This window comes from Phascolarctos cinereus, unplaced genomic scaffold (genome assembly GCF_003287225.1).
Source record: "Phascolarctos cinereus isolate Bilbo 61053 unplaced genomic scaffold, phaCin_HiC Scaffold_4;HRSCAF=312, whole genome shotgun sequence".
NCBI classification, from domain to species: domain Eukaryota; kingdom Metazoa; phylum Chordata; class Mammalia; order Diprotodontia; family Phascolarctidae; genus Phascolarctos; species Phascolarctos cinereus.
The window spans coordinates 571,499,194-571,623,061 of record NW_027555847.1 but is presented as its reverse complement, the minus strand read 5'-3'; the positions used below and the strand labels follow the sequence as shown (position 1 = coordinate 571,623,061).

Genomic DNA, 123,868 nt, shown 5'->3' with positions numbered 1-123,868 from the left:
ATGCTGGATTGAAGGCAAAACTCTTCAGAGGTTATTTTCCTTACATTGGTTTTTAAAAATTCTCTGTAATTCTATTAGTGTATTTAAATTTTTTCTGAGCATCCATCCATTTCATTTAAATGATCTTTTTTGGCACATGATGTGCAAAATAGTTTGTAACAACTTATTTTCCTATCTCTTTTAAAATAAAATTAGCTAAAGGTTTGCCATTTTATTAATCTCTAAAAAAAAAGTGGTTCCTAGTTTTATGAACCAATTTAATTTTTGTGCTTTCAATTTTGTTGATCTCATATTTTTTATCTTCAGAATTGCTATTTTGGGGTTTATTTAGGTTTTTCATTTGTTATTTTTCTAGTTCTTTTACTTGCATGCCCAATTAATTGATTGTTTTTTCTTCCCATTGTTGATGAAAGTATTAAGAGATACACATTTTTCCTTTAAGGATTGCTTTGGCTACATCCCAAAAGTTTTATTATTTGATTTCATTGTTGTCATTTTCTTTGATTAAAATAATTTATTGTTTCTATGATTTGTTCTTTGGCCTGAACATTCTTTAGGATTAAATTATCTAGTCTCCATTTATGTCTTCATCTTTTCTACATGTATGCGTATTGATTATAATTTTTATTGCATTGTGATGAATAATATATATGAATGCTTAATATTTCAGCTTTTCTCTATTTATTTACAAGTTCTTTATGCCCTAGCACATGGTCAGTTTTTGTAATAGAAACATGCAAAGCTGAGAAATATGTCTGCTGCTTATTATTCTCATTCTATAATTGCCAGAGGTTAACCATTTCTATAGAGTGCATTGGGCCTAGAGGCAGAAATATCTGAATTAAAATCTATCCTCAGACACTTGCTAGCTGTATGACCCTGGGCAAATCATTTAACATCTGTTTGCCTCAGTTTCCTCAACTGTAAAATGGGAATAATAGCATCTGGCAAGGTTGTTTTGAGGATCAAATGAGATATTTGTGAAAGCACTTAGCATAGTGCTTGTCACATAAATGTTTATTCTCTTCCTCTTCTGAAATTTTATTCAGGTTCCTTTCTTCTTTGTTTATCCTTCTGTTATATTTATCTAAGTCTGAAAGGAGTCATATCACAGCCCCCAACAATCATCATCATCATCATCATCATCATCATCATCATTATTTTTTACTACTTTTCCCTCTACTTCCATTAGATTTCCTTTAAGTATTTAGATGCTGTGCCATTTGATGCATATGTTTATTGTTATTTTTCATTGTCTGTGATGCCTTTGAGCATAACGTAGTTTCTTGGCTTATCTCTTTTAACTAGGCTTATTTTTGCTATTGCCTTCTTTGAGACCATGATTTGCCATCTCTGCTGTGGATTCACCTGATTGTTCTCCAGCCCCTCATTTTAACAATGTGTGAATCTTAATGTTAAAAATATGCTTCTTGTAAGCAAAATATGTTTAATTTGCTTTCTAATCCACATTCTGCTACCCTTCTTTATGTTATGGATAAGTTCATGCCACTCACTTTCATGATTATAAATTTTAGGCATGCTTTTCTCTTTATCATATACTACTATAAAGTTTTCTCATTTAAATGTCCCTTCCGTGTTGTTGTTTGGCTATTTTAATCATGTCTGACTCTTTGTGACCCCATTAGGTGTTTTCTTGGCAGAGATACTGGAGGGGTTTGCCATTTTCTTCTACAACTCATCTTACAGCCAAGGAAACTGAAGCAAACAGGGTTAAGTGACTTGCCAAGGGTCACACAGCTAGTAAGTGTCTAAGGTCAGATTTGAACTCAGGAAGATGAGTTTTCCTCATTCCAGGCCCTGTCTATCCACTATGCCACCTAACTGCCCCATCTGATACCTTTTTACCCATCTTTAAAAACAGACATACAAACAAACAAACAGGAGGGGAAAGAAAAGGAATGAAATCATCACTATTAATCTATAATTGGAATAGTCCAATCTTACTCTTCTGCCCTTCCTTTCTTCTCCCAGTCCAAACTGAGGTCACAGGTTTTTTTTTTAACCATTTCTTTCTCTCTTTCTATTCCCTCTTTATAATCTTGATGCATACTTCAGATCATCTTCCTCCCCAGAACCTGACTTATTAATGTAGTTTAGATATCCCTCTTTAAGAAATCTTCAAGTTTAATTTTTTTTCCCTACCTCAGGGATTCAGCGCTGTGACGTCGGTGCTTGCTTCCCATTGTGGTTTTTGCTTCCAGATGAAAGCTTGCATATGGTTTCCTGTTACAGTGTGCCTTAGGCCAGGAAGTGACAAGTCCCATGGCCTCTTCCAAATGAGCCACTCTGAACCTGACACTGCAGAGTACATTTGGAGCCCAAGCTGACTTAGCTCTTTTATTTTGTATTCAGTGATTATTCCAAAGAGCCCATGATGCCTCATCATCCCAGGGAGTTTGAGTACAAAACAACCAAATGAGTTAATGAATCATGGTGACACAGGATCCCTTACCCATCCCTCAGTGGTATGATTTTGTTCTGGCCATCATCAAGAGGATGGCCTGGGAGCAAACATTTTGGCTGAGAGCCAGTTCCTGGGTCTGTGTGTAGCCACTTTGTTCTTGTACACTTGGTACTTTGAGTACAGCTAGGGTTATTTTCCATCCACACCTCACTCTTAATGCTTGTCAAGCTCTTGTGCAGCAAAAGGCACAGTCTGGTTTTATTTATGTTCACAGAGAAGCTCTGTGAGCACATAGAGTTATTTTTCCCTGCATTGTTCAGCACCCCTTCCCCGGTGAGTACTTTCTATTTCTTGACTGTAGAAGTAAAAATATTCTTAATTCCTTTTGACCTCCATCAAGGTGGTCCTGGAAGCAGGGTTGGCAGCTTTTTCCTCTTGTAGCTGAAATTCTGGGACAGACTTTGTTCTGAAAAATGCTGAATGGAAAAAAAAAGCCTTGTGTTGGAGTACATGGGCTTAGATTACTAAGTCTGGATTCAGAGGAAAAAACCAGAAGCAATGCAAACAGACAAATTTAGACTTGCTATCAGAGAAACAAAAACAAACAAATGAACAAAATCCTTCCTAACAATCAAAGCCATCAAAAGGTAGAATGGGCCTCTTGAGTAGTAGTGGGTTCCATCTGTTTAGAGATCTTTAAGTTAAGACTGGGCAGCTATTTTTTCTGGTAGGTTGTAGTAGGGATTCTTTTGAGTATGGGTTCAACTAGGTGGCTACCGAGGTACCTTCTAGCTCTCAAATTCCATTATTCAGCTAGGCCTTATACTTTTGATCTCCCAATGAGTGACCCTAAAATAAATCTCTGAGATTCAGGTGAAATTTTGAATTTTCCCATTGCCTGCTGAAGGACCTACTTGGGTCCTTTCGCTAGCTGCTTTTGGAAGATATCTTCTTGTTATGGGAGAAGCAAATAAACATGAAAACCCTACCTTGCTGTATAGTTATGGGCCCTCTGGACCTTCTGATGAAAGGATGAAGACTGAGTCTAAGCTATCCTGAGCGTTATTTAAAAGGGAATAAAGTCTACTAAGTTGGGGTTCCTTCTAGGAACAGAGGGTGAAGAGTGCTTATTAGAAGAACAAACAAAGCTTCTTTCCATTTGCTAGAGGGTAAATAACCTTTAGTATTGATTTCCTGCTTCAAAAAAACCCCTTTTCTCTCTATACCTCAGTGCTGCAACCTGGGATGAGGAAATTTGTAATTTCCTTACTATCTACATGTGTTTACTGCAGATGGTGAGGATTTAATTATTTTAGTGGGTGGGCTTACTCACTAATGGGGCCTTAGTTAATCCTAGGTAGGATGTTAGAGAGAAGCAGCCTGGTGGCACAGTGAATAGAGCTCCAGGCCTGGAGTCAGGAAGACTCATCTTCTGAAGTTCAAATCTGGCCTCAGACACTTCCTGGCTGTTTTTGACCTTGGGCAAGTCACTTAACCCTGTTTGCCTCAGTTCATTAATCTGTAAAATGAGCTGGAGAAGGAAATGGCAAATCCCTCCAGCATCTTTGCCAGGAAAACCCCAAATAGGGTCACAAAGGATCAGACATACCTGAAATGACTGACCAACAACAAGGCTATCAGGTCTTTCAAGAAGCACATCCACCCATACAGACCAACGGGGAGCGTTTACCTCATTTAAGGTTGTAATGCACCTAGCCTACAGGCAGCCAGGTAGTGCAGTGGATAGAGTACTGGACCTGGAGTCAGGCAGATGCTAGCAAATCTGGCCTTGGATACCAACTCTGTGATCCTGGGCAAGTCACTTAATCTCTGTCTGACTCAAATTCCTCATCTGTAAAATGGACATAATAATAGCACCTATCTCCCAGGCTTGTTGTGAGGAGATAGGAGATAATATTTGTAAAGGACTTAGCACAGTGTGTTGAACATGATAGGAATTTAATAATTCCTTCCTTCCTTCCTTCCTTCCTTCCTACCTTCCTTCCTTCTTTCCACTGGAGTAAAATAAATTGACACCTATGCCTCTTCTGTGACTGCATTGTGTTACTAGTTCCTTTGTATTAGACCATCAGATGGATATACCATAAGGTGTAGTGAATCCAATTTGTTTTTCCATCTCCTCAAAACCAATCTGCCATGGCTAATAACTTATAAGCTGCAGCAGATAATTATAAAATGCACAGTGCTGCTTAGCAGCAAGCTTTAAATAAATGCACACATTTCTGTGTCTCTCCTCTGGGGTTTTTTCAATGTGTTGCAACTGGTCTGAAGTCTGAGATTTGCAGTGTGAGGAAGGCCCTTGAAGGCCAAAGAGCGCAGAGTTGAGTTCATTTATCTGTACATTCATCTACAAAATAGGTATGATATATAACACCTACCTTGTAGAATTATGAGTCAAATGTGATAATATATGTAAAGAGCTTTGCAAACCTGAAAGCTTTATGGAAATGCTAGCTATTATTATCTGGTTTTATTTTGCCAATTGGATAGATTACTTGTATTTAAACTTTCCTCTGTGCCACCTCTTCTTAAGGCTGTTAAGGGACTTTTGGCTGAGACCATTGGGATGAACTGAATCAGAACTGCAATCTCTTTTTGTGGTATTAAAAATACATAAAACTGATTTGCAGCTTCATGTGCAATTATCTTTTTCAAATTCTACTTTGTTATGGAAATGTTTGTTTAATTTTATAAATTAAAAATAAAATAAATAAAATCATGTATATATATAATCCAGTATTCTTATTTAAGGCCTACACCAGCATAGAATCATAGTTTAGAGCTAGAAGGGACCTTAGAGATCACCTAGTCCATCTTCTTTGTTTTACAGGCTCTGAGAAGCTCAGAAGGGATAAATAGTGCATTAGTGGCTGAGCTTGAACTTAGATCTTCTCACTCAACATCCAGTGCTCTTTAAAATATACAACACTACCTCTAATAAACTGAGTTGGGCGTGTAAGTTTCTTGTGAGTAAGGATTGTTTCATTCCATACATTTCTATCCCCAGCTGTTAGCACATAGCAAGTATTTAATAAAGGTTGGTTGGTGGGTTGGTTGATTGGTTGAGTCAGATTTTCCATTTGTATTGAGTAGGCTAGTTAAGTTGAAAGGGTCTCATTTTAAGCAAGTCAGCAATGCCTGAGACACTGGTACAGACCAGTGCTGCAACTGGGAGTCTCAAATGGAGTTGCCAGTTGGCACTAGGGTGGGGTAAAATTGAAAGTAGTTGTTATAGTGGACATCTGACTAGGGAAAGCAGAAGTCCCACAATGAGGTTACCGAGGGGCTCTAGAAACTGATGGGCAAAGATAAGAACTTGATGCGGAGATTGCAAAGGCCCTTGAAGGTAGATGGTCGTTTGTAGTACTACTGTCTTTGAGATGTCTGTTGCTTATGACCATCAGGACATTTTGTTAATGGCCTGGTCTATAATTATAGTGACAGTGTGTGTGTGTGTGTGTGTGTGTGTGTGTGTGTGTGTGTGTGTGTGACAGACAGACAGAGACTCAGAGACACAGAAACAGAGACAGATAGAGAGATAGAGATAGAGATGGAGGAATGGGGGTGGAAGATGGGGAAGTCTTCATAAATAGGTATAAGCTTTACATACAGCCTAGTTCATTTATAAGTAAAAAGGCATAAGCAAACATAAATGAGAGTGAATAAATGCAGGAGAAGGATGTTGTAGTGCAAACTTTATTACTTTTCAGTGTGATGTCACCAGTTGGTAGAGCTACTTCAAACTAAAGTAAAATGTGATGGCTAAAATCTGTTAGTTCAATGGACCTTCCTGTCCTACAGTGGCATATACTCAAATCTTTGGAGTGGTGACACCACTTTCTGTCTTTGGCTGAAAGGCCTTGCTATCTCTGTTTAAGTGTTATCTTAAAGAGTTATTGTCAGGGGCAGCTAGGTGGCACAGTGGAGTCAGGAGGTCTTGAGTTCAAATCTGGCTTCAGACACTTGATATGGCTAGCTGTGTGACCCTGGGCAAGTCATTTAACCCCAACTGTCTTGCTCTCCCCCAAAAAAAAGTTAAGAAAAAGAGTAATTCCATGGACACATGCACCCTGATTTCATTTGTCTCTTTCTTAGACCAGACTCTGTCTTCAAATTGGGGTTCATGGAGTTCATGGGTAACTATGGCGTTCACAGACCTAAGCTCAAGACTTTCTGATTCTAAGATTGGCCCTCGATCGATGACTCCACATTGCCTAACCAAGGACAGGAATGAATGACAAGCATCTAGTGCAGTGCCTGGGACACAGTACACGCTTAATAAATGCTTGTTCCTCTTCCCATCGCATGTGATGCTCAGAGTTCCATATCCATTATTGGTACCTTATAGGTATTAAAAATGTTACATTAGGGCATTTTATTATTGATTGATATGTTGATCAAAGTTTGGTTTGTTTCTTCTTGATAATTATGAAAATTCAATTTATGATGTGAATAGTGAGCTTTTTGAGGAGAATACTTTGGGGGGAAAAAGCGTTATTGTCTTAAACTGGTATTGTCACAGAAAACTCTTTCTAAAAAGTAGGTTAAGTCTGAAGCAAGTTTGTGAGTTAGTAATGGTTCCTAAAGAACTACTCAATCAATCATACAATCAACAGGCATAATATTTATTCTTGTATTGAGATCTTTTTTTTGGTCATTTACTTATTTTTTTCCCCTAGACTCCTAGGTTTGCTATGAGGTTTTCCTAATGATGAGTTCTTTCCTTTCCCCTCTTCTGTTTTTCTTATTTTCCTTTTACTCTATTTGATGCATTACTTGCTGTTTTGAGGTGGTGTTGGAAAGCTAGGTTTAGAAATAAAACTCTCTTTCAGTCATTTGCTAGGAATCTTCCTACTGATCATATTCTAGGGAAGCACTAAGAAAACCAGGGACTAGGGAACCAACCATTTGAAAACTCCAATATTTTACGTGAATGAAGAGGAGGTCAAGGAGTGCATCTGTAAAATGAGTCAGTCACACCAGATGACATCTAAGATCCACTATGGATCTGAGATTCTATGAATCTAAGTGAGTGTGATAGACTTTCAAATAATATTGTCTCCCCATAAGTATGAAGACAAATGTTGAGAGAAAGAAACTGATCTTTTGTGCTAATCCAAGCCCACAGTAAGGAGATGGGGTTGTAAGAATTAGGTGCCCAAAGTGGAGAAAAAGAAAAAAAAAGTGGGCTTATGGTTCTTCATGTAATGACCCTCATTTCTCTGCCAGTCTAAGTGAAATTAAGGTGAATCTAATAAAAGGAACAGCTCTTTCTTAAAGTAATAGAAAACATTCCAATGACTAAGGTTTGAAGGAACAGATTCCTACAATCTTCTGGGAAAATGAATTCTCTCTCTATACAGAACATCCCAAAAGTCTCAATGCAGTTTTAAACTTTCATAGATTAAATTAATTTAAGCTTCATTAATTTAAACTTTCAGAAGTTAAAGCTGCACTAAGACTTTTGGGACACCCTGTAAAGTTTAACTATCAGAGAGAATTTGACCAGCTTTAATAAGAAATCTTTCAATATCTAACATTAAAACCAATAGGAGAAGCTGCTCTCCTACAAGAGATCGTCTTTACCAAAAAAGAAAGGGAACAAATTTCAAGGGAAAATGGCTTTTTGTATAGTTTATGGATATTCAGAAATTGAATAGGATCTTGGGAACTCCATAAACAAGGACTGGCCCTTCAAAATATAGGTTACAGTTGCTAGAATTTGTTCATGAGTTCCCTCATGCATGTTATCTAGGGATTAGCAAGCCCAGAATACAGCTGTTGATAAATTTCTACTGGTCTGGGATGACACAGCAGGTGATGGAGTACTTATTATACTTCTGTGAAACACACCACAGGTGGGAAAAGACAAGGGCCAAATTCAAGTGATCCTAGGACTTCTACCCATTATTAGAAGAGATGACCCAATCGAGGCTTGGAAATTCTAGGTGCTTCCCAAGCTTGTGACATTACTTCAGTATTTCAAAGATCCACAGTTACTCCTTCGACTGACACAGCTCACATGGTCATAAATCAGCTATTTGTACCTGGAGCTAGTGGTTTTGGTTGGGAATGGGGAAGTCTGCCCAAGGAGCAACTGCTGGTAGAAGAATTATGTCCTGGAATATCCTGAGGTTGCCTAAGCTGCTGATGGAAGATCAGGTTTCTGCTGCTGTCACCATGGAATGGAGTGAGTGGGCATAGGAGGAAGCACCTTTGGCATGATACTGTAGGAGCCTTCTAAATCTCCCAGCCTGGGACAGAATCCAAGTTACCCACCATAGTTATAGCTATGACATATCAAGTTTCTCCATGCTTTAATATATAGCTTCATGAGTTGCAGAGGCCAAAAGATATTCATTCATCACCCGGCAGCCAGATTTCTGGAGATCAACTTCTTTAAAATTAACTTGGATAACAGACATACACACCCTTGCCAGACCAAGAACCAAACCGTTTATAGTTTGTTCATATCCAATAGAGTTTAGGTTGTGCCCTAACTCTAAGCTACAATGTGACTACAACCTGCTTTTCCTGATTTATTTTATATTACTCCTCTTCATGCGCTTCACACTGAGATTGAACTAACTTGCTAGCTAAGCATTCCATCTCAAAATGATATAATATCTGCAAGGTGCTTTGCAGACCTTAAAGCACCTATAAATTCTAGTTATCATCATTATTGTTATTATTGTTGTTATTATTTCCTACCTTTGTGCCTTTGTTCAAGCACTATTTCATGATTTGGAGGCAAGAACTTTGGAATTGATTGCACGACATGAGAGACACTGTTACAGGACCACCCAACATGGCGTACCCTTATCAGAGAAGGTCCTATGCTCTATGAGCAAAGCAGAATTATAGTAGCTCAAAAGAAATGTGAGATGTGCAGATTTAGAGAGTCCGCCCCAAATGTTCACATGAACTCTGTGTGCCCGACCTGTGGTAGAGCATTCCTAGCTCATGTTGGTTTGATCAGGCACAGATGAACACACTGAACTTGACTCCAACATAGTGATGTCATTTTGGTTCTCTTCAAGAATGAAGGACAACCATCGACTCCATGATTGACCTCAGCTTCTTTCAGGATTCAGTGTTCTGCCTCCTAGACTCTAGGACCTAGAGGAAGCCTTTCCTGATCTCCACAGTTGTTAGCCTTGCCTCCCTCTTCCAGTGACTGGATTTATTTATCTATGTATGTGTTGTGTCCCATAGTGTCTGTTTTCCAAAGTTGTATTTGTACACCAAGTGCTCAACTCAAACTACTCCCTTCAAAGTTACCAGTGATATCTTACTTGCCAAATCTGATGATCTTAATTAATTCTCATTCTTCTTTGCTTCTCTACAGATGGTTAACCTCTCTTGTTGGATACTCTTCTTCTGCCTGACATTGCTCTATCTTGGTTCTCCTACCATTCTGGACACTCCCGGGTCTCTTTTTGCTGTTCATCAGCCATGTCCTCTCCCATTAACTGCAGATGTACCTTTCATATAGTAGGTGCTTCATATGTATTGGTTGAATTTAATTGAGTTAAATTTGAGAACTCACAGTCACTTCTATACCAAGATGAGGCATTAGGCTAGGACAGGGGTGGGGAACCTGTGGCCTCAAAGCCACATGTGGCTCTCTAGGTCCTCAAGTGTGGCCCTTTTAAGTTTGGATTCAGTCAAAGGGTTGCACTTGAGGACCTGGAGGGCCACATGTGACCTTGAGGCCTCAGGTTCCCTCCCCCCCCGGACTAGGACTTTAGTGGAGGTGTAACAGATCATACAACAAAATGACAGGAAGGGACAGTGTTGGCTTGTGTCAGTGTCCTAGTAAAGGACATTAGTGTGGTTGTTCCAAACCAAGGTTTTACTGAATACATTCTTCTCTCTCACCCCCCAACTCCTCCACCCCAGCTCTCTCCCAAACAGGGATATCGCCAGAAATCCCCTACAGACAAAGCTATGAATCACTTTCTTCAGAAGTGATATAATATCTATAGAAAGTATAGTTAAATCTGTAAAAATATCACCCACAATGCAATGGACTAGTAGAAGGATTTAATACAGGTCTGTAAGGAATGATTAAGACTTACAATAATCATTATAATTACTGGGATAATGAGTTACCACATTCATATCATAAAATTGTTGCGAGAATCAAATGAGATGCTGTGGCTGAAAGCACTTTTGAAAACTGTAAAGGACTATACAGATCTCAGGTATTAAGTTATTATTTATTGTTTGCATATAAAGAGGCCCTCCAGTAAATTGCTCCTTGGCATTTGGAGTAATGTATGGAAGGAGAGAAGCCCACTGAATTTAGTCAAAGAGGCTCCAGAAAGGAAACCTTAAGAGCACAGAATATCAATAGAAGACTATCTATGAAATTTTATGGAGAAAAGATAACCTGCCCCTCCAGTTATCCCTACTTCCCCTAGGGATCTGTACAGTCCTTCAAAATTACAGCATTACTCTAGAGCTGAGGACCCTCCATAAGCACAGGCAATGGTTAAAGAGACTTTCTCCCCAACCTTCACAGCCCACATTATTATGATACCAGTAATGAGCAAGGTCAAGGTGAAAAATAATTTGAGAAAGATATAAGTAATTTGGAAATTTTAAAGTAGAAGATAAGATGATAACCTTTCTGCTTGGTCAAAGTTACATTTCAGAGTGTCTAGAAGTGCTAGATCCTCTGTCTCTCTTTTTCTCAACCCCACTTCCCCCAAAGCTATCTATACTCCTTGCCACTATTTCCTCTCTCACTCATTTCTTAACTCTTCTCAGCCTGGCTTCCAACCTCACCACTAAACTGAAACTGCTCTCTTCAAAGTTATCAGTGATACCTTAATGGCCAAATCAGATGACCTTTTCTTAATTCTCATACTTTTTTACTTCATTGTTGCATTCCACACTGATTAGCCTTTCCTTTGTAGGAAGCTAGGTGCCACAATGGATAGAGCATTGGGCCTGGAATCAGGAAGACTTGAATTCAAATCTGGCCTCAGACACTTACTAGCTGTGTGGCCCTGGGCAAGCCCCTTAACCTCTGTTTGCCTTAATCTGCTAGAGAAGGAAATGGCAAACCATTTCAGTATCTTTGCCAGGAAAACCCCATGGACGATGTAGACCACAGGATCATGAAGAGTCAGGCAAAACTGAACAACAACAACGACATCACCACCACCAGCACCTTCTCCTTTAAGTAAGGTATTCTCTCCTTTCTGACACTGCCCTATCTGGGTTTTCTTCTTATCTGTCTGGCCACTCTTTCGTAATCACTTTCACTGTTTCATCAGCCAGGTCACTCTCACTAAGTGCACTCACTAACTCACCAACACTCTGCCTTAGACCTTCTCTTTTCTTTCTATAGCATCTCATTTTGCATATATTTTCATATACTTGTTTATACACTGAAAGAATGTAAGCTCCTTGGGTGTAAGGACTGCTTAAGTTCTGTCTTTATAACCGCAATGTCCAGCACATAGTAGGAATTAAAGAAACACTTGCTGTTTGATTGATTAATCAATAATCTTACAATGGTTTCCAAGAAAACACGTCAATAGGCTAAAGCCATGTGTTAGCAAGGAAAGAATCAATCTAGGTATTACCAAATAATTCTTCTAGGGGGGAAAATCAGCATCTCCAAAGCAAGCAGTAATTGTTATCTTCAACAACCATAGCAAATAATTTTTGGCAATGTAATGTGCTTAAGAAACTGTAGATACAAAGATGGGGAAAATGACCCTTGGTCCTCAAAGAAATACATTCTAGTTAAAGACAAAAGCCATATACATTAAGGGAAAAGAACAACCTAGCAATATAAATAGTAGGAGTGAGGTTTTATTTTTCTAATGTAACACCATGACTTACAGGGGTTGGCAAACCACAGGCCAGACTGGGCCCAGCATGCCAGTTTTTTACAGCTAGTGAACTAAGAATGATTTTTAAATTTTTAAAAAAGTTTTATTATATTAAAAAATGTAAAAACCACTCTAAATTCATGGGCTATACAAAAAGGCTGTAGATGGGAGCAGATTTGGTCTTTAGCTGTAGTTTGCCAACCCTTGGCCTAGAGCATAAGGCACTGGTTTTAAAGGGACTGGGTTCAATCTCAGGGCCTTCTCAAATTTAATTTTTCTGGCTTCTGCCCTAACATGGGGTTTTCCTCAGAAACATAAACACTTAGCTTATGTCTAGGTCTCCGCAGATATGGGGAAAGGATCCCCATCTCACATGCATGTATTCAGACTCACAAACCCTTGAATAAAGGACAAACTTTATGTCATCCAACAGAAAATGCAAAGACTTGTAGCTGAACCCATAAACAGTTGAAACAGTTCTCCTGTTTCTAGCGGGCTTTCAAACCCCCATCGGGGAAATAAGCAGTCTTACAGACTTATGCTACTATTTTAAGATTAAGCCCCTCCAACATTCCCTTCACAAGGGCAGTGTTCTCCAGTTGTTAGGGAGTCCAACCTGCCCCTCCAGTTACCCCATCTCCCCTAGGGATCTCTACAGTCCTTTAGAATCACAGCATTAGTCTAGAGCTGAGGACCCTCCACAAGCACAGGCAATTGTTAAAGAGCCTTTCTCCTGGACCTTCACAGCCCACATTATTATGGCACCAGTGATGAGCGAGGTCAAGGTTTGCTCTGACCCTTGCCACTCTTTGACTCTGGCTCCTCCTTAGTCCTGGATGTTTTCTTTGTTCCAGAAGGCTTGGTTTAGAAACTCACTGTTCCTGCTGCCCCTTCCTACCCATCTCTGCCACTCCATGGCTTCCCTCAGGATTGATGCCCTTGGTGCAGTGTGGAGCTGATGAATAGGACAGGCTTCCCTCCTATCTCATACCAGCTTCCCACTGGCTCTCTATCTCACCTCTGGTCCTTCCCATGCCTATCTATCTAGCCCTCTCTTTAGCCTGTAAGCATCAATGGGGGTATATGGGGTATTCAGGAGGACCAGGAGCTCTGGGGTGAGGGCTTGTTGAGCCCTTTTCAAGGCTGCTCATGTACCTTTGGCATCCACTTGATTCACCCAACTCTTACCTGTGGCTCCAAAAAGCTGCAGCATGTACAGTAGCCACACCCCAGTAAACTATCTCTGCAGATGGGCTAAACCAGGTTGAAGGGAATTGATAGGTGAGTTAGGGGGTGTCTATCTGAAGCGTGTGAAAAGTTCCCCCCCTCAGCAGAATGTGCAGATGAGAACAATTTGTTCCAACAGCCATGAAGGCAGCTGAAGTAGGCTCTGTGGTGTGCTTAGAGCTTGGTCAGACATCAAAGATGCCATCCACTGCCTCCTGGGCCATCACCAGTTGTCTTGACTTTTCTCCTGCCATTGGACTTCAATGACTCAGGAAGAGAGAGTGAAGCTTAAGACTTTGTGCAACTCTGCCTCTCTTTAACCCAATTCATGCACCAGTCAAGATACCCCTGATGTCATTGGTCCTCTTTGAAAACAATAGTCATTTATGAACCATTAGAAGTTTTTTGAACAAGGGGTAATTTTGCTTTTTGAAGCAAAATCTAGTATTTAATCATTTTCTCAATGCTTAAAGAAGTCCATGAAACACTTAAAGCAGTCTGACTATTTCTCAGAGTTAGACAGTTAACTAGCACTTATTACATACAGCCAATCCTTAATTTTTGCAGGGGTAGCCTTCCTAGAAAACTGTGAAAGTAAAAAATGTGAATGTTGATATGCCGAACCTATGGGAAATAGGAGATTAGGTTCTCATGACCATCAAAACACTGTAATCTTTCACTAGAGATTGCTGAAAATATACTTTTCTACATACAGCTTTTTATGCCAAAACATTATTTCTGATAATATGTACTTTTCTTAACGCAATAATCATGAAATAATCCACAAAATGCAGTACATAAAATAAAACTGGTAACATGCAAAACATTTTTTCTAGCTAGTAATCCTCTAGAATTCTTTGATTTTTTGTGCTAACATTTCAATTAAAATACCATTATTTCAGAAAATATTCACTTTTTATAACACACCCAAACTACAGTACCATAAATACTGTATAATAAATAAAGTTCTTAAAACTAAAACACTTTAAACCTAACTCTGTGTCAAATGGCAATCTGAGGGTGTTGTACTGTGTACTATACTACTGTAAGCTGAAAACCAAGGGGGGAAGTTTCTGGGACTTAAGTCACTGTTGTCAGAAGATGAGGTCTTGACATCACCTCTGACACTCTGTTCTTCATTGGATGGCACTGCAGATCATGAAGGATACATTGTTTGAAATAATCCATCAGCAAAGGTTAGTTGGGTGACACAGTGGATACAGTGCCAGGCTTAGAGTCAGGAAGACTTATTTCCTGAGTGCAAATCTAACCTCAGATACTGACTAGCTTTGTGATCTTAATCAAGTCACTTAACCCTGTCTACCTCAGTTTCCTCATCTGTAAAATGAACTGGAGAAGGAAATGGCAAACCACTCCAGTATCTCTGCCAAGAAAACCCTAAATGGGGTCACAAAGACTCAGACATGACTGAATGAGCAAACAAAAAGCTTTAGAACCTAAATGGTCTTGGAGTATAGAAGTATAGCAGAGGCAAGTTGGTGTTTAACTTTAAGGCTGTGGTGGATGATGGGATTGTCAGCCTTGATGTCTCTAGCAGCTATTTGATTATGCCAACCCACCCTAGTAGGATACCAGCCGCTCTACAAACATGTATGCTTCTTGCCTCTCGTGTTTTCCTTTCTACTGTGTATAGCCTTGAATGTGAGTAGGTGTCAACATGAAAATGAAAATGAGGTTACTATTAAAATCATACGAAAGCTTGAAGTGTAAAAAGTTAAACAAACATGCCTGCCAATGCTGAGGATTTACATACCTACTATGTGCTGGGTACTGTACTAAGCACTAGGGATACAAAGAAAGGTAAAAGACAGCCCCTGCTTGTAAGGAGTTCACATTCTAATGGGTGAGATGACATACAAACAACTTGGTACGAACAAGATGTATGCTGGGGTAGGTAAAGGAGGATAAGAAAGTCTTTTTGCAGAAAGTAGGACTTTCAGACTTGAAGGATATTAGGGAAGAAAAAAAGCCAGAAGGAAACAATTATTCATGTGCTTAGAAAATCCATAAACATTCTATAAAGTAAACTAGGTATAACTAAAACAGAATTGAATTTAATTTAACATTTTTGAACAAGAGAAGGCCTTGTGGATCATCTAATAAAACCTACTTATTTTGATAATCAGGAAACTGAGGCCCAACTTATCCAAGTGACTTTTCTTTTGAACAAGAGAGGGCCTTGGGGAAAATCCAATAAAACCTCATTATGATAATCAGTAAGCTGAGGTCCAGACTTATCCAAGTGACTTTCCCAAAGTCACCTATGTCCCCTGATTCTCCTGACAGCTATGTCACTGATAGTCCAGTGACCTTTAGAGCCCAATTGACCATGCACACTTTAAGGACAAGAGATGGCAATCCCATTAGATGATTTCTTTATAGTGTCAATGAAAAGATGTTAGGTGACATGAAGAAGGAGATGGAATAAATAGCAAACCCAGGGATGATCAAGTTTCCTTCAAACCCTGGGCTTTTGGTTCCAAAATAGGATGACAGTGTAGTTGAATTCCATGTAGATTATGGAAAATTAAATTCTACTATCAAACTTGATACCTAGAACTGATGCAGAACTCTATGAATTAATGAGGTAAGATGGCAGGCAGAAAGGCTAATGAAATCTCAAGCTATATTGACAGATGCACGATGTAAAGACTAGGAAGGTGATTATTTCATTGTTCTCTACCTTTGAGGATCATTGTAGCCATGAAGCAACAAACATTTTCAGGTGCTCCAACATTTGGGTGTGTGTTCAGTTCCAGGCATCACATTTTAGAAGAGACATTGATAAGTTAGAAAGGGTCCAAAGGAGAACGACTAAGATTATGAAGGACTTTAAGATTGTACCATGGTAGGTTTGGTTGAAGGAACTGAGAATGATCATTAGGAAGAAGAGAAGATTTGGAGGAAATGTCACAGCTGTCTATGTAGCTTAAAGACTACGGAAAAAGACATTGTTCTGTTTTTCTCCAGAGGGCTGAAGTAGGAGTGACAGGTAAAAGTTGAAGAAAGGAAGATTATGACTTTCCAGAAGGAAAAACTTGTAAATAATCAAAGTCATCCCAACATGGAATGGGCTGTCTTCAGAACAGTGGTTTGCCCATCCCTAGAAATTTGCTTGGAAATATTGTTGAGCGTTCAGTACCTAAGACAGTGCTTGGCATATAGTGCTTGGCTAATAAATGCTAGTTGATTGATTCATCTTAGCATTTACTTAATTAGTTTGTACTATGCTGTAGAAGGGATTTTTTTGTTCATATATGAATTGGAATAGATGGCCATCTGACATTTATGACAGGTTCTGTAATTCTGTTAATTTTGGAGGGAACGACTAAGATTATTGATTTATAAAAAAGTTTTTGGCAAACGGTGTTGAATGAGAAATCCAGGCCAAGAATAGCATTGGTAATGCCAGATAGGATGTATGAATTGAATGCCTTCTTTGTTCTTTGGACAGAAGATTTCATTATCTCTTCTTTTTCTGAAGGTTTATTATGACTTACCAATTGATCTAGGAATTTTCCTTAGGTCATATGGATGATATAACTATATTTATCCAGAATATACAGGAATATATGAAGTATCTCAGGCTGGTGCCAAGCACAATCCATAAATTTGTCTTAAAGTAGAAATTAAGAAATAATAGTTTGGGATTCTAGGGGTCAGAGATGTGGGACATCATGGAAAATGAACATACTCATTCTTATGTGACTAAAGTAGAAACTTTTTTAAAATTTTTAGACAAGTGGGGTTAAGTGACTTGCCTAGGGTCACACAGCTAGTAAGTGTCAAATGTTTGGTCTGAGGCCAGATTAGAACTCAGGTCCTCCTGACTTCAAGGCTGGTACTCTATCCACAGCACCACCTAGCTGCCCCTAAAGTAGAAACTTTTTGAGATTGACAAGCCCCTAAATTAACACAAATGAAACCACTGTGCTGACCATCAAAATAATATTTACAATGTGTCTTATCAGGCTACCATCACTGTATCTTTGCATGCCTTAAAAGAAAAGGGTAAATGCAATAATGCTGTCTCATTGTCAAAATGTCAAAAAAGTTTCTGAAATATTGAAAAAAGGTCTTTGATGTAATTAGAAGTTTGGAGAGCTCCAGAGTTTTCAAAATTCTTCTTGTGGAAACATAGTGAATTGGGCAGTTTCATTATGAGATCTGATACTGAAAAAAAATATGCTCAGGAAATAGATTTTTATCAAAAAGTATACCCAAAAAATCCCACCTAACAGCAGTATTTGAGATTTATTTGGGATCTATAAAAACTTCAGTGAGACATTTATAGTATGGACTAATTTCAGAATTATAGAGCTATAAGTAACTAGAGAAAAAGTCAGAGAATCAAAGAATCTCAATGTTAGAAAGATCTCAGAGGTCCACTAATCTAACCCATATTTTAACAGGGGTCTCCTCCCCAATGAACATGAAAAATAGTTACCCAAACTCTTCTTCAATTTTTAAAAATTCATATATTTTGTTTTCACATTGCTTGAATTTCCTCCTATATCTTACCTCCTACCCTTCCCAAGAACTACCCCATATAACAGATAATTAAAAAAAAAAGAAGTAGTGGGCAGCTAGGTAGTGCAGTAGATAAAGCACCAGCCCTGGAGTAAGGAGGACCTGATTTCAAATTTGGACTCAGACACATGATACTCACTAGCTGTGTGACCCTGGGCAAGTCACTTAACCCCAGTTGCCTCACCAAAAAAAAAAAGTAGAAAAGGGGCAAATAATCAGCAAAACTGAGATTATTGAAGCTATCTATTGTGAAATCCCTCTTCCCTCTTTCTCCTAGAATGCACTCCTTCCTTAGAAGGAGCTCTTAGAATCCTTAGTTTTTTCAAGGCTTATCCTGTGTCATCTCCTCTATGAAGCCTTCCTTGATCCTCTCACCTCCCTTAGTTGATAAGGGTTTCTCCCTCCTCAAATTACTTTCTTACTTAATTATCTGTGTACCTAGAGCATCCATCCAGTAGAATATATTGAGAAGGTAACATTTCCATTGTTGAGTAATAAATAGAGAGCTGGCTTTCAGAAAGATTTGGGGTCGAGTTCTCTTCCACACTAGCTGTGTGACCTTGGGTAAGGCATTAAAAGCACTCAGTGCTCTAGGCAAGTCTTATAAGACTAAATTGTGGAACAGTTGCCATCTGTGTTGGGAGAGGGAGCTTCTTAACCATGGGTTTCTTACATAGTTGAAATCACAGATCTAAACAACCACAACATGGAAAAAGGTTGTGTTGAGAGTTGGAAATTGAAAGGACTTCACCTATTAGCATTGTGATTTAGGTGGGGATTGTTTAATAGTGTTTAGGGAGTGGGCAAGAAACCGGAAGTCATTCATTTACTTATAGGTATGCCATCACTATTTTCTTGATGAGCAAGTCATGTTTTTTTTTCCTCTCATGCTTTTAAATTAACCTGTTCTATGTGAAATTTTATTTAACTAAAGTGTTTGCAAGGGCACTGAAGGAACCCAGTTGGTAGGTTCTGGTGTTTGCTCGGAAAACCCTGTGTGAGAACATTATCCAAATGGATTTCTGAGAATGGATTTTAAGATTGAAATCAATCTGTGTGGGCTCACAGCTGCAGTTTTAAGTCATAGGTTATGGTCAGTAGAGTAGGGAGAGAGAATACAGTACAAGGAAGTAGAAAAGAGCACACATAGGATGCCACATAGAATGACAGAGCTGGAAGGGACCATAGAGATCAACTAATCCAACCCCCTCATTTTCCCTCTGAGTCATGCAATAACAACCCCATGCTATATGTGAGAGATAACATCTTTACATGTAGTGTCTATGTCCCTGAGGCTGTGGGTATGCCTTCTACAATCTAGAATTTAGACCATGCTATCTGCTACCTAGAAGCCAGTCTATCTACACTCAGTATGAGAGGCTGCGATGATAAGACTTACTTAATCTGGTCAGCTTGGGGACTCAGGCCAAGTGATGAAATGTTGTAATTGAAGTTTGTGAGTAAAAACTCACCTCAAAACATTGTCTCTAGCTGTACTCAAGACTATGCTTCATATCCCATCAGCCATCCACCAGAACACCACGGCTTACCCTACTTGGACAATTTACCATCTGCCACTGTTTGTACCCCTCCCTCTCCAACTTGTTTTCTGCCTCTTTCTCTTGCTCTGGGAACAGTAATTAGATAAATGCTACTGTTACTACTGGAAAGGGCATGAAAATCTACTGACTTATCGTTACTTTCTCTTGCCTCCTTAGACCAAAACTCTTCTGTGACCAATACTCCCGTGCATATATTTTATCCACTAACTAAAATGTATACTTTTTGAGATCCAAGACTGTCTCACTTTTGTATTTTTATTCCTAGCTACTCATGTGGATGATGGGTACTTAGTAAATACTGGTTGAGTAGTAGATTGATTAATTGGTCAGGAGCATCTGAGTCTATAACCAAGAGAATACTCTATGTACTACCACTTCCTTCTCCTAGGGGCACATCAGTCCAGGTGACTGTGTAATACTGATCATTCAGGGACTAGGCATGCTGACAACCTAGTACAGTGTCTGGCACATAATGGTGAATGCAATAAAACTTGAATGAACGAATGAATGAATGAATGAATTTACTCATCCTTTCCTAATTCCAGATGTTGCCAGCTCTCTAATTCCATGGCTATAATTTTATATGTATGCCTCTAGGTGTACACAATACTGTGAGCTTTCGCGAATATCATAGCTCCACTACAGAGAAGGAGGGAGATGTGCAGCAAAATCACTTTTTAACTCTGGTTCAAAACTTTATGTTCTGTTTAAATATGTTTTAAAGAGTTATGTTCTAGTAAGCCAATATTACCACAAAAGCTCTTTTGTTAAAATGAGTTGAGTTGAAGCAAGATTAGTGAGTTAGTGACAATTTCATGGGGGAATACTCCATGAACATTAGAAATAATGGAAGTTATAGCTTCAAAGGGCAAAGAAATAAGTTGAAGAAAAGGCAAAATTATTCTCTTCTGATTAGAAAAAGATAACTATGGGGTTTTGTGTTAGCAAATGCCCACAGGCAATACTAAGTTCTTTTCTTTTTCCATTCTTCTAATAATAAAAAAGGAAAAATATGCAAGAACTCCTTGTGCTCAGATTGCTGACAAGGAGTGTTCGTTTCTTTATTTATGATAATTTGGGTGTGGTCAGGTTTCTCCTTTTAGAATTCAATTCAATAAGAGAAATACAAATAAAAACAACTTTGAGGTTTCATGAAAGTGACAAAGATGGCATAGGACAGGACTAGTCACTCTTGGAGGGGTTGTAGAAATATGGGCGCACAAATACATTGTTGGAGGAGCAGCATACTTATCCAACCAATCTGGAAGCCATTTGGGATTAAGCTGAGAAAATGACTAAAATGTATGTACCCTCTAACCCATCAATGCACTACTAAGCAAATACCCCAAAGAAGTCACTCTTAAAAAAAAGGACTCTGTTAGAAACCAAAATGTAATCATGAATTTAGAGTTGGAAGGTACCTCTGTATTCATCAAATCCAACCCCATCATGAGGCTGCAAGAGGGCACAGTAGATAAAGAGCTAAGCCTGGAGTCCAAGAAATCTGACCTCAGACCTTGACCTTGGGCAAATCACTTGACCTCTGTTTGCTTCAGTCTTTTCAATTGTAAAATGGAGATAATTATAGCACCTATCTCCTGGAGCTGTTGTGAGGATCAAATGAAATAATATTCTTAGCACAGTACCTGGCATATAGTAGGTACATAAATGCTAGCTTTCGTTATTATTATTGTGAGCAACTGGGTGATGCAGTGGATAGAGTACTAGATCTGGAGTCAGGAAGAGTCATCTTTGGGAGTCCAAATCTAGCCTCAGACACTTACTAGCTTTGTGACCCTGGGCAAGTCACTTAACCTTGTTTGCTTCAGTTTCCTCATTGGTAAAATGAGCTAGATAAAGAAATGGCAAACCACTCCAGTATCTTTGCCAAGAAAACCCCAAATGGAGTCACAAAATGTCAGACATAACTAAAGCAAGTGAACAACAACCAAAATTGAGTGTCCCTGTTCTAGATTTCCTGTAGAAGCAGTAATCAAGAGGCCGTGGTGGAGAAAGGGCACCAGTAACTAGAGGCTGAAAGGGTATTACTGTGCTCAGTTGCAGGGAGAAAAGACGAGTGGCTGAAGGGGAGACTCACTGGTTGATTTCTGGATGAGGAAGTAGAAAAGGGAAAAAACCTTTGTCCTGATTTAATCGTTGGTTATTAATACAAAGAGAGAAATAATCCTTTCTCTCAGCAGCATGAATCAGTTGCAGCCACATCACACTTCTGACTCTCTCCCCCACAATTCCAGTGAGGGACTGAGATTGGGATGGGGTCCAAGATGTCAGCATGGTGGCTGTGGCAGCTTGCCTCAGTTTTCATTGGCCAAGGTAGCCACCTCCCACTTGGATCATGTAGCAACCAAGAGTGGAATAGATACTAATTTTATAGGTGATAAAGGAGGGCAGTCTCTTGCTGTGTCTAAGAGAAGACAGATTTTTAAATATTTCTCATTGCCCATAGAAAATAGGTTCCAGATTTATTAATCAACTAATGAAGCAAACATTTATTGAGGACCTATGTACTTGATTCTGGGGCCTGTTCAAAGCAACCCCTCTTATTCCCACTCCACCACACAATAGCTCTATGCACATTTATTTGAGGATCTGAACTCTCCTGTTTCAGAATGCTTTGTCTCTGACTTGATTCTCCAAAGGAGGCTGCCCTCTGCGTGTAGCTTGGGCTGACACCAGGAGGTGACAGATGATCCTTCCCTCAGACTGACACAGCTGGTGGTTGAATAGCGGGGTTTAGCATTCTCTTGGGGTTTCACAGTCTTCTCATCTGCTTTCTCCCTGATGCCAGGAAACCACACAGGGCATGCTCGCCGATCATCCTTCTGTACCAGCTCCAGGCAAGCCCTTCATCTCCGTGTGTACTTCCCTCTGGGTTGGCCCAAAATAGAAGCTTATTTCATCTGCCCATAGTGGAAGGTCTTTTCCCATGACTTCTGCTCTTCAGAAATCCCCTGTGTATATTACAGAGCTGGGCTAATCCCTTTCCTCCCTCTTCCTCCCCCCTCCCTTCCCCTGTGGCATGTTTCAGCATAGCTTCCTATGTGATCATTGAAGAACCATTTTTAGTTTCTCATTTCACCACAGGCTATGCATGTGCACATGCATTCAGGCAAAGCTATTTCCTTTTTTCCAAACTGGAGGGAGGTCTTTCTGCTTAATTGAAACTGTGGCTGTGTCCACCTGCTGCACCCCCCCCCCAGTCCCTTGGCCTGGAGCCCTGCAGGGTGCCTGCTCTCAGCAGGTGGGGGCAGATTGGACCACATCCAGGGTTGGCTGGGGAATCTGAACTGCTAAAGTGGGTTACATAAGTGGAGTGTGCAGGTGGTGGGGTGAGACGATTTCTTTAAGTAAGTTGTGAGTTCAGAATCTGGCAACTTGAGCCCTCTCTATTTCACCCAGCCTTCTTTGGTGTTGTGGGCGCTATAAAAGAAATAGTGGGAATGATCTGACCTTGCTTCTGGGAGCTTACCCTCTACTTCAGGGGTTCTTAATGTGTGGCTGTCTCATGGAACCCGAGGGCAGCCCAGAGAAACCTAGGGACTCAAATTTTTTTAAATGTGTAAAATAAAACACACATGACTGCAAAAGAAACCATTTGTACTGAACTAACAACTTTGTTTTCCCATCTAAGTTCATGGACACCTGAAATCTATACGTAGAAATGGATTCCAGGTTAAGAACTCCTGAACTAGCTGGAACTTTTGACTTCCTTGTGTCGGGGAGGATGAATTGGAGCAATCTTCTTGGGTTTTATCCTTTGAGGAAGGATAGTAGGTGGGGTGGGAATGGTCCTATGCCACTGGTGCTGGACAGGGAGGCTAAAGTGGAGGGAGGGGCATCTGAGAACAGCATGGAATCAAACTGGATTGTGGAGAAGCTGGCTCTTTCAGCATGTGCTGAAAAAGACTTGAGGCTTTGCAGGGAGGTCTATAAATCTGCCATCATTCTCACTTCTCGTTCTTCTTACCCCATCCTCCACCGCAGGCTGTCTGTCTGGAACTTCTTTTCCCCTTCAAGAATGCCCTTATTGTTTATTATAACCTGATTTCCTCTGTGCGTAGAAGTTTTAAGTTTACCTTTAGGATTGGGGAGGATGGTGATTGGGAAGGGAGAGCGTAGGAAAGTAAGCATAGTTTGATTTTCCCTAGGCTTCCTAGGGATAGCCATGGGTTTCCCTCTAGACATGGTACTGATCCCAGGGTGCCTTTATGTTTGCAATGTGTAGTCTCTGGAGACCAGAAGGTCACTAGAAGGCAAAGTCTTAGATTTTTCTCTAATCATCCAGGGTTTTCTCCAGCACAGGGTTTGGCACATTGTAAAGATTCAATAAATGCTGGCTGAGAGATTAACAGAAAGAAGGAAGAGAAAGGAGAGGCGTGAGTAGAAAAAGAGGAAAGAAGTATATGAAGGGTTATCAAATTGTAAAAGGGATTATATTTGCTCTGGAAAGCAATAAATGGAAGTTGCAAAGAGGCAAGGTCTCTGTCTAATAAAATACCTTCAAAGACTTCTCATTGCTCGTAGGACAAAATGCATATTCCTTAATTTAGCATTTAAGGCCATTCACAGTAGAGCTCCTACCTATCTTCTCAATCTTATTTCATACGTGTTTCTTGTGCATTAATATTTCTTATTTCATACTGAGCATCAACAGCTCTGTGTTCCAGCCAACCTAGACTACTAGCTGTCCCTTGAATTCAGACTTTCCACTTCCTGTTCCCATGCCCCTGCATGAGCAATGCCACATTTCTAGAAGATGTTCTCTATTAATATCAACTTTTCAGAATTATTTTATTCAAGGGTCAGCTCAGGAGACTATCTTCTATGTGGACCTTTCCCTGATCCCTTCAGTTAGCATTCTCTACCTAGATGGTCTATGAAGTTCTATGATTCTATGAGAGGAGAAGGGGAGAGAAAGAGAAAGAAAGGGAAGGGAAAGAAATAAATGAAAGGGAAAGGAAGGGAAGGGAAGAGTTAGAGGGAAAAGGAGAGAGGGAGAGGGAAGAAGGGAGAGGAGATAGGATAGGAAAAGAGAGGAGAGAGAAGGGAAAGAGAATAAAGAGGAAGGTAGTGGAAATAGGTACTTGCACCTCATTGATGTCAGTGTCAATCCTAATATGAAGTATAAAGACTTTAAGAGATTGCTGAAATCTAGTGGCAAGAGGAGCAAATGGAGGAAAACTCGGACTCTTTTCCTACTTCTAACATCATCTCTGCTGCTTAATGATCTGAGCTGAGACCTAGATACAGAATTCCTGAGCATTTTTTTCAATGCCTGGCCCTAGTGGGATGCAATGACTCAAACGTCAATTAGGACAGGTGTACTTCCTATAGTCTCAGGATTTATCACAGAAAGAGTGGCTATAGGTAGACTACATAATTGAGCTATGTTTTTCCTGGAACTTCTGGGTTCAAAGCAGTCTATATACTGATTTAGGAAGTCTGTTGTTGTTGTCGTTTGTTGATGAGGACCAGTGATATCTGGAAGGGGATGTCTTGACTTGCAAGTGAATTGGATTTAAGTGAGATAGGGCTGTGCAAAGTCATCAGACTCACTCTGTCCTCCGGAGTCATTGGAGTCCAGTGGCAAGACATAGGTCAGGCCAACTGGCAATGGTTCTTGATGCAGTGGGAGACCCTGACCTTTTTAAGCTAAAGTCTCTCCCAAGTTTTAGTTTGTCTGAGGCAACACCCTTTCAGTGATTAAAAAATCATTTTGAGAGGGGAAGACCCTCAGAGTTTCTGGCCAGAGTAAAAAAGAAACCAGTCTCAGTCTACAAGAAGCTTGAAGGCACATGACTAAATAGCAGATATTGTGTTTATATACATGCACACACACACACACAAACACATACATGCATGAATATACGTATATATGCATATGCATACATATATACACACAAATATATGTATATATATTTGATTCTATGCAAAAAGCAGTATATACAATAATATATATTAGTAGCCAAGTATTCTTGACTTCACATGAGTGGCTGCTCTATTATGTCAAAATTACATGAGTAGGACTCAGTGAAATTTAGCAGATTCAGGGAAGAAATAATGAGGTTTCTGGTAGGTGGGAGTTGGGAGCTATTCTGATGGGTAAATCAATACTAAGCATACCATGTAACAAGGAGAGCTAATCCAAAGAGAAGAACTGAGAAACTGAAGGTTATCTACTCTTTGAGGATCATAGAGAGTTTGGTACGTCCCTACACTCTCCCTTAGCATATGGGATAATAACAGCATCTACTTCCCAGGGTTATTGTAAGGATCAATGTGATAATAATTGTGAAAAGCTCAGCTTAATGCCTGGCATATAGAAATAGAAATGTTAGCTATTATTACTATTACTATAACTGTCAAAATACTCTGGACCCTCTAGACTCTCTGGGTTTCATAACACTGAGCCAAAGAAGATTGAAGGAGCCTCTTCTGACAAGAAATACCAGACCCATCTGTGCTGTGGAGATGTGGCAAGGGCAAGAAGGGACCAGCAAGAAGGGAGTGTAGAAGCAGCGGGGTGGGGAAGCCACTGGCTGCGGGCACTTACAGGAAGCTGGAGTCCTTGGTTCCAGTTCTAGGACAGAGGGAAAAACTGAAGGAGGATCTGAGGTCAGAGACACCATTCCCCATACCCCAGGACTAGAGGTGACTATAAAAACTAAGCTACTACAAATTTTAAAAATGCACAGGCAAAGGAGAAAGAATCCAACCATGGAGAGTTACTATGGGAATGGAGAAGACTGGAATTCTTCTTCAGAGGAGGATACTGAAGCAAAGAAACTCTCTTCTACCCCAAAGAGTAATGTTAAATGGTCACCTGCTCAAAAAGAATTCATAGAAAAACTTTAAAAAAACTTAAAAATCAATTGAGAGAGATTGAGGAAAAACTAAAAAAAAAAAATCCAAGAAAAACAAAATGATTATGAAAACAAAGTCAACTAATTAGAAAAGAAGATCCAGAATCTTCTTCTGGTTTATGTTTTGATCTTCTTTGTCACCAAAGAAAGATTTTATGGTCTGACTTTTTTTTTGTGCAGTTTGCTCATGTTCTCAGTCAATTACTAGAGTTTTAAACTCTTTGTTAAGGTAGGGGTCTGCTTCCAGTGTGGAGAATGTATTGTCCCAACCTTCAGTGGTTTTGTGCAGCTGTTTTCAGAGATACTTCTGGAGACCTGTAAATTTTCAGTTCTTGCAAGGTGGTGTGATAAGGGGTGAGATGTTTTCTCCTTTCCTGGACTGTGCTCTGGTCTATGAGTGACCACAAGCACTCTGTTCTGCCTTGGAACTGTGAGGAGGATTCTCTCTTTACTGCCACTATAAGCTCCACCACTCCAGCACTCCTCCTTGTCCCAAGATTGCCACCCAGAACTGTGACCCAGATCCAAGCACAGACAAAGCAAGAGAATCCTGCCGCAGCACCAGCAAACAGATCCCCGCAATTCCTCTCTGATCAGCCACTCAATTTCCCCTCAGTCTCTGGACTGAGAACTCCAGAAGCAGCCCCTGCCTTGGGACTGTTCTGGGACTGGGGTTGGGACTGAACTTCTCTCTCACTGCAGTCACAGACCTTTCCTACTGACCTTCTAAGTTGTCTTTGTGGGTTGAGAAGTTTGGAAACTGCCACAATTGCCTGTGATTCAGCCCTCTGAGGCCTGCTCCAGGTTTGCGGAGGCCTGGTTTTTGAGTGTGTGCTTTTGCTAAACTGCCTTCCTCTCCTAGCCCAGTGTGATAGACCTTTCCAATCAACCATCCAGGTTGTCTTGGGCAGTAAATTTGTTTCACTCTGTCTTTTTTTGGGTTTTGCTGCTCTAGAATTTGTTTAGAGCCATTTTTTATGGGTATTTGGAGGGCTTTGGGGGAGAACTCAAGTAAGTCACTGTTTTCACGCTGCCATCTTGGCTCTGCCCCAGAGATCCAGAATCTTAAGGAAGAAAATGACTCCTTGGAAATCAGAAATGGGAAAAGGGAAGCCAGGGAAGCTATAAGAGATCAAGAAATAATAAAACAAAATATAAAGAATGAAAAATAGAAGAGAATGTGAAACATCTCATAGGAAAAACAGCTGATCTGGAGAACAAATTAAGAAGAAAACACATTAGAATAATCAGACTACCTGAAAGCTACGATAAAAAAAAAAGAATCGTGATACAATAATACAAGAAATAATGAAAGAAAGTTATCCTGAAGAATTAGAACAAGAGGGGAAAGTAGAAATAGAAAAAACCCACCCATCACCACCAGCAAGAGATCCTATGAGGAAAGCCCATAGAAATATTGCAGTCAAATTCCAAAACCCCCAGCTCAAGGATAAAATATTATGAGCAACAAGAAAAAAAAACAATTTAAATACTGCAGTGCCACAATTAGAATCACATAAGACTTGGCAGTGGTGATACTAAAAGACTGTAGGTCTTGGAACACTATGTATCAAAGAGCAAAAGAACTGGGGTTCTAGCTGAAAATACCATACACAGCAAAGTTAAGCATAATCCTGAATGAAAAAAAAATTGGACATTTAATGAACTATCAGACTTTCAGAACCTTGTTTAAAAAAAACTTAATAGAATTGAATAGAAGATTTGGCATACAAGAGCCAAGAAAAATATAACGTGTATACTAATTACAAGGGACTCAATAAAGACAGACTAGTTATCTTTTATGTATGTAAAATATAAAACATATGTCTAAGACTGTTATTAGTAATTGGGTAGTTCGTAAGAAAAATTGGGGTAGACCTGTATATGATATGACTTTAGAAAGTAAAACCATTTAGGAACAGCTAAAAAGAGTAATTATTTTATACAAATGAGGTGTGAGAGGAAGAACCAACACAAATGAATTAGTTAGGGGAGAGGGCTGTTAGTTCTGGAAACCTACTTTCATCAGAAATGGGTTCAAGAGGGAGCAATACATATATATCTAGAAGAGTATAAGACTTCTAAATTCAGAAAGAAATAAAATACTAAGGGGATGGGGGGGAGGATAAGGGAGGGATCTTTAGAAGGAAAGGTGAGGAAATAGGTTAAAAGGGGCATATAGAAGGGTGTTTAGATGAATGGGAGTAACAGGACAAGGGAGGGATCTGGGCGGGGTTAAGTAATAGGAGAGCAAGCTAGCAGGTAGAAGTAAATTAGAGGAGTTCGGAGGGATAGGAAATAAGAGATACACACATACATAAAAATAAAGATCAGAAGTAGAATTTGTTAGGGAAAGTATATGTCTATATATGTATGTATGTATGTATGTATCTATATATATGTATGTGTATATATGTATGTATATATCTATATTTATATATAAATACAGCCGTGCTTAATTGTAGCCTGGGGAGAGTAGGGAAGGAAGGGGGAGAAAAGACCAAAGTAAAAAGTGCACAGCAGAGAACAAAAGAAAACTAACAAGGAAGCAGAATGGACAGCTCTCAACACAATGTGTAGTATTTATTATATAGGTTGTCTTGAAATGGAAATTTATTGCTATATATTTTGAATCCTCTCTAATGTTCTGCTGTGTATATCACATGCTTTTTTTTTCTTATTTTGTATTTAAGTTTCAATATTTAAGCTTATAATATGTTTCTTTTTCTTTTCTTATCGTGTATTTAAGTTTCAGTAATAAAAGAAAAAATTTTTGTATGAAGGATAGCTTTCTGGGAAGAAGAGAAGAGGAATGCAGGGGGAAATATAGGTAATATTAAAACAAAAAAATCCATAAAAATCTATTTTTAAAAAGAGGGATTTATTCATGCTCCCAAAAGCTGAAGCTGAAACTTAGATATGCCACCGAAAAGTGGAAGTGGTGTCTCCTTCAAGGGGAAGACAAAGAGAGGCAGAATCTAGCTCAGCATAAAAAAAAATTAAAAATAAAGATTAGGAACCAAAAAAACCCCTCAAAACTTCCCAAAGTAGATCCCTAATGGGTTTCCTGAGAGGTCTTCAAATGGAGGGTGAATCATTGGTTATGCTTTAGAGAAGATATGGTTCATGTACACAGGAAGCCTAAAGGGGAAGACAAAGAGAGACAGAATCTAGCTCAGCATAAAAATAAAAATTAGGAACCAAAAAAACCCCTCAAAACTTCCCAAAGTAGATCCCTAATGGGTTTCCTGAGAGGTCTTCAAATGGGGGGTGAATCATTGGTTATGCTTTAGAGAAGATATGGTTCATGTACACAGGAAGCCTAAAGGCACACACACAGAGATGATAAGAATATTGAAGATCTGAACTCAAGTCCTCTGATTCCTAATCAAGTTCTCTTTCCCCTACAAGGTTGGACTATATATGACCTTCTAAGATTTCTTCCAACTCTGAGATTCTGTTATGGTTCTCTGAAAAATAAAGTGAAATTTGGAGTATTCGTGAATTAAGGAATAGAGAGATTAATCAGCAACTGTTTACATTAAAAGACAATATAGCTCAGGGCAATGTGATGGCTAACCTTGATTCTGTTGTTATTGTTGTTGTCTGGTCATATCTGACTCTTTGTAACCCAATTTGAGGTTTTCTTGGCAAAGATACTAGAGTGGTTTGCCATTTCCTTCTCTAGCTCATTTTTACAGATGAGGAAACCAAGTTAAATGACTTGCTCAGGATCACACACAGTTGGTAAGTGTCTGAAGCCAGATTTGAACTCAGATCTTCCTGACTCCAGGCCCAGTGCTCTATTCACTGTCCCACCCTAATCTTGATTCTAGAAGGCTGTTAACAAAACACACTTCCGTCCTTTCAGTAGAGAAATGTTGGACTATGGCACCACGGGTGTGGAATGAGGGATATATTTTCAGAAATATGTAAGTTTATTTTATTTAATCATGCTTCTTTCTCACAAGAGAAGTTTCTGTTGGAGACTGGTTATTGAGAAATCACAAGTGATGCAAAGAAGTACCAATAAAACATTTAAACTAATAATAATATTTATTGAATGGAAGAAATAATTAATTGATAATTAATTCATTCCTGCCCCCCCACATACATACAAAGATACGTGTAAAACTTTTTATTGTTCCAAATCATCAGTAATATTGTTCACCCAGGAGAGAGTGATATAAATTCCATTTCAAGTCAATAGAGAAGCCTATATTATTACAGATGAAAAGCAATGGATATTTAAGAGAGAAACAATTCAATAACACGACATTAATCTCTCTTTTTCTCTTCCTCAATTGACCTAATGCCCTCAGACATCCATGATGGGGAATGTGGGCGCAGATAGCATTTCAGTGGCATTCAATCAGGGCAAGCCACTGAGATCAATACAGCTCACTGACAGGAGCATGATTTTTTTTTTTGGTCTTTACTGCTTGTTCACTGGGGAATTAGTGAGTTCTAGTTCATTAAACTCTGGATCAGGTGGCAGAGTTTCCCTTGGGACCCACACTGGATGTCAATTATAGTTGTGGAAGAGCAGTATTTCAGGAATCTATGACCTAGAATCTCTTTGCCATTCCATAATAATTATATCTTAAGTGGCTTCCCACCCTCTGCATTAGCTGCTTCTTCATCCTCTCATTTGTCCTCCATTTAAAGGCAATCAAGATGAGTCAGAATCATTAGGTCCCTGACTCATCAGCATCAGAGAATTCCATTAAGCCATTGTTATTACTGTTATCATCACTCATAAGATCCTTTGCAGAGTAATATAATAAGAAGTAGAGCCTCTTCTTTAGGATTCTGGGCTTTGAGGCTAGAAAGAAACTTAAAAATCATCTTATCCACAGCTAGGTGGGACAGTGGGTACAGTGCCGGGCCTGAAGTCAGGAAGACTCATCTCCCCGAGTTCAAATCTGGATTCAGACTCTTACTAGTCGTGTGACTCTGGACAAGCCATTTAACCCTGTTTGCCTCAGTTCCCTGATCTTTAAAATGATCTGGAGAAGAAAATGTCAAACCAGTACAGTATCTTTGCCGAGAAAACCCCAAATGGAATCTCCTCATGGAGAGTTGGACATGATGGAAACGACTCAACAACAAAAGCCCAAACTATTTGTTTTATGGATGAAGAAATTAAGGCCCAAAGAAGGAAGTGACTTGTACAAGGTTATTCTGATAGAATCGTAGACTTCCAGAACTAGAAAGGATCTCAGAGGACATCTAGTTCTGGAATTTCTGATTCCAAACTGTTGTTATCTTTTGCTTAACTTTCCCTTTTCAAAAAATTCTGATTTTAATGTAGCAAGGCTGGACCACAGATAAATTTAGCAGGTCAGAGTCATCTGGCTGTATTTCCCCCTCTGGGTTCTAGGCGTAGCCCTAATGGATTGGTGGTACTGAAAGATACCAATGCTATTTGCTTGAGCCCCAATTGCTATGGGTTACCTCCAATATTAGTCTGTAGTGACTAGAACCCCAGCATCATAAAAACAATTAACATGAATTAGCTTTTACAAAGGTATATTTAACTGAAAAGATACAGCAAGAACCAAAGTACAAAAACACCTACCAAAATGGGGCTTATTCCCCCCTCTACCACCTCGATCCCTGGAGGAGAGTGGGCTAAAATGAAAGCAGCTGCTACACATAAACATCAGCCTCATCAGATTCACTTCTGGGTGTGGTACAGCTGCTAGACAAGCCGCTTCCTTTCTATAGGACATGTTGTCTTGGTTCCAGAGATGGTCTACTGCGGGAACTGATCTTGCAGGTCACTTCTCAGCGCTGTCCCTATGCTTAACCTGACTCTGTTGCAGTCACCAATTCGGCCACTGGATTTCTGTTGGCTCCTCTGCCCTTTTGGGTAATAATGATGACGACAACAACAATAATGATAGCTAACATTTCAATAGTACTTTCTATGTGTCAGATACTCTGCTAAGCATTGATCTCATTTGATTCCCACAACAACTCTGGGAGGTGTGTGCTTTGTTATCTTTATTTTACAGATAAGGAAACTGAGGTAAATAGAGGTTAAGTGACTTGCCCAAGGTCACCCAGCTAATTAGGTGTCTGGGCCACCTACCTGTTCCAAGTCCTCCTCAGAGCCAGAAAGAAGAGATACAAGAGGGAACACATGGCATCCAATTGGGGACATAATGGTCCCCCAGGCCTCTTTGCCCATAGGGGAAAGGGGGAAAGATCCTGTCTTCTCTCAAATGCCGCAGGAAAGGAAGAGTGATTTGGTCAGTGGGAATGCACATTCAGTTTTTGAAAAGGGTTTTCTTCATCACCCAGTAAGTGGATAGGACATAGTTATAGAATACCTGTACATGCTCTGACCTGGGGAGCACAGTCTCTCCCCTATGTACCATCTGCACTTCCAGAAGTCAGCTAACCAGACCCTCTATGGGGGTTGGTAGCAGGCAGACCCTATTATCTAGACTCTAGGTCTGGACCTTCATTAGCCAGTCTCTCATCACAAGGATAAGCACCAAGTAAGAGGAGTGTTTCCATATACAAAGCAGAATAGAAAATAAGGATTGCACAGGAAGCCAAGAATGTATACCACAAACAGCTTGAGTCTCCCTCCAAGCACACAACACATTCAAAATTTTGCCTTCAAAGTTGTCCTGCTTTACTGATCATCATGTTCTCTTCTGTGCATTATAAAAAAAAAAATGCTTCAATGACCCCTTTTTTTACTCTTCTTCTTTTTCGTTTAGGTAACCCTATCAATGGCCCCCATCACCCACGCCATTAAAAAATGGAAAGAAAATGAAAATCTTTATGTAATATATGTATTGTCATTGGATGTTGACCATTTCCAAAAATATGTCCCATTTTGCATCTTGAGTTCATCATCTCACTGTGTGAAGGTAGTAGCATGCTTCATTGTTAGTCCTATGGAATGATGGTTGGTCATTACATTGACCAGAGTTCTAAAATCTTTGCTTGTTTTTCATTACTAATGTTATTGTTATTATATACACTTTTCTCCTGGTTCTGCCCACTTCACTTGACATAAATTCATACAAGTCTTCCTAGGTTTGTCTGAAATGGTGCAATGATATTCTGTTACATTCATTTACCATAATTTATGAATGAATGTTCCTAATATTAGTTGCTAGTTCTTTGTCACTTTAAAAAGAACTGCTATAAATATTTTTGTATGTATGTCCTTTTCCTCTTTGTTTAGTCTCGGGGATGGGGTGTGGATATATTGTGGTTGTTATTAAACAGTTTTTCAGTTATGTCTGACTTTCTGTGACCCCATTTGGGGTTTTCTTGGCAAAGATACTGGAGTGGTTTGACATTTCCTTTTTCAGCTCAGTTGACAGATAAGGAAACTGAAGCAAACAAGGTTAAGTGAGTTGCCCAGGACCACACAGCCAGTAAGTGTCTGAAGCCAGTAGGTCAAAGATTATACACAATTTAATGACTTCTTGGATATATTTCCAAGTGCTTTCTAGAATGGCTGGATCCATTCGCAATTCCATGAATACTATATTAGTGTTCTTGTCGTCCCACAGCCCTTCTAACAATTTTCTTTTTTTTTTGTCATTTTTGCCAATCTAATGGATATGAGGTAGAACCTCAGAGTTGTTTCAATGTTCAGAATTTCTCTAAGTTTTAGTTATTTGGAGAATTTTTTCTCATATTATGTTAATAACTTTGATTTATTCCTTTGAAAAATGCCTGTCCATATCCTTTGACCATTTAATGAGAAATAGCCCCGTCCTTATGTATTTGTATCAGTTCCTTCTATATCTTCACTATGAGACCTTTATAAGATAAAAATTCTACAGAGATTTTTTTCCTCCCAATTAACTGTTTCCCTTCTAATTTTAATTGCACCAGCTTTATGCAAAATCTTTTAAATTTTATATCATCAGAATTGTTCATTTTTTCCCATTATCTCTGTCTCTTATTTGGTGATGAACTTCTCCTCTATCCATAGTTGCCATATGTTTCCATCCTTGAACCTCTAATTTGTTTATGATGTGATATTTTATATCTATCATGTACCATTTGGAACTTATCTTTTTATATGTTGTGGAATGTCAGTTCAAATCTCATTTCATCCAGACTACTTTCCAATTTTTCAAAGCAATTTTTGTCATCTAGGATGTCTTTGCCCCAGTTTGGGGTGTGTGTGTGTACGTGTGTGTGTATTAACCAAATATTATGCTGCTATGTTTGCTTGCTTCTGTATGTTGTGTGCCCAATCTATTCCACTGATAATTTCGCTATTCTTTAGTACCAAATAGTTAGGATAATTACTACTTAATAGTATAATTAAAGCTATGTTACTGGTAGTCCCTTTTCTACTCTACCTTTTCTCATTATTTCCCTGAGGTTCCTTCAGATAAATCATATTTTTTTCTAACTCTTTAATGTTTGGTATTTCAAGTGGTATGACACTGAAGAAGTAAATTACCTTAAGTGGTAGTGTCATTCTTGTTATATTAACATGACTCAACCATGAACAATTAATGTCTTTTCAATTATTCAAGTCTGAATTTATGTAAAGAATGTTTTGTAGTGGTATTCACATAGTACCTATGTGTGCCTTGGTAGGTAGACTCCAAAATAATTTATGTGCTCTATAGCTACCATAAATGAAAATTCTTTTTAGTGCTCTCCCTGCCAGGTATTGTTAGTAACATACAGAAAAACCAATAATTTGTGTGGACTTTTTTGTCTTGCTACTTTGCTCCAGTTATCATTTCACCCTTTCTGCTATCTGCTCTCCCTCCCCAACACAGATCTCCCTAAAAAACAACAACAGCAACAAAAACCTTTCACTTGAACCTGCTACCCCCTCAAGCTGGGGGGATGTCTTCTTCTCTTCTCCCTTTCTCAGCCAAATTCTTAGAAAGAACTGTCTATTAATTGTCTCTATTTTTTACTTCATAATTTAATCCTTGATTCTCCTCTCTCCCTCATCACCTATATCTGATCAGTTCCCATGTCATGACAATTTTATTTCTCACATTTATTTACTTTTTTCAACTTACATAGCCACTACTATAACTGACTACATAGACCCCCTCCTGGAGAGGATGGGAATCAAGAACACTAAAGAAGGTTTAACCTGGGAAAGAAGAAGAGCTATCTCTTCCTCCAAGACTAGGAAAAAAAGAGATTAGAAGAGCAATGATGTAAAGGGATTTTGAGGTTAGAGTAGGGGGAAAGAAGTAGATTGGACTGAACATATTTGGTAAAGTAGGAGGCAAACACCTCTACTGAGAGGGAGGGGAAAGGTTGGGCATTGTGGCGGATGCTTGTGTTCCTTGATGCTGGGAAAGCCGAGGCTGTGGATCACTTGAGTTTGGGAATTCTGAGATACGGTATGGCTAAATCCATTTGGGTATTGGCAGTTGTCCATTACAATTATGGTGCTCTCCTAGAAATCTAGGAGGGACTACCAGGCTGCCCAAGATGGGACAGGGAGTGGAACTGACCCAGATGAGGAAAAATGGAGCAGGTTAAAGCTTTCATCCTGATCAGTTTTTGGATTGGGTCTGTGAATGTTTACTGTACTTCTAGACTGGATGAGATAAGTGGGCCTGAGATAGAGAAGGACAAAGAGGAGGAGGAGGAGAAAGGGATGAAGGAGGAAGATGACAAGAAGAAGAAGAAGAAGAAGAAGAAGAAGAAGAAGAAGAAGAAGAAGAAGAGGAGGAGGAGGAGGAGGAGGAGGAGGAGGAGAAGAGAAAGGGAAGGAGGAGAAGGAGGAGGAGGGGAAGGAGGAGGGGAAGGGGGAAGAGGAGGAAGAGGGGGAAGAGGAAAATGAGGTGTATGGTTTAGGGGGCTTGAGAAGTTTTGCACTAATGGTTATAGAAAGTATGATAGAATAACAATGAGAGGGGAAGTTAGGTGGCACAATGGATAGAGCACTGGCCCTGGAGTCAGGAGGACCTGAGCTCAAATCTGGCCTCAGACACTCACTTATCAGCTAGCTGTGTGACCCTGGGCAAGTCACTTAACCTCCATTGCCTCCAAAAAAAAATTACAAAAAAAGAAGAAAGATTAACAATGAGAGAAGACTAAAAGAACTGCCATGCAGAAATGTTGAAGTAGTTGAAATTAGATGATGTAAATTTTCATGGATCCAGTCATCTTAGAGGTAAGACTTTCTCAAGCAGCATTCAAATAACATCCCTCTTAGGAATGGAGAAATAGTATGGTGGGGCAACCTAGGATTGAGGCTTGACAAAACTTGCCTGGTTAAGGGGGCAAGGGTAGAATAAGGGGGTGAGGGTAGAATATAATGCAATAATTCACATTTGAACTAGTCTGCCAGATTGCCACGGCTGTAAAGAGAGGAAAGTGAGGCCAGGAGAGGATAGCTAACTGAGAGGATAAGGAGGGATGAAGGAAATGGAGGTCTCAGTAAAAACGAAAAATAGGTGTAGCAGGAGTGAAAAAGAGGGAAAGATAGAAAGATAGGAAGTTATGATTGGAAAGGGATTGCAGGGATCATGGAGGTATGGTTGATATTGACCTTCGTGCGTATAAGCATCCCTATGGATGACTGGATTGGAATGAAGATAACAGCATGGAAGTTTAGAAGATGGGTGGTTTTGGAGACTAGGGTGTTTGAGGGACATCAAACAAGAAAAAGAAGACCTTTTGCGCACGTAAAGGAAGCCCTTTAGACCTAAAAAGATGCTCATCATATAATGTTGATCAGTGGCATCCTGCAAAGTGTTTAGCTACTTCTAGGGAAAAACGTTAAGGTTTAATTTGCATTATTAACATTTTCTCTATTTCTTAAGTCTAGACAATCAGCAGAACAATAAATAAATTTGCCTTGTTTGCTGATTTCATTTCTGGGGCATAAATACCCACACTGAAAATTTAACAGTAAGTTCTCAAGAGTTGGTACAAGCTGGTTCCAGCAAATTTCTGATTTGCTTCAAAGGACCTAAGAGATTCATCCAAAGCGATCCAGCCAATAAGTGGCAGAACTAGAACTTTATCCTAATTCTTTTGAATTTCTCATTAAACCATCCTGCCTCTCCATCAAAGAGTTTGCATGGACATTTGAAATAATTTTCAGACTCGGACAGTACAGAACTCCCGATTTCCAAATCTTGTCATAAAATTTCCATGCCAGAACTGTGGTAGGCTAGAATTAGGCAACAGGGAGCAATAGGACCAGCTGGTAAGTCAGTGGGGAGCTGCCCCTCATGGATGATCCGGGGCTCAGGTGTGGATCTTCACATTGGCAGACATTTGGAGAGGAAGGATGTCTTAGAGGAGAAGATAGAGGCTGCCCTACTTGCTTCGCAGGGAGCTCCTCAGATGGCTGTGGAGCTGAGTCATTAAGGGGGCCTTAGAAAACTTTTGAGAACTCTACTCAATAAAAGCAGTGCCTGATTTGAACACTGTGCTCCTTAGTATTGTATTCCATTTACACCATAGTAGAAAGAACTGGCCATAGAATGATGCAGTAGACAGTGCCCTGGCTTTGGAGTCAGTCACAAAGACATGGGTTCAAATCCTACCTAAGATCTTTACTAGCTGTGTGACCCTGGGCAAGTCATTTATCTGTGTTCCAGTCTCTTCATCTGTAAAAATGAGGGAGTGTGACTCAATGGTCTCTAAAATCCCTCCCAGCTCTAGAACCATGATCCTATCATCATCCTCCTTGAACAAGGACTAAAAGAAGCATGGGTAGTACAAAGGGCACTAGCCAAGAAATTTTGAACCTGTCTCTACCACTGTCTCTATGGCCACAGACAAGTTTCTTCTGCCTTTGGGCCTATTTCATCATTTGAGATTAGAAACTTCATGTTTATTATTTTTGAATTGGATTGAATTTATTAAATGAGGGCATTAGATAGGATGATCACTAAGATACCTTCTAGTTTCAAAATTTAAGAGTCTTGTAAAATAATCTTTGAAAATATAGCTTTGACATTAGCAGATATATAAGATGCACACTGGGAGAAACATAACCAACCAACCAATAAGCATCTGTAAAAATTGCGACTGGTTGGTAGGTTGTTGTCTTTCGTTCTCGAAGAGCACCAAAATGACATCACCATGCTAAGTCAATGTGCCCAACTGTGGCTGATCAGAGCAATGCGAGCTAGGAATGGTCTACCACAGGTCAGGCACAAATAGTCCATAGGAACATTGAGGGTGGATTCTCTAGATTTGCGTGCCTTAACGTTTCTTTTGACCTACTTCAATTCTGCTTTGTCCATAGACCACAGCACCTTCTCTGATGGGAGCATGCCATGTTGAGTGGTTTTGTGCCAGTGTCTCTCATATCATGCAACTAATTCCAAAGTTCTTAAGAGAGACCTTGAAAATGTCCCTGTATCACTTCTTCTGACCACTCTGTGAGCCCTTGCCCTGTGTGAGTTCTCCATAAAATAGTGTTTTTGACAAGCGTACATTTTGCATTTAAACAATGTGGCCAGCCCACTGGAATTGCACTCTCTGCAGTAGAGTTTGAATGCTTTGCAATTTAGTTTGAGAAAGGACCTCTATATAAAGTTCCCACTATATGCCAGGCAAAGGAGATAGACTTTAATTCAGAAGACTTAGACATGAGCTTTGGCTCTGCCTCTTACTAACTGTATAATTCCCTTCAACTCTTTGAACCTCAGTTTCTTCAACTATAAAATTATTGGAGTGGATTATATGAGCATGTTGGGGTAGAAAGAGCACTGAATTTGGAGTTGATAAGGCTGCATTCATATCCCTACTCTGCTATGTTCTACTTCTGTGATCTTGGGCTCCTTTTCTGGGCTTCAATTTTTTTCCTTGGTAAAATGAGGGGGGTTAGAGTAGATCATTTATAGTCTGTTCCCCCTCAACTGAAGTCTTCAAGAGAAAGCCAAATGACCAGTTGTTAGATATATTGTAGTGGGGAATCTCAGTCAGATTTAGGTTGGACTAGAAGGCCCCTTGTGTCTCTTCTAATTCTGAGATTCTATGATTCTGTGATTCTTTCCCTTATAACTCTAAATCCTAGGATTTAAAAAACTCTTTCCATGTCTAGCATTCTGTGATTGTGTACATTGGGGCAAAATTCCCTTCTGGACCACCTGTTCTAATAAATAGGATACTTTAATGACCCTTGGTGATTACATTTAAATTATATTTAAGCTCATATATGACCATGTAACTATTCAATAAACTCACATGGTGCTCTGTTGCCTTATAGATACAATATAAATTCCCCTATTTGGCCTTTAAAACCCTTTACCATCTGGCCCTAAACTATCTTTCTAAACTGATTTTACCTTTTTTTCCCTTCCTTCACTTTACCATCCAGCCAAACCGAATGTCTCTTGCTCCCTCACACTTCATCTCCTGTTTCTAGCACTCATTTAACTCAGACATTCCCCCTCATTTGTCTAGAATATTGCAATAGCATTCCTAATTGGATATCTGGATTCCATTCCATGTCCTTCCTAATCCATCCACCATATGGCTGCCAAAGTCATCTTCCTAAACCACAAACCTCACCATATTACTCCCTCACTCAAAAAGAGTTAGTGGCTCCTTACCAACATCATGATGAAGTCCATCTTGGGTTGGTATTTAAAGCATTTCGAAGTCTGATTCCAATCTACCTAGAAGGACTTATTGCACATCACTCTCAAAAATTCTACATTCTAGCCAAATTGGTCACTTGTTGCTTCTCAAATTCAGTATTCCATCTCCCACCTTTGCACCTTTGTTTTCCCCAATATCTGGTGCACTCTTCCTAATCACCTTGCACCTCTTAGAATCCCCACTTTCCTTCAAGGCTTAACACATGTGCCACTTTTTATGAGAAGCATTATCTCAATCCTCCCAGGTGTAAGTACCCTTTTCCTCCTCAAATTCTTGTAGACATGTTTATCTGTTTACATACTATATCACCCCAAGAAGAGTATAAGCTCCTTGAGGGCAGGGACTACTACTTTTTTTGTTTTTGTGAACTCAGCATGATACCTTGAAAACTAAAATCACTTAATAAATGCTATTAAAATTGGATTGATTAAATGAGTTTTTATTTTATTAATCACACAGAAAAAGAAAGGAAACAAGCATTTATTACATGCTCACTATGTGCTAAATACTGAGGATAAAAATATAAGAAAAACAGTTCCTGTCCTCATAATTTCTAATGGGGACTTCAACATCCAAAAGGGAACTGAAAAGGTTGGGGGTGGGTGGTTAGTGGGAAGATGAAGGTACCTAGTATGACAGTATGATTCTGAAATTCAGAATTCAGGAGCAGGACCTGGAAGGGAATGAAGGTAGGCTAACCTGGCCCCTTCATAAAATGGAAGCTCTAAGCAATTCATCAAGGACAGAAGGGTGGGATGGTCCTTGCAGAAGTATATTTCATGGTGAGCAGGCCACACAGTGTTAGATGTTGGAGGTCAGAGGGGTCCCAAGTGATGAGAGAAGTTCCAGAGGAAACAGCAGTAGAGGTATGACTTTGAAGTGTAGAAAGTCAGGAGCCCAGTTGGGAGGGGACACAATAGCATATCTCTCTCTCTCTCTCTCTCTCTCTCTCTCTCTCTCTCTCTCTCTCTCTCTCTCTCTCTCTCTCTCTCTCTTCCTCTCTTTCTCTTTCTTTCTCTATGTGTGTGTGTGTATGTAAGTATGTGTATGTAAATAGATATACATATGTGAGCAAAAACTATTTCTTCATTCTACAAAATGTTGCTTATTTGTTTTGCTGTGTCAACAATCAGATGGATTTCTCACAATAATCCCCTGCCCCCTCAGTGGTCCATGGCTCATGGATTGGAAATCATTGCTTTAGAATGGTCATTCCTCTCCTTGATTTCATAACATCTCAGAATGTCTCCAAGTATCTCGATAGATACCATGATGTTCTTAAGATAGAATTACCAATTTTTTTAATTAAAAAAGTTCATTCCCCAAATAACTTATGTTAAGTAGAGAGTGAAGTCCTATAATCAAAATAGATGAATCTAGAGTATAATATTTTTTCTACTTTCTGGAATCTTTGTTGGATAGGCAGTCCTTCAATTCTGAAGTATGATAAAGTCAGGAGTTGTTGATGTTTGCCTCCCAGTAAGCAAGAGTTTCTGCAAGACAAGCACTAGGCTGGCATTTGTATTCTCTGGGATCATGCATTTCATGGGTGACTGACTTTTTAACATAACCAAGCAGTTTTTTTTAGGAAACTGGGCTCTCCAGACTTTGAACCAGACTCTTGTAGTTCTGGAGCTCTCCAGGGCTTGGTAGACACAGTTGGATACTGCACTGCTTCTTGGGCACCAGGTGTGTCTCACCTGCAGTTCATATTCAGCCCCTCCTACGCAAAAGAGAGAACAGCTTTAGTGTGCCAGGGACCTAGGGCCTCTGTGGAAACACCTGTTGGGGGAAAGCAGGGAGCCTTAGTGAGCACATGCCACATAAATAGAACAATGTGTATTTTCTGAATACTGTTGCATCATAGGCAAATTCTTTTTTGTTGCACTGGTACCCTGGAACTTTGCACCACTCAATTCTACTTTCTCCCCAGCTCTCAAAAAAACAAAAACAAAAACAAAAACAAAAACAAAAACAAAACCCTACAACCAGTAGCAATCTCTTCCTCCCAAGGGAACACCAGCATAAATACAGATCTACTCCTTGGGTGTCAATTAAAACAAGAGAACCTCAAAGGAGGCCTGATATGAGGCTGGGGGAACCCAGTCTCCCCAAGGCATGTGGTTGTATGTGGTCACTGGAGAAACTATTCCTTTTTCTCCTTTATGTTCGGTTCCCTTGATTCACATATTTTGCTGCTGCAGAGCAAAGGAAACTATGAATAGCTTTCAGGGGTTCTGTGAGTTTGGAAAAGAAAAAATACATCTTTATTTTTATTAACCTCTAACTGAAATTTAGCATTTCCTTCGACTGTGGATTTTTAAAAAAATACATTAGTCTGAGAAGGGGTCTGTGGACTTTACCAGACTGCCAGAGAGGTCCACAACAATAAAATAAGATGAAAAACTCCTCCCTGGTCTAGAGTTATTCTTACCCTTGAATAGAAAAACTGCCTATGAGAGTGGTGTGGCCTGTGATCTCTGAGGATAAAAGCACTGTCCTTTCTACTGCACTGAGCAGTCAGCCACCTCATATTGCCACCTGCTAGGCTACCAACACAGAGGACTAAGTAACCCCTGAGAAGTTGCTGTTCCCAATAAGGAAAAAGTTTATACAGTGTAAGAATCTGGTTCTACTAGGAAAACCTTTTCCCTTTCCCTCTGGAGAGAGACAACAGTTTTCAAACATTTTGAAGTCATGAAATCTTTTGGTAAATTAAAAAAAATAGAACCTTGATCAGGATCAAGTTTAATGCTATGTAAATATAAACATCCATGTATGTGAATCACTGGATCCCCTTTGACATTAACCCTATTGATTACTTCCACATACATGGTACTCAAGGATCAATAATCATAGGATCATAAACAAAACTGGAAGAGATGTTAGAGGTCATCAAATACAACCCCCTCATTTTACAGATGAGGAAGTGAGTCCAGAAAAAGACTAAATGATTTGCCCAAAGTTAAACAGTTATTAAGTATCCGAAATGGTTTAAAAATAGGTCTTCTTTACATCAAGTCTAGTGCCTTATCCACTATACCACATTCCTGTCTCAATCTACAAGTCATGGAACACCATTTTCATTGTTGTCTCTTGACCAAGTCAGAGTAAAATAGTGGACATTATAGTAAATCATAAGACTTTTCATTAAAACACAATTTCTAGTAAACTAGAAAAAATTATCTTCCCTGTCACTGGTGTTCCTTCAATCGTGTAGTGAGAACTGATTATAACAGCTGGAAAACCTATTTTCTATACCCGCTTTCTACCACGTAATATTAAAAAGCACTAGAGGAAGGCTTCCAGTAGTTTACAAAGTTCCATGTAGTGCTGAGAAATATGTATATTTTTTAGCAGTCCCATTTAGAAGATGCCATAAGTTTTTTAGCTCTAGTTTTTCTAGCAGTTTGTTCAGTTCTATACTTTCCCTTTTGTTTAACTCTGTTAGACTCTTCCAAAACTGAGAGAACTGAGATAATCTTGTCACTCTTGTGTTATTGTCTATGTATTCTTATAGCTTAGTTAGTATTTCCTTTGTGAATTTGGATGCTAAGGCATTTGGAGTATATAAGTTTAATGTTGACATTATTTTGTTGTCCATAGTTCTGTTCAGCATAATGTAGTTTCCTTGTTTATCCTTTTTATATTTTGACTATAATTGTTTTGTCTGATAGCATGATTGCAGCTCCTTCCTTTTTTGACTGACTTGATATATAGTACATTTTTTCTAGTCTCTTATTTTTATTCTATGGCTTTTTTTTATGTGTTTCTTGTAAGCAACAAATTGTAGAGTTTTGTTTTCTTAGCCAATCTGTCTCTCCTTTTCATTTTATTAGACTTTTCAATCCATTCATATTTTAAGTTATAAATTAGGTTTATATTCTCTTTTATTTGTCTCTAATGTATCTTTTTTTTCCAAATTGGGTTTTCCTCACTCCTTTCCTTTTTAAACACAGTATTATGTCTCTTTGGTTATTTTAGCTTAATCTATTTTAAGGTGACCCTATTCCCAAGGGTTCTCTTCCCCTCATCCTCAGTTCCCTTCTTTTTATTACCCTTTTCCCTAATTTTGGAATTTTGCATATGAGTTTCTTTTTATTTCTTGCTTTTATCTCATTATTTAATTCTTCCCTTCTCAGTTAAGTGTTCAAGTAGAATCCATCTTCCTCTCCTCCACTTGTTTTGCTCATTCATTTTTAAAATTTTCCTTTCTGTACCATTTTCTTAAAAGAAAACAAGATTTCTTTCCCTCATTCTTTTTATTATGTATCCTCCATTTCTGCCTGCTTATTCTAGAGTTCTGTTCTTTGATTTATCACCCTTGTGCTTATTTAGTCCTTGTTTATTCTCAGTATTCCTCATGATGATAAAACTTTTGAGACACCTAGATTTGCCTCCTCTTCTAAAGGGTTTCAATTATTGCCTTGTAGATCTCGCCCCTTAGCAATGTTGTTGTTGTTGTTGTTTGTTGTTGTTGTGTTCTTGTTATTGTACCTTATTCTTACAAATAAAATTCTTGCAGGTGATAAGCCCATGGTACAATTCTTCCTATGTCATGATTGTGCAGTTCATTACTGACCTCTGTTCTTCCCTGAGTAATTTTTTTTCTTCATTTGCATTGAAATCTCTTCCCTGGTTCCCTACCTTCCCCATTCTTCTGAATGTCCATTGCCCCCAGAAGCTTTGATTCCCCTTTTCCTGAGGCAGGATGAGGTCAAGGTCTCTCTGAGCACCAAATCCCTATAGATAATACCAACTGTAAAATCCCCATTTCCTTTTATAGAATATCTCTCTTCTCCCATTGGAACATTCATCAATCATACCCCTTTCCACAACTGAAACAAGGTTTGCTTCTTTCTTTCATCCTTTTTCAATCTCTTCCTTTGCCTCCTTCTCTCATTCTCCTGTAGGATCTGTTCTTCCTGAGAGGCTAGAAGACTTATTTACCTTGCATTGTTAGCCTTTGACTTGATATGGGTACATCATGTGTTCTCTTCTATTTTCTTCCTCCTTTCCTCCCTTTTCTGTGTCCTCTCCTTCTAAAACTAGTCTCACAAGAAACATTGATTCACCGATAGGTCAGATGTTGTGAGGTCTAGTTCATGATATCTCAGGCCTATTTCTCCACCATTACTTTTATTTGACTTGTGTTTTCACCTCTACTTTCACTTTTCTCCACATACACATTTAGGAAAAAATATCTTGTAGTGGTCTGTCTGTTGTTATTTCAGTGGTATTGCTGTCCTTGGTTGCCATATTTCTTTAATTTTCTTATATTTCTATCGTCTGGATTATTTGAGAAGCAAATCATTTCTTTGGGTCTAGTTTTCTTTCTAGGAATGTTTTAAATGACTCATTATTGAACACCTATATTTTTTCATTTATCATGAGGCTTAGATTTTCAGAGTAGATCACATTGGACTGCAACTTGAGTTCTTTTTCTCTTCAGAGCACATTATTCCATACCCTCCCTTCAGTTTCTAGGGAGTAAACATCAGTGTTGTATCATTTGAATTTCCTTTCCTTTATATTTGAAAGTCTTTTTTGATGGTTGCTTGCAGAATTTGTTTGTTTATGTAATTGTTCAAGTCAACCATAATGTATCTTGGAGTTTGCAGCATAGGATTTTCACCTGGAAGAGATCTGTGGATTCTTTCAGGTTGTCCTTTGTCTCCTCTGTTTAGAAATTCAGGATAATTTTCTTGTATCAGTTCTTGTGTTATAGTGTTCAGGTTTTGTGACTTATGTTCTTCTGGGAGACCTATATTCCTTAGGTTCTTGGTTTCTAGTAGTTTGAATAGATCCTCTATGAAGCACATATGGAGTACAATGGACAATAATTGTACAAGAAGAGAAAGAGTTGATGAATTGTGATATCTATGCCAATGAAATCATGGATTCATTTTCTAATATGAAAGCAGCAAGTGGAAATAAATGTATTGTTCACTTTCTAGTGCCAAACTTGATTTGGGAAAGAAATTCACTACTATAAAGTAAAGAGGAAAACATAATTTGAGGAAGAAGAAGAGATAGGAACTAGATCTAGAAAAAAAATTCTTTCATACACTTAAATTTAAAAAATAAGAAATGCTCCCCCCACATCACAACCTCATTTGTGAAACATTCAATAGAAATTTAGCAAGCTTCTACTATTCCCTGAGTATTCAAAAAAACACAATTGTAACAAAGTTTCAACAATATCTCTTTTTAGTTTTGGCTTTGCCAGCAATCAGCTGTGTGTCTTTGATCAAGCCACACCCACTCTGTGCTTCAGTTTCCTCCTCTCTAAGAGGTGATAATATCATTTGCCCCATATACTTCATAGGCCTGCTATAAGGAAAGTATTTCTTAAATTGTAAAGTGCTATATGAATGTGAGCTATTATAATTATTACTATTATTATTCATAATTCTACTGTTAATCTCTTTGAAGTATTTGCCTGTTTAAATTTTAATTTTTAAAATTCTGAACTTAACGAATACCAGATAAAATGAGCATTTCCATGTATACAATAGGCTACAGAAATGTAATGCTTTGATTTTTTATTTGTAGTTTATTTTTATTTTAAAATATATCACACATCTAACATGTAACTGCCAAAGCTGTCCTTTTCAGCATTTGATATTGCTGAACATCTTTCCTCCTGGATACTCTATCTTTTATGACTTTTCATGACATTACTCTTGGTTCTCTTCCTAACTGTTTGATCACTCCTTCTAGGCCTCTTTTGCTTGATCATTATACATATCATGCCCCTGAACTGTGGATATACTTAAAGGCCTTTTCCTAGATGCTCCTCTAGTTCTCTCTCACACTCTCTCACTTGCTTGCCTCATAAATTCCCACTTAATTATTTTTATTATCAATAAGTATTCAGTCAATCAACAGACATTCATTAAGCCCTAGACACTTGGCTAGGTGTTGTTTGTCCTTCTTGAAGAGGACCGTGACATCAGGAAGGTGATGTCGTGACTTGCAAGTGAATTGGATTTAATTGAGGCAAGACTGTATAAAGTCACCAGCCTTACTCTTTCCTCCAGAGCCATTTGGGTCCAGTGACAACATATAGATCAGGATGACTGGACAAGTCCCCCACTTTGCTAGGCACAAAGATAAAACAAACACACACACACACACACACACACACACACACACAACTATCCCTACTCTTAAGAAGCTCACACATTTTATAAGGGTAACAACATGTCACCTTTGTATGTTAAGTATATACAAAATAAGCATGAGGTAATTAAATATAAGTTAACTATAAATATAGTTAATGAGGATGGCAGCTAGGTGGCACAGTGGGTAGACCACTGGGCTTAGAATCAGAAAGACTCATCTTTATGAGTTAAAATCTGGCCTCAGACACTTAGCAGCTGTGTGATCCTGGACAAGTCACTTAACCCTGTTTGCCTCAGTTTCCACATCTATAAAATGGGCTGGAGAAGGAAGTAGCGAACCACTGCAGTATCCTTGCCAAGAAAACCCCCAAATGGGGTCACAATGAGTCAGACATGACTGAAATGACTCAACAACAAAAAGTTAGTGAGGAAGAACAGTACCAGTTGAGAGAATGGGTAAATTTATTGTGTAGATGACAGGGCTTGAGCTCTGTCTTGAAGGAAGCAAGAGGTTCTATTAAGCACAGGTGAAGAGGGAATGCTTCATGAACACAGGAGACAGCCAAGGCAAAGGCACAGAGATGAGAGACAGCATGCTATATATGAGGCTATTTCTATAGTAAGTTTGGCTAGACTATAGCATGTGAGAAGAGTGTTATCAGGCTGGAAAAATAAGGCATAGCCATGTTGTAAAGGTCTTTAAAAGGCAAAGAGAGGAGTTTCTATTTTACCCTAAAGCCAATGGAGAGATGCTGGGTTTTATTGAGTAGGGAAGTGATGTGGTCAGATATATGCTTAAAGAAAATGACTTAGGCAGTTATGTGAAAAATGAACTAGAATAGGTAAAAATATGGGGCACGGAGACCAGTGAGGTGTCCACTGTAGTCATTTAAGTCAGAGATTCTTAAACTTTCTTCCACTCCTGACCTCTTTTTGCTGGCATTGTGTGGCCTGAGGTCATGCACAATGCAAAGTGCACATGCTTTGTGTTCAGAACCAAGGCTGCAGTGAAGTTGCACAATAAAACGCAAGCAAGGACTTCCAGAAACACCTCAGGTTCATTATACATTTGATTTTTAATTAATTTTTGGTCATTGTGTATTCAGAAACCTTTCACTGTTGCCAAATTTTTCATGACACCATATGGGATCGCAACTCATAGTTTAAGAAGTGCTGGTCTAAGTGAGAGGATGAGAGTCTGAACCAAGATGGTGGCCATGTGAATAGAGAAAGGAGTCAGGTGCAAGAGATGTTGTATAGGTACAACCAGCAAAATGTGCCAACTAATTGGATATGGGGAGTGAGAAAATGAGGAGTCGAGTTTGAACCTGGGAAACTAAAAGAATGGTGATGTCTTGATAGAAATGGGGAAGTCTGGTAGAAAAGAACGTTTGGAGGAAAAAAATAATGAACCCTGCTCTAGACATGTTGAGTGTGAAATGTCTCCAGGACATCCAATTTGAAATGATCAATAGGCAGCTAGTGATGTGGAACTGGAGCTTAAGAGAAAGGCTATTTGGAAGCCATTTTTACAGAGATGACAACTAAATGCATGAGAATTGATGAGGTCACAGAAAGAAACAGAGATACAGAGAGTCAGAGATAAAAACACAGAGAAGAAAAGACAGAGAGAATATATATATATATATATATATATATATATATATATATATATATATATATATACACACACACACACACACACAGAGACAGAGAGACAGAGAGAGAGACAGAGAGACAGAGAGACACAGAGAGACAAAGACAGAGAGAGTGAGAGAGAGAAAGAGCAAGTTTGTGATAACATCTACTGGGAATGTCTTGGAGAGATGTTGTAGTATGTGTAGACATTCCGTCGCTGGTTCCAGTTGATTAACCACATGATGAATATGATGCTTTTTTGATTTGGCTGTGGAGGTGTTCAAAAGGTACTAAAGACCAAATCCTCACTCATGGTATTGTCTTCAGCTGCTCTTTATTCATTGAACTTATGAGTTTCAAAGTGATCCCAGTGTCCCATTTTTTTTCTGGTTTTGTAGCCAGACCAACATTGATAACACAAGAAGTAGCCTTCACATGCATTTTTCAGAATCCAGCCTAGTAGTAGCTAAAACTAGGATGAGTCACATTGTATCTAGATGTGAATTTGAAAGTATTAATGCTATATAGGAACTAAGATAAGCTTGAACTTACTCTTTCTAGAGGCTGATGTGGGATAGAGGAGAGTATGCCCTTCAGGTAGTAGGGAGAAACGTTTGTACTTTTTTCTTGCTATATCTTCACATTAAATATTCCTTTATAAAAACTCATTGATTTTAAGGTGTTAAATGGAACTGGGGCATTAGCTTCTGATACCTAGCAGTGAGGAGGAATTCAACTGATGGGGGCTTGAGCTGATGGCAGTAGAGAGATACCACCAACTTCCTAGGGTACCCCTAGGACCAAGAGAGAAGAGATGTGTCAGGACACTCTGGGAGAGCGAGGCCAAATCTGCATCACTGATGGATGCTCTCCTCCCTTCTTGCCATAGGGATAAGCTCAGTTTTCCTGTCTGTGATTCGATCTTTGTCTATTCCTATTACATGTAAAAAGAGGATGACCTTACAAAAAGGATTTGTTTTTCTTTTGTGCCATTCAAACTCAGCATGTCTAAAACCTACAGGGTCATGTATCCTGTTACCACCCAGACCTGCTCCTTTCCTTGATTTCCTCTCTCTATATATATTTTTTTGGGGTGGGGCTAGGCAATGAGGTTAAGTGACTTGCCCAGGGTCATACAGCTAGTAAGTGTCTGAGGATGGATTTGAACTCAGGTCCTCCTGACTTCAGGGCCAGTGCTCTATCCACTGCACCACCTAGCTGCCCTTCCTCTATATTTTTTAATGGGAATAAGATCACCATCCTTTGTTATCCAAGACTGAAACCCCTGTGTCATCTTTGACACCTTCTTTTGTTTCTTCTGTATCCTTTGGGGAGTTTAAAAATTCATGTTTTGGAATTATTTTAAAAAAATAAATAATGATTCCAAATCACCACTATTTTTGGATATAGCTCAGATCGCATCTTTCATCCCAAGACAGAGTGATGGTGCTGTGGAAAGAATGCTTGAATTGAAGTCAGAAGAGTGGGTTCAAGGCCGAGCTCTGCCACTTACTAAGTTATTGAATTTTGGTGGGCTTTAGTTTACTTCTCAGTGAAATGGACTGTGATTCTATTTAGTAAACTAGAACTCTAGGGGCAGCTAGGTGGCACAGTGAATAGAGTACCAGCCTGGGAGTCAGTAGGACCTGAGTTCAAATCCAGCCTCACACACTTAACGCTTACTAGCTGTGTGATCCTGGGCAAGTCACTTAACCTCAACTGCCTCACCAAAACAAAAAACAAAAACAAAAACACACTCCAAAAAAACCCTCTAAACATGGAACTTCTGAGAGTAAGAGAATATTTTGTTGCTGTACCCAGCTCTTTGTGACTCCATTTGAGGTTTTCTTGGCAAAAATACTGGAGTGGTTTGCTGTTTTCTTCTCCAGCTTATTTTACAGATGAGGAAACTGAGGCCAACAAGATTAAGTATTTGGCCAGGGTTATACAGCTAGTAAGCGTCTGAGGCTGGATTTGAACTCAGGAAGATGAGTCTTTCTGATTTCAGGCCCAGCACTGCACCACCTAGCTGCTCAAGTGGCTATAGAAAGTTATAACAAAATCCTAAACCACTGCAGAAAGCAGTATCTTAAACTGCGTACCCATGAAAGTTAGGTTAGTTTTTCTTTAAAAGATATTTGAGCCCATCCTCAAGACTTGATGCAAGGGACTACTAAAGACTCAGGCTCTTGACATCACTTTCTAATTTGCTTGAGTATCAAAGATTCACAAGGATCTCCAGGTGGATTGTTTCTGATGCTTGATGGACGATTATGGTCAGTTGATCAGCTGAATCAACCGGAGGTGTCTTGATACCCAAGTGCGTTAAATATCCGCCTCCTTCTATGGCCAAGTAAATCCTTTGTTAATCATCGAATGACCTACAAGTGTCTCATTTGTTCCAGTACTGAACCCAGATTACTAGAGGACTGGCCTGAGATAGACCCAACCCATAACAGCCCCACAGTGGACTCAAAATTGTTCCCACTCTGTCCTCTATTTTTTCCCTCTCTTTCCTAGTAATGAAATTTAAATCCATTTCATTTGAAGGGTTATCTGTGCGACTGCCAGAAAAACTTTGGACATGTGCATGGTGGGGGTGGGTATGTGGGCACTGGTGTGTGTGGGTGTGTGTTAGAGGGAGAAAGGAAGAAACCCTTCCTCTGTTGGCTACAGTTATCCCTTCCACGTCACGACTTTCCCCATCATGGTTTGATATATGCAGGTCACAATAAGAAATCAAATGGGAATTTGGGGGAAGTTTCGTGGAAGCAGAAGGGCAGCAGATGACACAGAAAAAGTTTAGAAACTCAGAAATGCATAAAATACATGTATAGCATTGTAGAATATGAACATAGTTTATCTTTTAATACTGTAATAATTCAGACTCCAGGTTGTGGGGGTTCCTTACCTCTAACCTCCATGATGTGGTTAAAAGCCTGCCCACAAATGTATTATTGGTTTGTGATACCATGGTAGTCACAAGTTTCACACTCAGAGAGTGCCAAGGGAACTTTGCCAGGTTAGCATACCTCACTATCTTATCTTGCCGAAATCCAGTGCAGGTGTCTATGAATCAAACCTGCCTTCAACTCACAGATCTCATATCTCTAAGCAACTGACAAATCTGGGAAGGAGTTATTGCATTCATCATCCTACAACCTTTCCTCTTCCATTACAGACTAGAACTCTGACTCTCTGTCCCAGTCCTTGTCTCAAATTTCCATTTTTTGAATTATTTTCCCTTTCAAACTGATCTTTGATTTTATTTTTAAACTATTTCTTCCTTATAAAACCATGGAAGTATTGGAGAGGAGAAGAGAAGGGATTATTAGTACATGGAATGACTTGCTTCATGCCTGAAATTCTTTATGGAGTAGCTCTAGGCCTGAAACCCCAGGAACATTTCTAGTCTTTTTGGAGCTCTAGCCTTCTAATCAAATTAAGGTAAAAGTCCAGGGCTGCGACTATGACTGTTCTTTATGTACAAACTGGTCCTAGCTCACTAACCAGGTGTGAATGCTAATGTTCTTACTTTCAAAACCATCCCTTTAAATGGAGATACGGAGGACCAAATTTCTATCCTTGGCTTCATTCATTGTTACAAACAGCTCCCAACATCTAGAGGCACTAATCAAGCAAGATTTCTGTCAATTGCTCACAGCAGGGCCAACAGTGTAGGTAGGCAGGGATTTCCCATGGCAGTATAATCTGGGGGCCCAGGAAAGGACCCTCTCATTCAAAAAATATCTCTCATTGCTATCTATTCTTCTACCTCTGTGGTTTCAGTAACTTTGGAGTTTAAAAGAATCCTGGCTTTCAAGGGTCGCCTATTGAAAATAGTCCTGAAAAGTTATACTTCAAATATCTTTGATTCAACTAGAGGCAGCACAGGATAATGGATGGGGCACTGGGCTTGGAGTCAGGAAGTCCTGGGTTTATATCCAGATACTTATAGCTGTGTGAACCTGGATAACTCACTGATTCTGTGGCTCAATAGTCTCATCTTTGGGGGATGGGGCATAGGAGTTTGAGATGTGTCAGACACAGGACAGGAGGTTGGGATACACATCAAAGAAGTGTTAAGATCATACATCCAGATCTGTGAGGGACCTTTGAGGTCATCTAGTCCCATCCTCTCATTTTATTAATGAGGAAACTGAAACCCTGGGAGGTTAAAGGACTTGCCCAAAATTCTACAGCTACTAACTAGCAGAGCTGGGATTTGAAACCAGTTTCTCTGACGTGTGAGACAAGGAAGGAAGGAAGGAAACAAACAGGTGTCAAGTGGCTATTACAGGCCAAGTGCTTTATACGCGTCATCTCATTTCATTCTAATAACCATGGGAGGCAGGCACTATTGTTGTCCCCATTTTACAGTTGAGGAAACTGAGGCAGACAAGAGGCAAGTGACTCGCCCAGGGCCACACAGCTAGGAAGCATCTATGGTCAAATTTGAACTTGGGTCAGCCTGATTCCAGGATTAGTAGTCTATCTACTGTGCCATCTACCTGACTCTAACCAGGTTCTTCTCAAGAGGACCAAAAGGTAAACTTTCTCATTTTCATCCTGATCTGACCTGACCTAACTTAACTCACGATCAAAAAGCCTACACTAAGACAGAGGCAAAAGGCCAGGCTTGTGAATGGTTTTAGCTTCTTCATTAGGCACTAATAATCCATTTTGGTTGGAGATTGACCTCTAGTATGGCACAATTTTAGTTTGGCTGATTTTTAGGCGTGTTTGACTCTCTCTTTTTTTTTTTTTTGGTGAGGCAATTGGGGTTGACTCGCCCAGAGTCACACAGCTAGTGAGTGTTATGTGTCTGAGGCTGGATTTGAACTCACATCCTACTGACTCCAGGGCCGATGCTCTATCCACTGCACCATCTAGCTGTCCCTCTCTGGGGTTTTCTTGACAAAGATATTGGAGTGGTTTGCCATTTCCTTCCCCAGCTTATATTTCAGATGAGGAAACTGAGGCAAATAGGGTTAAGTGACCTGCCCAGGGTCACATAGCTAGTAAGTGTCTAAGGCCAGATTTGAACTCAGGAAGATGAATCTTTCTTACTTCAAGCTGTGTACTCTATCCACTGTGCCACCTAGCTTAACTAGTTCCAAACAACTATGTTGTCAGAAAGTTTCACTGACCATGTTGTTTCCCCACTAAGAAAATGTCTCCTTTACCCATGCTTCCTGTTTTATATTGTTTGGTTATCTGACAGATGAGGGCTGAGTCACTGGCTTCCTGGGGTGTTTTACATCACTTCAAGTCTCATCTAAAAATAACTTCGCTTATTTTGCCAAAGGCTTGTACCTTCTGCCCCTGTCTCCAGACTGAATGGCTAGAGCAAATCCAACCAAAAGAAGAGGAGAAAAATGTGAAGGTGCTCACTGACTCTGTGCACTTTCAAAAGACTTAGCAAGGGCACAATTTCCAATGGAGACTCTTCGTAGAATCTTCCAATGAAGCTCCTCCACCCCCTTGAAGAACTGACAGTTATTCTGATGGTTGCCTCATTTCTTCCTCCTCATCATGGCCCCCTCCACTTAGAGAAAAAAGATACTTTCTAGTGATGACTTCATGTCCATGAAAGGCAGTTTGAAGGTCTGAAAAAAAAATTACTGTCAAAAGGGTAATACGATTTTTTGGGGTCTATATTCATGAATTAATCATGGTAATTCTCACTGACCTCAGAATATATTTTTTGGCCTAATCTTAATAACTAGGGGATTTTCAGGAGTGCTTATTGGATGAACCAAACCTTTAAAGATGCTAATGGCCCAAAATATAGGTATCACTTACTAGTATTTTACATATAGCTCAGAGCGAAGGAAACGAGGCTACATTTAGAACCAGAAATTGTAGGTTCAAATCTTGTGAGGTCTTGGACAAGTTTCTAAAACTTTCTAGGTTGCAGTTTCCTCATCTGTAAAATGATTCTGTTGGACTACATCAGGGTTTCTTTACCTTGGGCCCATGCATTCACTTTTTTAAAAAATGTTTTGATAATAGCATTTGAATATAATTGGTTTCCTTTGTGCCTTATTTTATGAGAAGGGATCCCTAGGCTTTATCAGACTGCCAAAGGAGTCCATGATACATAAAAGGTTAAGGACCCCTAGACAATATAATCATGATAATAATTATTATTATATATGTGTGTATATATGTATATATGTGACTATACATACATACACATATATCTCTTGCATGAAACCATGATTTCATGGATGTAGAGTTTCTGGTGAGAGAATCCTTCTACCAGTACGGGTTACCCTTCTTCAACTCACAGTTTTAGAGTTCTATAAGAGTGAGACTTGCAGGGGCAGATAGGTGGCACAGTAGATAAAGCACTGGCCCTGAGGTCAGAAGGACCCGAGTTCAAATCCAGCCCCCAGACACATAATACTCACTAGCTGTGTGACTCTAGGCAAGTCAACCTCAATTGCCTCGTATTTAAAAAAAAAAAAGTGAGACTTTTTCAGGTTCACACAGCAAAGATGTACCAGAGACTGGACTAGAATTTAGAACTTCCTGACTCCATGGACAGCTCTTTTTCCAGTATGCCATCACACCTTTCTCTCTCTCTCTCTCTCTCTCTCTCTCTCTCTCTCTCTCTCTCTCTCTCTCTCTCTCTCTCTCTCTCTCTTTCTCTCTCTCTGCATGATGATGATAATTCCCATGTATATAGCATCTTAAAGGTTTGCAGAGTGCTTCCTGTATATTATCTCATTTGATCACAACAACTTCATGAGATTGGTATAATTATTAAATCCATTTTATAGATTACAAAACTGAGGCTTCAAGAGGTGAAGTGATTTGCCCCATATCACAGAGCTGGTGTCTTTGGGTTGGGTGCACCCCCAGTGATTACTGAGAATCCTTCTAATTCTAAATCTATGATCCTAAGGAAGTCAAATCAAGACAAAAAGAGCGTTGATTAAGTACTTATTTCGTGTTGGGCACTGTGCTAACTACTAGAGATAGCAACACAAGCAAAAAGAAACAGAGTCACTGCCCTCACAGAGCTTACACTCTAACAGGCAGAGGCAACATATAAAAAGGAAGCCAAAAGGGCTTGAGGAGTAGCGGGAATGGAAAGTTAACTCAGGAGGGACATGGTGGAGATAGAAGTGGAATGTAATTAGTGCCTTCTTTAATCACATTAACCTCTGTCTCTGAGATGTGGGTTACCTGCCAGAAGGGGCTGGATGGAGAGCCCTTAGGACCCTGCCTAAGATCTCCCTGGAGAGCCTGCCGCCCCCCCCCCCCCCCCCCAGTAGTCTTAGTATGCTCCTGGCTTACTAAGTCTGTAGCTAAGAACTTTTACTTTGCTGCCCGGAAGAATTATAGGAATGGGATGGTGTTGCACTGTGGGTCACCAGAAAACTTGTTTTTATTTTCTGTCATGACTTAAAAATTAACTGGAAAGGTATGAGAACTGACTGTCCTCAAGAAACAGCAGCGTGGAAAAAACTCTAGGACCAGGAATCAATAGACCTGTATTTTAGTCCCAGCTAGCTCTGTCACCAAGTGATTATGTGACCGACTGTTGGCTTCCCACTTCAGGCTCAAGATTCTTTAACTATAAAATGGATTAAATGACCTCTGAGACATCTGCTAGGTCTAGCAGTCTATGATAGTCTTGAATAATTATATAAATAGCAAATTGTTTTCCTGTAAACTCTCTCTGTGTCCCTCTGTCACAGTTTTGCTGTCTTTCTTTCTTCCCTTCTTTTACTTTCCTGTCTCCCTCAATCTACCCTTGTATAATAGACTAAAAGGATTGTTTGATTATAGACTGTACAGTGGGAGCTGTAGTCTAACAATACGGGCACAGCTGCGCCCTGGCCACTGTAGATTTAAAATCACTAGAGCCACAACTAGGAATTTTGGTACCTGGGGCAAGTACCATAAATCATGCCCAAGACAAGTACTGTACTTGGGGAAAGTATCACAAAAACGTATCCTCTTTTGAAGGGTGAATGTGGTCACATGGTAAAAGATGGAGACCCTGGGATACTGACACGAGGCTGCTGCTAAGGTGGTCACCGTGCAAGGAAGGGATGAGAGGAAGCAGGACAGAACTCATCTGTTACCTGGTGGCTTCATGGTTGAACTAAGTCTTGCTAAGTAGATGCTGAGCTCTGTTATATCTACTTTGTCGAAGAACTGAAAGTGCTTTTGCAGACTTCAAAATTCAGCATCCTCTTAATGCAGCAGCCTAGGCCAGGCCTTGATCACTCTGATTTAGGTAGATCCCTGGAAATCACAAGGGTCCTCAACTGGCCAGTTCTGATTTATTGCTCAATCTTGAAGTCTTACCTGATTGACTTTCAAGGCAGACGCCATCCAGGAAGGGTAGTCATGGTAGCCAGTTCAGTTAACTTTTGCTGTCAGCCCTGCCCCCCTTACTCCATCCTCCACTATTTGGCAACAATCACAAGATTATGAGGAAATTAAAAAAGAAAAGCTTGCCATCCTTCCATTACAACAGCATGAACATGACTTAGCAATTAGATAGCCAGAATTCCCGGAGTAAAGCTTCCGAACATCAGCGACTACCCGTGTTCTATTTCTTACTTTAGTAGCAACTTTCTTCCCAAGTATTTAGCTTTCAAAGCTGTCTTTTCAAATTGGATTGTGGGGAAAATATGATCTGATCATTATTTTACAAATGAATGTAGAAAAGATGGGGCCCAGAAGATTTCAGTGACATATCTGCAGTCACGTAGAGAATCAATAGAGAATCAACCCACACAGGATGGCAGGTAGAGTGCTAGATTTGAAGTCAAGATTTCTTATTGTTGTTTAGTCATTTTAGTCATGTGTGACTTTTTATGACCCCATTTGGGGTTTTCTTTGCAGAGATACTGGAGTGACTTGCCATTTCCTTCTTCAGTTTATTTTACTTGAGTAAACACAGTTAAGTGACTTGCCCGGGGTCATACAGCTAGTAAGTGTCTGAGGCTGGATTTGAACTCAGTTCTTCTTGAGTCGAGAGCCAGCACTCTATCTACTGCCCCACCTCACCACCCTGACAAGATAACCAAGTTCAAATTCTGCTTCTGGTGGAGAAAGAAAAGGATAGTTTAAATAGTTGCTGTGTGTAATCCCACTTGAAGAGCAGAAGGGAGTTAATGAACTCTCTAAAGAACTCCATGAAATTATACGGTGTGGACCTTCAGATGCATTGGAGGGGAAGGTGGGCATACTCACTGCCATATTCCTAAGAGAGAAGAAACTCAGGACTGGCTGAAGCTCAGGGAGACACATTCTCATAGAAAAAGTTGCCTACTATGGCATATAAAATGGAGCCATGAAACCCATCTGGATGCCCTCTCTAGCCCCCTCTCTTGCTTTTCAAGATTCCCTTTTGGTTTTTCCATTGTGCCTTCCTATGGAATGCAGCAATTGGGAGTTGGAGGGAAAGAGGATTTATCCTCTTCCACTATTTCTCAGAGCAATTAGTGGCAGAGCCACATGGCAAAGCTGCTTACGTGTGTGTGGCCTGAATGGTTAGTTTATGCATGGTGCTCCTGAATCCCAGCCTCTCCTGTGGAGTGAGGAATATCGAATTCCTTAGGCATCGTCATTCCAGAAACCAGACTTCCAGCTGGAGAAAAGAAGTTTCCTGGGCAACACCAGCTTTCGGAGTTGACTCAGATGCAACTTCAAGTTTCAAAATACCCAAGTCTGAGAATTCAAGGATCTTTTAAAGAGAGGAGAGTTCCTGATGCAGTATACTCCTTAGAGAAAGAAAAGGATAGTTTAAATAATTGCTGTGTGTAATCCTGCTTGAAGAGCAAAGTCAATGAATTATTCAGACGGTGCGTGGGTCCAATGGGAAGGTTTCAGGTGCCCCAAAGCTTATGTACCTTCTTGAGGGAAATCCATACCAAAGGAGGAGGATGGGGATGAGCAGAAGGTACAATAAATTGGGGAGAAACTGTGTATGACCTCGTGGGAAAGGGTTTCACTAGAATGTCAAGGTGCTGCTCTACTGTCTAGCCCAAATCCAGTTCCCTTACTAGGAGAGTTGATGAACTATTTGAGTGATTTATGTCTTTCTGTATCATTTGTGAACTCTTACGAGTCTTTTGACTTTTCTCCGCGGTAAATAAAAGCTGTCCCAAGCCCAATATGCACAGGTCTTTGAAAACCTGTACGGGAACCAGGGCTCTCTTTCCCTCCAGCACTTGGGAGAATCATGAGCTTTTTAGCTGATGTTCCTGGAGCGACTCCAGGTGGAAATAAGAGCAAAAGAGAAAAAAAATACGTTTTTGAGGTCCAGCCCTTAAAACTGAGCATGGCCCATGGATCCACGAAGTCTTTGTATGGGGGCTGAAGAAGGCCCTAAGGCCACATCTTAACTGGGTAACTAGACTTGGAGTTCACTGGTCTATTGTGAGGAGACTGTTTCATTAGTCAGTCAATAAACATTTGTCAATCACCTACTAAAACACTATAGGGAAGGAGGAGGGGAATGAGCACTTTTTTAAGGTACCTTAGCCAAACGCTGTACTAAGTACTTTACAAATATTATCTCATTTGATCCTCACGACAGCACTAGGAGGCAGATGCTATTATTATCCCCATTTTAGAGCTGAGGAAACTGAGGCAAATTGAGGTTAAGTGACTTGTCCCAGGCCACATAGCTAGTGTCTGAGGCCAGATTTGACCTTAGATCCTTCTAATTCCAGGCACAGTGCTGTCTACACTGTGCCACTTAGCTGCCTTTATAGAAATAAGAGTTGTTTTTATTGTCATTCATGTTGCTGGGCACATCTACAGAATCACCACCATATTGTATACCTCTGAACCAGGGTTCTGTTCATTGTCCTCCTCTCTGCCTGTCCCTCTCCCCCCATTTGCTACTTTAATATGCCTAATCTGATTGTGGCTCGAATTATTGAATTTGTCAGTGGGAACCTGAAAACACATGCTTTTTTATTAAGAAATGACTATTAAATTTCCCTTTGACTTTGACTTCCAAATAAAAAACAAAACACCATTAAGCTTAATTTTTAAGTTGATGAAACTTCCTTTCCTGTTGCTAATTTAAGTCACTTTAAGTGAATTTTGATTAATCTTTGGCTATAACTAGAGTTTGCCTTTTTTAAATTGAAAGCATTTTAAAAAACAAATGTATTGTCCTCCTAAATTATCCAGGAAGTGGGTATTCTGAGTCTAATGAAGTCTATTCTTTCCTTTCATTTTCTCTTCTTTCTTTTTTATTCTCTTCTTTCCCTTTACTTTTTTCTCTTCTTTCCTTTTCTTTTTCTTTCTCTTCATTCCTATTTTGAAAGGCTAATAGACCAGGGGAATGTTGTAGATATAATACAGCAATTTGATATATTCTTTCATGATATCCTTTTAGACAACACGGAGAGATACAGGTTTGATGGTAGTAATAATATTAATAACTGATATTTACAGTGCTTTAAGGTTTGCAAAGCTGATAGACTTGATTGGATGATCACATCCAAAGAATATTTAACTTATCAAAGCAAACCCAGAGGGAAGTGCCTAGTGAATCTGTCTTTTTCCTCATTCTGTTCAACATTTTTATCAATGACTTAGATTGGATTATTAAATATACAAATTACAAGAAGCTAGAAGGGACAACTAATACATTCAGTGTCAGAATCTGTATCCAAACCAATTTGAACAAGCTTGACTATTAGGCTGAATATAGCTTGAAGAAATTTTTTAGGGATAAATGTAAAGTCTCACTCATAGTTTCAATTTTAGTCAACAAGATGGAGAAGTCATGCTCAAATAGCAGTTTCTTTGGAAAAAATATAAAGGGTATATATTTTCGGCGTTGGGGAAATTATTTGTAATAACTATTCTTGCTATGCCATTTTACCTTTGGTAAAGATCTAAATGAGTCTACTGGCTAATTGTCATGAAGAAGAGTATCAGTGGGCTTTCTAAGCATATGTCACCAAGATGAGCTCATCTTTTCCAATCTAACCACTGTGCTGCTAACTCAGACCTTGATTAACACCACTTCCCTCAGCCTTCTCTTCCCTCTAATTGGAGGGCTGGAGGGTTGAGTCAAACTCCTGTCAATGCCTTCCTTTATAAAGTGAAGAAATTAGATTCTCAGCTCACTCCACTTTGCATCTGCAGCTCTGCCTGGTTTCAACTCCATGAAATAAGATGCCCCCTCACCAAGTGCCCCTTGTGGTCCTCTCCCTTTCCTGACTCCTTTTTCAGGTTGTCTCCTGACATTACATTGGAAGTTCCTTGAGGGCAGTAACCATCTTTTTTCTGATCAATTGTATCCCCAGCCCTTAGCACTGTTTCTGACACATAGCAGATGCTTAATAAATGAGTAATTTATTTATTAGTGTACCTGAGAATTCCCTAAGACTTTAAAGTTATTTAACAATTGCTGATCTGCTTTGGTGGAGATATATTCGTCACTTGGGAGTTCCCTATGCAAATGAAATCCCATGTCCAGGCCTCATAAATAAACAAATAAATAAATGAACACATGAAAAACAACCAAAACCCAACATAAGTCAATAGTGCAGAATGGCAGCTCAGGAAGCCAATGCAATCTCTGTGTTGGACACACCATATTTGAAGCACTGTGCCTAGTTGTGGGCATCACATTTTAGAAGTTGTTGTCATAGTTCAGTCATGTCTGACTCTTCATGATCCCATATGGGGTTTTCACGGCAAAGATACTTGAGTGATTTGCCATTTCCTTCTCCAACTCATTTTACAGGCAAACAAGGTTAAGTGATTTGCCCAGCATCACATAGCTAGTAAGTGTCTGAGGCCAGTTTTGAACTCATGAAGATGAATCTTTCTGATTCCAAGCCCAGGGCTCTATCTACACTGCACCACCTAGTTGTACCACATTTTAGAAGGGACATAGCCAAAACGTGAGGACTGAGGAGTATTGACTAGGATGGTGAGAGGACTCAACATAATAGTCACATAGAGAAAGGTAACAACAACAAAAACCACAACAACAAAAGCCAGCGTTTAAACTGAGGTTTGCAAAAAATGCTAAGGTCTGCAAGAATGCATTTGGTGAAGATGGTGTTTCTTGTTGTATTTGCTTATGCTATTAGCAAGAAGAGAAACAAGGCAGTAATAGGACCTGGATTGTAGTGACTTGGGTACTAATAGATGACAAAGAAAAAGGGCTATTTAATTGTTATCGTGCTGGTTTTCTGTAGTAAGAATAATTATCTTTGCTCTGAAAGGGATAAAATGAAGGCTTTAAGGTTTTCAGAGTGTTTTATGAATATTATCCCATTTGATCCATAACAATCCTGGGAGGTAGGTGCCGTTATTATCCCCGTTTATAGATGAGGAATCTGAGGCAGACTGAAGTTAAGTGACTTGCTTTGGATCACACAGTTAACTGCTGAGGCCAGATTTGATATCAGGTCTTCTTGATTCCAGGTTGATCAAGGAAGGAAGTAGAGTTGGAGAAGAACAGATTTAAGGGGGCATGAGTTCCCTGCTTCAGACAGCCTAACAGGGTTGACAAAGAATTCAAAAGTGGAAATAAAATTATTGCTTCAGAGCAACTGAACAGCTGTTTCATGAGTGACAAAATGACCTTTGGTATGTGACTACCATCTCTGTTTCTTTTTAGGGCTGAGTACTTCTGGCAAGATACTTGATATTTCTACATGAGAAAGGGAAATTAAGCTTTCTTCCTTCTCTCCCTCCTAACCTACTGACCTGCTTTACCTGCTTCTTTCTGTAAGTGACATGCAACCTGGCTCACCTTTTCCTATCTTCCTCCAAAACCCCATAGTCTCAAGGTCAGTCACCCACATTACTTCTGAGCTCTCTAGTGTGGGAATAAAACCTTAAGCCAATATAGTGAAGACCCTGGTCATTTCTGTTGGTATCATATTCAGCAAACATTTGTGGTGCAGCTACTATATGAATAGTAAGATTTATTTTAGGGGCCATACTTTGTTGATAATTTTCAGGGGGTGTTGAATATAGAGGTGTTTTGTTACTATAGAGTGCTATTTTAAATATAGCAATGATTATTATGACCATAAAATAGAGCTGAAAAGGACCTCAGAGATTATAGGACCATAAATTGAGAGCTGGGTCATCTAGTTCAACTACCTGATTATTCAGGTAAAGAAATTGAGTCCCAAATATGTTCTATTACTATTATAAAATATAGACATAGTCTTGAAGATGGGAACAATGAATTATTTTTCAGTTAAATTCAACAAATACTAAGTTCATACTGTGCATGTATCACTGTGTTAGGCATGGGGAAGATAAAAAGTGTAGACAAGGCTTTCTCTCCTTTAGTTGAATTTATTGTCATGATAGTTGACATTTTAATGTCTATCACAGCTAAAAAAAGACACAAATAGATGAAGATGAAAATGGAATAAGAGCCTCATTGGTGGTGCTTATTAAATCATGACTGTCAATTTTCTGTTCCCTCCTCCACATATGCAAAGATTGGAAAGGTGGACTTGGCATCAGGAAGACCTGGTTTTGAATCCATCACCAAAAGCTTTATTAGTCAGCCTCAGACACTTGACACTTACTAGCTGTGTGACCCTGGGCAAGTGACTTAACCTCATTGCCTAGCTAAAAAACAAACAAAAAAAACCCCCAAAAGCTTATTAGTTGTGTAATCCTTGGCAAGTCGCTTAATTCCTCTGAACCTCAGTTTCCTCATTGCTAAAATGGGGATAATAATAATAATAATGATACCTAATTCACAGTATGGTGAGAACTAAATTTTCAGTCAATATAGTAGGGACGCCAGTCATGTCTGTTGGTACCATATTCAACAAATATTTATGGCACATCTACTGTAGTCACCTTACTGTAATACTTGGTTTTAATGGCTGAAAAAGATAACACAAATAGATGAAGATGCAATTGGAATAAGAGTGTTGTTGGTAGTGCTTGTTAAATCGTGACACTCATGTTTCTGTCCCATCTTCCAAATATGCAAAAATTTTGTTGAAATTCAGCTCTTCCCTGATGAGGGTGAGGGGAATGATTTCTGGAGGTCAGGTCCCAGATCCAGAGGATGACAGTTCCAGGATGGGGGAAGAGGGCTGTGGCAGAGGGAAGGGATGAATGGTAAGATGCCTGGCTAGGACTATTTTCCTGGTGGAGGATGTCTTTCTTCATTTGCCTCCAAGCTGTCTAATGGGTCTGTGTGATCTGGGGGTAGGGCTGTAGATCTGAGCGAGTTCTGTGCCTGGCTCCCCAGGCCCCAAGGCCACAACAGCTGTCCACAGCCTCTTGGCTAGCCCTGCCCTGCTTCCTTTCCCACTGCTGCTTTCTCTGTCGTGCACGTTGCTGTTGGGCTCCCCTTCCTGTAACCCCTCCCAGATCAGTGTGAGCCTTCCCTTCTCCCAAGCAGAGGAAGAATGAAACTGGCAGATTGCCAGGAGCCCATTCCTCTGGAAGCACTTCCCTCTTCCTGGACTGACCTTGCTGCCTGGACCCACTGAGGACTGCCCTGCTGGAGATTCTATCCTGCATGTCCCTGGTCTGTCTTGGGTAATGGGACACACATGCCATCTGTGTTCCCATGAAAAGGAGACCCTAAAAAGGTCCCCACTTCCAGGAAAATAGGTTCTGCCTGTCCCTGTTTATAGCCTGGGGCCTTGGTGTACCCCCTTTCTGTCTTAGAGGTAGAAAGAGGCATGAAAGACATACCATCTAACTTCCCTCCATGCTGAGGCCCTATTCCTGGGGAAGCAGGATCTGCTTATTTTGTTCTGTGGGGAGAGAGGGGGACTTGGATGGTGAACCTGGGCCAGGAAACACAGGAGGAAGGCTGGTTGTGGTGAGTATAGGGATGAAAGGACTGAGGTATATTGAATCCAGAAGGATTAATACTGCCTGCCTGGGGAGGGGCACCCATAAATTATCTGGTACAGCCTCCATTGGGTTTTGGGGAGAAGGGAAAGAGATTAACAAAAACTTCCACTGGCTGCCAACTGGGCTGAACAACTGTGCTCTCCTCAGTTTGAACATTTCCTTTGTGTACTCCAATGGATGAAATTCCCTACCCCATGGGGTACATATAGAGAGAATATTGAACTAAGGAGCAGGAAAATTGGGTTTGAATTCTGGCCCCCAGTACCTATTAGCTATGTTGCCAGTAACAAGTCACTAACTTCTATAAAATGAGGATAATAATGTTTGCGTTGTTTTCTTTGAAGCATTGGACTTTATAAATCTTGAAGTGTTATATATAAATGTGAGTCATCATCAAGGTCCCTTCTGGCTCCAATAGTCTACAGTCCTATGACACAATCTCCTAGGGAACTTTGGGACTGTGTGATAAAAGCTAACTGGGGTCTTACACTTGTCTGTTCACTCAGCCCTGAGCTGCATCTCTGGAAGGAGGGTCATGGCACTGAAGTCAAAACAGCTGTTTGGCTCACTGCATTCTATTCCCAACTAAACTTCCTGCCCCTTTTAGTTGCCCAGGAGGGGACCAGGGGAAGATAAAAAGCCCAGAGTGATAAGAGCTAAGACTGGATGGATGTTGGACTCTTGATACTCAGTGCTTAGGAATTTGTCATAAACAAAGGAGGAGCAGGGTGGGGCCACAGGACTGGAGAGAAATGGAAATGGGGCTTGGAGGAAACATTCCACATTTGTCTGATTATAGTTAGCCACGTCACTAAAATAATACATCTTTGAAAGGAAGAAAAATATATAGGTACACACTGGGGGAGAAAAACAAACAAACAAAAAAACTCTATTATAGACCATACCCTGGCTTTATAGAAGCTAGATTTGGAAGGGAGGAGGGGGCAAGGGATATAGCCTATATTTGGCTCAATGAGGTAATTGGTGACATTGCTGATCTGCCTCTCCTTAGTGTCCCTAGCCTCACCCTATGCTTTAACACTGGGCCTGAGAAGGCATCTGGGATATCGCTGATTCAACTAACACCTGACCTTAAAGAAGGAAATGGAATAGCAGGAAACGAGAACTGCAGGGAGCAGTTCTGATTACATTAGCTCAGGATACTATCATCTACTGGCCACAGCTGAGCATGGTGATCCTATCTTATCTGGGCAGCTCATTCACATAGTGCTGAGTCACTCGGGGGCTGGAAGCACCACCACAGATGGAGGGGGAACTCTCCTACCCAGGACAGAGTGGCACAGAGTGAAGCTATGGTGAGCACAGAATAGCAGATAGAACAGAGAAAGAGAAGGGACGAAATGCACTCTTCAATCATTCTCCCTATTGGGTCTCCCTGTTCTGAGGGTGAGGGTTGCTGGGTCAGCAAAGAAGTTAAATTTGCCTATGTCTTCAAAATACTAATTTCAGACACGTAAACAAAAATCTTGTCAACTTTATATTGCAGAAAGTATAGCAAAGTGTTTTTTTCCTAAAGTGCTAGTCTGACTTTGCCAATCTCCTACTCATTAAACTCCAATGCCTCCCTATTATATCTATAGCTAGGGGTTACTTGCCTTGGTATATGTATCTGATGCCTCTCTCCAGGCTCACTCTCCAAGGTCTTATTCACATTGTTAGGTTTGGTCCCCTGAGCATGGCTGACTATATCTCCCCTTAGTGTTCTAGAGGAAACCCCAAAGGTCTAGTGGGATTTCTCTAGGTTCATTTTTCATAAGCCCCCATCCAGTGTGTTCTCAATATCAACCACCAGTAATTATAGCCTTGATATAATTTTGATCAAGTGATCCCTCTTCAAGATCAATTAATTATCATCAAGTATTTTTTACAAAGGGTTATTTACTGAGGAAGTGTAGCAGTAATCAGAGCACAAATATGTTTCCCTAAACCAGGGCATACTCTTTTTTACATATCTACTCAGTTCCTGGGAGAATACCTTTAAAGTGGTTACTACACAGCATTCCCCACACTGCCTCAATAAATTCTTTTCTGGGTGAAGCACGGGGCAGCTAGGTGGTGCAATGGATAGAGCACTAGTCTTGGAATGAAGAAGCTTCATCTTCATGAGTTCAAATCCAGCCTGAGACACTTACTATCTGTGTGTCCTTGGGCAAGTCACTTATCCCTGTTTACCTCAGTTCCTCATTTGTATAGCGAGAAGGAAATGACAAACCACTCTAATATCTTTGCCAAGAAAACCCCAAATGCGGTCACTAAGGGTTGGATATGACTGAAACAACTGAATAGTACAGAACAGTGCAGTGAGGTACAAGAATGGATAAGTCACTTCCTCACTTATAGGACACAGTTTCTCAGTTGCAATGTTGATCTATTCCTGGTGACTCTTCTGACCTTTTGAAGCTCACAAGATGGTAGCATAGTCCATTCTGTCTCTGACAATCTTCACATCACTAGAAAAGATTAAACACAACACAGAGAGAAGAATAGCAATGCCAAGCATTCATGGCCATATGGCAGCCAGATGAGAGAGGGCTCTCGGCCCTTCCCCCATGGAGAGGCTCACAAAAGCTCTTGCCTCACCCAGCACAATGGAAAAAGGAGTTTCTATTGTTTGTTTGAGCTTTTTATATGCATGCTCAGTTCTGGCTCTGAAGCCAGTTAAAAGGCTTTTCATCCCCACACAGTAAACTGACAAGAAGCAATTTTAAAAAAATGTGTGTGGGGAGGGGGCGGTATGGAATGGGTAGGGGCTACAGGTATACATACCTGGAGACAGGCTCACAGGCTTCCACTGGACATATCACATAAGGTAAAGGATACTGCACATATAAAAGGACTGGGATCTCATTGGCCAGTCCTCCCCACCCCAGCATTACACAGACACATCCTTCTTTTCAATACAATGTGTTAATAAATTGCATCTTAAAACCAAGAACTACAATGTGAAATATTGATAATGCAAGCACTCTTCCTTTCCTCCTTTTGTCTCCTTTCTGCCTAGAGGCAGCTAGGTGGTGCAGTGGATAGAGTGCTTTACATATATTTATCCAAGTTGATTCTCTCAACAATGCTATTATTATCACCATTTTATAGTTGGAGAACCTGGTATTTAGAGAGGTTAAGAGATTTTACTGAGGATTGCATAACCATTAAAGTGTCTATGGTGGGATGTGAACCCAAGTCTTCCTGGCTCTCCAGTGTTCTGAGTTTTCCCTTCCATATATACACCTTTGGTATCTCTCCCTTCTTCATATACCTTGAGAATCCCTCAATCAACACTCTCAAAATGTTGTCATTTCCTCGCAAAACTCCTCTGGTTACTCAGTCCAGTACAAATGTCTTTCCCATCTTTGTTTCCTCCAGTGCCATTTCTAATTCTTCAAGAAGCAAATCTAGGACTGTGACTTTTAGAAAACAAATGTGATGGTTCCATGGTCCTTGATGGTGCAAAGAGTTTATAATAAATATCCCTGCAAATATGTTCCATCTTTAACCTAACAGTTATTTTTGTTTCTCCTTAAATGCCTTCAGGATGTGCTTGATTAGTTGGATATCTCAACAAAATTCCTTTAAACTGGCTTTTCCCTCTACTACTTCTCATTGTTTTATGAGGTAACATTGCTAGGCAATGAAGGCAGCTAGGTGGTGCAGTGGATAGAGCACTAGGCTTGGAGTTGAGAAGACTCATCTTCATGAGTTTGAATCCTACTTCAGATGCTTACTGGCTGGGCAAGCCGCTTAACCCTGTTTGCTTAGTTTCCTCATATTTAAAGTGAGTGGCAGAAGGAAATGGCAAACTATTCCAATATCTTTGCCAAGAAACCCTAAAATGGGGTCATGGAGAATTGGACGCAACTGAAAAACAACATTGTTCAAATACTCCCTAACTTCTTCTATGAGATTTTGTGAATAAGTTTATATTCCAAACAAGTATTGTTTTAGGCTGCCATATCTCTTCACTTGGCGAATAAGTTAATTGTTTGCTGTCTGAAGAAATGATCAGGTTCTTTTGTCTTTGTTACGGCAATTATTTCACATGTGCTAAGCTGCTGTGTGAAATTATTGTAGTCTGTGTCATTGTTCTTTCTTCTGTATATCCCATTCTTCAGCATCAGTAACTTTAAATAGATCAGGCTGGAGGGTTTTTTTTTTACTTGCACATTATGTTTTTCTTCTAGTGTAAATTTGGGCTTTGCCCTAACAAGTTGGTAGAGTATCAGCTGCACAGACAGCTGATTCAAGAACAAATGAATGAATGAATGAAGCAGCATTTATTGAATGCTATTATGTGCAGAGTATTGTAATAAATGCTGAGGGTATAAATAGAAAGGCAACAGTCCCTGCTTTCAAGGAACTCACATTCTAATAAAGGGTAACAACACATACAAGAAGGGACAGTTGCAAGTCCAATGGAACAAGCCCAGTGGTCCTTAGGGTACAGCAGCAAAGCTGAAGAAGGTGTGGTGAAGTGGCAAGAGTTGGAATTAGAACAGTCAGGCACAACTGAATGACTGAATAGTTATTATAGTCTGTTAGATGGTAAGAGCCATGGGAGCAGGATGGTATCATTTCCAAACTTTCTTTCTATACCAATAACCTAATACAGTGCCTTTAAACAAGAAGGCATATAATAAATACTTGTTAAGTTTGAATCAATCAGGCTCAGATTCTTATAAACTAGCCAATAACTCACTAACATTCAGACTCCTTAAGAGTCTGCCCAACATGACAGATGTTCTAATAAACCCTGTCTTTGGCTGAAAAAAAATTTTTTTTTGAATCAACCAATTTTGCCCTTGTCAATAACATAGAAAAAGCATGTATTGGTGGAGGAAATGATAAGGGACTAAACCTTATATATAACCATATATATAGGGTCAAATGAGATAATTTATGTAAAGCACTTAGCACAATGCCTGGCACATAGTAGGCATTTAATAAATATTTATTCCCTTTGCTTCCCTTTTGGTCTTCTTCCATTTACTAGATACACTTGGAGGCCATCTACTAGGTGATTTCAGGGGAATCAGAACTAGCCTTTACAAGATATATGTCCCAAATGTTCTGTGATATTTGCAGTTCTTTGTTATATGGGAAGAAGCTTTCATTTAATAATTAGAGTTAAGACCAAAAATGCAAGTGATCCTTAGAAAACTAATACTGGATTTTAGGTGGAAAAAAAGGGAAAGAAATCTGGACCAGTGGAATAGAACTTATCTGGGAATCTTGACACCTAGCTTCTAGACCTGGGTTTATTAGTTACCAACTGAATGACCAAGAGCAGGTGCCTTACCCTTTTTGGTCTTCAGTGTCTTCATCTGTAAAATAAGTGGATTCGATTAGGTTATCCCTAAGACCTCTTCTGGGTCTGTTCTGTGTTTCTATGATTTCTAGAATCTGACATTGCTGAATGAATATTTGGAGACTGTCAGATAAGGAATGGCAAGAAGAGAAGGCTAGACCTTCAACATGCAAGGCAGAATGGTTGGAGTTATGAAAAGGCAAGTTAGGGGAAAAAAAGAAATAATACCTCAGCGGATTTTTCACCTGTCAATTATTAAAAGTAATGGCTTTGAAGGGAGTCTTCTACTTCTATAGTGTGGTATAGCGGCATACCACTGGACTTGGAGTCAGAAGGCTAAGTTACTAGTCACAACATAGACTCGAAGAATTGCAGAGCTAGAAGGGATTTCAGAGGCAATCCAGTGCTGCATATTCAAAAGGAAATACCTTCTGTTTGAAGACCTCCACCTTTTCCAGCTTAACCATATCCTCAAACCATGATGCCTAAAGTTGAGCAATAATACTACAGATGAAGTCTGACCAGGGAAAAGTTCAGTGGGATGATCACTTCTCCTTTCTTAGAAACTAAGTTTCTCTTAATGCAGCCCATGATTGCATTAGGGTTTGTCTGTTTGTTTTTGACTCCTAAATAACAGTGCTAACTCATATGAAGTTTGCAGTCCACTAAAGTTCCTAATTCTTTTCTCAGATCAAGTGGTGCCTAACCATGTCTCTTTCATTTTGTTCTTCTGCAGTCATTTTGAGATTTATATTTTGGTACTCAAGTGCATGGTCCTGATTAGCCTATTTGCTACTTGTATGATCTCTGCCAAATCACTTAATATCTCTGAGCTTCAATTTCCTAACTATAAAGAACTTAACAGATTTCCTCAATTTGTTACTGGTTGAAAAGTAGAGAGATTTATCACTGGAACAGATTAGCTATATATATAACACAAAAGCAAATATATCTAGTAAGCTTCTGTTCAATAAACACAAAGACCCCAGCTCCTGCAGAAGGAGAATAAACATTTATTAGGTGCCTACCATGTGTCAAATACTGTGCTTTAAAAATCTTATTTCCCTTAATCCTAGAATAAAGATCCACTATTTAGCAAAAATGCTGAGAAAATTGAATAGCAGTATAGAAGAAATTAGAGTTACATCAACACCCTTTTACCAAAGTAACTTACAAATGTTTTTATAATCTAAATATAAAGGATAACATCATAAATTAATTAGAGAAACTTAGATAACATTACCTATCAGATCTATAGATAAAATAAAAGTTCATAACCAAAGAATAGAGAGAGTCACTAAAGATAAAATAGGTAATTTTTATTACATAAAATTTAAGGTTGCCCCATACACAAACAAATCCAATAAAGTTAAAATTAAAAGGGAAACATAACTGGGTGAAAAATCTTTGAAGGATGTTTTTCTAATAAAGTTCTCATTTCCCAGATATGTAAGGATCTAATTCAAATTTATAGGAAATTTATAGGAAATAAAGAGTTATTTCCTAATTTACAAATGGTTTAAGGATATGAACAGGCAATTTTCAAAGGAAGAAATCTAGGCTATCTATAGCCATATTAAAACCAAACCAACAAACTTCAGATCACTACTAATTAGAGAAATATAAATTAAAGCAGTTCTAAGATTCCACATCGTGCTCATTAGATTGGCAAAGATGAGAAAAAAAGAAAAATGATAAATGTTGGAGATGCTGTGGGAAAACAGGCAAATTGATATACTGTTGATGGATTTATAAATGGGAAAAAAGTTCTAGAAAGCAATTAGAAATTATACACAAAAAGTTACTAAACAGCGGGTGGCCCTTTGACCCAGGTATGGCACTACTAGGTCTATACCCAAAAGAGATAAAAGAAATAGGAAAAGGTCCTATACGTACAAAAATACTTATAGCAGCTCTTTTGTGGTCACCAAAAAAAAACAACCAAACAAAAAAAACCACCAAAAGCTGTAAACTAGAGGCATGCCCATCAATTGAAGAATGGCTGCATTAAATTGCAGTATTTTGGATGTGACATATGATGATGGGATACTGTTGTACTATAAGGAATGAGGAAATAAATTATTTCAAAGAGACATGATAAGACTTCTATGATCAGATGCAGAGTGAAGTAAGCAAAACCAGAACAATTTATGCTATGACATCAATATTTTTAATATAAATAACAATTTTGAAGATTTTTATAAACTGATGAATCAGTGAGCAGTGGGCAGAATCAGAAGAACAATTTATACGATAACAACCCTGTAAAGACAAACAACTTTGGAAACTTTAATAACTATGATTGATCCAATGACCATTTATGATTTCAGACTATCTATGAAGAAACACACCATCCAGGTTGTTGTGAAGATCAAATGTAATTGTAAAAAATGTTTAACATAGTTTGTGGCACATAGTAGGAGCTATATACATGGCTTATTCCCTTCCCTTCCCTACTCCAACCCCTCTCCCACTCCACCTTCTGACAGAAAGGGTGTAGATTGCAGAATGAGACAAATATATTCTTCTGTATATAGTAAATAAGAGAATTTGTTGTGCTTGATTATGCATACATGTTAAAAGGAATGTTTTCCTTTTCTCTTTTTCCCCCAGTGGGGTAGGGAATGTGAAGGAAAGAAAATAAGCCTTTATTAATTAGTTTTAACAAAATAGAGGTTTTTCAGGGGAATGCTCAGATGTGGAATGTTGTGTATATATTATTTCATTGTATTGTTAGGCTTGTTTAATTTTTTAACTTATTGTTATGAGACCTTTCAAGAAGGTGGGAGTGGGGAGGGAAGGAAGCAGTAATCTGTGTTTATAATGTAAATCCTTAACAAAACTAATAAAACTTTTTTTTAAAGAATAAAATGAGAACAAGGAATGAGATAACTATTGTAAATCACTATATGAATGTGAACTAACTAACTTGTGAGTTAATTTAGCTGATTCCTGTGGGTAATTAGTTATGCAAGCTCCTGGAGAGCAGAGACTATGTAGTGTTTCTATTTTGCACGTCCCCTGAACCTTTCACAATGTTGGTCTTTTAAGGACTTCAGGACCCTACCAAAAGATATTGTTGTTTGTCCTTCCTTCTCGAAGAGGACCATGATATCAGGAAGATGATGCCATGACTTGCAAGTGAATTGGATTTAAGTGAGGGAGGGCTGTGCGAAGTCACCAGCCTCACTTTCTTCTTCAGAGCCATCTGGGTCCAGTGGCAAGACATAGATCAGAATGATTGGAGATGGTCCCCATTCCAAAAGAAGATGCTGCTGGAAAGGGGCTCAAATTCTCTGAGCCTCGCTGTCAAAGTAAAGCCAGCAGTAATGACCAGAATCTGCTTTTCCCAAGAGGAGAGTTTGAGTATCAACTAGTAGCTAATTCCCCTCCCCCTCCTGCATGAATCAGCTCCAGTCCCCAAACCTTAATATGCACACCATGTCCAGGCTCCCCACTCCCTACCCTTCAGTGCCTGGTCCCACTTAATCCAGATAAGATCCATATAAAACCTCACCACACTTGACTACCCAATTCTACCTAGGATCCCAACAAACCTGACCTGTTTGCATCCTCTCTGACTTCTCAATGATGATGATGATGATGACAGCAATAATAAAATATCTAGTATTTATATAATGCCTACTATGTGCCAGGCACTGTGCTAAGTGCCTTACAAATGTTATCTCAAATACATTATAAATGTATTTCCCCTCAATAAAGATGATATACTTTACTTTCTCTCTGCTGATTCTATCTACTTGTGTTCCTTGTACTGCACTTTGAAAGCTCAAACTTCACTTGACACTGCATTAAGATAGCCCTCAGAAATAATTTGAGTGCATGAATGAATAATAAGTGTGTAAATGAATGAATGGAAGATCATAGATGGTGGTTTATCTCAAATGTCTGAAGTATATATTTCTGTGACTGCCTGGGCAAGAAGGATGAGGTAGCATACTTTAATATTTTAAAAGAAATGGGATTTCATCACAATGGGCATTCCTTTCACCAACACAAATCATAGTCCTTCCTTGCCTTAGTCGAGAATTTTTTGAGTTGCTGAGGCAAAAAAAAAAGAAAGAAAAAAACCCCTCAACTCGCAGTCATGCTGCTGCTGCTGCTACTGCTCTCCTCTCTTAATAACGATGCTAATCTTAGATCACAGTTCATCAAAGGACCTTCACTTGATGCCTTTCTAGCTTGGTAGTACCTGCTAGAGCATGCACTCCATTAGTATGTCTTTGATAACTTACAGTCACCTCCATGACATGATCACACATTGAAATAGAACTTTATTGTAGGGAGATGACACCCTCAACAGAAGTAAAGCTACCCACCCCTTTCACTGTGCTCTCTGGAATGCCTGCTCCACAAGTAATAAATGATCTTTCGTCTTAATCCTTTTCCTTCCTTACTCCCTCTGTCTCCTTGCACTCACTGAGACCTGGCTTCTTCCTGATGACTCAGCTTCCCTGGTTACCTTTTCCAGCTTGGTTGTACCTTCAGTCATTCCACTGACCACTGACTCACTGGTCACAGTGGTAGGGAGTTGGAATACTCCTTGCTCCCCATTGCCACTTCCAGGGTCTCTCTACCATCATCTCTCAATAACCTCTCCATCCTTGAAGTTCAGCAATCCATATTTCCCACCATTCAAGAGTCTAGTGGCTGTTGTTTAGCAGCCTCCTAGATACTCTTCTTTCTTCAACAAATTCAATGCCTGCTCAGAATCTTTCTCTCCTTCCCAATTCCTGCCCTCGTACTAGAAAACTATAACATACATATTGATACTTCCTCAACCACCCTAATCTCCCAGTTCTTCAACTTATTCATTTCCTTCCTATGACCTATTTCCTTTGCCCACCTCAACTATACACATAAAAAAGGCCATGTACTTGATAACCCGCAAATATTCCATTTCCATGTTCATGAACTCTGAAATTCTTTTATCTAATAATAAACTGATGTCATTTCACCTTTACTCTTGCCTTATAACCCCTAACCCTCTTCACCTCATTTCAGCCTCCAATCTGTTGACCCCTCAGTTCTTTCCCAGGCCATTAGCCCTTCCTCATGCTTCTGCCTTCTCCATCTTGACCTGTTGGCAAGCCAGTTTGACTCCATACTGTCCTCTTCTCTCAAGTCCCTTGCCCCCTTATAGTATCACTGATCTTACCCTAACAAGCCTTAGCTTTGAATTACTCTCACCATCTGCTGTCTTTGCTCCTAATCACATGCTACTGAATGAAGCTGGAGAAAATCATGAATATACACTGACTAGATCTACTATAAAATTATGTTATATAATCTCAACTAGACCCTCACCATTGCAAGGCAATCCTTTTATGCATCCCTGATTGATTCTCTCTTCCACTCACCATATCAGCTTTTCCAAATTGTTTATTCCTCTTCAAATTTTCAGTGGTTCCCTTTCTCCTCAACTTCTCAGCTTAGAACTTTGTTTCCTATTTCACTGAAAAAACTGAGGCCATTTTCTGAGAATTCTCTTTCTCCTTTCCTCCTTATCTTGTGTCGTTGAGATGCCTAGGCAGTTAGGTAGCACAGTGGATAGATAGAGTGCTGGGTCTAGAGTCAGGAAGATGTGAATTCAAATTCAGCCTCAGACACTTACTAGCTGTGTAATCCTGGGCAAGTCACTTAATTTCTATCTGCCTCAGTTTCCTGATCTATAAAATAAGGATAATAACAGGACCTACCTCTCAGGGTTGTTGTGAAGATGAATTGAAGTACTTGTAAAGTGCTGAACACAAGTCCTGGCAAATAGTAGGAGCTATATAAATGTTTATTCCCTTCCCTTTTTGCCATTATCTCCTGTTTCTCCCTTATCCCACATAAGGAGGAGGCCATTCTCTTTGCCAAAGCAAATCTGTCTACACACCCAAGTGATCTCATTTCACCCCATCTTTCCTGGCTCTCACTAGTCTTCAACATCTCCCTGTCTACTGACTGCTTTCCTCCTGCCTGCAAAAACATCTATGTCTCCCCCATCCTCAAAAAGCCCTTATTTGATCCATCCATAGAAACTATCGTCCTGTGTCTCTCCTGTCTTTTATGATCAAACTCTTTGAGAAGGCCATCTACCATAGGCACCTCCATTTCCTTTTCTTTTACTTTCTTTTTAACTCTCTACAGTCTGGCTTCTGACCTCATCATTCAAAAGAAACTGCTCTCTTCTGTTATCAGTGATCTCTCACACATCGAATCTAATGGCCTTCATCCTTATCCTTCTTAACCTCTCTGTAGTTTTTGACACTAGCAATCACCCTTTTCTTAATATTTTTTGCTCTCTAAGTTTTCAGGGCACTGCTTTCTCTTGGTTCTCCTACTGAACTGACCACTCTTTGCCAGTCTCATCTGCATGATCTCTGTCCAGGTCATACCCATTAACCATAGGTGCCCCTCAAGACTCTGTTCTGAGCCCTCTCTTCTTCTTCTATACCCTTTTTTAAAGTTTACCACTTTCTCATCGACACTGATTCAATTTTCATCTCTGTGAAGATGATTCTCACATTTGTCCATACCTAACCTCTCTCCCAACCTCTTGTCTCACATCTCCAACTGCCAATTGGGTATCTTCAGCTGTCTATCTCATAAACATGTTGCACTCAATGTGTCCAAAACTGAATCCATTGTATTTCCCCCAAAATCCTCCTCTCTTCCCTATTGCTGTCAATGATGCCACCATCTTCCTGGTCAGCCAGGCTCAAGAACCTAGACATCACCTCAACTCCTCACTCTCTCACCTCATTTATCTAGTTAGTTGATAAGTCCTGTCATTTCTGTCTTCATGGTATCTCTCATATACAACCCCTTCTCTTCTCTGACACTTGTGCAGGTTCTCATCACCTGACATTTGGACTATTTCAGTGGATGTTGGTTGGTCTGCCTGCCTCCAGTGTCTGCCCACTCCAGTCCATCTTCCATTCAGCTGCCAAATGAATCTTCCTAAAGTACAGGTCTGACCATATCACCTCCTTATTCAATTAACACCAATGGCTCTTGATTATCTCCAGGATCAAATATAAAGCCCCCTATTTGGCCATGAAAGCTCTTCATATTCTGGTCTTCCTCCTCCATCTTTTCAGTCTTATACTTTACATCCCAGCACGTACTCTGGGGTGTACTCGGTGACACTGAATGGCCTCCTTTCTGGTCCTTGCCTAACATATTTCATCTCCCAACTCCTTTTATTTATTTTTTGCTAGCAGTCCCCCCATGCCTGAAATGATTTTCTTCCTTTGCTCTATCTCCCAGTCTCCTTCAAGTATTAGTGATAAAGTCTTAACTTCAGCAAAGAGCCTACCCATTACACCCTAATCTTTGTGTCATCTTTCTGAGATTATCTCCAATTTATCCTACAAATAGCTTGTTGGTACATAATTGTTTACATGTCATCTGTCCCAGTAGAATGAGCTCCCACAGAGAAGGCACTGTGTTTTTATTTTTTATTTTTTTTTTGTCTTTCTTTGTATCCCTAGTGTTTCGCACAAAAGGTGCTTAACTTCACTGTTCATTCTTGATTATCAAAGGTCTGATTTTCCAGCTTGGATTTACCTAGCCCCTTGGCTTCCACTTCTCTTTTGAATCGTGTTGGCAATTTTCTGACACTACTGCTGAAGAGCTGGGGGAAGAGGGAGAATGATTGAATGGATGAATGAATGAATGTAAAGCATTTATTAAGTGCCAAGCACTATGTTAAATGCTGGTGAAACAAATTCAAAACGGAATGGAAGAGAAAGTAAATCAAACTATTTGGCTAAATGACAATTGGTGATTACAAATACATTTTATTTTCACAGATCATTTTCCCCATTAACATCCATAATCAAGAGTCATCCATGTATCTTAGATACTTATAAAGCCTCGGTAAGAGGAGAACCCAGTAGCTATGCTGAAAAGTCTAAACTTTGATTTAGGAAGTGAAAAATGTCAAAGTTTTGTGGAAAGATGGCAAATCTTCAGAAACCAGTTCCTTAGTTGGTGAGGGAAGGTGACTTTTGGGTCACTTAACCATGGGGAGCTCTTCAAGTGAACATATCTGTATAAATCTGGCCATTTGTGGGACATTGAACAATGTGGCCATGAGTTTATTTTAAACCATATGTTTAAAATAACCCTGGCATGTGAGAGCTGATGCAACTCTCAGAGGAAAAAAACCATCAGGAGTTTGGTTTCCTCTGGGTACAGAAGGAAGAGACAGGCAGGGTTTATTTGTTTCAGCTGAGTTTCTAGCAGGTAGGACATTATGTAAAATGGGTCAAAGTCATCTATCCTGGAGAGGGAAAATGCTTTGCTGGAATCTTTTTGGCAGTCACAGACTTTCCCCTCTGCTTGACAGTTATTTTCCCTTGTTGAGACCATTGTTCCAGCCAGGCTGCAATTAAAAAAAAAAAAAGACTGGAAATGTTTGGGAACCTTGTCCTCCTAACTCTAGGACATCTTTAGTATAGCCTCATCCCCTTCTGGAACTCCTAAGAGAAATTACATTGATTTAAGTACAGAGGCACATTCACAAAGCTTGACTTTGTAGGCATCAGAGAAATCTGAATCAGTGACACTTAAGTTTACCTTTGAAATGGTCTCAGTGAAAATCTGTACCAACAGAAAAAGAGCACTAGCTGTAGAGTCAGAAGGCCTGAATTTGAATCTATTTACTACTCATGTGAATTTGGGGAAGTCCAGAATTCTTTGGGCCATAGTTCTCTCATCTGTCAAATAAAGATACTAATCTGGTCCAGAGATTGACAAACTACAGCCTGAGGGGTCAAATTCTACCCAGAGTCTGTTTTTGTTTGACTTTGTGAGATAAGAATGATTTTTATATTTTTAAATAAAATAAAACTTTATTTTAAAATGTAAAAAATGATTCTTAGGTAAAGAGCCTTCAGGGCAATAGTTGCCAGCCTTCGATTTAGATGACCTCTAAAATCTTTTCTAGCTCTAAATCTATGATTCTATACACTATGGTAAGAACAATTAAAAGTGATGGTTTTTGTTTAGTTGTGTCTGACTCTACTTGACTCCATTTGGGGTTTTCTTGGCAGAGATCCTGGAGTGGTTTGCCTTTCCTTCTCTGACTCATTTTATAGATGAGGAAGCTGAGGCACACAGGGTTAAGTGACTTGGCCAGGGTCCCTCAGCTAGTAAGTGGCTGAGGCTGGGTTTGAACTCAGGAAGATGAGTCTTCTTCTCTCCAGGTCCAGCACTCTATGCACTATGCCACTTTAGGAACCTTTAACCAGTATCTGTTCATTAGAAGTGCTGCTAAATTGATCTATTCTCACAAGGATTTATTATTGTCTCTCTCTTTCCCTCTCAAACATTGCGGGTGAAATTGTGGACAATTTTTTTCTACTGCCCCTTTTTAACCCTAATAATTCTATCTATTAGGTAGAATTTCTCTGGAGTCAGAGTTGAGCTGAATGCCATGTATGTGAATCATGGTAATGCATCTTACTGTTTGCGTAGAAATGAAGATTATCAAGACAAATGGAAGGAAGCCAAGGACCTTCTTTATCCATCACAGAGCCATTCAGTTCTGTTATTCATCATGCTGAGAGATTTATTGGTAATTATTTCTGTAGAGAAGTAGAAGGAGCAAAAACTTTCCATGACTGAGGTACTTCTGTACCAGAGAGAACCAAGGATATGTCGTTAACTCTGATACCGAATTATGTGGAGGAAATGCAAAATAGGCTGGTAAGCATTCAGAAAAACAGCAATCTAAATGTGTTGATTAGCTTAAATAGCACCATCTATTTTCCATCTAACAGATATTTTCGGGGTAATTTAAACTATCTTTTAATGCTTCTCAAAATTACACCAAAAAATATGCCCATATCTCTCTCTCTCTCTCTCTCTTTTTTTTTTTGGCAATTGGGATTAAGTGACTTGCCCAGGGTCACACAGCTAGTAAGTGTCCAGAGGCCGCATTCCAACTCAGCTCCTCCTGACTTCAGGGCCGGTGCTCTATCCACTGTGCCACCTAGCTGCCCCCCACCATATCTCTTAACAAAGACTTTTTGACTTTTCAAGATGTTAAAAACATAACAAAGCAGAAAGACACACACTTTTGCTGCTTTCATAGTCTGTGTTATTCTTCTCTCAGTTATTCAGGGGGTTTGGGTATTTCAATATTAAAACTCTGAATCCTACTTATTGTCCTGTGTAGGTCTGGTAAAAGTTCTGATTTCTCACTTCTAGAAGGAGGTTGCTTTTAAATTTTGCTATGAGATTGACTGGTAATAATGAGGATGGATTTGTTGATGAAGATAGAAAATCATGCTGAATAGTCATTCATCAGACACCTGGCACAGAATCAAGGGACAAACTGCCCTGTCCCGGAGAAGCCAGCTCCTTGACAGAACTGCAAAGACACATATGGTGCTCACTCTTGGCCCAGCATGTAAAGGTTCAATTGATGGAAGTCTATTAATGGTCTATTATTTGACACTAATGGCTAATCTGGGAGTTCTGGGGATAATTTCTGCCAGGACACAATGAATGATTTGTGACAGGAGGTTGCTCTGCTGGAGGGGAAAGGGCAGAATAATATGTGCTAGATTATAATTGGCAGAATAATTGATTTGGCTTCCAGGATGAGGAGAAGAGATCATTTCTTAAGTTTTCATTTTTTCTTTAACCTGATAGAGGTTAATAACCAGTAAGACCATTGAAAGGCATTACCTAGAGCAGTTTAAGGGTCACCAAACTGGTGGAAGTCCTCTGTGGTGTAAATGCGTGTGACACTGAGAAAGTGAGAGCAGAGGCTAATCTAATGTTTGCTTATTCCAAGGTTGAATAAATTACCTCACTGAATTTATGAGGTAGCTAGATGGTTCAGTGGATAGAGTGCCAGACCTGGAGTTAAGAAGACTTATCTTCCCGATTTCAAATATGGCCTCAGACATTTACAAGCTGTGTGACCCTAAGCAAGTCACATAACTCTTTTTGCTTCAGTTTCCTCATCTGTTAAATGAGCTAGAAAAGGAAATGTCAAACCAGTGCAGTATCCTTGCCAAGAAAACCCCAAATGGGGTCATGAAGAGTCAGACACAACTGAACAACTGAATTGTTGAAAAGCCATAGGCTTTTGGGGTTGAGGGAAGGAAAACTCAAACTCTCTTAAGTAGGGGGCAAATTAACTGTTCACTCTGCCAACATTTGGAAGAGGGAGAGGGGAATTGGCAGAGGATCCTGAGTTTGTGTGCAAAATAAAAGCACAAAGTTGCTAAGTAGCACTAGAATATCCATCTCCAACTCTCCCCACCCACTGGATTGATGTGTCCTTAAAGGCAAAAACTACATTCATGTGAGTTGTTTTCCATTCCCCAGGGCTAGGTAGAGTAGGAAGTCAACTCTCATATCAATGAGACACCAGAGCAGCTGAATAGGGTTTTGTTCCCATTTTGCTGAAACCTTGGAAATCAGCACAGTAAAAAGAGTCACTGGGCAGAATGGCTGAGGAGTCCCATGACCATGTGAGTCATGAAGAGCAATTAATACACCCTAATACCTGCTGACAGATCTCCCCTCAAGTCATTTCTGTGAATGACTGAGCTAACATCCCCTTCCTACTTTGTTAACAGATTGGCAGATTTATAAGAGGGCGATTTCCTTTCCTGGCGTTCAGAGGAAGCACAGTGAGTAGAGAGAGATCTAGCTTGGGTAGAGGAGATGAGTTAAAATGAAAGTGATGTTTTGGTATTATACTTGTTGTCTGATGCCTCTCAATATTACCATGCTTTAACTAACCTAATTATATTGTCTTATTTAACAACAACTGGATCTAAAAGGAAGGAGTTTCCAATGGATCAAAGTAGAGAATAATCAAATAATAAACATTTATTAAGTGCCTACTGTCTACCAGGCACAATGCTAAGTGACACAAAAAGAGAAAAAGGATGGTCCCTATCCTCAAGGAGCTTGCAGTCTATTGGGGGAGACAACATGCAAACAAATACACAGAAATCAAGTTACATGCAGGAAAAAAGGAAATAATTAAAAGAGGGAAGCCACTGAAATTAAGAGGTTTGTGGAAGACTCCCTGAAGAAGGTGGGATTTTGCTGGAACTTAATAGAAGCTAGCTAGCATTTATATAGCACCTACCATATGCCAGGCACTATGCTAAGCAATTTACGATTATCTAATTTGATCCTCACAACCACCTTGGGAGGTAGGTGCTATTTTGATCCCAGTGAAGTGACTTGCCCAGGGTCACATACTAGTTAGCCTTTGAAACCAGATTTGAATTCTGGTCTTCATGACTTCAGGCCCAGCATTCTATCCACTGTACCACTTATCTGCTTAATCCAAGCCCCAAGTATTTTGTATAAATTTGTATTTATTTATTATATGTATATATTTGTACATGTGTATTATATTTTGTATATATACATATACATATATGTGCATGTATGTGTGTGTGTGTATTTTTTTTCCAAGAATGAAGCACAAACAACAACTTGTATCCTTAGGGCACGTAGTAGGCTGTTGTAGGAGCAATACCCCTACTCTCCATGCAAGGTAAACTGGTTTTTCCTTAAAAGTTATCAACATCTTCTTCAATATTTGATTGCCCCAGAGGACTAAAGTTCAGGCTGTTGACATCACTTCCTGGTCACCCAAGTACAAAGTAGTCATAAGCACCCACATGCTTTCTACTGTTTGTCTGGTGGATCATAATGGATGACTCAGGCAAGCCAGCTTCACTCAGCTTAATCAACTCCAGGTGCTCTCAGTGCTTATGATTGTTGAATAGCCATCTCTTGCTATTGCTAAATAAATCTCCCTCTCTTCTCTCTCTCTCTCTCTCTCTCTCTCTCTCTCTCTCTCTCTCTCTCTCTTTCTTTCTCTCTTTTTGGTCAATTTTGAATGGCCTACAACTGCTTCATTTTGTTCCAATATCAAACAAGTTACTACGGAACTATCCTGAGCAGGTCCAGACCAGGTCCAGACCAGGACAAAGGCACTTAATAAATGCTTATTGATGATTGTGCTAGCATTCATTTATATTCAATGTTTTGTGGATTGTTATGCAGATAAATAACTACTTTTTATTATTAAATAAAAAATATCAAGGTGGTGCAGTGGTTTGAGTACCAGGCCCAAAGTCAAGAAGACTTACCTTCGTGAGTTAAAATCTGGCCTCAGAAACTTATTAGCTGTGGCAAATCATTTAACCTGGTTTGCCTCAGTTTGCTCATCTGTAAAATGAGCTGGAGAAGGAAATGGCAAACCACTCCAGTATCTTTGCCAAGAAAACCCCAAATGGGGTCATGAAGAGTCAGACATAAGTGAAAAATGACTGAACAAGAACAAAATTAGGATGCATATTCATCCTTTGTGGAGTCACTTTTCAGCATCCCTGATACAACTCCAACTGGCATCACTTCCTAATCCAACATGATTTTGATGTCCTCAGTCAAGTCTCTGTATTTTATAGCATTTTGTTCCGTGCAATTTATTTATCATTATTATCTTGTCCATCCCTTACCTCTAAAACTGAGGGGAGTAAGCTTTGTGGTGAAAGGGCCTAATGCCCCTACAGCCATCAATACCAACTGATGACCACTTGCCACCAATAGGGTAGGCAAGCCAGCCTATCTGAATTAGCAAGGCTTCCTGAGGAAAGGCAACTTGGGTCAAACCACCCCCACCATGACCTCCATTCCCCTCAGACCCTGGTGGAAACAGTCAGTTAATAAACATCTATTTTATTTTATCTTGATCAATAAGCATTAATTAAGTGCTTACCATATGCCAGGCATTGTGCTAAATGGATACAAAGAATAGTAAAAGACAGTCACTGCTTTCAAAGACTTCATGGCCTAATGGAGTCAGTCCAATGACTATCCAACTAATATTGTTTTGTAATTTGTAAAACATACACAAAAGGCATAAAATTATAAGATAAGAATGAAATAATACCTTAAAGTAATTTAAATTTAATTTATTAATAGCACACAAAACCTTTTTGCTCTAAAATTTATTATTAATGCTTTTATATGGGAGCAATATGATTGAATATACTTTGTTATTTTTGAAAAAACATCCCCGTGTGTTCTGGAGGATAGGGAGGACTGGTAAGTAATTGTTTCCTAGTAGTTAATTATTCATATAATTATATTAATGTAGCTATCAATCAGATTAATTTCTCTTTTTTTTAAAAATTACTTTTAAATTGACAGACACAAGATAGAATACTTGATAAGATTAGAAGACACGAACCTCTGTCTGAAGGATAGCTCCCGTGAAAGTTAAACTTGTGCCCTGACACTTCTTTTTTTTTAAATAAGGATTTATTAAATACTTACTATATGCCAGACACTATGTTGAACATTGAGAAAACAAAGAAAGGCAAAAGATAATGCCTACTGTCAAGGACCTCATAGTCTAATAAGAGAAATAACATGCAAATAACCATATTCAAAGAGTCCAGTACCCAGAGTCCAAGAGTCCTGGAACATCAACATTCTCCCAACCACTGATCCTGGTTTTAGCTTGGCTCCCACAGCTATCACCCAACAGAACAGCCCTTATAAAGATGTAACCTGCTAGGTGCCTCTCCTGCCTCCTCAGCAACATGAGTTACTGAAGAACCAGCAAAGAAAGTTCTTGCCACCAGAGTCCTTGGCACCATCAAGTGACATAAAAAAATAGATGAAGTTTTTGCAATGGAAGTGATAGTAAAGACTTGACTTGAAGATAAAACTTTCCATATGTGATGTCTCTCCAACAGAATGTGAGCCCTTGAGGGCAGGCTCCATCTTACTTTTTTCTACTTGTATCACCAGTTGTTAGCATAGTGGTTTGCATATCATATACATTTAAATGCTTTTCCTTCATTTCAGCTCATTTTTGTAGTATTCAGCCAGAAATTGTCCTAAAGCAAAGCTATCCTGTTTAATGTATTCTATATTTTCAATATTCTATAAACTGTTCCACAGATGGATAAAACAACTGCTTTTCGTAATTAAATAAAAGTAACAGGATGTAAGTTTACTCTCTAGTTCAGGGGTTCTTCACCATTTTTATGTCATGGACATTATCAGTCTGATGAAGCTTATGGACTTTTTCTCAGGGTAATGATTTTAAATTTATAAAATAGAATACATAGGATTACAAAGGAAACCATCATATTAGAATCGTTATTAAAATATTTTAAAAAATCAAATTCTCTGAGTTAAGTGTATAGGCCCTCTGGAAGCATCCTCAGCATGGCTCCACTAGTAGATAGGACAACAGGATCAATATATTGTTCTTCCTTTTCCCGTTTGATTTTAATCTACTTGGACAAGTTGCTATACTTTGAAAGCATTTTGTTCCCTGCAACTTGGAAATTATGATTATTTGGGGTGGGAACAATTATTAAAAATGTTGTTCTTAAATTTTTTCTGAATTGATATTATATCTAGGCAGTCATGGTCAACAGTTAAGTTTATGATAATGGTCCAATGCTAATAAGGTTTATTGGTTGAGTTCTCCAAGATTTTTTCAGGTCTTTATTTGCATTGCAGGGATTTGTTATTTGTCTATTCATAAGTGATAGCAAGCTTCTGAAGCATTTGACAGCGGCTAAACTTTTATAGCCTGCAGTGATAATGGTAGTGATGATTTTAAGTGCCCTTTTCAGCTCTGATGTTCTGTGGGGCTCTGAGTTTCAACCAAGAACTGAATCCCTTAATGGAATGTTGGTCCATTGAAAATTTCCCATGCAGAATACCACTCTTCAAGGAACTGTGTTGGTGGTAGGAGACAGTTTATCCCCTCCCAAAATGTCTGCTACTTGAGGTTATATGACACTACTATCCTTCCCTCCAAATATCTCCTATCTCCAGGGTATCTGATGGGTTGGCCACATTGTTTGAATGCTGAACATACGTTTGCCTAAAAGACTATTTTACAGAGGACTCACACAAGGCAAAAGCTTACATGGAGGTCAGAAGAAGTGATACAAGGACATTCTCAAGATATCTTTGAAGAATTTTGGAATTGTTTATGAGACATGGGAGATTGTGGCACAAGACCACCCAGTGCCCACATCCAAAAAGGTGCTATGTTCTATGAGCAAAGTAGAACTGCAGTAGCTCAAAAGAAACATGAGATGCACAAATTTAAAGACATCTCTATTCCAAATGTTCATTGTGGACTATTTGTGCCCAACTTGTGGTAAAGCCTCCTGAGCTGGGATTGGTCTGGTCAGCCGCAAGGGGATTTCAAACTACTCAAGAGAAGGAGATTGGCTTTAACAGGTCTATTTGTGAATTTGTTGTTAAGTATAGACATCTCCATTTTACAGATGAGTCAACAGAGGCTCAGAGAGATAAAGTGATATGGTCACATAGCAAATAAGTGACAAAGTCAGGATTCCTTTCCAGTGCTCCTTCCACTACATCGCATTAGGATCAGAACTATTCTGCTTTGTACTAGAGGACAGAACTAAGACCAGCAAGTGAACGTTTCTGAGAGGTAAATTTAAGGTCAGTATAAGAAAAAACATTTTAAAAATCAATCCTCGATGGTAGAAGAATAAGCTGCTTTGGTAGGTAGTGAACTCCTCCATCACTGGAGATGTTCTGGGAGAGGCTAGATTCCTACTTCTTGGTTGTGTTGAAAAGGAGGCTCCCATTCAGGTACAGATTAGACTAGACAGCCTCTAAAGTACCTCTAAAGACTCCATCATTCTATATGTGTGATTCATGTGCTCCATGCTTTAGCCAAATTGAATTGTTCACTGTCCTCTGAACATATCCTACACTTTTCCTCTTCCTCACTTTTTCTCATATGTTCCCTACACTGGGAATGCCTTCCCCACCTCTGCTTATTGACATGTTACCCATCCTTCAAGACCTAGATCAAATAATATATAAAGGATATATAAATATATGAGACACAGTCCCTGCTCTCAAGGAGATTATTATCTAGCAGAGAGAGAGGTCATGTGCACAGATTAATAGAAAACAAAAGAGTATATTATTGCTTCATTGTTGTCTCTGCAAAGCATCCTTACAAAGGTTCATCACAGTTCAATGCATGCTTATAGGAAGGAACAATGACACCCAGTGATGTCCAGAGGCAGACTGGAGCCAGATTACCTCAAGCATCAGTGGCAGTGGCCATTTTCTTGGGAGGTCATATTTTGCCATTAATCCAAACCACATATTTGGTCAGCTGTAAATAAACACCTGGCTTGTCGAACCTGCTGCAGCCATCACCCCAGCTAATGACTCTGTAAAGTAAGAAACACCATTCTTTCGGAAAGCTAGGATCCTCCTTCTGTATTGGTTAGAGACTGAGAGTGAATCACCTTGACTCTAGGAGTTGGTTACCATTCATACAGATGGAGGTAGGGGAGAAGGTGGAAGGAGAAGCATAGCTCTGGACAATCAATGAAGTTATTCTGGATTCTAGTCCCTGTTCTGTCACTAATATTGCTGGTTGCTAGCACCTCATTTCTTCCTGAGATTTACTGAATTACCAGCCAGGATGAAAGTAAAGATAGTTAGGTCACTATTACTGTGAATTATGAATCCTCTGAAATTCTCATATATTCAAATTTTTGTTGTTCAGAGTTATAATGGTAATTGTTTCCAGTTTAGTGGAAATATACAGTGCGAATTCAAATATTGCAGCCATTTCAGAGGATTCATTATTTGCACTAATTGGGTCTTAACTGTGCAGTACAATTCTAAACACTGAGTGCCAAATCTCTACAAATTATACCCATTTATGATTTTAATTTCTCATTACAGTAACTCTCTTACCCCCCTATGGGAGTGCTCTTTAGTGGAAGCCACTGAATCAAGAATCCCTCTTTTCCTTCCTCCTGTTTCAGTCCCTTTCTTTGCCACCTCACCCATTCTTCCCTAGCCTTTTATTTTCCTTTCATAGTTTATTATTGACTTGATTAGGGTACATCACACTCCACTCTAAATTCTTCCTGCCCTCTCCCATTTTGGTTCCATAAAAAGCACTGATTTACCTGTAGACTTGATGGTTTGATGTTTAGTCCACAATGTTTCAGGATTGTTCCTCCACCACTACTTCTATTAAAGTTCCACTTTAATCTGTATCTCCTTGTGTACTTTTAGAAAGAAATCTTTTAATGATCCCTCTGTTGTTATTTTGTTGTTTTTGCTGTTATTTTTTAAATCCCATGAATGTCTTTCTCTTTTCATCCCCTCTCCTTTTCTCTGGGGTGATTTATTTCATTACTTGTGCTTTCCTCGGTAACTGGGTTTATTTATCCTTCTTGTGTTTCCATTATCTGGGATAGCTGCAGAGCAAATAATCTGCTCATGTCTTTTCTTTTTTCATAAGAATGCTTTTAATACCTCTCTTCTCTTGAATGTTCATTTTTGGTTTTCAGGTTGTGTCATCTTGGGTTGCATCCTGAGTTCCTTTCCTCTTTGGAACATAATTCTATTCCTTCCTGAGGTTCCTGGTGGGTGCAGAGGAGTCTTGGGTTATTTAAATTTACTTTGTCTCTTTAGGTTTTTATAATAGCAGTTTGCAGAATATGTTGTTTGTCGTTAGAATTGTTCAATTTAACTGCTCTGCATCTTGGAGCTTGTGGCATAGGGTGTTTTTGTTCTTGTTTTTGTTTTCCTCCTAGAGGCACTTTGCAGATTCTTTGGATTGGCACTTTGTTCTCCATATATAAAAGTTCTAAGAAGTTTTCTTGTATTATTTCTTGCATTATTGTGTTCACTTTTGGTGGTTTTTTTTTTAAACTTCATGTTCTTCTGGGAGATCGATGATCTTTAGCTGTCTCTACACTTCCCTGTCTTTGAGATGAATATATTTTGCTCATATAGATATCATGTGTTCTTTTAGGGTTATTGCTTTTTCTTCTTGTTTTCACTTCTGTATATTTGTATTTCAGTCCATTGTTTTGTCTTTTGCTTCTGTGGGTAGACTTATTACCATTTATTCATTTGTTCTGTTCTGCCAATTATTTCTGCTGTACAGGTCATAAATTCTGCTTTCATGATTCTTATTTCTCTTGAACCATTTGGGAACATCTTGACATGGTTCTATCCTCTCTTGAAGATCTATAGGGTCCTTGCCTCATCAGGTAATTGGTATAATTTTTTTTGTCTTACAATATTCAGAGAATGCTTAGATATCCTAGCGAGTATATTTTCTTCTGTTTTAGTATCTTCTCCGTTGGGACGTAGATAAGTATCTACCTGTGCTCCAGGTTTTTGACTGAGTTCTCCTACTCCTGAGATTTTTGGTAACTTCATTCTTTCCACCCTTATATTCCTCTGTTATTTGTTTTCTGAGTTCTTCCCCTTTGGTTGGCAGATCCCCTAAGGGCCAGACCTTAAACTGTGTTATCTTTTTCTCATGCTGGGGAATTTGCATTTCATCTGCTTCAGCCCCTTTCCCAAGTAACTTCTAGGGGATAGAACTAGCCCCAGCTAGATGCCAGTCTCCTTTCCTTCAGACCCAGCACAGCTTACAAACCTGCTGGCCCCCTTTGCCATAGTTTCGTCCATTCGTTGGTTCTCTGAGTGCTGCTATAACAGTATTCTAAAGCCTCAAGCAAGACACTGTTCTGCTTCTCTATACACCCACCTTCTCTGCACGAAGGTGAAGGTGGGCAAAATTGAAGTCTGGTGCTTGTTGCCACAGAATGGGGGGAGGGGGGAGGGCAGGGGCAAGTTATTCTGTCAGAGACTATGGCATCAACAAGGAAATTGCTGGCTAGATGTCAGATCAGCAGCCCATGGGCCTGGTTGTTCTGCCCTGTCAGAGCATAGGGGCTGGTAGGATGCTGAGTGAGTATGTTGGGGATTAGGGAACTATCCCTCTCTGCTATTAATTCATCACGTTGCTACCTCATCAGACTTCTTGGTGTCTGAGGCTATGGAGGCAGTTGCAATTACTTTTACCTCTTGTGAGTAATTCTAATTTGGGGAGTTTGGAGAGTTCAGGAGCATCACAAATGTCTGGTGGTTACATTTGAACATAGATCTAAGCCTGGACAACCTATCAATGGAATATTGCCCAAACTATCTCAACCCTTCCCAGAGTCAACCTGAATAAGGTGCAGAAGCAGGAGCATTATCTGGCAGGTCAGGGCCAAACCTTGGCTAGACTCAGCTACTTATTGGCAAACCAGTACCTTTTTGCTGGTTAGGAGGACCACTATACATCTGCCCCAACTCCCTCTACCAGCCTCCTTAGTCCAATCCAATTAACACTTATTAAGTGCCTACTATATACCAGATAATGTGCTAAGCACTGGGAATACAATTAATAAAAAGACAGTCCCTGCCCTCAAGGAGCTTATAATCTAAAGGGGAAGACAACACACAAAAGGAGGCAAGAAAGCATGGGAGGGTTGGGGGAAGTGGGGGAGACAACAAGGGTTACCTGGCATGGGGCATCTTATTCTGTAGTGTTAAAACCAGGCAGGGTAACAGATGTAGAGTGAACTGAGTCCAGCTTCTGCCCTCTATAAAGGAACATTGTGGGGAGTTTTGATACTCCACCCTCCAGCCCTCCAATCAGTGGCTGAGGAAAGTGGTATTAATTAAGGCTTGAGTTAGCAGCATGGTGGTAAGTTGAAGTGATGGGTTTATGCTGGAGCGGCATCTTGTTCCCTGGATTTGAAACCAGGCAGGGCAGCAGATGCAGTGAAGGAGCATGCCTTGGCCCCACCTAGCTATCACTCTAACACCTTTATAGACTGTGAGTTTCACTGTTCAGCTGAAACCCACTATTACTGCAGTCCCTTTTCTCCTCTCTCTCACTGTCCTTTTCCTAATTAATTCCTAGCCATGAAAGACAAATCTATTCCCAGCTCCTTCTTCCTGCTCTCTCACTCTTATCCTCATCAACCCTACCCTACTCATGTCTCAAAACAACCCTGTCCACTCCTTCCACTGAACGCTATGGAATTTCCATTCAATAGTGAACAAATCACCTTCAGCTTGGACTTCTTTCTCTCACATCTCTTCCATCTATTATCCTTTACTGAGATCTAGCTCTCCTCTGATGACACTACAGCCCCAGCTGTCCTTTCCAGAATTAACTGTACCTTCTTTAATATCTTCTGACCTATTGGTCCTAAAGGAAGAATCAGAATGTACCTTGTTCTCCACTGTCATCTCCAGGTTCTCCTTTACCTCTTTCCTTTAGCAACATTTCTTCTTCTGAAATCTGCTCAATTTTTTTTTTTACTTGTAAGGTACGTACTGTTCATGTAAGATGTGTATATCCACATGGGATGTCTATGTCTAGACAGAGGTTTGAAGGAGATATTTGGGTAGATATTTCTGGAATCTTACCCACTCCTCACAAAGTGAGATTATGATTCTTGCCTTGAGGGGAACAGGAGAAGGCACCATGAGACTGGCTGACCTGTTCTCTTAGAAAGATGAGGGTACTAGACTAGAATTATATCTATTTGCCTCCCTAAATATTGTTGATCTAGAAGCACGAATATTAGCTTCTGAAGTCATTAGCTGCCCTGGTCACTATCTCTTATTTAGTTTGATTTTATTTTTTTTAGGCAATTGGGGTTAAGTGACTTGCCCAGGGTCACACAGCTAGTAAGTGTCAAGTGTTTGGTCTGAGGCTGGATTTGAACTCAGAAACTCCTGACTTCAGGGCCGGTGCTCTATTCACTGAGCCACCTAGCTGCCCCTCCTGGTCACCATCTCTTAAAGAGGAAAGGTGCCCCAAACTTCTTTTTACCACTTGGGCCCAAATTACATGAAAGACTATCCCTGAAAATAAGCAGAAATCAGTGCAGTTGTACAGACTAGAATATACCAAAAATACGCACAGAGTGAATGAACTCTTAAGATTGAAATAAGATGAGATCTAAGCTCAACAACAGAGAGGCTACAGTCTCACCCAAGGTGAAATTCACCGAATTCTCTAGAGAGGGAAGATGGAAATCAGAGACAAATTGCCTACACACCAGCCTTTCAAAGTTCTGTCTTTTACCATGTGTTTCAAGTCAGTCCCCAAGAGAGTTTGAAACCATATCTGCCCTCTCTCAAAACAGACATCAAGAATGTCTCTCTCCTCCAAAGCTCTCACATCAACTCCATCTCCCATAAATATACAAGGTCCCCTTCCTCCCCACCAATCCAGAAACACATTCTTCAGCTAGCATGCAGCATAGTGCTAATTCTTCCCCATTCATCTTGGTTGGGAGTTCAGTTATATTGTAATCTAATACCGGTGGTTATCATATTTCCTCCTTTCTCAAGTAGTTCAGTACCCAGGTCACTACTTTCCACTCTTCCTCAACTCTTGTCCTTATTATAGCAGACTTTAATGTCCATATAGATACTCCTGAAAACTCCATCACATCCCAATTCCTCAGCCCCCTTAAATGCCATGAGCTACTCTTTTGTTCCACCTCAGCCACACATAGAGATGATCACAAGTTAGATCATGCCATGACACAAAAGTTTAAGTTAATTTAATAAATATTTATTAAGTGGTTACCATGTGCCTGGTACTATGCTAAACTCTGGGGCTACAAATAAAAGACAGTCCTTGCCTTTGAGGAGCTTATAATTAAATGTTAGAAGACAATACACAAAAAGAAGTTGAAAATGGGGAGGAATCAGGGAATACCTGGCATGGGGGCATGATGTTCCATGGCAGGGCTGCTGCTGAGTGAGCCCTTTTATAAAGGAAGGCTTTGGGGGGGAATTTATTCCGGAGTCAGCACAGTGCCTGGCACATAGTAGGCACTTAATAAATGTAATTGTTGTTCCATTCTCCAGCACTCCAATCAGAGGGGAGAAGCAGCTGAGGGAGCTGAGAAGGGGTTGAGTATCAAAAACTGAGTCAATCATCATGGTGATAACATTTCAGATAATCAGCTTATCCTGGTTGATGGTTTATCATGGTTTATTCAGTCATTTTTCAGTCATATCTGACTCTTCATAATCCTATTTGGGGTTTTCTTGGCAAAGATCCTGGAGTAGTTTGCCATTTCCTTCTCTAGCATATTTTACAGATGAAGAAACTGAGGCAAATAGGGTTAAGTGAGTTGCCCATGATCATACAGCTAATGAGTGTTTGAGGCCAGATTTGAACTCCCGATGAGTCTTCCTCTCTCTCTCTAGGCCCAGCACTCTTTCCACTATGCCACCTAGCTGCCCATCCTGGATGATGGACTTCCCTTATTATAAACCTTGACATTCTCCTATCTTACCATAACTATCTGTCATTCCACCTCTCTTAATCTTTCAACCCCTCCAAAACCTATTCTTTGCCTGTATTAAGACTTTCTTTTTTTAATATAATATTTTATTTCCCCCAATTAGATGTTAAAACAATTTTAAAACATTTTCAAAAAAAGTTTTGAGCTCCAAAATCTATCCCTCCTTCCCTCCTTCCCTACCCCTTTCCTGAGCTGGGGTACAATCTGATATAGTTTATACATGTTTAATTATGTAAAATATTTCCATATTAGTCATTTTGTACAAGAATATTCCAACAAAAGCTAGAAAGAAAGAAAGTGAAAAAAACATACTTCAGTCTGTATTCAGACAGTATCAGTTCTTTCTCTAGAGGCAGATAGTGTGCTTCAACATTAGTTCTTCGGAATTGTCTTGAATCACTGTATTGCTGAAAATAGCTAAATCATTCACAGTTCCTCATTGTATAATATTACTGTTACTATGTACAACGTTCTCCTGGTTCTGCTCATTTCACTTTGCATCAGTTCATGTAAGTCTTTCCAGGTTTTTCTGCAATCATCCTGCTTGTCATTCCTTATAGCCCAATAATATTCCAACACTGTCATATGCTACAGCTTGTTTAGCCATTCCCCTATTGATGGGTATTGTCTTGATTCCCAATTCTTAGCCACCACAAAAAGAGCTATTATAAATAGTTTTGTACAAATAGGTCCTTCCCCCCCACCTCACCTTTTTTTTTAAATGTCTTTGGAATATAGACCTAGCAGCGGAATTGCTGGATCAAAGTATACATACAGTTTTACAGCCCTTTGGGCACAGTTCCAAATTGCTCTCCAAATTAGTTGGATCAGTTCACAAGTAGTACATCAGTGTCCCAGTTTCCCCACATCCCCTACAACACTTATCATTTTCCTGTTTTGTCATAGTAGTCAATCTGATAGGTATGAGATGAGAGCTCAGAGTTGTTTTGATTTGCACTTCTCCAATCCATAGTGATTTAGAATGTTTTTTCATATAACTACAGATGACTTTGATTTCTTTGTCTGAAAACTGCCTGTTTATATCCCATGACCATTTATCAATTGAAGAATAAATTGTGTTTCTATAAATTTGATTAAGTTCTCTACATATTTGAGAAATGAAGACTTTATCAGAGATACTTGTTGCAAAATCCACACATGCACCCCCGTTTCCGCTTTTCTTTTAATATTGGTTGCATTGGTTTTGTTTGTGCAAAAACTTGTTAATTTTATACAGTCAAAATTAACTGTTTTACATTTTGTGATGCTCTCTCTATGTTCTTTGGTAGTAAGTTCTTCCTTTATCCGTAGATCTGACAGATAAACTACTCCATGCTTTCCTAATTTCCTTATGGTATCAACCTTTATGTGTAAATCATGTACCCATTTTGACCTTATCTTGGTATACAGTGTAAGATGTTGGTTTATAGCTAGTTTCTGCCACATTGTTTTCCAGTTTTCCCAGCAGTTTTTGTCAAATAATGAATTTTTGTTTCAAAAACTTTTATCTTTGGGTTTATCATATACTAGATTGCTATGGTCACTTACTATAATGTAAAGTGTACCTAATCTATTCCATTTATCTAACACTATTTCTTAGCCAGTGCTAGATTGCTTTTGATAATTACCACTTTATAATACAGTTTGAGATCTGGTATGGCTAGACCACCTTCTTACACATTTTTTCATTGATTCCCTTGATATCCTTGACCTTTTGTTGTTCCAGATGAATTTTATGATTATTTTTTATACTCCATAAAATTTTTTGGTCAGTTTGATTGGTGTGGCACTGAATAAATAGATTAATTTAGGTAGAATTGTCATGTTTATTATATTGGCTTAGCCTACTCATGAGCAATTAATATTTTTTCCATTTGGATCTGATTTTATTTGTGTAAAAAGTATTTTGAAGTTGTGTTGATATAGTTGCTGGGTTTGTCAGGTAGACTCCCAAGTATTTTATATTATTTAGAGCTATTTTAAATGGAATTTCTCTATCTCTTGCAGCTGAACTTTGTTGGCAATATATAGAAATGCTGATGCTTTATGTGGGCTTATTTTTATCCTGCAACTGTGCTAAAGTTGTTAATTATTTTGAGTAGTTTTTTCAGTTGGTTCTCTAGGATTCTCTAAGTATACCATCGTATCATCTGCAAAGAGTGATAGTTTTGTTTCCTCATTACCTATTGTAATTCCTTCAATTTCTTTTTCTTCTTTTACTGCTATAACTAACATTTCTAGTACAATATTGAATAATAGAGTTGATAAGGGCATCTTTGCTTCATGGAACTCTAGTCTGATTGGGAAGGCTTTTTTAGCTTATCCCCATTACAGATGATGCTTGTTGATGGTTTTAGATAAATATTATCATTTTAAGGAAAGTTCCCTTTATTCCTGTGCTCTATAGTGTTTTTAATAGGAATGGGTGTTGTATTTTGTCAAAAGCCTTTTCTGTATCTGTTGAGATAGTCATATGATTTCTGTTGGTTTTGTTATTGACACGGTCAATTATGCTGATCATTTTCCTAATATTGAACCAGCCCTGCATTCCTGGTATAAAATCCCACCTAGTCATAGTGCTTAGTTTTTGTGATGTATTGCTGTAATCTCCTTGCTAGTATTTTATTTAAAAATTGTAGACCAATATTCATTAGGGAAATTGGCCTATAATTTTCTTTCTCTGTTTGGCTCATCCTGGTTTAGGGAACAGCACCATATTTGTGTCACAAAAAGAATTTGATAGAACTCCTTCTTTGCTTATTTCCCCCAATAGTTTATATAGCATTGGGATTAATTGTTCTTTAAATGTTTGGTAGAAGGGGCAGTTAGGTGGTGCAGTGGATAGAGCACCAGCCCTGAGATCAGGAAGATCTGAGTTCAAATCTGGCCTCAGACCAAACACTTGACACTTACTAGCTGTGTGACCCTGGGCAAGTCACTTAACCCCAATTGCCTAAAAAAACTTTTTTTAAAAATAAATAATGTTTGGTAGAATTTGCCTGTGAATCCATCCAGACCAGGAGATTTTTTTCTTAGGAAGTTCATTGATGGCCTTTTCAATTTCTTTTTCTAAGATAGGGCTATTCAAGTATTCTATTTCTTCTGTTAATCTGAGTCATTTATATTTTTGTAGATATTCATTCATTTCACTTAGATTGTCAAATTTCTTGGCAATTGTTTTAATTTCCTCTTCATTGGTGGTGAAATCACCCCTTTCATTTTTGATACTGACAATTTGGTTTTCTTCTTTTTTTAATCAAATTGACCAATATTTTATCTGTTTTATTGGTTTTTCACAAAGCCAGCTTCTGGTTTTATTTATTAGTTCAATGGTTTTCTTACTTTCAATTTTATTAATCTCTCCTTTGATTTTCAGGATTTCCAATTTGGTATTTAATTGGGTATTTTAGATCTGGTTTTTTTTCCCCTAGTTTTTTTAGTTGCATTTATTAAGACTTTAACTCTGGATCTCATGGATTGGACAACAATAGGTCCCTGCCCAAGCACCACTTAAGGGTTATTTTTGGACCTTCCTGGCTCAGAGTGAATGTAAACAGTAACTGTTTCTCTTTTGGCCAGCAACCCCGAGGGTTTTCCCCTCCCAGTTTGATTTTTTTATTTTTATTAAAGGGTCCATTCCTTGACTCACTTCTTAAAGAGGCCTGTTCACTGAATGCGCATTGCCTCACTCAAAGTGAGAACCAGAAAAGAACTTAGCTTAAAAAGACTAAGGTTTCCCACTGCATCCTAGGCCACTGGACCCAGATGCCTCTGGAGGAGAAAGTGAGGCTGGTGACTTTGCACAGTCCTCCCTCACTTAAATCAAAGTCAATGTCATCATCTCCCTGATATCATGGTCGTCTTTGAGAATGAAGGACAAACCACAACCCAACTGGTGTGCCTTTGCACTGGCCATCTTGCATGGCTGGATGCTCCCTCCTTACTGCTGCCTCAGAGAGTCCCTGTTTTTCTTTAAGGCTCAGTGTAAGGGTTATCTTCTGCATGTAGCTTTTCCTCATGACCCCAGTGGCTAATATCCTCCTTCCCAAACTACTCTGTATCTAATTTCTTTGTATAGATATGTATGTATATACATATATGTGTATGTATATAAATATACACATATAAATATGTATGTATATTTATTCACTTGATATTTGTGCTGTGTATGTATATGTGCATATGTATGTATATGTACACACACACATACACAATAGAATATCAGATCCATTGAAAGTAGGAATTATTTCATGTTTTGTACTTAAATTTCCAGTGCTTAGTATGATGATTGGCTCATAGTTGGCACTTACTAAATACTTGTCAATTGAGTGATTAATTTAATGTGCTTTCCTGCCTGTCTTTCCTACCCTCTCCAACACCACAAATGTGTTTCATACAGACTAGACACGGTGGAAAAGAGCACTGTATCTAAAGTTAGAAGATATTTCACACTGAAGCTCTTTTCTTTACTCACCCTGTAACTTTGGACAAGACACTTCACCTTTAGCCTGTTTCCTCATCTGTAAAAGGAGGGAGCTGGATTAGATGCTATCTATGCTCTAAATGCAATGGATGCCTGCTCTCTGCTTTCCACAGTGACAGATAATTAAATTAAATAATCTAGGCTAATCAGCTCTGCTGTGTAATTGAAAGAGCTGTTTCTCCACCTTCCTCTTTCAGATAAGGCACATTTCAACACTAGTTTTCTGGAGACATTTCTCTCTCTTTCCTTCCAAACTCCCTCCCTCTCCCCCTCTCCTTCTTTCTCCCTTCCTTTCTCCCTCCCCCACCCCTAAACCCAAAGGAGGGCCTATAATCATAGAAATTTCAGGCTAGATGGGAGGGAACAACATTTATATATATATATATATATTTATATATTATATATATGTATATATATATATATGTATATATTTATATATACATATGTATATATATATACATACGTATATATATACACACACATATATATATAATATATTCACACATACATGTATGTATATATGTATGTACGTATGTGTATGTATACATGTATTTATATACATGCATATATACACATATGTGTTATATGTTACATATATTATACACATACACACACACATATATATTTGGGACCCTCAAGCCTTACCACTTAATTACAGCACCTTCTATGCTTAACCATAGACCTGTCTTTGCCCTTGATTTCAGAAAGGGGCTCTTGGTTGCTTACAATTCTTCCTCCCTCTGGAGGCATTTCTTGACATCTCCTTAAAATACAGGCTCTGGTGTCTGAGGATTGTACACCAACCTTGAGGTTTGATTGAAGAATACAGTTAGAGTCCTTTGGGGCTTAAGTCACTGACAAGCAAGCATCAAGCTACAGACAGCACTATTATCAGCTGCACATCATCCTTCAGCTATATATACATGTTAGTTTAGGATTCTTCAGGGATCTTTTTTTTTCTTTTTCATTTGACATTGTAGATTAGCATATGCTGATCAATCACATAAATGGCTCTCAGGAGGGGGAAGAGAATGAATCATTTTAAAGAAAGCTTTAGGTCAATCAGAAATAGCTGGGTTCTTTGCTCCCTCCACTTCTCTCGGTCTCTTTCTCTTCGTCTCTAACTTTGTTTCTGTCTCTCTCTTTTGCTACGTCCTCTCCTCTATTCCCTTCTCTTCCTATAACTTTTTCTCTCTCCTCTCATCCCCCAGACCCTGCAGGTATTCCATTACTACAAGTAATCCTGGCGCTCAGCAGCTGGGTTGTTCTGGAGAAGAAAAATCACAACTTCAGACAAATCTTTGCCCACATCTGAGTATGGATTTACTGGGCACAGACCACTACTCCACCTAAACTGAATGACCCATTTGGGTTCAAATGGCACAAGTGAGCAGACCTGACTCGGGTTGTTTTAAGCAGCTAGATGGCCTAGTAGATAGACTACTGAGTGTGGAGTCAGGAAGACCTGATTTTAATCCTGCCTCAGGCATCTACTAGCTGTGTGACCCTGAAGAGGTCATTTGGCCTCTCTAAGACTCAGTTTCTTTTTCTGTAAAATAAGGTCTCTATGGCCTCTAAGGTCCCTTCCCCTCTAAATCTAGGATCTACAACAATAGGGATGAGATCAGTGGAAAATAGAAAATGTATTAGATTTGGAGTCAGAGATCAGGGTTCAAATCTCAGTTCTGCCAATTTCCTGTTAGGCCTTGAACATGTTACTTTAACTTCTCTATGCCTGTTGTCTTTAACATAGGGATAGTAATCCTTAAATTATCTGCCTCATCCTCTACAAAAGTCCTATTGATGCCAATATATCTGGTGCTCCTTTCTGTCTTAAACTTAATCCCTCAAGGTCAGCAATCTGCTGGACATCAGCTAGGTGGCACATTGGTACCTCAACCTCACTAATTACAAAACAGAATTCATTATCTTCTCCCCTGACCGCTCCCTTTCCCACTCCAAACCTCCCTATTTTTGTTGAGGACACCACCATCCTACAGCCACCTAGGACTGTAACTCTTAACTCTTCCTACTCTCTCATCCCCTATAAAGCTATGTGGCATGGTAGATAGAACACTGGTCCTGAAGTCAGGAAGACTCACCTTCCTGATTTCAAATCTGGCTTCAGATACTTACTAGCTAGCTGTGTGACCCTACACAAGTCATTTAACCCCATTTGCCTCAGTTTCCATATCTGTTAAATGAACTGAAGGAGGAAATGGCAAACTTCTCCAATATCTTTGCCAAGAAAACCTCAAATAGGGTCACAAAGAGTTAGACATGACTGAACAACAATAACATCCCCTATATTCAATCAGCTGTCAAGTTTTGTTCATTCTACCTCTATGGCATCTCTCAAATTCATGCCCTCCTTTCCATTCATGCAACTACCATGGTAGTCAGCCAATCAACAAGCTCTTATTTTATAGTCAATAAATACCCCTAGATGCCAGTCACTGTGCTAAGTGATGGGAATACAACTGCAAAAAAAAAAGAAGAAAAAGAAAAACAGTCCCTGCCCTCAAGAAGCTTACAATCTAATGGAGCCATAAGGAGCTAAAAGAGAGGTAAAATACCCCAAACTGGGATCTGATGGAGAAGTCCAATGAAGTACAGCTAGGTGGGAAGTGACGAGATGACTGGCCTGGATATCTTTCTTAAACTGAGGCTTTGAGAGGCCCTCTTCTCTCATCACTCCATTCAGAGGGGCAGAGAGTACTGAGGATACAGATGAGATGTGAGTACCAAGACTGATACAATCTTGAAAGATGGTGAAGTTCCTGATGATGAGGTTCCTGGTCTCATCACCCAAATTAACCAAGTTGATAAGTGGCAGGATTCCATTCCTCTGCTTCCAAATAACAGCACTCTCATCATCTGGGAATAGTGTAGTAGAACATGGTTTGGAGAACATTCAGACCAACTTTAGGAAGACCAATTTTAATAGCCTAGGTAAGAGGTATTAGAGTGGTTTACCAAACCAGAAGTGCCCTTGAGTTTTCACCCTTCACTCAATTATTTTACAGCAGTTAAGTGCACCCTTGACATCATTATAGGGTGAACTGAATTGATTTTGTCTTTTGCCAATCATGGCCTCTATGGGTTGCCATTTGGCTGGTTTTGAATTAATAGCACTAAGTGTGAAACCCAGAGCAGGCTAGGCTGGTGAAGGAACCAAGCTCTTCTGTAAGGCTCTATAGTCATACTTAACTGTGGGCTCCAATTGACAACCTTTATACTCTCTCGCACAAGGACCTAATTGCTATCTTAGGCTCTTTGAAGCTTTCAGAGGGACACATTTTGCATTCATTCTGTAAATTAGTTTGCAAAGTGGTATAAATGGCAGCAAATGGATGGAAAAAAGTGGCATCCACTTGACTATATTCTTTGTAAATAGCAAGGCTGTTACAGCAGCAAATAATAGGAAACTAAATTAAGCCAATGCTCTTGCTTCAGAAAGCAAGGAGAAATTGTGCTCACTTATCCTGTTTCCTTTAGAAATATATACTATTTTAAAATGGGTGTTTCCCATTCATGGAAGTATCTTTTCCCTTCAGGCTCAACTTTCTTTTCCATAATACTTTGACAGGGTATTTTATATCACCATAAATATTTTAAATAAGATATAACACTGCACAGCCAGTCATCAGTGTTTCTACTTAGGAAATTTTTTCAAGTACCAGCACCATAATTCTGTGGGAATGGAGCATTTTGAGTTAAAATGACACTTTTACTCTTTTCTTCTCTTCTTTTCCTTCCTCCTTCTTTTTTCTTCTTCCTTTCTCCCTTCATTCCCTTCTTTTCCTTCCTTTCTTCCATCCTTATTTTCTTCTTTTCTTTCCTCCCTTCTTTCTTCCCTCCTTCCTCATCTTTCTTTTTTCTTTAAAGTTTTGTTTACTTTGTTTTTAATTTATGGAATAAAACAAGTATTTCATAATTATAATAAAAAAGATGATTACACATGAAACTGCACATCTGTTATGTGTAACTTGGTATTCATTTCAAATATAAATTTATCATGTAAATTTATTTTTTTCCTTTCTTTCTTTCTTTTTTAGGCAATTGGGGTTAAGTGACTTGCCCAGGGTCACACAGCTAGTAAATGTCAAGTGTTTGGTCTGAGGCTGGATTTGAACTCAGGTCCTCCTGATTTCAGAGCCGGTGCTCTATCCACTGTGCCACCTAGCTGCCCCTATTTTTTTTCCTTTATAAATATAAATATAAATATATATATTATATATACATATATATGTGTGTGTGTATATATATGTATGTATATATATACATAGATATATATGTAAAATCATTCTATATATACTTCTATTTATCAGTTCTTTCTCAGGATGCAGATAGCATCTTCCTTTACAGGTCCTTTATAGTTAATTTGGATGTTTATAATAGTCAAAATGACTTATTCATTCAGATTTGTTCTTAAAACAATATTGCTGGGGCAGCTAGGTGGCGCAGTGGATAGAGCACTGCCCCTGGATTCAAGAGGACCTGGGTTCAAATCTGGCCTCAGACACACAACATTTACTAGCTGTGTGACCCTGGGCAAGTCACTTAGCCCCATTGCCTAGCCAAAAAACAAAAAACAATATTGCTGTTACTGTATACAATATTCTCTTGGTTCTGATCATATCACTATTATTTCCTGCAAGTCTATCCATGTGTTTCTAGGATCATCAAGCTCATCATTTCTTTATTTTTTTTATTTTTAGGCAATTGGGGTTAAGTGACTTGCCCAGGGTCACACAGCTGGTAAGTGTCAAGTGTGTGGTCTGAGGCTGGATTTGAACTCAGGTCCTCCTGACTTCAGGCCGGTGCTCTATCCACTGAGCCACCTAGCTACCCTCATCATTTCTTATAGCATGGTAGTATTCCATTACAATCACATATCACAACTTGTCCAGCTATTCCCCAATTGATGGGCATCTTTGAAATTTTCAGTTCTTTGTCAAAACAAAGGGAGCTGCTATAAATATTTTACAACATATAGGTTCTTTTCCTTTACCATAATCATTTTTGGAAATAGACCTACTAGTGATATTGCTTGGTCAAAGGGTATATAGGCAGTTCAATAACTCTTTGGGCATAGTTCCAAATTGCTCTCCAAAATGGTTGGCTCAGTTCACAATTCTACAAACAATGAATCAGTGTCTCAATTTTTCCACACCCCTTCAATATTTTTTGCTTTCCCTTTTAAGCATTTTAGCCAATCTCATAGGTATAAAATGCTATCCCAAGGTTGTTTTAATTTGCATTTCTTTAATCAATAATGATTTAAAACATTTTTTCATATGACTATAAATTGCTTTGATTTCTTCATTGAAAAACTGCCTATTCATATCCTTTGACCATTTATCAATCGAGAAATGACTCATATTCTTATAGATTTGACAAAATTCCTCATATATTTGAGATACGAGACCTTTATCTGAGGAACAGTCTATAAATTTCTCCTCCAGTTTTCTGCTTTCTTTCTGATCTTGGCTATGCTTGTTTTATATTTACAAAATCTTCTTAATTTAATGTAATCAAAATTAGCCATTTTATACCTTACCCTGCTTTCTCTCTCTCTTGTTTATTCATAAGTTGCCTATCCATAAATCTGATAAGTATTATATTCCATTTTCTTCAAATTTTCTTGTAATATCTCTCTTTATATCTAGGTCATAGATACATTTTGACCATATCTTGGTAAATGGTATAAGTTATTGGTCCATGCCCAATTTCTGCCACACTGCTTTCCAGTTTTCCCAATGATTTTTTTAACCAAATAATGAATTCTTATCCTAAAAGCTTATCCTTACATTTGTCAAATACAAGGTTACTATATCTATTTACTGCTGTTATATGTTGTTCCATTGATCTACCTTTCTATTTCTTAGCCAGGACCAGATAGTTTTGATAATTAGTGTTTTATAATATAATTTGAGATCTGATACTCCTAAATCTCCTTCATTTACATTTTTTCATTAGTTCCTTTGATATTCTTGGCTTTTTGTTCTTTTAAATGAATTTTGTTATTATTTTTTCTAATTCAGTAAAATAATTTTTGGTAGTTTAATAGGGATGGCATTGAATATATAAATTAGTTTAAGTAAAATTGTCATTTTTATTATCTTGGTTCTTCCTACCTATGAACAATTAATATTTATCCAATTATTTAAATCTGTTTTTATTTGTATACAAAGTTTTTTACATATAATTTTGTTCATATAGTTTCTAGGTTTGTTTTGGCAGGTGTACTGTCAGCTATTTTATACTATCTAGAGTTATTTTAAATAGGGTATCTCTTACTATCTCTTCTTGTAGGGTTTTGTTTGTTATATATAGGAATGGTGGTGATTTATGTGGATTTGTTTTATATCTTGCTACTTTGCTAAAAATTATTAATTGCTTCAACTAACTTTTTAGTTAGGTCTTCGGGATTTCTACTATATCATCATGTCATCTGCAAAAAGAGGTAGTTTTATTACCTCAATCCTTATTCTGATTCCTTCTATTTCTTTTTCTTCTCTTATTGCTATTGCTAGGATTTCCCACACAATATTGAATAATATTGGTGACAATGGGCATCCTTGTTTCACACCTTACTGGGTGTGGTTTTACATCTTACTGGAAAGGTTTCTAGCTTATCCCCCTTACAAATAATGCTTGCTGATGGTTTTAGATAGATGTTTTTTTAATCAATTTAAGGAAAAATTCATTTATACCTATACTTTCAAGTGTTTTAATAGAAATAAGTATTGTATTTTATCAAAAGCTTTTTTCTGCATCTATTGATATAATCATATGACTTTTTAAAACTTTTATTATTGATATAATCAATTATGTTAGTAGTTTTCCTCATGTTAAACCATATCTGCATTCCTGGTAGAAATCCCACTTGGTCATAATGCATAATCTTTGTAATATATTGTTGTAATCTTTTAGCTAGTATTTCATTTAGGATTTTTGCATCTATATTTGTTAGTGAAATTTCTTTAATTTTTTTTCTCCCTCCTTTCCTCCTCCTTCTTCCTTTTTTTCCCCTCTCCACCTTTTCATTCAATCTAACTAGCTTATATGATTAGGCAGGGTATATTATAGTTATATTCTTTTAGTGATCTGTTTCATGGTAAAAACCAAAATGTCATTTAACTTTGAAGCATGGTTCTTTTTTTCCTCCTTTTTTTCCCCCAGAAGCATGGTTCTTGACAAAGGGTAAAGAAGAGCAGTAGAAATGTTTGCTGCTGAGGAAGTGGCCTGAGGAACTTCAGGAATAGCAAGCGTAGAACTTTACTTTCAAACTCAGTATCCTCAGAGTAGTTGTGGCTCTGGACCCAAAATGGTGAAAGAGTCAAGTTTATCTAGAGTCCATTCCCTCCCCACCAACACACACACTTAGTGTGATCCTACCAAATCAGGCAAAGTGGTTTGTTGTTTTGTGTTGGAAAGAGAAAGAAAAAATATTTTTCCTCCCTCAGGGTTTTGGTAACCCAAATGATCTCAATGTGTTGATGAAATGGTAGGTTTTTCAGATGGCAAAAATCGATGAGTCAATCCTAATAATATCAACAAACACCTACTCTTTAGAGTAAAAAAAATGGCATATCAGTCACCTTAGAGCTTTAGTGAGAAATGCTTGCATCTAAAGAATTTATGTCACTCCATTTTGTAGCTACGCTGATAAGTCAACCTTCTGTTTGCAAATCTAGTAATATAGCTGATATGTATATGGAGCTTAATAATTTCAAGCACTTTAGATTCATTAGGTCGTTTGATCCTTGAAACTCTGAAAGGCAGGTAGTAAAGATATTGTTATACCCATTTTATAGATTAAAAAAAAGTCAGAAAGCTTAAGTGATTTATCCAGCCACTAAGTGGCAGAGATACAATTTAGCCTCAGTTCAGAAGGTCATAGTCATAGATTTATGGTTGGAAGGGACTTTTGATGCTATTGAGTCATAGGAATAGAGAATCATAGCTGTCCAGCCCCCTCATTTTACAGATGAAGAAACTGAGTCCCAGAGAAGTTAAGTGACTTACCAAAAGTCACAAGTAGGAACTGAAACAGATTTGAACCTAGGTTCTTTGACTCTGAATCTAGTCTGCTTTCTTCTACCCCATGATGCCTCACTCTGAGACCAGATCCATCACTCTGATACAGTTCACCTGCCTCCTAATTATAAGACAAGCTAGAACTTCAATTGGAGAGGATCTCAGATTCAGCATGTACTGGAATACAATGACTTGAAAATCCAAATTGGATTCTGGGAGTTGAAGAAGGTAACCCTAGTAACAGTTTTGTCTCCTCAGAGTCCTCTGTGCTGGGATGTAACCCAAGTCCAGGCCGGTCCTCCTGAGATTGGCTCCAAACTGCCCATAGAATTGGGAGATGAAGGTCATCCTACATACTCTTCCTGGTCAGCTGAAGGCTGACCCTGAACAAACTGTGAGCATTAGGGAATGAGAAGCTAGACCCCAGAAATTGCATTAGGGTTTCTGGGAGAAGTCTTATACTAGGAAACTGCTCAGCATTTCAATTGCCAGGAAATGAGTGGGTGTCAGAGTGTATCTTCCACAATAGTGTATTAGTCATGAACACTCAGTCACATGTGTCATAGCACTAAGGCGCTCAAGTGCTCCCCTAAAAGCTGGAATGATTTTTCTTTCATAATTCCGCCATCCTCTAGTAAGGCATCTGGAGGAGGAAAGAAAGGGATGTCTTTGTGCCTCTTCCACAGCCTGTTATGAGCAAACGAATTCTCTGCCCCAAAGTTCATGTTTCCTATTCAATATCCTAATTTCCTCCTATCTTAGTTTGTGGTTCAACTGTTTGGAATTTTTGCTGATCTTTTTGTTAAGAAATTCCCTCTGCTTACAATAGTATAATATTCACAGTGAATCCCCACCCTACCTAGTTAGCCTGCTCTCCTGTGGTACCCTTCCTAGAAGCGGAAGGTCCCAGCCAAGTGCTTCCCTTCTTCAGCTATGTGTCACACTCATGCTGCCCTCTTATTTTTGATCACACCACGTACGGAATACCTTCCAATTTTCTGAATCATCACCATCCTTCAAAACTCAATTTCAATCTCACCTCCTCCTTAAATTTCTCCCTGACCACTCACTTCAACCCCCAAAGAGCTTTGTTTCTTTTCTGAATATCTACAGCTTTTATTGCCTAGAGCATTTATTTGGCTTCTTTTATTTTTATTTTTTTCACAAGCCTGGCTTTGAGATCTACCTGCAACTCTTGGAGACTGTGGGGCCCTTTGCAGGTTGCTTAGATTTTCTGAGCTTCAGTTTCCTCAACTCTTAAATGAGAAGATGGAGGGTTGGAGTAATTCAGAGGATTCTAGATCTGGATTTAGAAGGAATCTTAGAGTCCATCTGATCTGATCTATTGTACAGATGAAGAAACTAGTACTCATGAAGGTGAAGTGATGTGTCCCACACAGGAAAATTTCAGGGATGGATTTAAACTCAAGTCATCTGGCTCTTTCCATTATAGTGCACTGCCTTTATCTCTAACTTACCTTCCACCTCTAACTATGATCCTAATAGTCTCCAGGTTATGTATATACATGTATTGTTCAGTCGTTTTTCCATTCAAAGTCTCCTCCAGGCTAAACATACTCAGTTTCTTCAATAGATCCCCTCCTGGCATGCCCTTTGCTCTCCTGGTAATCCTCCTAGCTGCTCTCCAGCTTTTGAATGCCTTCTTTCATTTTTCTCCAGGCAATCTGTATTAAGTGACTTGCTCAGGGTCACACGGCTAGGAAGTGTCTGAGGCTGGATTTGAACTTAGGTCTTCCTGACTCCAAGGCTGGTGCTCTATCCACTGCTCCACCTAGCTGCCCCATGAATGTCTTTCTTTAAGCATATCAATCACAATCCTCTAGATGTGATCTGATCAGGCCAGAGTGCAGTAAGACTATCACTTCCCTAATCCTGGATCCCTGGATACCATGCTTCTCTCGAGCAATTTAAGATCATTTCGGACTTTTTTTTTAATCAGCCATATCACAGTGTTGAATCATATTGAGCTTGTAGTCCACTAAAACCTTCATATCTTTTTCAGATGAATGTCTAGCCACACTTCCCCAATCTTAACAGCTGTAATAGCTAACATTTATTGTGCCTACGATGTGCCAGACACTTTAAAAGTATTATCTTATTTGATCTTCACAACCACCCTGGGAAATCAGTGCTATTATCATCCCCAATTTACAGATGAGGAAACTGAAGCAAACAAAGCTTAAGTGACTTGTCCAGAGCTACAGAGGCTGAATTTGAACTCAAGTCTTCCTGACCTCAGGCCTGGCACTCTATGCACTGCACCACCAAGTGCTCCAAATAAAAGTGATTATACTCATTTTATAGAAGCAGGAACCAAGGATAATGGAAGTTAAGTGACTTGTCTAGGGTCATATACCTAGTTTGATATCTGAGGAAAGATTCAAACCCATATCTTCTTGACTCCAAGGCCATTACTGTCCATTACAATGTGCTGCCTCCACATCCTACACCCCAAGCTACTGGAAGAACTGGTCCATGTAATTGCTATACCATGGTTTATTATCTTTGAGAAATCCTGGTGAACAGGAGAAGTGTGGGATTGGAGGCAGGCAAACATTGTGCTGATTTTCAAAAGCAGGAAGAATGTGACTACCGCAGATTATAGGCTGGTGAGCTTAACCTTGGTCCGTGATAAAATTCTCTAAAATCACATTTTAAAATGATGGCATGAAGATATGCTTCATGAACACTTAGAGAGGGAAAAGATCACTACAAACCGAAATGAGCTTTTTTAAAGGCAAGTCACTTCAGAAGAGCCACATTTTCTTTCTTGACCAAGTTGCCAGACTAGTATAGCAAAAGGAATTCCATGGATGCTATGATTTGAATTTCAACAGGACAATTTAAAAAAAAAAAAAAAACATGTCCTTGTAAGCAAGAGAGAGGAGAACTGGATAATAGTATAGCAAAACTTCGGACTTACTCTCTTCCCACCCCTCCACACGATAGTAGTTTTGGCCCCCAGAAGAGAGCTAGCTATATCTCTCTCCCTTGCCTCCCAGCCCCCGAGGCTCCTATGGCCACCAATCCATCAATCAACCAACAAATATTTATGAAATATCTACGGCAGGGGTGGGGAACCTTCACAGTTTGGATTCAGGCAAGGTGCCGCACTTGAGGACCTAGAGGGCCACATGTGGCCTTGAGGCCACAGCTTCCCCACCCTTGGTCTACAGTATACTATGTGGCAAGCACTATTCTAGAGGCTGGGGACTCAAAGATAATAAGAAATCATCCCTGCCCTCAAAGAGTTTACATTCTATTGGAGAAACAGCATTTTACATGAATAAGTATATACAAAATGTCTTGTTCAGTCATGTCCAACTCTTTGTTACCCCATTTGGAGTTTTCTTAGCAAAGATTCTAGAGAGGGTTGCCATTTCCTTCTCCAGCTCTTTTTACAGATGAGGAAACTGAGGCAAACAGAGTGACGTAACTTGACCAGGGTCACACAGCTATTATGTTTCTGAGGCTGCATTATTAGCTCAAGTCTTCCTGACTTCAGGCCCCTGGGATCTATCCACTGCTCCATCTAGCTACTCATTTACAAAATGTAGACAAGACAAATTATTGCAGACTAGATCACTAACAGCTGGAGGTGGGATCAAGAAAGGCTTTATTTAGAAGACTGCATTTGAGAAGACTTTTAATAGAAATAAAATGGTGCTGCCACAGATGAAAATTACGAGTGAGCCTAACTCTTGTCATCAACCCCCAGCAGATCTTCTTCCTAATGTGTTCTCCCTCACTTGTCGCTGACTTCCTTGACTTTAGATCTTTCTTCCTAATGCCTTTTCCCACCTCCTGCCGAGCTCCTTGGATTTAATTACTCTGGCATCCTGTTTACTTTCTGCAGTCGTGATTTTTACTCTGCCTTCTTTCCCCAGGAGAGTTCCTTGCCTTGGGTCCTGTTAATTGGCCCCTAGTTATGAGCATCCTTCAGCTCCATCCCTTCCATAGAGGGCACAGATTTGCCAGTGCGCATGTTTGTCAACTGCATTGATGGCCTAAAATTAAAAGGGGTAACTAATATATTAGAGGAGAGAATAAAGACTGATGGGCTATAATAGTAAGTAGAAGCTAACTAGATGAAATTTTATAACAATAAATCTTAAGTCCTACACTTGGATTAAAAAAAATAAGGGCAATTACAGTATGGTCAAAAATGCAACTAAACCACAGTTCTGTGAAAAATGCTTTGAACCTTAGGGCCATCCATGTCGTGCAAACTCATGGGTCAGCCATGTAACGTGTCAACCAAAGCTTCAGTATTTAGCACAGTGCCTGGCACATAGTAGGTGCTTAATAAATTTTTGTTGGCTTGAAATCTTGAACTGCATTATTAGAAGTATAATGTTCAAAGCAAGGAAGATATGGCCTTACTATACTCTGTCCTGGTCTGCCCACATCTGGAATTCAGTGTCTCCTTCTTGGCCCCACAGGTTAGAAAACGTTCTGATAATATGTAGCAATTCTAGAAGAGCAGAAGAGGCTGTGAACCAATCAAATTGCATGAAAGCATTAAGAACCCAAAATGTTCTAGGCCTACTGCTAGGCTTTCAGGTTACAGGAATAAAAATGAAACAACGTTTATACATATAAATAAATACAAAAGAAATACAAGTCAGTTTTAAGAGGGAAAGGTACTAGAAGCTAGAGGGATTCCAATCAGAACTAACAAAATTCTGTTATAATATATGTGGAGGCAGAAATGGGATTCAAATGGACAAAAAATAAAATGACATACCTCTATTGTACCAAGCCATCTACAAAGCACACAGCTAGGTGGCACAGTGGATAGAGCATCCAGTCTGTAGTCACAAAGACCTGAGTTCAAATCTAGCCTTAGACACATATTAGCTATGTGACCCTGGGCAAGTCACTTAATCTTGTTTGCTTCAATTTCTTATTGGTAAAACAGAACTAGAGAAAGAAATGGCAAACCACACCAGTGTCTGCTGAGAAAACTCCAAAAGGATTTGTGAAGAATTGGATATGACTAAAACAACTGAACAACAAAAATAGTTAATTATGTATTACTGGGGTTATAGGCCTCTGGAATAATGCCAGGGAATAATAAATCCTCAGTTCTTTAAAATACCCAATGACTAAAGCCAAGAGCCCAGGCTCAGAAATTGGAGGACGCAGGTTAAAACACTGCCTTTGACACTATTTGTGTAAGCTAGGGCCTCAGTCTCCTCCACTCTAAAATGAAATCAGACTAGATGGTTTCTGAGATACATTCCAGCTTTAGAGCAATGCTCCTATATTATCTGTGAAACTGCTCTAGTTGGCAGAAGAACGGCCTCCAATGATTGTTTCCATGTTTGTCTAAGCTCATCTGCCACAGCCTGCCTGCTTATTCATGTTTTTCTTAATTTCTTTCCTTTCATTTATCTTTTTCTTGTGGTGATAGATGGGATCTATCAGTAGGCTCCATTACCTTATTGGTTTTTATCAAATAGCAGAATATTTGGCCAGAATTCAGTGGCTGGCAATCATGGCTCTTTTCCAGTGGGTCTTGTAGTAGTTATTTTCTAAAATAGTCTTGGGTCCACATTTAATAGCATAACATTTAATTATGTACTTTTGAAGGCAAACTGTTGGAGTGCAGTCTTCACATTATTATTCCTTTTCTTTTCATCCATAGCATTGGAAAGAATGCTTCCAGCCATTATGGGCTCTGTTGTTTCGTTGATTGCCATCCGTACTTCTTGTCAAGCAGCCTTTTCTTTATTACCGTACAGTCATGACTTTTAGTGACAGTCATTGGACCTTGAATTGCCACAACAAACCCTTCACACTGACTAAACAGCGTGACTTACATTAGACATCAATCACATAGTTTTATTTGTATAATCTCCACTAAACTTCTGAGGGTTTAATGGCACAGCTCTCTGCATTTCTACATCTGCATTTCCTTGCCTACATTCGGCAAATCGGGACTATATTCTCTCTTCTAAGTCTTACAGCCATAGAGCTGAGACTATATTTTATTTTGTTTTGTTTTTGTCAGGATCTGTGATTTCATCAGTCTGAGGAATACCTGGTATAGAAATGTCCTCCGTTAATGTGCGTCCCTCAGTTCTTCCATAACTTAGTTTTAGAAAGTTGCCTGTGGCCCTAAAAATGACTTGCCCAGGGTCACGTAGTACATGTTAGAGTAGGATTTGAATCTCAAGTATGCCTAATTTGGAAGCCAGCCCTATAACCACTATGCCATGCTGCCTTTCATAATAATACTTACTGGCTATTTTATAGCTTGTGATCTGTCTTGCTCTCAAAATAACTTATTTTAAAATTTATTATGCAAATTGTCAATATTAACTACTCCTTTTCCACCTTCTTCTCTTGTCATGACCTTTAGAATTGCAGTCAGTACAATTCATATAATTTACTGTCATTAGCATTCAAATGTTATGAGCTATATGGGATCTCCAGAGCTGCACCCGGTCATTTCAGTATACCCAAGGGAAGACTGTTATTATAGGAGGCTGTATGTTCCACAGTGTGGAACTTCATATAATCCCTTTTACCCGAAAAAATTTCAAACAATGATTTAAATAGTTTAATTATTAATAATCATCAATTATCAATTATTTATTTAATTGAGTTTATTCAGTTATCTATTATTAATCAATTATTAATGACAATTCAAATAGTAATACTATTTCAAATATGTGACTGGACCCAGGCATCTGACATCTTTAATTCTTTAAGGAACTGAAGATAACACAGCTCAAACAAGTAGATTTGTAGACAAAAGGAACCAATGTAGATAGCTCTGAGCCATTGCCAAAATCCAGCTTTTCCTGCTTTCACCCTCTATTTCTGCCACTGATTTTTGTGTTTTTACCTCAGTCTGTATCTTGGCTTCTGCATTTTCCCAGATTCAAACTTTACTTAGAGCCCACTTCCCCCTCACTATTTTTGATCCTGTCCTGACCCAGGTAACTGGCTCATCTACTCACTGTACAATATAGGCTTCCATGATCTGCCACTCTCATGTGTAACCCTTGCCTAGGTGACTCCAACTTATGGGATACTCTAAGTAGAGGTTGAAGTACCATGAAAGCAGAATTCCCTTCTATAAGTGAAGCTCAAGCAAGTGGTAGGAAAAACTGCTAACTGTGGGGATGAATCACTTCCTTAAAGAAGAAAAACCACTGGCTCCATGAGCAAACTGGCCTGCCTGTTCTCTACAGTGTCACCTCATCTCCTTCCCCCCTCTCTACCCAGACTGGCTGTACCAGCATCTTCATTTGAGTTGTTTTAGTACTTCTCTCCTAGAAACATACTGACACACAGTGAAAAATTGAAGAGTTAATGGCTAGATGCCCAGATGAGCTAGGGCTACCTAGAAGTTTTGACCAGGAATTCAGTGCATGTTACATTACCAGTGGGAGACCAAGTGAAGTAAGTAGGAAGTTTTGAGGGAGTAGGTAGGAATAGATAACAGACACAAATTGGGCTAAGCAAAGGCAAAATGCTGAGAAAAAAAGACAAAGCTAGAAAGTCAAGTGAGGACACTGGGACAGGGGAGCCATGATCAAAAATCACTAAGAAGATTGAAATAGAAGATGTAGTACCCAAGAAGATGAATTTTTACCTGATGAGTCACAACTGTCTATGATCTCTGTTTGGAGCAATAAGATATGTTTGTATCAAGCCCCACAAAATTGCAGAACCTACCTAAATGCTATCCATGATTACTCAAAAGAGTTTAATCCACATGAAAACTTCCAAGTGGATAAAAATGCCAAGAGTCCAGACTGTGATATGCTATTAAATGGAGACGACATAGGACTCATTGAAAGGACATTCAAGAAGCTCAAGTCTGAAATTGACCTTTTGGACTAAAGAGGGAGACAGACAACTTGTGCCTTCTCAGAAGGCAGGTGACTGGGTATTATTATGGGTGTACCAAATTGGCTTCTAGTAAATGAACCCTAACTGATCTATCTAAAGGTCTCATGAGTTCAAGGTTTTTAGTCTGCAATAGGACTATTGGGATGATCAGTTGGTTACATAAATTCAGGTTTTTGCAGAAGGACATTTCACTATAAGTTATGGTGTCAGGCAACATAAATGATAGTGAGGTTGAGAGAGCTAACAATAATGCCCAGTAAATTCTGCATTGTTTGAACTACTGAGAAGTCTGAAGACTCTCTAATATGAACAATTCGGTGTGAACAATGGTGGAGGACCTTACTGTGTTGAGATGGTAACTCTACCTCAAGAACGACTTTAGGAGACACGAAGCCAAGATGGCAGAGATAAGCCTGAGCTTCCCAGTTTCCCTCTAAACAACTTTAAATCAAGCCTCTAAATGAATTCTTGAGTGACAGAACCCACAAAAAGCCTGGATGAAACAATTTTCCAACCCAAGGTAACTTAGAAAAACTTCAGGAAAAAACTTCAGATAAAAAAGGAGCACAGCCCAGTACAGACAGCATCTGGGCAGGCCAGTGGGAAGCTCTTTGCCATAGCACATATCAGCTACTAAGCTCCCGTATCCTGGTTCAGCAGGTAAGTGGCACAGCAGGACAACTGTAAGGAGTCCAGCCCTAGTACAGCAGGCCAACTGCCAGCCCCACAACCCCCAGCACAGCAGGTGTGACTAAGCTGGGCCACCCAGCACAGTGGGCAAGTCGCCTGGCACAGAAACCCAGCGCCCAGACCCTTGACCCCCAGCACAAGAAGCTTGGGACAGTGCCCCCTCTACCCCAGGAGCAGATCCTAACTTTAAAAGTCAAGAAATAGGCTGGAAAATGAGTAAAACAAACAAACAAAAAAGTCCTGACCATAGAAAGCTACTATGGTAACAGGAAAGATCAGAACACAAACTCAGAAGGGGACAACAATGTCAAAATGCCTGCATGCAATGCTTTGAAGAATATTAATTGGTCTCAAGCCCAAAAAGTCCTCTTGGAAGAGCTCCAAAACGATTTAAAAAATCAAATAAGAGAAGTAGAAGAAAAATTGGGAAAAGAAATGAGAGTGATTCAAGAGAATCATGAAAAAAGAGTCAACAGCCTGGTAAAGGAAACACAAGAATTGGAAAAAAGATGACCAAAAATCGACTGAAGAAAACAACTCCTTAAAGAGTAGTATTGGCCAAATGGAAAAGGAGGTACAAAAGCTCACTGAATAAACCAATTCTTTAAAAATTATAATTGAGTAAGTGGAAGCTAATGATTCTATGAGACATCAAGAGTCAATCAAACAAAATCAAGAGAATGAAAAAAAGAAGAAAATGTAAAATATCTCATTGGAAAAACAACTGCACTGGAGAATAGATCCAGTAAAAATAATTTAAGAATTATTGGACTACCTGAAAGCCACAAAAAAAAAAAGCCTGGACAGCATCTTTCAAGAAATTGTCAAGGAAAACTGTCTTGATATCCTAAAACCAGAGCGTAAAATAGCAATTGAAAGAATCCACTAACCACCTCCTGAAAGAGATTCCCAAATTATAGCCAAATTCCATAACTCTCAGGTCAAGGAGAAAATACTGCGAGCAGCCAGAAAGAAACAATTCAAATATCAAGGAGCCACAGTCAGGATTGCACATGACTTAGCAGGTTCTACATTAAAAGGTCTGAGAGCATGTAATATGATATTCCAGAAGGCAAAGGAACTTATACTACAACCAAGAATCAACTACCCAGAAAAACTGAGCATAATCTTTCAGGGAAAAAAGATGGATATTCAATGAAATACGGGACTTTCAAACTTTCCTGATGAAAAGAAAATTTGATTTTCAAATACAAAACTCAAGAGAAGCATAAAAATGTAAACAGGAAAGAAAAACAGAAAGAAAAAAAACCATGTTATTCAATAAGGTTAAACTGTTTACATCCTGAGTTACTTGTAACTCTTAAGTACTGTATCTATTAGGGCAATTAGAAGGAGTATACATAGATATAGGGTGTGAGTATAAGTTGACTTTGATGTGATGATATTAAAAAATTAAGGAGTGAAAAAAAGAATTAAACTGGGAGAAGAGAGAATGGGGAGGCAGAATGGGGTAAATTTTATTACGTGGAGAGTATTAAGCCTCTTTCTTAGTAGAGGGAAAGAAGAGAAGGTGTAAGCATTGTTTGAACCTTATTCTCATTTGATTTGGCTCAAAGACAGAATAACATACACACTCAATTGGTTATAGAAATCTATCTTACCCTATAGAGAAGTAGGAGAGGAAGGAGATAGGAGATATGGGGGTACTAATAAAAGAGAAGACAGATTGAGGGAGGCAGTGGTCAGAAGCAAAACATTGGTGAGGAGAGACAGGGTAAAAAGAGAGAGAGAGAAAAGTATAAACAGGGAAAATAGGATGGAGGGAAATGCACAGTTAATAATTATAACTGTGGATGTGAATGGGATGAATTCTCCCATAAAACATAAGTGGATAGCAAAGCAGATTAAAAACCAGAATTCTATAATATGTTGTTTACAAGAAATATATTTGAAGCATAGAGACACACACAGAGTAAAGGGAAAAGGCTTGAGGAGAATATATTTTGCTTCAGCTGAAGTGTAAAAAAAAAAGCAGGGGTAGCAGCCATGATCTCAGACAAAAACAAAAATATATGTAATTTAAAGAGAAAACAAAGGAAGAATGACTTTGGCTGATGGATTGTATAGATTGTATAGAAATTTTTTGCACCAGTCAGCTTGTGGGAGAAGTATATGTGGGGTCAGGTGATATTGGATATGTGGGTCTCCATGATGATTTGTTTTTGCAAATTCAAATATCAGGATTATGAGGATGTGTTGAAGACATTAGGGGTGTTTAACTAGCAGAAGAGAAGACTCAGGAAAGATGGCAGGCAATCTTAAACTATTTTTTGAAGGTCTGTCATGTGCAAGACATGGGGGCAGCTAGGTGGTACAATAGATAGAGGTCTGGACCTGGAGTCAGGAAGACCTGGAGTCAGTTCAAATCCAGCCTCAGACACTTCCTAACTGTGTGACTCTGGGCAAGTCATTTAACTCTATTTGCCTCAGTTTCCTCATCTGTATAATGAGCTGGAGAAGGAAATGGCAAACCACTCCAGTATCTTGGCCGAGAAAACACGAAATGGAGTTATAAAAAGTTGGACATGACTGAACCACATTTGGAAGAATTATATTTGTTTTGTTTTGCCTTAGAGGGCATAAATAGGAATGGTGAATGGAAGTTACAAAGAAGCAAATTTAGGCTTAACGTCAAGAAAAACTTCCTAATAATCAGAACTATCTGAAAGTGGAATAGGCTTACTGAGGAGGTGAGAGTTTCCCCTCCATTGAGAGAAAAGGAAGAAGGGAAAAACATTCATTAAGTTCCAGGCACTGGAAGGTTTTATAAATATTATCCCATTTGATCCTCATGACAACCCTGTAAGGTAGGTACTATTATTACCCATTTTATAGTTAAGGAAACTGAGGCAGAGAGGAATTAAATGCCTTGCCAGGGTCACATAGCTAATAAGTGTCTGAGATTTGAATTCAAGAATTCCTTCCTGAAGGCCCAGTCCTCTATCCACTCTTCAAGCACAGTCTGTTGACCATATTGTATGTGTTATGGTGGGAATTCCTTTCAGGTATAGGTTGGACTTGCAATTACCTTAGAATTCTAAAATTCTGTGATTCTATAATCTGGGTTTATCGAGATAGGAGCTGAAGTGGACCAATTTTTTTTTATAATTTTACCAGACTTCTACCTCTTTCATCCATTGGAAAGCCTTGATATCCTTCAGAAGATCAGGGAATAGCACCATCAGAACAGAGGACCTGGGGATAAAGTAAGAGTAGTGCCCACCCCCACACACACACACCCCCCAGCCACGGAATGCTCTCTCCCTCCCCCATCTCCAGCCTCTCTTTTGTGGATCCATAGGAACTCTCCCCTGTGCTCCAGGAATTCCATTAGCTCCTTCTGTTGGCGTTTCTCCAGTGTGGCAAATAGCTGGTGCTAGCGGATGTCTCAGATGCCTCAGATCAATTTGAGATGTTAGGTAGAGCTCTGGAAATAAGGGAGATCAGAGAGAATTAGCACTTGGTGAGTCACTGTGAATGCTTGGCTGGTTTTTCTTGTGGTAACATTTCTGACACCTTCTACTTAAAACCCCAAGGATCAGATGGATTGTGAGGCCATAGTGAAAATCAAGGTCAACAGAGCTTTGGCCATTCTGCTCCATGGGCAGGTTCTGTTTTCCCTGAGCTGCCCTCCACCTTTGGGGAACCATTCTTCCCCTTCTGCAGTGACAGTAGAAGACTGGTGGGAAAGGGAGTAAAGGCTACTAAAAACCACCCAGTTTTTTAAACTGTTAATAAACTTCCATTTGTCTGTTGGCAATATAAATGTGAGACACTTGTCCAATGATCAATGAGGGGACATAGTTTTGGGGGTGATGGGGGAGGGTCTGAATCATCTCAATCTTGATACTCTTACCATAAATGAAACTAGAAGAATGAAGTTGCTACTACATGGAAGGAAGGATAGGTCTCAGGTACTTGGTGGAGAGGCAAATAATCAATAATAGTCAATAAGCATAATAAATATTTATTAAGTATCTCTTATATGCCAGACAGTGTGCCAACCACTGAAGGTACAAATAAATGTGTCTGTCCTGAAGGATTGCTGTTCAGTCTTTTCAGTCACATCCAACTCTTTGAGACCCCATTTGGGGTTGTCTTGGCAAAGATACCGGAGTGGTTTGCCTCTGGCTCATTTTACAGATGAGGAAACTGAGGCAAACAAAAGCCAGGATTTGAACCCAGGTCTTCTGACCTCAAATTATGAAAGTATACTGCAGTCCAACTAGACAGAAAGCAGAAAGAGATAAGAAGTTTGAGAAACAGATGACAAGCCTGGCACAGAGGTATCTTATGGCAGTGATGAAACATTTTAATTACCTAGAAATTTGCTTGAGTGCTCTTTCTCCAGAAATAAAAGAAATAAAAGCCTATCTTTGCCAAAAGCAGCTAGTAGATTCTTGGCTTGAAGCCTTGATGATAATTTCATCCTTCAAAAGAGTGAAGTTCTGTTTTGTGTCTGATTCTTAGCAAGAAAGAAGATTTGGTTTCTGGGATGTAAATTATGGAAACCCAGGGAAGAAATTACCTCTTCATCTTATATTTTATGATAGAAAGGGAAAGCCAGCAATTATCCGACATGTACTCTGGATTTTTGAGGAGCAGATTCCAAAGTTTTCAGAGAAGTGTTCCCATGTACCAAAATCATATGGGCAAATTTAGCTAGGGGTGATGGAAACCTCTTAAGAATAAAATTCTAAAGACACAAAGAATAGCAATTATCATGAGAAGGAAAAGAAGATATTGTTCAGGGGCAGCTAAGTGGTGCAGTAAATAGAGCACTGGCCCTGGATTTAGGAGGATCTGAGTTCAAATCTGACCTCAGACACATAACACTTACTAGCTGTGTGACCCTGGGCAAGTCACTTAACCCCATTGCCTAACCAAAAAAGAAGAAGAAGAAGATATCGTTTTAATAGACTATTGTGGATGCACAGGGAACTCACCAAATACTTTTTTTTTCTAACACAGCAAAGAAAAGAACATTGATTATATTTTAATAAAAGGAAATGATGTTATTGTGAGAGGTATAATGTTGAAGTGGAAAGAATGCTAGATTTGAATCATAGTATCTGTATCCAAAACTTGTCTCTATTCCTTACTATCCATGAGACTTTGGGCAAATCACTCTGGGTCTCATTTTCCTTACCTATAAAGTGAAGAGGTTAGACTGGCTGACCTCTGAGGTCCATTTCAGCTCTAAATTATGATACTCTGATGCAGAACTCAGACCTGAATCAGCTATCTACAGTCAGACCACTAACTCAGTAAACTAAAGCTCAAAATTAGTTCAAAGCTAGAATAAAGAAGAAAAACGAGAAAAAGACCCTGCATGATTCAAAAGCTACTGCCTGAGCTAGAGAAATTGCAGACAAAAACCACAACAAAATGGGACCTGGACAGAAAAAAAGGACATAGATACTGATCAAAATCATTTTAAATGGAAATTTAACCACTGTAAATCAATTGCTATAACAAAGAGACAAAAAAACCCCCTAAAAAGCGATTTAATCAGAAAATACTGATTAGCCAAGCAGAGAAATATGGCAGTTAAAGGCAGTGCTGGTCTAGAGTATCAACTTGTTTGTAACATCTACAGAGAAGGATGGCCAAAGTTCATGAGTAGCATTGACTCAGAAGTCAGAGAAAAACAGGGGAGAGGAAAATTGTGTTGAAGAAAAACCAGCTAAGGAAAACTAAGCAGCATCATCTAGTATACTTAAGAAGAAAAACAGGAAGCAGGACCCCAAACAGGGTAACATACACACATATATGCCCGTATGTGTAGATATGATATGCATACATTTATACAACACATACATGTATTACCTGTACATACATGTGTGTACATACACATATGCAAATGTACTGTGCTATGTGCATGTGTACATGTGCACCCATGCATACATATGCACATGTACATGTACACATATACACATACACATATATAATGCCTATATACACTTACACACTGCACATATCTACATATGTGCATACATGTACAAGCATGTAAACATGCGCATATATGTACAATATACATTGTACAAATATATACACTGTGCACAGACATGCATATACATGTATATTACATATACTCAAACATACACATATATATGTATGTAGGCCTATTTGTGGTCCTCCTTCCTGCTTTTTTTCTTAAATGTTCTAGGTGATGTTGCTTGGTTGTTTTGCCTTGCTGATTTTTCACACGCTTATACACATGCAAACCCTTTTCACTGTCAAGGAAAGTGGAGCCACTACTCTTGCACTCTAATATTACAATCCCAGGTGTGTTTGAAATGAAGGTAGAAAAAATATCAAAGAAAAAAAAAAGAGAGGAAGAGTAAGGTTTAGAAGCAAGAGAAGGTTTAGAGGAGATTCACATTGAGGAGATGCATACTGGAGGTGACCCAGCTATGGGTGTGTTGAGGCATTGATTCACAAGGAGGAGAAGGGAAAGGGAGGGAAAAGCACAGGAAAAACCTTGTCCACTGTCCGTTTTCCTATCTGTATAAAATTTTTAATTACCTAGGTAATTTTCTAAACATCTATCAAGATATACTTGATGACAATATTAGAGGGAGACAGGGAGACTTATAAATGATAGCTTCTATGCCTCAGTTTCCCTATCTATAAAATAAGAATAATAATGGCCCAAGACATTGTAAGATAATGAATGAGATAATATATGTGAAGTGCTTTGCAAGCCTTATTTGTTTTTGTCAGTCATGTCCACCTTTTTTGACTCTGTGAACCTTATCACACCAATATTGTCCATGGGGTTTTCTTGGCAAAGATGCTGCCATGTCCTTCTCCAGAGGACTAAGACAAACAGAGGTTAAGTCACTTGCCCAGAGTCACGCAACTACTAAGTGTCTAAGGCTGGGTCTGAACTCAGGTCTTCTTCCTCTATCCACTGAGCCACCTAGCTGCCCCAAACTTTATAGTGGTATATAAATAGTAGGTATTATTATAGGCAACCAGAGAGTGTAATGGACAGCACACCAGACCTAGATTCAGGAAGACCTGAGTTCAAATGTGGTCTCAGATACTTACTAGCTGTGTGACCCCGGGCAAATCACTTTATTTCTACCTGCTTCAATTTCCTCATCTGTAAAATGGGGGAAATAATACCACCTACCTCCTAGGTCTGCTGTGAGGAATAAATGAGATAATCTTTACAAAAAAGTTTCCAAGCTTTACAATGCTATGGAAATTCTAACTATTATCATTATCAAAATTTTTCAAGTTCACAATTATTCTAACTATTATTATTTTTCCAGAATAGCCCATAAAAAGACAGTAAATCAGGATGATCTCAGTTCATGTCCCACCTCTGACACATCCTTTGCAAGTCACTTAACCTCTTAGTTTCCTGGCACCTCTTTTTTAAATTTTTTATTTATTTAATTTTTATTTATGGAATAAACAAGCATTTCCATAACATAGTATAATAGGAAAAAGATGATTGCACATGAAACTGCAAATCTATTATGTATAACTTGCCATTCCTTTTAAATACATAATAAAGTTACCATGTAAATTTCTTTTTCCCCCTTTTTTCCTCCCCCCATCCACTCTAGAGATGGCTACCATCAGACACAAATATGTATGCATCTATGTATATATAAAATCATTCTATACATGTTTTTTATTTATCAGTTCTTTCTCTTAAAGACTATAAGTTGCAGAGTGGTTGCTTGTTGGCATTAGTAGAGGAAATTCCCTTACTAGGAGTTCCTTATATATAAAAATAAATAGTGTGCCAAAGGATTGTGTGACTCTTCACGTACATCTTGCCCACAGTCTGTGCACATCTATATCCCTTTGCCAATGAAATCACAGGGTTCTCCTTAAACAATTTTTTTCTCTGTAGACCTCTTCTATACCATCACATAATTAACTGAGAGACAGAGAGACTACAAGCTTCCACTGTGCTTCGTGTTTGCTGACTACAAAAATGCTTTTGATCTGGTGGAGCAAAACAGTGCCTGAAAGGCTCTCTTCTTACAATGTGTCTCCTATGAATATGTCAAAATCATACAAGGTTCCTTGAAAGCTATAATGGCAGAGTAAACCTTGCTCAACTACCCTCTGATCATTAATATCAGGGGAGATATAAAAAACAGAAAGATGTATTCCTGCCAAAGGGTCTGCCATTGAAAAGACCCAGTGCAGAGTCCAAACTGAAGAGAGTCCCTGAAGGCAGTAAAATTCTTCAGATGTTCCTGGTGGCAGATGACATTGTGCTAATTGCACAAAAGCCCCAGAATAATGCAGAATCTCATCGACAGGGTCTATCACCACTCTAAAGAGTTTAGCCTACCAGCCACCCAGTACTAAAACAAGTAGGTAAAAAATGCTGGCTGTCGGGCAGCTAGGTGGTGCAGTGGATAGAGCACCGGTCCTGGAGTCGGGAGGACCTGAGTTCTAATCTGGCCTCAGACATTTGACAGTTACTAGCTGAGTGACCCTGGGCAAGTCACTTGACCCCATTGCCAAGTCCCGCACCCCCAGAAAAAAAGAATGTTTGTTGTACAGATGATTATATGCAGATAGATTGGACAACCAACTCATTTGTTTGTTTTTAAAACACAAGACCAAGGAAAGAAATGCAGAACAAATTTTAAAATTGGCAAAGTCCTTTAGGAATAATGTCAGGAGTGCTAAACCTAAAAATGAACTAATGCTACAGAGGGAAAACAGGACAACAAAAAAGAGAGGTCTTTGGTTGTCTGGTTTTTTTTTTTTAAGCCAGGGTTGGGGTGGGCCAGAGGAGAAGGAGGACCAAAGAAAGTTCAATACTTTGGCTCAAAGTGAATGGGATAATGGTACCTGACAAGATAAAGCATTGATGCTCACCTCTTACTTCATTTTGATTTTCGCTGCTAGAGGATGAATGACTTTCAAACTGAAAGGGACACAATAAAAATGACTAGTGTAGTATGGGTACCTAAGAGAGTTAAGGGGCAGGAAAGAAGCATTCATCCAGCACTTTCTATGTGCCAAGTAATATGTTAAGCACTTTTTGCAATTATTATCTCATTTGAAGGGCAGCTAGGTAGAGCACTGGATAGAGCACCAAGCCTAGAGTCGGGAAGACCTGAGTTCAGGTCTGTCCTCAGACACTTAGTAGCTGTGGGATCCTGGGCAAGTCACTTAACCCTCTTTGCCTCTGTTTCCTCATTTGTAAAATGTGCTGCAGAAGGAGATGACACAATACTCTGGTATCTGTGCCAAGATAAACCCCAAATGGGGTCACAAAGAGTTGGACACAGTCGAAATTACCCAACAACAATCTCATTTGATCTTCACAGCAACCCTTGGAGAAAGGTACTATTATTAGCCCCATTCTACAGTTGAGGATCACACAGCAAGGGAATATCTGGGGCTGGATTTGAACCCAGGTCTTGCTGATTCCTCTGAGTGAGGCAAAAAAATTAAGTC

The 123,868-nt window shown here is 39.2% G+C and overlaps 1 long non-coding RNA gene across 1 annotated transcript; it reads left to right on the top strand.

The window, feature by feature from the left end:
- Positions 1-2,670: 2,670 nt before the first annotated feature.
- LOC110199124 (uncharacterized) lies at positions 2,671-73,804 on the top strand. Its single transcript, XR_002321933.2, has 3 exons — positions 2,671-2,758; positions 62,513-62,622; positions 73,115-73,804. It is a non-coding gene; the product is annotated as an uncharacterized LOC110199124 (long non-coding RNA).
- The last annotated feature ends 50,064 nt before the right edge of the window (positions 73,805-123,868 follow it).